Source organism: Acipenser ruthenus, chromosome 4 (assembly GCF_902713425.1).
Source record: "Acipenser ruthenus chromosome 4, fAciRut3.2 maternal haplotype, whole genome shotgun sequence".
Lineage (NCBI taxonomy): Eukaryota > Metazoa > Chordata > Actinopteri > Acipenseriformes > Acipenseridae > Acipenser > Acipenser ruthenus.
The window spans coordinates 7,862,750-7,985,279 of record NC_081192.1 but is presented as its reverse complement, the minus strand read 5'-3'; the positions used below and the strand labels follow the sequence as shown (position 1 = coordinate 7,985,279).

At 37.3% G+C, this 122,530-nt stretch overlaps 5 protein-coding genes across 24 annotated transcripts; 3 read left to right on the top strand and 2 right to left on the bottom strand.

The window, feature by feature from the left end:
- Positions 1-2,271: 2,271 nt before the first annotated feature.
- Positions 2,272-12,272, bottom strand: LOC117400302 (transformer-2 protein homolog alpha-like). 7 transcript variants are annotated; one of them, XM_034000050.3, is made up of 9 exons: positions 12,085-12,272; positions 9,833-9,966; positions 9,405-9,570; positions 7,628-7,681; positions 7,118-7,306; positions 6,532-6,647; positions 5,690-5,839; positions 3,485-3,555; positions 2,272-2,888 (listed from the first exon to the last, which is right to left on the bottom strand). In XM_034000050.3, the coding sequence occupies exons 1-9, from the start codon at positions 12,118-12,120 to the stop codon at positions 2,878-2,880; spliced, it is 927 nt and encodes a 308-aa protein (XP_033855941.1). In that variant the 5' UTR covers positions 12,121-12,272; the 3' UTR covers positions 2,272-2,877. The 7 variants fall into 7 exon arrangements, with proteins under 7 accessions (XP_033855941.1, XP_033855939.1, XP_033855938.1 ...); XM_034000048.3 differs by having other exon boundaries at positions 7,118-7,318; positions 12,085-12,271; XM_034000047.3 differs by having other exon boundaries at positions 5,690-5,842; positions 7,118-7,318; positions 12,085-12,270.
- A 4,570-nt stretch (positions 12,273-16,842) lies between these two features.
- Positions 16,843-23,643, bottom strand: LOC117400189 (coiled-coil domain-containing protein 126-like). Of its 6 annotated transcripts, none has more exons than XM_033999717.3 (3): positions 23,574-23,643; positions 18,181-18,564; positions 16,843-17,555 (listed from the first exon to the last, which is right to left on the bottom strand). In XM_033999717.3, exons 2-3 carry the CDS (start codon positions 18,413-18,415, stop codon positions 17,386-17,388), a joined length of 405 nt encoding a protein of 134 aa, XP_033855608.2. In that variant the 5' UTR covers positions 18,416-18,564; positions 23,574-23,643; the 3' UTR covers positions 16,843-17,385. The 6 variants fall into 6 exon arrangements, with proteins under 6 accessions (XP_033855608.2, XP_033855607.2, XP_033855609.2 ...); XM_033999716.3 differs by lacking the exon at positions 23,574-23,643 and adding an exon at positions 22,926-23,126; XM_033999718.3 differs by lacking the exon at positions 23,574-23,643 and adding an exon at positions 23,033-23,125.
- fam221a (family with sequence similarity 221 member A) lies at positions 23,186-37,483 on the top strand. 6 transcript variants are annotated; one of them, XM_059021846.1, is made up of 8 exons: positions 23,186-23,456; positions 23,840-23,910; positions 25,323-25,496; positions 25,927-26,117; positions 26,704-26,910; positions 27,870-27,965; positions 29,686-29,799; positions 36,561-37,483. In XM_059021846.1, exons 1-8 carry the CDS (start codon positions 23,424-23,426, stop codon positions 36,698-36,700), a joined length of 1,026 nt encoding a protein of 341 aa, XP_058877829.1. In that variant the 5' UTR covers positions 23,186-23,423; the 3' UTR covers positions 36,701-37,483. The 6 variants fall into 6 exon arrangements, with proteins under 6 accessions (XP_058877829.1, XP_058877828.1, XP_058877827.1 ...); XM_059021845.1 differs by having other exon boundaries at positions 23,837-23,910; XM_059021844.1 differs by having other exon boundaries at positions 23,834-23,910.
- A 4,640-nt stretch (positions 37,484-42,123) lies between these two features.
- On the top strand, positions 42,124-73,278 carry stk31 (serine/threonine kinase 31). Of its 4 annotated transcripts, none has more exons than XM_059021841.1 (24): positions 42,124-42,341; positions 45,474-45,511; positions 45,605-45,657; positions 46,712-46,816; positions 47,049-47,120; positions 47,641-47,799; positions 48,401-48,717; positions 48,979-49,144; positions 49,873-49,988; positions 50,239-50,398; positions 50,976-51,101; positions 56,566-56,745; positions 60,352-60,468; positions 63,835-63,954; positions 64,921-65,052; positions 66,498-66,599; positions 67,075-67,155; positions 69,458-69,583; positions 69,916-70,041; positions 71,263-71,349; positions 71,441-71,590; positions 71,816-71,941; positions 72,219-72,287; positions 72,634-73,278. In XM_059021841.1, exons 2-24 carry the CDS (start codon positions 45,487-45,489, stop codon positions 72,805-72,807), a joined length of 2,889 nt encoding a protein of 962 aa, XP_058877824.1. In that variant the 5' UTR covers positions 42,124-42,341; positions 45,474-45,486; the 3' UTR covers positions 72,808-73,278. The 4 variants fall into 4 exon arrangements, with proteins under 4 accessions (XP_058877824.1, XP_058877823.1, XP_058877825.1 ...); XM_059021840.1 differs by having other exon boundaries at positions 45,382-45,511; XM_059021842.1 differs by having other exon boundaries at positions 42,124-42,350; positions 45,382-45,511.
- Positions 73,279-114,962: 41,684 nt separating this feature from the next.
- On the top strand, positions 114,963-118,175 carry LOC117400574 (pro-neuropeptide Y-like). The gene is made up of 4 exons (XM_034000728.3): positions 114,963-115,058; positions 115,407-115,594; positions 117,138-117,218; positions 117,862-118,175. The coding sequence occupies exons 2-4, from the start codon at positions 115,407-115,409 to the stop codon at positions 117,884-117,886; spliced, it is 294 nt and encodes a 97-aa protein (XP_033856619.1). The 5' UTR covers positions 114,963-115,058; the 3' UTR covers positions 117,887-118,175.
- Positions 118,176-122,530: the final 4,355 nt, after the last annotated feature.

Below are 122,530 nucleotides of genomic sequence, written 5' to 3'. Positions count from 1 at the left end.
TGTCTGTCTGACATTAATAGCTGGATGTCTGGCAATTGGTTGAAACTTAACCCTGACAAAACAGAATACTTGTTGGTTGGGTCAGAGGCTAAACTTGGCAATCTAAGACATATGGCATGACATATGCTACTGTTCTGAATGCCCTCGTAACATCGTCTTGAATGTGGCAACACCCTGTATGCGGGTCTGCCTCGATATCATACCAGACTGCTCCAGGGCATTCAGAATGCCTCAGCTCGACTCTTGATTGGTCGATCCCATCGGGACCCAACTTCATCAAATTCTACTGGATTTACATTGGCTCCCAATTGAGCTTTGTGCACAATTCAAATTACTGTGCTTAATTCACAAAGCACTTTATCAGCAACTTCCTCACTATCTGACACAGAAACTGCAGGTTTATAATCCTATTAGGAGTGTGAGGTCATTGCACACCATGTCCCTGTGTCAGCAACGTTGTCCTTGGTCCACAGATTTGGAATGCTCTGCCTGTAAAACTCCGCCTTACTGCTGAAATTCTCCCTTTCAGGAAGAAACTAAAAACATTTGTATTTCACAAGTTATGTTAATTCAATCGGGAGAATGTATTGTCAAATGCTTTGACACTGATACTTTGTGCTTTTTTTCCCTTTTAATGTGTATGTATGTCTTGTACAGCGCACTGAAACCACTTGTGGTCTGTTGCATGCTTTTTTTTAAATTCCAAATTATATATATATATATATATATATATATATATATATATATATATATATATATATATGCTTTTGTTCAAAATAACATTACAAGAATGTGTACTTTTAAGAACCGTGTTTTTTTAAATGAGTAATATATATATATATATATATATATAATTTAACGTGCGTTATTGGGCTTGCTTTGCTTACAATTGCAATCATTACCTCATGAAAACAATAATTATTCAGCTTATATATTAGATATATATAGAGATATATTTACTATATTATCTTTTTCAGCTGTCAAACATTCTCAGGTGAATGTGTTTAGTTAGCTATGCCCCATTCAATTAAGTAACTGGTCTCCCGGGCAATATGACTGGCATTTAATATAACCAATGACAATGCGTAAAAATTTGGAAACTGTTCTTTATTGGCTAATCTCTTCAAACCAGCAAAAATAACATGGGAGCAGGGAGATTCAGAGATAGTACATTAGGACTCCTTTTTGACTGATGTACAAAGATGTCTCAATATGAACACCAATTTGCCTTTGTAAAAGTATTACAGTATTAAAACACGTACTGGTGTCTCATTAACCCACATCAAACAGTAGCTCTGGCAGAACGTTCAAATAATGGTACAGTGCTTACTTGATAAAGATGTTTGTGTCAATATTAATATATTTGTTAAACCTGTTTTATATTTTTATTGTTTGTTAACAAGTCTTTAGCAGTTGTGCTTGGCGTTATCTCGGTCACTCTGCCCTGGACAGCCTGCCATCAGTTTTGACGTCACTGTTACACCCACTAGTCACTGTATGTATGCAATTGCCTTTCCACTTATAAAAGGGCAAGTCTAAATAAACATACATCAGTGGGAATGCTTACAGGCCAGTGTCTTGTACATACATACAAAAACAAAAAAATAAAGTTGGTTGTTTTATTTAACAAATACAAGCTTTAATATATAATATTTAGATTATACATTTTTTATTAAAACACCACACTTAGTTGCATCCAATTCCAATTCCTGTCTTGTAAGCCTAGTTTTAAAAATGGAAGGAATCTGGACTTACCAATGAGACCCAGTGTATTTCACATTACTAATCCACCTCTCAATTGACAGTCCGCTTGAGACAGGCCCAGGGCTGAGTTACAGTGGTGTTCATATAAAGATCCATCTTACAGAAGGGGGACACTAAGTGAACCTGAAGCAAGCCAGTGCCTCACCTTTCATGAACTGTTGATCTGCCGATACCACTCCATTTACGAAGGGGAAGCTGTTTAGACTGTGTGATTTGGAGGTATCATTCCATGCAAACTTCCTAACGTTATGGTTGGCCAAATCTTTACTGTGGTAACACACTGTACATATCTAAGTATGGTTAAGTTTAGGTAGGCATGGTAAAGACACTGGAATGTGAACTGACTGGAAGTTGGATGGTTGCCTCAGTCCATACCCTGTCTCTTAAATACAAGTGTAGTTAGCTTGCTTGAGGCTTTGGCATGGCCCACATCTGACAGGTACATTTTGAAATCAAAAGGTGTAGCCTACATCTACATGCACTATTTCAGTTTTAAATAAACTGACATTTTTAGTTTTCCATGTTTATTTGGCAAACAAAAAACAAACAAACAAGCAAGCATAAATCCATAAAATATACCATCAAAATAATTTCCTTTTAGCACATCCAAGTTGACACTGAAATGTATACATTTATTTAACATGACAATATTTGTGCTGATAACTGCTACCATTAGTAAGTTAAATCCTATGTTCACATGCCCATAAGTTGCAAGGAGTAACATTAAAAAAAAAAAAAGAATGTCACAATACATAAAACTTTCCAACTCGTAAATTTAACTTAGAAATCAAGGAATAGAAAATGTAGCAGTTTATAGCTTTTTATTCTGCATGATATTTTTTCAATGTGTTTTACAAATATGCAGAAAAAACAGTAAATGCAACTAAATGCATTATGATCATAACCTGACTAAGAAAAAAATCTTAAAACAAAAAACATGACCTTTCTGGCAATCATACATTTAAATTGACTATAAATCAGATTTAAAAAAAAAAAAAAAAAAATGATCGTTTTCTAGAACTCAAACTTTACAATGTCATTAGTAGTTCACAACAAAAAGTTCAACCTTCCAGGAGGATCAACAATAAATCTCCCAAGCTGAATCTATCCTCTTTAGTAACGTCCTGAAAAGAAAAAAAAAAAAAAAAAGAATTTAACCATGGTTCATGAAATAATTGAACTAACAAATTGGGAAGGGGCCATTACTTCCAAGCACCTGTCATTAAATTATTAACATATACCCAACATTTACATTCTAAGATATAATGCAGCATGGCTCAGGAACAGAGGCAGTGCACAGAAATACATATTGTGCATACCAACATAAATGTCCAAACCAAGTTTCACAATTGGATGACTGGTTCTATAGATTTATCTAAAAGATGTGACACATACATTTGACTTGTGCAAAATGCAAAGGGATTCAAATTGTTACCAGCCTTCTATGACATTTGGTAGAAGGCTTTTTTCTTTGTTTCACATCATGGTTATAAATCACATTACATTGCAACTGTCAATCCCATAAAATTAAATAAATCAGTATTTCCATGTGTAGAATTTAAACTAAAGCTGACAAGGGCCGACCACGAAACAGCATCAGATGGTCTTATTTACAGCTGGTTTGCAAAAATGTCTCCAAACAAATGCAAAAGAAAATCTTCAGGTTTGAATGATAAGTTCTGAAGTCCTTTACTTTATGTAACAAAGACCAGATACTTACGAGGACTGTAGGAACGAGATCTAGAACGGGATCTGCATCTACTGTAATAAGGAGACGGAGATCGCCTCCGACTAAGTGAAAAAAAAAATTATATATTAAAAGCAGGATAAACACATTTAGGTTGTAGTTTTAAAAAAAAAAAAAAAAAATGCTGCAGTTCTTCTGGGAAAGACCAACAGAAGACTAAGGATGTCCGAATGTGTTATTTTTTTTGAGCACACAGGTCCCCCAAATGTACAATGCCGTGAAAAAGTAATTTGCCCAGTCTGATTTTCTGCATTTTTGCATATTTCTGACACTGAATGTTATCAGATCTTCAACCAAAACCTAACATTAGATAAAAGGGACAGAGTGAACAAATAACACACAAATTTGATACATATTTCATTTATTTATTAAAGGAAGTTATGCAACACCCAATGCCCCGGTGTGAAAAAGTAATTGCCCCCTTAGACTCAATAACTGGTTACGCCACCTTTAAATCAAGAACTACTGGAAGCGTTTGGTTGCAGTTATTGCTGCTAGTCTCTCAGTGCCATGGAGGAATTTTGGCCCACTCCTCCATGCAGAACTGCTTCAAATCAGTGACATTTGTGGGTTTTTCGAGCATGAACTGCTCGTTTCAGGTCCTGCTACAACATCTCAATGGAGTTTATGTCTGGACTTTGACTAGGCCATTCCAAAACTTTAAAATTTCTTGTTCTTCAACCATTCTGATGTAGACTTGCTTGTGTGTTTCGGATCATTGTCTTGATGCATGACCCAGCTGCGCTTCAGCTTTAGCTCACGGACAGATGGCCTGACATTCTCCTGTAGAATTCTCCGATACAGCGCAGAATTCATGGTTCCTTTAATGATGGCAAGGCGTCCAGGTCCTGATGTAGCAAAGCATCCCCAAACCATGACACTACCACCACCATGCTTGACCACTGGTATGAGGTTCTTACTGTGGAATGCAGTGTTTGGTTTTCGCCAGACATAACGGGGCCCATGTTGGCCAAAAAGTTTCACTTTTGACTCATCTGTCCATAGTTCCAGACCTCTTGAGGATCATCCAGGTACTTTTTGGCAAACTTGAGACGAGCATTCATGTTCTTCTTAGTGAGCAATGGTTTCCGCCTTGCTACTCTGCCATGAATCCCATTTTTGCTCATTGTCTTTCTGATGGTGGAGTCATGAACACTGACCTTAGCGGAGGCGAGAGAGGCCTGCAGATCCCTGGATGTTGTTCTAGGGTTCTTTGTGACTTCCTGGATGATTTTATGCCTTGCTCTTGGAGAGATTTTGGCAGGACGGCCACTCCTGGGAAGATTCACTACTGTCCCAAACTTTCTCCATTTGGCCAATATGGCTCTGACTGTGGTTCGGTGGAGCCCCAGAGCCTTAGAAATGTCTTTTAACCTTTTCCAGACTGATAGGCATCAACAACTTTTTCTGGAATTTCTTTTGTTCGTGGCATGATGTGCCTCTAGAAACTGTGTGCTGACAACTTCACTCTGATGGTAAGGGCCAAAGTTAGTCAGATTTATATTGGGCAGGGCTGGCCCAAATCAGGCCTGGTTGTTAACCAAAGTACTCAAACAGCTGACCCTAATTATCCCTTTAATTGGGTTGAGTTAACTGGGGGAGGGGGGGTCAATAACTTTCACACCTGAAGAATGCATGTTTGATACACCAAACTTTGGTGTCATTTTTTCTCTCAGACTCCCTCTATATACTACTACAACCCACAAAAAAATCTGACCAAATATAATGTGAAAAATGTGCAAAAATGCAGAAAATCAGACAGGGGGCAAATACTTTTTCACGGCACTGTATATGGACTGAACTGGGGTGTATGCAAAGAGTACACATAGCTTATTTCAGGACTTTAGGGTGAGAATTTGCAACACATTCCAAGGGAAATGTATCTGACCTAGAATTAAAATGTGATTCTCTAAAGTGACAAATATTTAATATAACTACAGCAGTGATTAAAACAATGGTTTAAATTTTGCTGTACTGTGTTTGCCTAAAGTCAAATTTCCCTTCACATAGCTAACCTATGTCCAGATGCAACATGAATAACTGTTCCTGTTTGTCCCTTATTTTCCTTTCTGGAAGATGGTTTCAATTACTGTAGCACCATATACTAAAGGCTTAAACACTGCATTTAAATGCAAGATTATACAAGAATGAGTTGTACTGTAAAATGGAGATAGTCACCTGTATCTGTTATCGTACTCGTCGTATCGGTCATAGCCTCCTCGGTCGTAGCCTCCTCGGTCGTAGCCTCCTCGGTCGTAATAGGAATCACGGCGACGTCCTCCACTACTACTACCGCTGCTGCCACCACCACCACTGCTCCCACCGCTGCTGCTGCACGAAAATGAAACAATTGTGAATCTGTAACACCTAGCTTGTGGTCTTCAGTCTCCTCTGAACTGGGCTGTATTAAACACTTACTAAAAGCAGAAATTGCATGGTCACATTGAAAATTCATTCTCTACAGTTATTACACCAAAAATATTCCTATATTTAAATAAATACTTACCTGAACAGTAAATGCTAAATTGCATAATATTTCATTTTTTATGTCCACCTTTTAAAAAACAGTATGTGCCATCAGTAAAATATCAAGTAAACGTGTGACAATGATAGCAAGGCGACATTTACGCAGCGGTTTCTGAAGGACACCTAAACTGGTTACTAAGCAACCTGGCTCAGAGCTTTTAGTATGTCAGTTAAAATGACACAAACTGTCAGTAAAACGCAGTATTATTTAAGAACCATTAATTCATTAAAATTAAAACAAGAAAATACACACATGGTATTGAAATAACATTTCATAAACATTCAGGGAGTATCCATCATTTATTTATTTAATAAAAATTGTAGTATTATACCGCTTCTACGCAGCACCGTAGCAGAACCTCCAAAATTGTAACCTTTGGCATCTATGCTATGGAAATACTCTGACAAATTAGTACAATTTAACAGTAAACCAATGCTGAAGAAATATTTAATAAAAACAATGGTGTAATTTAAAAGCTTAACTCTTAACTTACTGAGTTGGCCTTCCCATGTAAATGCCAGGAGTAGGAGTGTGGGCCCGTTTGGTAATGGAGTAATCTACACGTATCCGCCTTCCGTCAAGCTCCATTCCATTGGCACGTTCCATTGCCTGGAATTGAATTAGCGAGTTAAGTTAAAATCAAGGAACACCGGTTTAATTCCTAATTATTTCTACTACTGGTTCCTTCGTGTACATCTGCAAATTAGACTAATATACTTGAATAGAAAACCTGTAGCGATACTGCACTAATGCAAACAAAAAAACGATCATACTATACTCCTTACTGATCTCCTTATATAAAGCGTCCTGACTATCTCAAAGCACAGAATATTGTATTTATTATATAGCTTTACTTTCCAAAAATTCACTTGATAGATGGGCAAATTGGTAGGTTAGGTTGAGGTGGACTAATCCCAACACAAGCATCCAGTAGCTTATTCACCAATCACAAACACTCATTGCAAGTGAGTGGATTGAACCGTACATTTCATCCCCTCCTGTTTTTTATTTTATTTTGTATTTTATTCACCCAGTACGCAGCTTATCTGAAGTGCAGCATTAAAGCCTGCAAAACATACCTCTTTGGCATCATCAATTCTTTCGAAGTACACAAATGAAAATCCTCTTGACCGTCCTGTTCTCTGATCATAGACAACATTCACGCCAGCCAGTGGTCCGTACCGGGAAAAGACTTCACGCAGGTCCCTCTCAGTTGTGTACAGGCTTAACCCAAACACTCCAAGACAGGTGTTTGGGTCAGGATTTGCCTGGTGGAAAAGCTAAAGTTCTGAGTTTTCTACAGTAAAGACTGAGTGCTTTCTCAATCACATACATGCATCATTAAAACACATTTTCTTAAAACTAGGTAACACTGAATCATATAAACTTAAATAGCAAAGTGTGTTGCAAAATACAGCTTACTAAAAAAATCCCCCCCCACTTGCTTTTGTGGGCAACTGCTGGTCAGTTTAATAACCCCTTTCATACAAAATATATTATTTTTGCCCCCATTCACTTTTATACAAATCGCATCAAAACTGACAAACTATCCAAAGTTTTTTTTGATAAACTCATACATTTTCACATACCCTGGCATCACTATGATTGCTTGCCTCTTTTTTGATGTCATTGCTGAATCTTGTCTGTTGATATAAAAGGGGTTATTAAAAATGGTTTCACATCACAATTGTATTATGGGCAGGAACTAAACTAAATTAGGAAAATTAATCTGTTGCCTTTTAATTAAGGCTGTAAATTCTGTGCATGTATTAAACGAATCTCACACATGTATGTATGTATGTATGTATGTAAAATGGTCAGTTACTTCAAAATTGAGGCACTTGAAGAATCAGTGGTACATCCCACAAGTAAAACTGAGTTAAGCCTTAATAATTCTTTTGATTAAATTTCACTTATTGAAGGAGATTTTTACTGTGCCAGTTGAGTACTCCTCAAACCTTATGATTAAGGCTACGATTCTCCCACGGAGAAAAAAAAAAAGTCCATGAAATCTTAACAATGGATGTAAACACACTTGATTAGGCACTCTCTTATTCCCTTTAGAAAATGCAGTGTCATGCACTGACAATACAATTCTGCAAGTATCTAAATTGTTTGGTTGTGTATACACGCAGCATTTACATGTAGCTATGTAAGTCAGCAAATTAAATAGAAGCAAGCATAAATCAGCGACAGCTAAAATGCAGTTTTCTGTAAAGACAGAACAAATGGATTAGAGAACAGATTTACCAACTTAAAGGCTTTCTTTACAATGCTGTTTGTTTCAGAATCGTGGAAAACCCTATTAAAGCCTAGTTTATAAAGTACTTCTGTTGCATATGAATGCGATACATCAGGTGCAGACAGTTAAAAGATGTGCAGCTTCACTATTTGCTGGACGGGACGCATTGTGTCAGAGCCCTTTTGACTGTGCAAAGTGGTTGCAGCTGTTCACACTTTAAATACAGACTGCATTCGCAAAATTTGATAAATATACATGCTCGAGTAATCCCCCCCCCCCGTTTCCATGTTTAATTACTCGAGTTGGCTCCCAATTCGGGCGTGACCCTGAATTCTCTGGTTCGATTTCACTCTTCAGGCTGGCCTGAATTCAGGCTGGAAGGAAATTGTATCACTAAATGTCAATCAACTGTTGTAGGGGGTAGGAACATACCGTATAACGGGACACTTTGGTTGGCATTCGGCAGATTTGCTACCTTGGGGGATTGACTAACTGCCGTTTTTCACTTCGCACGGTCAAAAAAATGCAACAATTCTGCATTTATACTTATAATTTCAAAATGATTTAAATAAATGTTTCTGTAACATATGCAAGCTGTGTTTTTATTATTATTATTATTATTATTATTATTATTATTTTTGTGTTTTGAATATAATAAACAGCAAAAAAAGCTTTAGTGTAGTTTATTCATGTTGAGCCCACAGGACCAGCATAGGCACATCTCAATAGCGCAGTACAAATACAAAGAGACATTTACTAAGATAAAAATAATACAAAATATTTTTAAAGATTTAACGATTGTATTGATTTTTTAATATTACATGCAGGACAGCCACTATTAGATTGTTCTACCGATTAATCTACCGGTTAACCAAGTAATGCCCATAAATTAACCGATCAAAAATTTGAATTGAATGTCCATCAACTCGAGTATTGGTAGAATTCAGACCAATTCGAGCGCACTCTATTCGATTCGAGTTGGCTGTCCATGGAAAGGAGGTATAATTCTAACTTTCTGCACAGGGTTGGAGAAATTGCGGATGTACAACTTTTGCATATCAGAGACCTAAATTCTGACTTGAAAGAATCTCATGTTTTAGATGCTTCCATTTTGCATGACATACCCTGCTGCCTGCATGTCTGCGGCGATTTGACATTGGGGAGGTGCTCCGGCTCTTCTTGCGACGGCATTCCGGCGAGTAAGAGCGGCTCCTGGATTTCTTCCTGTGCGAGTGTGAGCGGGACCTTGAGCGTGAATACCTCCTGTGAGAATGCTTCCTAGAGCGCGACCTGGAACAGTACACAGCAATTACTGAAATGGGGTGACACACAAAATACACCAATGAAAGTCACTCCAACAGCGCGCGCGCGCATATATATATATATATATATATATATATATATATATATATATATAAAACCATTACTGACCAGTACAGAACATATAAATAATGAACACACAAATAAAGGTTACAATACTTGCTGTGTATTTACATCAGTAGATGACTACATTTAATTGAATAAATGACAGCTATTCAATTTTGTCCCTTACCTTGATTTGGACCTTGATCTTGACCTGGACTCGGATCGTTTTGAAGCTCTTGAAGGACTACCAGACGCAGACCGACTCTCAGACTTCACACGCACTGGGCTGCCACAATCAGATTTCGATGGAGAACGGGATCCCTAATATTACAAGGTTTTGTTAAATACATCTTGCGCATATATAGGTTCAATTTCTCAGTATATTAATACTTCACGTGCTGTAGAAAAAGAAAATTGTTAATCTTACATCATTTGCATAATTAATCACCCTTCACATGTTACAGTGACAAGCTATTTTACAGTCCCTTGTGTTACACAAGTTCCCTATTTATACCTGATCACCATATTGTATACTATATTAATCATGCATTTTTGGCTACAATTGGAGCATACAGACACTTTAACATAAACCATACATTTACTTAACCTAGGACTTATTCATTCTTCCAGATTCTTTTAATGCTACGTCTCTCAGGCTTTCTACTTTTCTTCATTCTTCATTTTTCATTTTCATTTTCATATTCCGTGTTTTCTTCCCCAAAATGAAACCATTTCATGTAAGACTTAACAACGCATGTGCTTCTATCTGACCATTCTTCTGTTCATTTTTTCCCTTCACATTTTATTTTCTGATCTTTAACATTTTTCATTAGCCTTCTTTTATCTTGGATATTCTTCCACATTCTTGGACAATACTCTTCAAATTCTTCACGATCAATAACCTTAATAAAAAAAGAACATTCAGTATAATTAAGCACATGGGGATCAGAAGAGAACTCCCTACTGGGGTTTTGCTATCTACGTTTAAAAATTGATTATCCAGCAGGAAAAACAAGTCTACCTATTTTCATACAATTTAAAAAGTTAGACAGGATATTTATTAAGCCAATATATCTATATACATTTTTTTTTATTTTTTTTATTTCCCTATCAATACGCTGGACATCCCCTTCTGTGCAATCAGATAATAGTTCAATTACCCAAACCTTTGTGGTTGGTGGACGTGCAATAAATAAATAAATTCACTAATTTCGAAGAAACTTAGTAGACGCTAGAGAACTTTTTGTAAGTTTAGAGCTGCATACAATTATAGTGATCTGAACATAGAGCTACCAATTTGAACACTTCATAGATAAAAGAAAAGGACAGTACTTTATCGTAGATTCTTTGTTTTCTCATTTACCAGGGCTCTTTAGTCAATAGAAATGGTGGTTGTAAAGTCACTTCACCACATTGTCCTCAGTGGAATAAAATGAACAGAGCAGAGGGCAGCAATGGTGTTGCTAACTATGCCCCACAGCCTTCGGATACTAACGGTAGATAACTGCGTTCCCACAAGGAGCCGGTAAACTCTTGCACAATGCGATTTTACTTTATTGCAGCAATTACTTTATTATTGAAACCCTGTCCATTGCGGATTCTTTATTTAAAAATAATGTAATTGTATGATACCGCCATGATTAACGATTCTTTATAACGTTACCTACTGCAATTACAGTTGTATGCCTACTTGTAATTAGCTGTGTTTGCTTGCATTGCGATAAAATAAACAGAAGGCATTGTAATGTCAAATTATTAACTAAGACAAACAAAAAAACATACCGATCAACCCAAACCCGGAAGCCATTGTCAGTGTATGTTAACCCTCGCAATTTGCCACTGTCCCAATGAAATTTTTATTTTCAACGGAAAGTACTGCGGTACAGCTAAACGTATTGTGGCAGGCTCGCCATCATCTCCTTGTCATTTAAATACTCTATATTTCAATGACAGATACACACACCACTGGGCTCACATGTAATTAAATACAGTATGGCATTACATACTGTGTATATAACATATGCGTCAAGACGTATTACAAAAATGCACCATATTAATTATAGGCTTCAGTTATATAAGGTTTACCACCTCCTCTCCAGATCTGCAATACTATGTTACAAAAACCGTCGATTGCGGTATGTAAAATGTACTTGGCTCGGTGCGTTTACGGCCTAGTAGTACAGGTGCCATGTTGAATATTATTAAATTGTTTGGTTTGTTAAAATATATATTTATATAAAATAACTTAATTGATCAGATCTGTATTTTAACATGTTTTAATACTAAATATATGGCATAAAGCTAAACTTGTATATTGACTGGGTTTGTTTTGGGGTTTTTTTCTAACGTTTGTGCATCGAGCCAGGCCCATCTACAGAAACAAAGCGGCTCGAAAGAATACCGTAGCTAATGAAACTCGTTTTTATTGTTATTACTTACTCTTCCATCGAAGTGTGAATCCTCAACGTCGCTCATGGTGATCTGAAATTTGTTCAAAGGCTAACCTTGTTAACAGAGGAAAAATAACGTACACAGAGAGTGATACGTGTTGCCCAAAACAACTGCGTAATAACTCCAACACAGAGGACAAGCTCGATAAAATGGCGACTTGTTCTCCTTAGTTTATATTTATCAACTGCAGTCGAAATGGGCGTGGTAAAATGAGAACACGTCATAAAGACGCTATCGCGAGAAAGGTTGTGATATTGTACCGTATAATCACTTATAGGGGCATCTACTTTTTGTATGTGTTAGTGATGCGTTTATGCGAGATAAGCGCACCAAAAACACAGAAGTATCCATGGGCATTTTAGAAATGGAAACACCGAAAAGCAGTATGATGTTGATACAATGTATTCATTATTTTATGAATGTAGAGTACACATTCTTAGATTTATTTATATATTTTAGAATTTGACAGAAGCTTTTTTGTGTTGACCGCGTCATTGAGTTAAAAGTTCATAGACAAAATGATGCTAGCATATCAACATTGACAATAAATGACAATCAATATTTCATTTTGTTACAGTCCAGTCATCTTTTTAATTCTCAAGTTGCCTTTCATTCCTGCAATACAAACATTGTTTGCAAACATATGACCAAGCGTCAGCCTGTCTTTTCACATACACAACAAAATCACCTGCCCCGTGAACATTCTGGAACAGTTTAACGACATCGGGAGAGCTGGCGGCCCCTTTAAGACTCCCGGCGGACTCTGTGATGGACAGGTGGTGGAAGCGCTGATTGGACAGGGGGGCTGGGAGGCTTCCGCCAACCATATTCTCGGAAGGGGAGGGCGGGACTGTATAAGAGGGATGCCAGGCTAGAAGACGGAGAAGGAGACAATAATCGAATTGAAAAGGTAGACTGAAAAAAGGTAATTGATAAACCATCCCTGGACTCTCCGCCGAGGCAAGCGAGAGGGAGAGGGAAAGAGAGGGGGCGACTGGTTATAAAGAGAAGGGAAGCCGGACTCAAGTCCGAGAGAGGGACGGCTTCTGGACTTCCTGTGTCTGTGTGTTTATGACCCAACCCCCACCCCCCTTATTACCCGTACTCTTTCCTATCCACATTATTCTGAATAAATACTGGCGTTTACTCCCTTCTCAAATCAACTTGATCTGTCTACAATCAGGATCCCACCCCAAAGAAAACAATACAATATGTTGTTCCAGCTCGTGTCGACATTTTTAACATAATATATTTATAACAATGACATTTTATAACACAAGATGATAATAATAGTGTGGAGTAGTGGTTAGGGTTCTGGACTCTTGACCGGAGGGTCGTGGGTTCAATCCCAGGTGGGGGACACTGCTGCTGTACCCTTGAGCAACGTACTTTACCTAGATTGCTCCAGTAAAAACCCACCTGTATAAATGGGTAATTGTGTGTCAAAAAAAATGTGATATCTTGTAACAATTGTAAGTCGCCCTGGATAAGAGCGTCTGCTAAGAAATAAATAATAGGCACCCACTGATAATACATTTGACAAATAACTAAATATTTTTCTTTTGATAAGAGTAATAGTGTTACATTGTCTCCTGTAGTATATCTTAACACTGAACTGTTTCAGGCTCAGCTACAAGACCAGACTTGCCTTACAGGTAACCCTTTATGTATCAAATTAGAACACTCTATATAACAGTACAATATGGAGTGTTGTGAATAGTGACCCCCAGCTTCCACTGCTCTTTACCTTCTGCCAATCACTCAAATATGTATTATTCCATAGGCTGGTTAGGGCTAACAAAAATAACAATAATACATTGCTCTCAGGTGTCATGTTAAATGGATCCCTTGTACATAACTCGTTTTATTGCTAAACAAGTTCAAGTTTATTAGGATTACAATAAAAAAAGTGTTTTTTGTTTCTATCGGAGCTCCTGGAGTTGTTTTTATTCTTGCAAACCAGTTATTTTATTTGAATTGAAATCAATGGAGAAATGTATTCTTTTGAAAATGCATGATTGTTTAAAAATGTGTCAGAGATCAGCCTCTTTAGCACATTATCTGTTGGAACACATCAGTTGCCTTAGCAACCACGGGTGTTGCTAAAACATTCAGATTGTTTTTCTCCATGTTAATTGTTCTGATCACTGGCATCTGTCAGATTTTTAGCACCTTTTAAATTTTTAATTGTGCACTGAATGTTGTGACAGCTTTCGGTTCCAAGCATTTACTAATGTGCTTTTCAATTTTAAATGAAAAGCTCAGTTTGTTTGGCTTTGTGCTGCACTAGTATGTACACATCTCCAGACAACGCAGGTCGCCTAGATTAGTTATTTACCCAAGACCAGTCGCTGTGATGGGACTAAAAGGTGGTACGTGAACAATCAATTTAAGTAAGAATAGCAGGGCGCATCAAGATCAAAGTCAGTTACAGTACATACTGCTTCTGCTCAGTCTGACTAACCGAATTAGTCACTACAGGCTGCTGTCGCTATGCTGTCAATGGGACTGTTTGTAATGCTCTATGTTATATTATCACGTGATGACAGGATTTGGAATTCAAATGAAAGTGGAAATCAGAGATTACCCTTGTCATGTAATCTGGGTTATACTGTAAAAAACACACACACATTAAACATGGGTGAGGGAAGCTTCTGTAGTGCTTTTCCTGCAGTTTAGTTACAGACTCACAAGAGATTGATGTAAGGACTTGACTCACATGGACACAGAGATTGATTATCCAGTTCTTCAGATCCCATCATCCCTGTCCACTGCATGTGTCCGATAGGAACCCCACCCTGCCACCACACGTCTTTCCCACTTCAATATGTTCCAGGTATTTGGTTTCTTTTCAGTGTTGTATTGTGTTTAACCACAACTGCAATTTTAATGCAATTTAAGCTATATAATCAAAATAGATGTATTGACCATTCACGAGTCTCACACATAATGCTACATGAAATCAGTAAAGAAAAAAAAAAAAAATAATAATTTTATCCTTAGGATTCTCAGAGCAAATACATACACAGATACAAAATAATTAGTTATGAATGAAAAAAAAAACTACCAATAAAAACATTAAAACAAAATGAAAGTACATAGTAAAATGTGTAATTAACAACCACAGTGTTACACATATATTATTTAGCAAACTGTTTGATTTGTCCATCTATGGTGCCAGGCAAGATATGTCATAAACACAAACATAAATGCCATACTATATGAATGTAAAATACTTTACAGGGTTAAGTTTACAATAACTAAAAACTTGACAAGTGAAATATGTGCATAAGCCCATCATTCTTTTAGGTAAACAGAACCATTCTAAATGATTTTACTATGATGTACAAGCATTATTAATTAATGAAAAAAAAAATTGTTTGGGAAAAAAATAAAATAAAATAACTGACTTGTGACATTAAGACAAAACACTTCTCAGGGTCATGATTTAAAACTTTTAAAGTTAAAAAATGATGGTGGTCCAAATCAATCTAGCATAACAAACAGTATATACTCCCCAATATATTAGGGGTGGGTATTGGGACTGAGGATCTGTATTAAAAGACAATATTGTGATATATTGTGATACATATTGGAATTCAATGCCAAATGATGCTGATGTTGATTTTTTGCTACAGAAATCTACATATATAAACTGCTTTTTGTCATTTTTATGTAATTTAAAGTATTAGAATGGAATATGACAAATTAAACTCTCATATGAAATGCCCAGTATGTGCTCCCAATTTGAAAAACAGTGCTGGTTTGAAGGCAATTTAAAATTCTTTAAAAACACTGATTTTAAAGGCAATGTTTAAAATTATTATAAATAATATCTTTACTTTCATTATATTAAACATGTTTTTCAAAAGTCCATCCTATGACTGGACATAAACACAGGCTTAAAGCTGCTTTATATATCAGTCAGTGCAGAGACCCGGGGTTTGGAATAAACGACTGACCTTGCTTTTAGGATTTAATATATATTACAAAAGCATAAATAAGTGCCACACATTTATTTTTGTAATGTTATAAACTGTTTATTTATGTATCTGCTTTGCTTTGAATGCAGAGCGGGGGGGAGGACATGATATACTATACAGAGCATCGTGATGACTGAAGTTCTGCACTAGAGATGACCTCATAAATCAAAAGGAATAGAAAAAAACATAAAAACATGCACTGATCAAAGAGGAGTATCCTAGCAGGCGAGACGCATTACCTGTTAAATGTTATCTCAAGTTCAATGTACAAATAAAACATGAATTCGTATAATTTGTTTTAGCAAAATCAATATTGTAATTGCCGTTACGGTACTGTAAGATGTAGGACTACACTGCTGTATGTAAGGTTGGTGGTACTGCCAGCATATTTTACTTCAGCCTCGCATAAACATCATACCGCACCGTTTGATGCTATACAGCCATCCTTTCTAGATTTTTTGTTTTATTAGGAAATGATTTCACACATGCGACTTTGCTTTGCAGAATTTAAGCAGCTCAAAATCTCTGTGTGCTTCTGCCATATTTTCTTTTGTTAGCACAGCTCGCATTATGAGTTCTCACGAGATAATAGCTGACATTTTCAGTTTAACCAAAAATCCCGGTATTGTTGTTCAAATACCGGTTATTGTATTGCCTGATGAATATCGCAGTATAGAGGTATATCACACACCCATACAATATATGTGCACCATTTAACCAAATCATAATTCAACTTTAGAACAAAATTATGTAAATACAAAAGTGTTTTGACAATGAGACAATCACAAAAGTTTATTTTTCCTCCATTAAAGTAACATTGTAGTTGTTATTGTGTTATAGCTGATAAGAAAAATATAGTTATTTTAAATCAATCATAAGCCTTCACATACGGTACAGTGCAGTGCAAATAATCGCATTCTTTGGGTTGATTTTATAATTTACTGTACAATTTCCAAAGCTCCAATATACTATATACCATTTAAATATTGGAATATGATTTTAAGCCTAATACTGAAAACTCACTTGATACCCCATCAAGTTAAGCACTAAAACGGACTGATATTCATATGCAAAACAGTAATTCAGTAAAAGTTTAGAAACACAAAGATCATGGAACCCAAGCTTGAGTTTGTTCCGTCTGTGGAGATTTTTATTCCACAGGCTCCTAAAACAACCAAAAAATAGCTTGCTCTAAAATATAAATTAAGAGAATCACTTTACAGTGAACTAACCTAACTTTCCTCTAAAAAGCTGCCATGATTGAGCCAAGGAGTACTAGACTTAAGCTATCACTGTTCACACCTTGCTATCTTGGGCGATCTGCCCTATCCGTTGGTTTACTGGGGGTAGTGCCCACAACCCTGTGTGTAGTGTTGGTCATGGATCCGTTCACAACAAGATTTACTTTACTTTCCAGCTTCACCAGCCGCTGCAATATATCGTCTAGCAGGACAGCAATGGTTCTCTTCAGGTCAGCTAGAAAAACAAAAACAAGTTACCAATACAAAGCAGAGTATTACTGGAAAGACAAACAAAGTAGTTATGACAAAGGATATTAATTGAAGTGTTTTTTTTTTTTTTTTTTAAATTACATTTACTGTTGGTGTATTTGCCATTTTTCAACTACTGTACAGTTGAATATTGTACATAATGATTTATGAAACTGTAACCTGAAATTCTGCTGTGACCTTGAGCTTTTCTGTTACCATGCCCACAGGAAACCCTTGTACTGGGATACATTCAAGCTCAGCAATCAGTGTCAATAGTAGATTTAGTTTGAAGTAGTATACGGATAAGCTGCTGCTATATCACTGCTATATCACTTATAAAATAATTCCATAAATCTTTTCTGTTTTACACTTCCATTAGTTATACAGACAACATGTATTTCCATTTGAAAACGTAAAACGTACACACCTATATTACAAATACAAAACAGGTAAGAATTATAGAAATATTCTGTTAGTAACAAGTCCGGTTCCCTGACCACTTTTAGCAGCACTAAAGTTCCAAGAAGACAGTCATGGTACAAATGATATAAATGCAGCATACATCACTCACAGCCTCAATCTTTCTGTGTTTGTATGTGCCAAAATCTTACCATATCCAGCCATTGACGTCCCATGCAATCCATCTACATTTTGATTTTCCTCAGCCAGCACCCTGACATATCTTTTACTTAGGTCAAGAATCTCCTCCCGCAGCTCAGCACTGCTCTGGTGTCTCGGATGCTGAAAGGTGTATCTCAGAAGCATCAGGCCCCAAACCAAGCCAAAGATCAGCAACAGTATACTTAGTTTCTGGGACATGTTTTTTCGAAAGAACATTCCAAGCATGATCGTTCACAAGTACAGAATTGGTCTGTTCCCGGATATCCAACCATGAAGCCCAATATTCACAAGCTTAAGAGGGATGGGACTTCTTTGGTGTGCAGACTTGGTTGGTCACAGATTCTTTTGGTTCTCTTCAGCAGAAGAAAATCCTTCTATAAAATAAAATACACAACGAATGGTCAGATTTGTAGGAAGTTACTCTCAAAGCCCAAGCCTTTAGATAGGCATGGTGACAGATACGGAGAACTCTTAAAAGAGGAGGTTACAAATCAGTTACATTAGAAAGCTTTTCCCGTATTGAGAACATAACAACTGGACATCTGATAAGACCTTATTGATCACAATGTCTTATCTTCACAGCTTTTAAAAGAACTACGGTGGCTATAAATTCACAAAAAGCAGTGTGACAAGAAAGTTGGTGACTATGATATTAAAAACAGTAGGTACAGAGTAGTATAGAATAAGAAATGGCAATATGAACAGTTTGATGAAAACTCACAAAAATGTATGCTAATAATGTTAACGCCAAGTTTCATCACAATTTAATAAGTGGTTTCCATACAATATATGCAAAAACATAATGTGAAATACAGATGGACAAATGTATGGACAGACATCTAATACTCTTATAGGAACTTATACTAAATAATGGTAATATCAAGTTTCATTACAATTTGAAAAGTAGTTTTCCATATACTTTAAAGGGCACATAAGGACCTTTATTTTATTGTTACATGTTCCCATGTGTTGCTACAATTGTTTACGTAAGGTGTGTGTATTGTTTTAATTATTATTTTTTTTTACATTTTGACCACTTTTTTGCTAACCCCTCATATCTTATTGTGCCGTGATCAAAATACTAGTATCATGTACCTAACTGAAATCTGATAACCTTTCTAACTGTTTGCTCTTTCATGAATTTTATGGTTTGAGCCGGATCCCTTATCTATCCTCAGCCCGCACCATGAATGCTCCCACTATACATACAGATTGGTCTTGCTTAGGTATTTCAGAAACACTGCCCATTCCCAGACAGGGTGGCTCCTGCTTTGCTTCTCTCCGTTGTCAGCAGTCGTGCATCCAGGACAGAACACAACAGCTTTCTACCTCCCTGTCAGTCTCCTTTCAGAAAAGAACAGGGTGGAAGCTTGTAAGTCTGCATGCTTTGCAAACTGGTACCCAAACCAGTCTACGTTCTCCAGCACCCTCTCGGCTACATCCCTGTCACCAGGGATTTCATCCCTTGCAGGGGATAATAAATAAGCTTATGGCCTACATTTCTGTAAAAAAAAAATGGCACAGATGGATTGACTTTCTTCAGCAATGACTTTCAGCAATGACTTTCTTCAGATGTAAATCTCACATCTAATTTGCTGTTGTCCAATCAGATTTTTGCTGTTTTTGGCGACTGCAACACTAACTTTGTATGCTTACCATGCACTACACCAGTCTGCTTTGTGCAAGTCACACTGTAGTATTGCTTTGCATACAGAATACCAAGCTGCTTGACCTTAAAGGGGATGGTGTCTATTTTCATGAAGTTTACAGTAGCTGCTTTTAATTGGGGTTTTCAGGTCCTGAATACCAACGGTCTTTCTGATTTGCTGAGGCACAGTGGATTAGATGTGATTGATACCAATTTTATTTGTTCAACTTTTGCCTAGCTTGTATTTCTCTTCTTGTCTGCTTATATCTAAGCAAAACTCTACAGTGGGATATGCACACATGCATCTATATAAGATCACCCCCACTGTGTCCCTGTCGACCAGGGATGTGCAAAAGAAAATAGTGATCTAACACTGTGCTGTTACAAAATATATTACAAAAGGGCACAACAGAAAAGATCCAAAAACACATTGCTGCAGAAGCACTCTGAATCGATATGAAATCTAATAGATGTGTGCTTCGGATCACCTCCAAGTTCTGCTGAGTTTGCAGGCACAGAGGGCACTGCTGGATTGTACACCAGTCGTGTCTTATGAGAGCAATAGTGTATATACCCTCCTGCTAAAACACTGCAGATTATGTGTTCCAACAACAGCCATTCATTTCAATCACAGCATCAGCATTGTTGCATCTGTTTCAGGAATAAAACTATCAAAACAAATTGTCTATAAACCTATCATACCAAATCAGCAAATTACCCAGGATCACCATTGCAGAATGAGATCATTATTAGGGCTTACCAATTAATTCATCATACTATAATCCCCCTAATAATAGTTTTCTAGTTGCATTTATTACACATGTAGACTAAAAGGCTGAATTATTAAACAAGCGTATCTTGCATAGTCACACCATTTCACCATTGGATGTTTCTACCCATTGCCAAATGTGTGTCCAGCAAATCAGACGGTGCAGAGCTACTGTTTCTCCGAGTTATTCTAGATAAGGTCCTGATAATGTACTCCCATTCTGAGATGTCGAGCCTGGGTATTGGGCTCTGTTCACGACGTGTCGGTTTAGGATTATACAGATTAAAAGATAAACAGCCTGCATACACCTCCAGGTTACGACACTCTCAATAACTTGAGCAGCAAGTGCAGCAAGTTCTACCACAATTACACAAGCAGTTCTTTAGGCTGTATGTTAAAATGTAAGTATGACATGCACACAGACAGTCAAATAACTTTAATATTATAACAATCATATACCCCAAAATGATGTTGAAAGGCTAAATAAGGTCCTTAGAAAGTTTCAACACAATTGTGTAAGTCGCCCTGGATAAGGGCGTCTGCTAAGAAATAAATAATAATAAAAATAATAATTGGACATGCATGTGAAATATGTAGAGACCAACACCTGTCTCCTCTATATCCTTATTCCCCAGAGGAGGATAATAAGTGCTTCTTTGATAGAATTAAGGATAACATATCTACTGTTAATCTATTGGGCTAGCCTATATCTTAATACATGTGTCTCCTTTAACTTGTAACCCTACTATGTCGCAGACTGCTTTCCATAGACATATTTAGTCATATTAATCACTCATGCAGGACGAAACACCAGCAGGATTAAATGAGTCTAAGGGCGTCACTATCAATACCTGTTAATAAAATTACACTCCAAAATAAAAGCATATGATTTGAAATCAACATATAATTGCAATAACATTGGGGGCCGTATTCACAAAATATCCACCAACCTGCACCCTTTTGACATAAAATTCAAAACAGACGGTTACTGTACAGAACTAGCAAGAATCATCTACAGTGGTTCATTTATGTGTATATTTTAAGATGATTTTCATTCCAACTGAGTTCTCAATTACTAATCAAAACCTTAATTGAACTAATAATGTGCTTAATTGTTCTCAGCTCCTACAAAGTCTGTAATTTCAAGTTACTTATAAAATTGTATACGGTAGTTAATTTGAAATCTCCAGCTGTTTAAAGCTGAAAACAATTAAAATGGTCTAATTAAGCTAATGAATAGTTCAATTAAGGGTTCAATTGAGTAATTGAGAACTCTGTTGGAATGAAAACCAGCAGACAGGGGTCCCTCAGGACCACGACTGGGAAACTCTGATATAATTGACCCAGAATGACTGACATAGATACTTACAGTATACAAATGTTCCTTATAAAACGGAAGGAATTTGTGCAGTAAAGGTCTCCACACACCAGATGCAATGTGATTTGTCCTGTGGCAATGTCATGGCAAATTTTGCCCTACAGCTCCAAGTATTTTAATGCTACTTTTAAATTGCATTCCCTGCCTCAAGATGGCTTCACATGTACTCGCATGGACCTCTTAAAACTACATTTTCCATCATCCTCCTGCTCACATGTAACTGAGATGGATTTACCAGTGAGCAGGAGGATGATAGGAAATTTAGTTCTGAGAGGTCCATGCAGGTACATGTGAAGCCATCTTGAGGCAGGGAATGCCATGCTACCCCTTCCTGCCCGAAAAGCATTTTGTGGCTGCAACTTGCAGGTCAAGTGTGTCGCAGAGCTTCCACAAAAAGATACCCAAAGAACACACACCATTTCACTGGCTCTTCCACAAGATAAATTCAGCAGCAACTCCTTGGGGAAGGCCAGGGAATCCAAACTCCTGGATCAGACTTAAGAATTTCAATCCAGTTTAGCTATCTCTTCAGAAGGCTGGCTGTTGACGCAGAGTCGCCAGGAAATGTTTGCCCAGTTGTTGGTTAACCGTGTTGTATATTAGTGCGATACGTATACTGTCTATTTTACTATAGTCAGCAATGTTTTGTTTTTTTGTAGTTTTATACAACTGGTCGAACATGTAAAGTTTTAAATGTAGATACAGTAGCCACTAACAATTGCGATAAGACTGTATTGTAGTATTATTAGTTTACCTTAGTTATCTACATGATAACGAATAGCAGTATTAACAAACCAAGAATCGCCAGAAAGGCATCGTTTTCTCTCTGACACGCATGCTTTTAACACAGAACACTGCCAGTTGCGCGATATAAACAGCAATAGGGTTTTCCAAATCTAGGCACTACAGACGGATTGCCTCTTCTCTGACATTAAATTACCTTCACATTGAAGAAAGGTTGCACTAGAATCCACGTCTCTGTTATCCACCATATCGCTTCATAGTTTGCTTATTTATTTCCTGAGTTTCAACACTTATTTGAATTACCTTTCATTTTAAACATCATATTATTATGCGCCTTTCTCTATCCTAAACCAGACTCGACCTCACTGCTGTTGTCGCCTTTTCTCTCCTGACAGTTTGCTAAAGAACGTAATTTTAACGTTTGATGTGCAAAGCTCTATGGGAGATGTAGTTTATTGCAGTTTGGCGTTCAATCGAAACGTAGCTTCTGAACTTGTTGGTGCTGAGAATAAACATCTTATTCTTTTCAGTTTGTTAATAATGCATCCAATAAAATAGGTACATAAACAAATCAATCGTTTCTAACACAAGTCGTTTTTCAACCTAGGCAAGGTAAATACAGAAAATATGCGTTAATCCCAAATTTGCTTTATCTGGTTAACCAACATCTTCAGCAAGGAGGGCCTTTAAATGTATGTGTTCTTATCGTGAAGAAAACAAGACACACGTGAGTATGACTAGTTATGTACAGTATTTGTAAACAAAAAACCTTATTACAGGTTGACAGACATATCTTTGAATCATACTGTAAAACATATAAACATATTAGCATGCGAATTCCTACTTCCGTGTTTTGTAATCCGTGGCACGGCCAGTGTCCGGAGCTCTGACATCACATTCTGTATCCTAGCAACAACCACGCTCAGCTGTGTGTGTGTGTGTGTCTGCTGTGCTCGCCTCGCACTGCGGGAGTTGCACTGTGGAACTGGAACGGGAGGAACTGAAGACGGGTTTAATTATTATTTGAATATGACTGATATGGGGGAGAATTTATTTTAGGGTTACTAGTGACAATTACCAACTTAATTCTGATAATCTATTTAGCAGCAGGTTAAAATGGAAAGGATTCGCATCAATACAAATGCAGCGAAGGCTGTAGACGACTACCTGGAGTATAAGAGGTTAGTATGCATTTTTTGATATTTAAACAATATTATCCAACATACAAGAACGGCAACTTACAACGGTCATGCGATCTGTTTATATTGCTTGCTTAAATCGAACCAGGGTGTAAGTGTTAGTACTTGTTTACATGTGTGTTTACTTTACCTGATTTGACCTCTACATTTCTCTGTTTACAATGTAATGCCTGGATTGATTGCCACAGGACCCAGTTCTGCAATAAATAAATACATAAATAAATTAATACAGCTTTGAAATACTGTAATACCATCATGTTGCAAGATTACCTTTCATTCACCGAAGCCCGGTCTTGTGTGGTTGATGCGTTATAAGTTAGTTTAGTTATAAGGCCCATAAGAAAAGTTTAACATTGTAATGTACTTTTACACTGTAATTTTGGATTGTTTCCATGCTTTCCCAAAAGTTTATACTAAGGCATCTATCATAGTTTAGTTTTTAGTGGTATTTAACTCGTTTTCATAGTACTGTACCACCCCAAAACACTATAGTTTGCTAAAATATACAGCATTCGAAAATGGAAAGGACATTTCCTTTAACCTGATTGGTCAAAGGACCTCGGGGTTTATGTAGCAAAATATCAAACTTGACAACCCTGTCAAAAATCATCTTTGTAGCTAATGTAATGCATTGTATATGATGTTTCATTGGAAAAAAAAAGTCTTACAGAAATATCCATTTTTTATGTTCCTAACATCGCATCAAAATGTAAAATTTTGTGTGTGTATAACGCATTAAACAAAGAACAACTAAAATATGTAATTTCACGGCTTCCCTTTACCAGATTAGCTAGACTTTTTAGCGATTTCTCATACAAGCACTGTGAAACCAAGGCAAACCAATTAAATATTTCAAAAACTATAGTACTGCAGCACCTAGGTGACCTTCAGCTACCAGTTCTCCTCAGGACTGTTCAGTCTTTCACTGCTTTCTGCCGTCTTCTCAAAACTCACTTATTCAACCTTTATTTGTAAATTCCTCTTTCTATACCTTATTGTATTTTTATTTATATTTATTTGGTAGATATTGTGTTTGTTTTGCATTTTTATTGTCTGTAACTTATACACTTTTATATTTTGTTTAATTTCTGTAAGTCACTTTGGATAAAAGCGCCTGCTAAATTAAATAATAATAAAAAACAATAATAAATGTAAACATGCTTGTGGTGCACTGAAATTGTGCTCATAAAAGCTGTGACAAAACTCTAATGAAAAGGAAACACAATTCAGTGGTTAAATCAACAGAGACACTTGCTCTAAATCTGAAATCAAAGTAAACAGTTAGCAGGTTAAGTAAGCATAATACAAAACGGGATGTAGGTTTACTATGTGGTAAAAAATAATTCTGGTCTACCTGCATTGCAGTTTAAACCATGCAAATACTTTCATTGTAGGATTGTTGGCGAAGATGATGGAGGGAAACTTTTTACTCCACAAGAATATGAGGAGTATAAGAAACAGGTGTTACCTACACGGTTACAAAACAGATTGTATGTTAGCTGGGCAGTGCCCACTGGTGTTGACTGTAAACTTGTAGGACCAGAGACCCAGTGCTTTTGCACTCACAGGTAAGGCAGGCTGTTGCTGTTTATCTAAACACAAACTAACTCAATAGAATTGTCATCCCAGTTCACACAACTCACATCCATGTAGGCTTCCTAGTGTGGATTGTAATAATAAGTTACTCGCACATACTGTCATAGAACCAATCCAAAAAAACGAACCAACAAAGTGCTGTGTATGTATTACAGTATTCTGGAATGTTGTACCTATTTTAACATCAAAAAGCCAGAGAAATGTTCCAGCTACAGTGAGCTGTCTGGAGCCAGACAGGTTACTCAAGGGTGAATATTAACAAGAATCCCTGCCAATGTTTGCAGTTACCTGATAAGCTGGTCATTTTAGCTTAAATAACACCTGCATACAGTAGTATGTAGTCATCATCATTATATTTACACGTGCACATCTGGTGCTGTTTTGTGTTTTCCATTTGAACAGGTACAAGCAGCACAAAACAGACTTCAAGGAGATTCCAGAGGGGCGTCCTATTCTGCTGCCTTGCCGGGTAAGAGGGTGCCTGTGTAAATCATACCACTTCGTGCCACTTAACGGCTCCCAGCCGGTCCGATGCAGGTGCAAGCACTTAGCTGATGAACACAGTGAAACAGGACAATTCAAGTGCAAGAAATGTAAGTGCGTACAATACATAATAAAACATATTATATTCGCAGCATTTTGATGAATTGTTTTTTCTATTGTGTTTTTCATCCACTGCCATTCTTTGTTTTTTGTGATGAGGAGGAAGAGTAGCTGTGTTTTGATTACCTATCCATTGCTTCACACTGTAATTGTCCTTCATTGCAGGCCTTCATTGCAATGGAGGTAGAAGCTCAGGTTGTAGAGTCTGCTGTAGAGACAGTGACACTAAGTGACGTTTCAGTATTCACTACCAGAGTATTTACAATGAAAATGTTGTATTGGTCTATCTCCCCAAACAATTCTATCTTCCTGACAGGTTTTAGAGTTGAATAATTGCTCATTTACATAAATCATCTTGTTTGTATTTGTAAAGATTCCAAGCCAACATATGACCCCCAACGTCTGGGGTTTTAGTATCTCAGGCGTCCATTCAGATTAGTGTAAAGGTTAGGAGTAAAATAGGGTAGGTTTAGACCATTCTAATGTTTTTATTTTTTTAATATTACTGTAATTAAATTTTTTACAGACCCACTTACGTTTTTTATCATTCCAATATTTTGTTTTTGTTTTGTCCAGGTTCAACCTGCAGTGGATTTCATAGCCCCTTTACGTGTGGATGCGGTCAGCCCACGTTTGCTCATGAGATGCTTTTTGAGACTAAAGAGGAGAGGCTGGCTCGTGGCAGGCCGGTGGGGCAGGATGTGCCTTACGCTGCCATGGGAGGGTTGACAGGTTTCAGCTCTCTGGCAGAAGGTTATATGAGGCTGGATGACAGTGGAGTAGGTACTGTATGAACTTCTGGACTGGGCCCAGGCTTTAGAAATGTATTAGACTTTATGTTAACAGCAAAACAGAATCATATAGAAACTGCATGTTCAATCTATGAATTACGCACTTAATTAGAAAATATTAAGAAATGAAGTGTACATATCATTAGCCTATACATGGTAATAAGTAAAGTGCTTAGTGTAACCACCGAGCTGCGTATAGAGCCTAGTTGTTTTTTGGTATACTGGAGCATCTGTATCCCAGACTGCAACTGCAAACAGGAAATCAAGTAGCACTGTCTATATGTAAAGCGAATTGTCCCCGAGGACAACTACTGATCAGTCTGGTGACAGCAGCTACAGAAGACTATGACATCTGAAAGCCCAGAATCAATAAGCACAAAAGCCCCCAAACTGAAAGCGTGTAGTGGGGATTATCTATGAAGTTTATTCAGTACTGACGTGTAACATCTTGTTTTTTACCCTGTTTAAGCAACAGGTGCACAAGTGAATTTGATTTGATCAACCTATAAGCCGTCGAAATAAGCAACAGCTGGATTTTATTTACAGCATTTTACAAGACTGGACTACATGAACCCCCTATCCGTGGTTATCTGGGGGTTGCCCCATAAAATGTGATAAAACAGATCCAGCTGTGCAATAACTGTAAGAAACATGGTGCACATCACAGTAGTTCCTTTTTCGAAGAACTGCTTGCACCTCTTCAGCAGATAGTCAGATGCTAAGCTGGGATTCAGATCTAGATTCTGGTTCTACATTTGGTTAAACTGGTTGCAGAGCTTGCTTTGGCTTGGCTTACCAATTCCCACATTCTTTAAAAATAAAAAAAAAATGTTCTCTGTATCTGTGAAAAGCATCTCTTTGATCTTTTAATCTAAAATATGAATTAGTAACATTTGGTCGCAGTAAAAAAGGTCCCATCTTAATTGATAAATATGGTACCTGACTTAACAGGTGCACCACCGGTTGATGTATTGGAATCCTCTGGAACTGTTATGGATCATACGTTTGTTAAAGCTTATGGAGGACAGAGGCAAACACTGACAGAGGGTAAGAAAACACACCTTCCCCCAATAGTACTGACCTTTATTACCATTATTACCTTTATTAAACTCAAGTAGTGAAATAACGAAGGAGCAATGTACTTGAAATTTGGCAAACCATTACATTACACTATGTAACACAATTTTTGTTCCTGGGTAGTAAGTGTTATTTCCTAATTGCTTATGCCTCAAAAGTATAGAAAATGGCTATTATTCCCCACAAACTTTGCTTTTGTGACCAGGACAGTGATATTTTGAAATTTACCTATTTCCAATGAGAAAACGGGTGAATTTGTGTCTTTTCGTTCACATAAAGGCAGAAAAAAACAGCATATGAATCCAAATTAACATGTATTTATACTAAAGTAGTACAAAAATGACTACAAAAGATTTAGAAGTGAGTAGTTTTTCGAGATTTACGATTATACTGTAAATCAGTTTCACGAATCAGCCCCCAAATGTAGTCTCCCATCATGTTCTCGTTATACTGTCCTTGGTAGCGGCGTTCAAAGTCCAGTATATCCTGGTGGAAGCGCTCGCCTTGCTCCTCCGAGTACGCTCCCATGTTCTCCTTGAATTTATCAAGATGAGCATCAAGGATATGGACTTTGAGGGACATCCTACAGCCCATTGTGCCGTAGTTCTTCACCAGAGTCTCAACCAGCTCCACATAGTTTTCGGCCTTGTGATTGCCCAGGAAGCCCCGAACCACTGCGACAAAGCTGTTCCAAGCCGCTTTCTCCTTACTAGTGAGCTTCTTGGGGAATTCATTGCACTCCAGGATCTTCTTTATCTGTGGTCCGACGAAGACACCGGCTTTGACCTTTGCCTCAGACAGCTTAGGGAAGAAGTCTTGAAGGTACTTGAAGGCTGCCGACTCCTTATCTAGAGCTCTGACAGATTGTTTCAATAGGCCCAATTTGATGTGCAGTGGTGGCATCAGCACTTTCCGGGGGTCCACCAGTGGCTCCCACTTGACGTTGTTCCTCCCCACAGAGAACTCGGTCCGCTGTGGCCAGTCCCGCCTGTGGTAGTGCGCCTTGGTGTCCCTGCTGTCCCAAAGGCAAAGATAGCAGGGAAACTTGGTAAAACCGCCTTGGAGACCCATCAGGAATGCCACCATTTTGAAGTCTCCTATGACCTTGATGCCATCTCAGAAAAATGCAGATATGTATCCACTTAGGCAGCTGGAACTAAACTGAACTGGTGGGCTTAAGGCCCCTGTATTTATACTACTATTTATATTACTGGAAAGTTCTAGAAAGTTCTAGAAGTTACTCCAAGTTTACTCAGCACTGAATCTATCTGGAATGTTCTGGAAAATAGGTAAATTTCAAAATACCACTGTCCTGGTCACAAAAGCAAAGTTTGTGGGGAATAATAGCCATTTTCTATACTTTTGAGGTACAAGCAATTAGGAAATAACACTTACTACCCAGGAACCAAAAAAAATAAAAAATTTGTTACATGGTGTTATTTGTAGTATGTTTTGCTGCAAAACTTCCTGGATATACAGTTCGGTAACTTTAACTGTGACCACATTAACGGGAAGTGTTTTCTGGTAACAGAAAGAGACTGATTCCAGATGTAGCAAGTACAAAACTGAATTAAAAAGTTCAGTTGAGTATTCTGTTCTACAATACAGTCTGAAAATAATCTATAAATATGTAATCATAAATCACAGTGAGTCATCAGTGAATTTTGATATTCCTGTTTTTGGTACCTAGGCATAAGCACCGTCACTAAGCAAGTCTCGGACTTGAGAACCTCAGAAGAGGATGACATGGCTTACTTTGAACGGCGTTACCAGGAACGAGTAAGTTCGTTAAACTTTTTAAAATGTAAGTGTAACATGCACTGTCCAATGGATGCATGCTATCATGTACATTCTCTTAATGTGTACGCTCTCTATTGTAGCTTCATTCCAGACAGTTACGACACACAAAACATACTTTTGCCAGCTGGAAGCCAAGAAACATTACAGTAAAGCTGTAATACAATAACATGTTACATTTTTGTACACAAGTTATGCAACAGATGTGTTAAGGCCACCCAACACTAAAACCATAGTGCACTGAGGTGCACCTGCCTAATGCAATGTTGTATGTCTTTCAGGGATTTAAATATAAAGAAAGAGGGACAGGAAAGAACAAAAAAGAAAACAAATGATTAGGCTTGTAACAATAATAATAAAATTATTTATCGATTGGGACCCCACGATAAAAAATCAATAATATTAATGAAATCGAATATTCCATGAAATTAAAAACATGTCTTGTATATATTAACTTACTGTCAAGAACGTAATCTGTGTTGTTGCTTCTAAAAGTTACTGAGAATATGCGTCTGTGAACAAATCCAGGATGATGATGCAGAGATCAAGAGTAACCTGCTTTGTTAATGTATTTTATACATATTATTTTGTTTTAAATCAGTCCCAACTGTAGCCGTCTGTGCGAAACTAATAATATTTAATAAGGGTGGGCACCAATATCAATATTTTGATAAGGTATCGATATCTTTTGATATAGATAATAATTTCCATATCGCGATATCGTGGGATTTTTAAAAAATACACGTACACTCACAGAGACATACTTTTTATTGCTTATACTTCTAAAAATACAAACGCAGTATAATCAAGTTTATTTTGTATTAGGATACAACAAACCCTATACACACCAATCATTGTTAGTCTCGCAGACAAACACCACACATCAATGTATTATTTAACCATTTTATTACATTGATTGGCATTTTTCTTTTTCTAAGAACCAGAGTAACAAATTTCAAATATTCAATAGCTATAAATCAAGAAAAACAACAAATCCACAACCTGTACCCTCTCTCGTGTGCTCTGCTCCCGTTTCTTCAACTGTTTCCTCTCACCATCCAGTCACTTACCAGAAACCATATCCTGTTATCAAAAAGTGTGCACATAAATAGTCTTAAATAATTGTATTTATATATATATATATATTTTCCCTTCCATTCAGAACGTGCTCACAAGATACCAAACACTATTTGCATGTTGCATTAAAGCATGTGTCAGTGATTCATTAAATTTTGTCCATGTGATATACTTACACTATTATTAATGTATTTTTAAAATGGATTATAAATGAGATGTACTTTTAAAACATCAAAACACCTCAAAATAATTTAACATTCAGCATGACACAGTACTTAATACTTTTAGAGGTGTCGTGTCAGCATATACGCAGAGAAGATTAAATTACTTCCGGATTAGCTAGTCTGTGCGCAGTGAAATATAGAAATATTTTGGGTTTGAGTTGGCTGATTATGGCATGGAAGGCATGGAATAGTAAAACAATATAACAAGACCTTGTTTGTCTCCATGGATATTGTGAAGCAAAGCACCACTAAGTTAATGTAAGTTATTGCTTTTCATATGTAAACATCTGTTAATGTCTATATGTTGTGAGACAGCAGGGAGGGGGTTAAAACCTCCCTGGACAGAAAACATGTGAAAATGCACACTGGTTTTAGTTTAATTGTATTTGTTTATTGTTAATTTAAATTGGTTAATTGTTTTATTGTTTAATTATCCCCTGCACCTGGTGGTTGTTATTAAATTAGGACCAGGTGCAGGGTATTTAAGGAGTGAAGCCAGAATGCTCAGGGCTGTTGAGTAGAAGGAAGCAGGAGAGGTGCTCTGCTACTGAGCAGTCCGGAGAAAAAGGTACAGTTTAAACCTGTTAAGGTTTGGGGTAGGTAAACGGCTTTGCCGTCCTGCGAGTGAGTCAGGTTCCAGTTTGTATAGTAAGCGCTCCAAAAACGGAGTTAGGAGTTTGTTTGTGTTTTGATTTGTGTATTATTAAAAATAGCGCACCCGCGCTTTAAAAATCCATTTCTGTGTGCTGGGTCATAGTTTTTAAAGGGGCACGAACCCGAGTGAGTGCAAGCTCGCTCACAATGTATATATGTTTGATGTTGCAGTTGTGTTACTATATTATTCTGTGTTTTGGAAGACTTCGATATTATCGATATCGAAATACGTGCACGATATCGATATACTATTTTCATATCGTTGCCCACCCTTAACATTACTACGTTGTCATGTGCCGCTGTTTCAGAAAGTTTTATTTTTTTTTACCTTTTCATTTTGAAGCAATGCACGATCCGCAACCCTTTCGTTTTTGGTTGCGACGTGGTATGTAGATTAATTAGGCCTATACATGTATGAAAGAGATATTCTACATGTCTTGGTTGCGATGTGGGCAGTAAGTTAATTAGTAATAAATCCACATAGATGCATGAAAGAAAGAGATATTCTACATATTCAAGTATGGAGACTCAAAGTAAAATGATCAGCTGGAGTTGTCGCTGTCGAAAGTTCTGTTGCAGGAAAGGGTAGGCTACCTCTACTGTTTGGAAAATGACGATATAGTTGTATTTGCTTAAGATAATGCAAATCTAAGTGGCTATGCAAAGTTATGTAAAGTTTTGCTTGTGACAGAAAAAAGTGAACTGCATCTCTGCAGCCGCGGCACACTGGAAGGGATTGGACCAACAGATTTAAATAATAATAATAATAATAATAATAATAATAATAATAATAATAATAATAAAAGAAATGCCAATAAATACAATTATTTATCAGGCTTACTAACTAATGGCCCTGTTCAACCTTTTTTAATTTATAAAATAAAGTTATGGGAAATTTAAAGTGTAGATGATGAAAGGGTTTGGTTTTTAAAACCTTGGAGTTAGCCGCCTCACATAAGCAAGTGTTATTTTGTGGATTGACCCAAAGTATTTGCTCAGGTAAGGCAATAGTTACCAGAGAGACAGGCTGCAGTCTTTACTTTATTCGTCCTGCTCCAACAAAGAGCTCTGAATAATAATTTAATACATCTTTCATAACCATTTCTTTGTTTCAGCCAATAGTCTCCATTGTTATGGTTACATCATTCTGTTTGCTGTAAATCTTTATCGCTTAAGCTGGCAAAACAATTCTGGTTTACATCCACATTAGATGTTGTGGCCTTGCAGGTGCATGAACTCCCTAAAACCCAGAACATTCTCTAATCAACAGTGTACCCAGTGTATTTAATCAAGCAGTGAATGCATGCAACTTTCCCATTAATATATAACTAGCAACCTTGTAACAAAATAAAACATGTAGGAGACAGATGCAACATTATTTAAAAGAATACAGAATCACCTATCAAACATAAGAAATAAAAAAAATAAAAAATGAACCAATAGTTCAACACTTTACAAGACATTAACATAAAATAAATGACCTACAATTTGTAGTTTTAGAAGAAATAAAATTAGATAATGTACAATACAGAAGAATAAATGAAAATACATTAATAGACTCAATTTCCATTTCAAATAGAAAGGAATAGTAAATCGTTACATTATTTACTATGTAGTAAGTAACATCACAGACACATTATTAGATTTAAATAGAAATAAGTGAGTGTAGTTGCCATGGCATCAAAAGCCTATAAATACCTTCACTGTTTGTTTTCAATCACACTTTCCCATGACAAAGATATGTTAAACATACTGAAACGTTAGGAAGTTGGCTCTTGAGCATAAAATCTTATTTACTGGATTTACTAAATGGTGAAATACAAAGTAAACACATGCAATCTGTTTTCTATGCTGGAAACTAGCATTGCAAACCCAGTCACTTGTGGTGTCACCTGTGGTGACGACATCCAGTTCTACTTAAAACTCGACCCTGGAAGCCCCTCTGCCATGGTCCAGCTCTCGGCTTGCATTCAAGACATCAAGGCCTGAATGTCTGCCAATTTTCTTCAGCTGAACACTAGCAAATCTGAACTCCTTCTAGTAGGATCTAAAACTTAACTTAAGAATCTAAATATAGCTGCCCTGAACCTCGGAAACTGTCTGCTGCTGCCTTCCCCCACTGTACGAAGCCTTGGTGTACTTCTTGACAGCAACCTCTCCTTTGATGCCCACATCTCTTCTGTGATCAAATCCTCCTTCTACCATCTTCAAAACATCTCCAAAGTCCGTCCCTGCCTTTCCCTCCCGGATGCAGAGATACTTTGTTATGCATTTGTCTCCTCTTGACTCGACTACTGCAACTCTCTATATGGTGGTCTCCCGGCACGCACCATAAACCGACTGCAACTAGTTCAGAATGTCAGGATCCTTACCAGATGTAAAAAATGTGATCACATCACTCCCCCGTCTTGCCGCGCTGCACTGGCTACCTGTAAAGTTCAGGATTATTTTCAAAACTCTCCTGCTCACCTACAATGCCCTTCATCACACAGGTCCCGAGTACCTCCTCAACCTGCTGACTCACTATATCCCTGCCCTCAAGTTGATATCCCCAAGCAAAAGTGCACCACACTTAGAGAACGCTCGTTTAGCTTCATGGCTCCGACTCTTTGGAACTCTCTTCCAGCTTTGGTGCGTGACACTCCCACCGTCACTCGCTTTAAATCATCCCTCAAGACCCACTTGCTTTCCATGCTCTTTAAGCCTGATATCTGCTATTAGTTTCCACTGTATGTAATGTACTATTTCATGTATTATGCTACTATCATGTATCATGTACTTTCCACTGTATCTAATGTATTATGGATTTTCTTGTTACTGCATCTTGTAAAGCTCTTTGTGATGGTGGTCCACTATGAAAGGCGCTATATAAAGTAAAGATTGATTGATTGATTGATTGATTGATTGATTGATTGATTGATAAACGGTTTGCCTGAAAAAAGGTGCTGCAGTCCACTGTAATGTCATTCCACATTTAGAATTAGGCATGTTTAAAATTCAAAAGGTAAAGCACAGCACACAGTAACAGCGCTTCGGCAGAAACATTTCGATCAGAAAACTACAAAGCAGCAGCAGGCTGCAGCAACCTGGATTCTGAGTGACACACAGGCAAGAGAAAACATGTTACTTTTGTTTTAAATTAAAAACAACTTTCGTTTTTACAGTATTTTATGTACATATACCTGTTTGCACCTGTTTACACACTAGTTTCTTTTGAAATGTGTGTTTTATAGTTTTTCATTTTTTGAAGTAGTGCTTTATATGTTGTAAGTAACCCCCTTTTATGTTTAATTGTTCATTAAAATATGGCGTTTCGGCCGTGCAGATATAATGTGCTTGAATAATACTTTTGAGTTGTTACATCCGATAGTTTGTCTTTCATTTTAATATTGATGTTAAAATGTAACCGTCATAATGACTGCTGGCGGCGGCGGTTTTAGGTATGAGTATAACCGCGGTGGTTCGAGTGTTAAAGGGTGAAATACAAAGTAAAGGGTTCCCCTGAAAAAAGAGTGCAGCGTAAGTCCACTGTAATTTCAAATGTTCATAAAACACTCATTAACTTTTAAAGCTGAACTCTGTTTCTAAAAAAATGGGGATTGTAGCTTAACAGCAAATCGTAATCAATCAGACTCGGTCTGATCCAAAACGAAAAGTGCTTACAATTTATTCACAGGAGTCGTTGTCCATCCTTCAACAGTCCAAAGCACCTTTGACCATTGTTCCATAGTCCAATTGCTGTGTTCTTGTGCATATTTTAGCCTTTTAGTCTTGTTCCCTTTTCTTAACAGAGGTATTCTTACTGACCTTTGTACTGTTGATGGATGGACAACGACACCTGTGCCTTCTGCCAGTTCTCTTGTCAATTCAGCGCTTGTTTCTATTCCTTAAGGATATTATATTCAAGTATTGCTCATCCTTGTTAGAGAGCTTTTTGGGTCTTCCAGTTCTGGGTTTGTCAATTACAGATGATGTCTCTCTGTGCTTGTTGATTAGGTTTCGGATACCACACCTTGAAAATCAAGTGATGCAAGCTATTTCACTCAATGTTTATGCAAGGTTGTTAAAATAGCAGAAAACACTAGTGGAGGCTTTGAGTACGTTGTTGTTGCTCATAATGCATCAGAGTAGAAAAATGCAACATGTCTAAGACTGCACAGCAGTGTGTGTGTATATATATATGTGTGTGTGTGTGTGTGTGTATATATATGTGTGTGTGTGTTTATTAAAAATTCAAAACAAAATGTGAGTTAAAAATGTCCACAAGGTTATTTATAAATGATTGCACATTTCTGTCTGCAGCTGCTGGCTAACACTCGTAACAAACACTTCAATACAGTCCAGACAGCCTTCACAGTGGAAGATCACAGAGATTTATTGTTATTAACTCTATCCTAATACCACCTTCCGTTAAAGAAAATACAGACAAACAGCAACATTTTATATTGCAACATTAGGGAACTTTTTATTTATCTTAAATGTACAACTTTTTTATACAGTGGTGACCAGAAATATTTACACCCTGTGGTTTCAGATACTCTTTGCTCAATTGGATTATAAACTGTAGATAGTTTGGATGATGTACAAAGATCCTTGATGTTTCCATCCCAGGAATAAAATTGAAATGAAATGAGGGTTTGAATACTTCTGAGCAATCCTGTATATTTAGGGTTAGACTACATGGTTGTTTTTTTGGATTGTACCAAAGTACCTGAATTCTTTGAGAGAGGGACATTGAACAATATATTCCAGGATGTTCTGTTTTTTTATATAATGTTTCTACTGCAAGCTTAACCGGAATTGTTTGTTCCAGTTGAAAATGGAGAAGATGGCAAAGCAACAAAAGGGCCCTTCATCTACAGGCAAATTACCCTCCAGGACATCGACACAAACAAAGAAATAAATCTATTGAATTGTCGTGTAGTAGGATATCATGCATTACCAATTGTTTAAATATTGACAAGCATCATAAAACCATGCCAAGATATGTCCAACAACTTCTATGTGAGGTTATATTTTATTGAACTACATAATGATACTTTTTGTCGTTGTTGCTGTTAAGTCTATTTATTTTCCAGACACATTAATATGTCTACAAGGGTGACAACTATAATGGTAATACCTTCACTGGGTTTATAGTTCATGTTCTAGACTTTTCAATGTTTTGGTGTAAAATTCAGGTAGGAGTGTGCCATCAGCCCCCAGTGTTTCAAAATGGGACCCTAAATGTTTTACATTTCTTTTTAAATCATTGTTTAATAATATTTCAAAATGTAAAATGCAGTGTTGATTACTTCTTATTATTTTTTGTAAAGACTCTATGTTTAACAGTTGCAATTTAAAGTAAGGCATTTAGTTTAAATGGCGTTCTACCCCCTTATGAATGTTTTGAAATGAACACTCTGAAATCAAGATGACTGCACTTTCAAATTTTGTTATCTGGTAATACAACATTCTGAAAGTCTTATGAAGTGCAGATGTGTGCTTTCTTAGTTTTTAAATGAAATTAAATTCATCTGTGACATTCATTTTTGTAGAACTGTTTCATAAATGTGTGCAGTTTATATGCTACATTTGTATATTAACCTTTTGTCAAATGAACTGTCAGTACACAGCATGTTTTAATAATATAATGATTTTGTTACACATGCTTCTGTTTCATTTTAGTTGCATACTTTTTCTCAATGTGAATTTCAGCATGATATAAAACAGAAAACACAAAAATGCATCAGGAAATATGGGGTTTGTGTGAGTGTTTTCAACTGTCAACACATGTATTGTTATCTTATTGTTTTCAGGGAGTATTGGAAGTATCTCTCACTTTATAAGTTTAATAGCACAGCATTTATGCCTTATTGACACAGTTGCTAGGCACCCAAGCTAAACTTAATGGATGCCAGAGAAAGTTTCCAGTGAATAAGATCTCCAAGGTTGTCCATTGGAATACCTGACCTTTTAAATACAGGCCATGTGATTGGGATTTCAATTTAGCATAAAGTAATTCACTGGGGGAGATTTTTCCAAGCTTTAAAATAATTGGGTCAAAAGCCCATGAGTTAAATGGATGTTTGCCACATTTAACAAAATTGAAGAAGTCACTACAAAAATGAAACACACACACAAGGTTGTATTATTAATTAAAAGCTTGCTAAAATATTATGAAAGGGCCTTTGCTGTAGTATTAGATCTATCCTTGATAGAATTTTCAAACCTATGTACTGTATCTCACAATTATTTATCAAATGTCATAAACTGAACAGTGAACCCTGACAATTAAATGTCAACATAAAACAGAAATTATATAAAGTGCCAGTGGACTGACAGTCATACTAACAGCATGACGACTGAAACTGAGTCGTCATGTCTTCTGAGATGAACCCTTGTAGGTGTAATTGTGTTAAAAAATAAACAAAGTCTTTTCTTGATTGCTTCTCAACAGAATAGTTTTTATTCAGTAGAAATCTTCATAGCTTACAATGCCACTGCATTTCAACAGCTTGATAGATTTCAAGTTAGTGCTCATAAAAGCTGAGGTACTGGGCTTGCTGCAGATAGACTTGGTGCAGACAGATGCCATTGGACATGAATACTCTCTTCCTTCCAGTCCTGGGCTCTCTCAATTGTGTGGTGGTTTGTGATGTGGGCTAAGGTCTAGTTTGGCTGGCTACCTTAGACCACCAAACCATCAAACTTGTGACCTGATTTGAACCCAGGGATTCCAGGTGAAAGGCATAAAAGGTTAAGGAAATAGCCCACTTCATCACCAAGCTCTTAGTTTTGTAGTATCTTCATGGCTCTATAGTGTGAAAAGTGTGATGAATTAGTAACACTTTAAGGATTTGCTATTAATAACCAACAATACATATATAAGCATATAATAAATAATGTCATTTACAATATTGGGTGGATAATATTTATAATAGCAAGCTATAGCAAAAGTTATAAAACCTAAAACATAATGGGGTAGATGTAAGTATAGGTGCAGTGCAAATAATTGCAGATGCAAAATTCAAATTGCATTGCGGACAGGCAATTATTTTGCACCGTGCCCTGTGCAAGCTTAAGAGTAATGCAAATTACTCTACACGCACAAATAGTGATCCGCAATTATGATAATGTGGGTGTCAATGAGCACATACCGCACTTGCAGCCCAGAGGTGACAAAGTTAGGAGTACAGAGAGTAGTAGGCGCTGTATGACATTTGTGGAGCACGAAAATACAAAAAAAAAATTATATATATATAAAATGTCAGAGGAAGGGCAGCAAAGTCCTTTTGGTGGATGGAAAAGAAAAGCTTTCTGAGAAGGCGCTGAGTCCTTACGGAAGCCTCAGCCAATTTATGCTAGTATTTCTTAGGAAATTATATGTATTGGCTTGCCCTTTTCAGCATGACATCCAGAAATTTGCCTAGCACTCTGGAAAAGGTGGATTGGGCTATCCCTCCAGACATTCCAACTGTGGTCTGAAAGGAACCAGAGGCTTGCCCTTCTCCTCCGAATGTGTTCCTGTCTCTTCTCATCAAGAGCCAAGTGTCGCCGCATCAGGAAGTGTATCACAGCAGCCATCCTGAAGCCAATGACAGGCCTCTGCAGGTGTGTGCTTTTATACAGCTCTTACTTACTCTCTTCTACAATGGTTTGCACCTTTTAAGAAGAGGTATAACACTTTTGGAGGGTCAGCAATTGTCAAAGTGCAAGGCAAAATCCTTACATCACATTATAATGTTTGCGCCCGCTTAGTATCCTGATCCTACTCAATTCCATGCTCTTCCTTTGAATACATTTTAATATAATTGTAATGGATTAATGATGGTGGTGTGTGTGTGATGCAGGGGTTGCATGGTGGTGTGTCCGTGCAGGGGTTGCATGGTGGTGTGTGCGTGCAGGGGTTGCATGGTGGTGTGTGCGTGCAGGGGTTGCATGGTGGTGTGTGCGTGCAGGGGTTGCATGGTGGTGTGTGCGTGCAGGGGTTGCATGGTGGTGTGTGCGTGCAGGGGTTGCATGGTGGTGTGTGCGTGCAGGGGTTGCATGGTGGTGTGTGCGTGCAGGGATTGCGTGTGGATGTGTCTGGAGGGGGGTGCAGATTTGGTGCAAAAGAGGGGCGGGAGGCGAGGGCATATAAGGGGGTGCAGGGAAGACTGGGAAGGGTAGGGTAAAAGAAAAACTACTACAATCATTTATTTTCACCTTTGATTCTCAGTCCCCTTTCCCTCAATTTATGATTTTATTTTGTGATTATTTAATTATTGTCAAAGTAAATGGCCTTCATCTACTCACGGTTGCAGACTCATATCTGTCCCAAAAAGAATCTGAAACGCTACAATATATTGATGGATATTACATAAGCAAATGAGATGTCTTTTTTTGGAATACCATGTTCCTTCTCAAAAATGTGTTTTAGTATTAGCCTTTAATAAAGGCAATGTAGTTTCTTCGTTCTTTTTTAACATTTGCATTTTATTTCTGTTTCTTTATAAAACAAATAGGCTAATGTTTTCTGGTGAGAGTAAAAAATACATTAACTTGTGGAAGATATATTTGCTATTTAAATATATCGCGCAAACGATTTATATATATATATATAAAGCCAATTCTTACATTCGTGCATAACATGATAATTCGTAGTAATAACCCATAGTTTGTTATATTAGTACAACAAAATACCACATTATATTTTAATTGAAAGGTTGTGGAAAGCAGATCTCACTCTCTCTGATCACAATGTTAAAAATGCCTGCAAGCGTTCCCACTCGTGTGACGACATAATCATGTGACAGACATGGACCAATCAACACGCCACACTGCTATGCGGTTCCATCCCAAAATCCGGGCCTGTGCCTCACAGAGAAACAACGGCGGGAAATACAGAGGGGGAAGGGAAGACAATTATAAACAACGGGAACGACGTAAACACGCATACACAAAAGTACAGTACCACACAAATGCACAGATCGGTACAATATATATACAATATATATCCACGCACATAAAAGATTTCACTTTCCAAGGTTCGACTGCCGCTTTTCAGCAGACCCACACCCAGGCACTTTCGTGCTGTTTTTATTGATAGAAAAACTAAAGTAAACAAAACAAAAACCTAATTCCCCACGGAGTTCTAACAACAGGTTTCTCAAAACACTTTTTACACGTTATTTCACACACAAAAGTTTTACACAGTACTACCTTGTTACCCACAGCCATTGCCTCTTTTTTATATATATATATATATATATATATATATATATATATATATATATATATATATATATATATATATATATATACACACACACACACACACACACACACACACACACACACATACAATCATCCCCATTATTTAGCATGACTATAATCTACACAAACCATCTTACATTAAAATATTAAACACATTTACACAATCGTGCCGTTTTTATTATTTACAGAAAAAACAAAAATAATCATAGGAATTCTGAAAAGGTTACAGAAACAAGTTGTAAAACGTTCGTCAACATATTGACAGGAAATCGCTATCCCTTAGTTGATGTAACGTAGCACTTTTTACTGTTAAGTTTTATTTTTAAGTTCCCAGAACACATCTTAAACACTTGAACAGAATTATTAGTAAAACGTACCTTTCTCTTTTGCCTTTAGTAACACAACGTACACAACAGCTGTTATCGTTAATTTTGAATTTCAACAAATGCAAATTACCGCAATAGACCCCCATCCCTAAATGACGCCCCCGAGAATAACAAAGCCCATATAGAGTAATTAAACATGCATTGTTATTCTTTATTCATAACTGTATAAACCTTTAATAACATGTTTTAAAAGAAATATAGACAGCATAAAAAAGTTTCACAACAATCGGAGCGAGGCAAAACTGGGATTTGAAAACCCACCTGGCCATTTACTACATTTGCAAAAAATGTGTTCCAAAATTATTATTAACACATAAGTTAATTGATTGAGTTAATTATGAGTCATGTTATAGTCTTTAAAAATACACATTTAGCTGACTTAACATTTCAACTTATGTCATTTTTAATGATAATGGTTAGTTAATATGTAGTGACCAGTGTTTCTCATTTTCAGGCATCAGAATTATTTTTTAACAGTATTTTTTAATAGTTTACTAACCACGTACAAAAATGAAAATTTCTTAAAATGTTTGTATGATCACTTTACATAATGAGAAATTCGTATAATAATAATAATAATAATAATAATAATAATAATAATAATAATAAATATGTAGTATTTTTACATTTCAATAATAAAAATAAACGATCGATCAATTAATTAATTAATTAATTAATTAATTAATTAATTAATTAATTAATCCAAGGGCTGCAATATTCCTATGTACCAAGTGACCTGAAAATACCTATCACCCATGCTGTTCGAATCACGTGTTGATTCATGACAGGAAACCCTGAGAAGAGAACGAAGGCATATGAAAACGTGACAGAAAAAGTAGTCTTCGTTTCTATAGTAACATAAAAAAACTGTTTTTGAACGTAAATAGTATTAGCAAGAATTTGAAGAGCCGGTTTTGAAAGAAAGGAAAAAGTAAAAGTTCGTCTTTGAGAATAAAATAATTGGAGTTGAGGTAGGCCAGGTACTCAATTGCACATTGCACTTTGCTTATTTATAACGTTTGGAAAACGTTTCCAAGCCGTGTCGAAACGTGCTTGATTATGGAATACCTGTGAATGGAATTTAAAGATATATGGAGTCGTAGCACGTTTTGTTTGTTTAATAATTGCTGGTAATTAAAAGAAAATAACTGTTTATACAGTATATTAAATGATTATCGAAAGAGGATTGTAAATACATTCTTCTGCTGTGACATGCTGACAAAAAACATAAAGGCCAGATTTAAAAACCATGTTGGCTCAAAGTCACAGACACGTTTTCATCCCACGAGCGTTTTATTAATTATATATAACTACAACCAACCATTTAAACATCCCATAATGAAGTGAAAATGGAGATGGCAACCATTTTAGTTTATTGGGAAATTAAATAAAAAACAAAATAAAAACACTTAGGTTTGGAAAGAAACCAGCAGTGTGGTGATTTTTCACTATATTCCGAAGAGTGCATCGCTAAGGCCTTGTAATTTGAAGGCGTGCGTACATTTTAAGCACAATCACACCGGAGCTGTACTGATACTCAAAGCGTTTACATGAGCAGAAGAATTCCGGTATTTTTCTGAAAACTAATTCCGATATCAAAAGTCATGTAAACACAGTTTTCGGAAAATGTATCGGTATATTCTGAAAGTCAGTTTTCGGAAAACCGCACCTAGAAATTTCCGATTAAATTCTGGAAACTAACAAAATGTATATCATGTAAACACACTTTTCGGAGAACTTATTCCGATAGCGTACTGCATATTTGCAAACTTTGACGCGTGGTTTTAGAAAACAGTAAATGATAATAATCTGTAGTCAGGCTGCATGCATCCATTTGTCTAGTTAGGGATAAAGTAATACATTTGTTAAAGTTGTATGTATTTGCTAATAGCCCATACTGAAGCAGCAAATGTTTTCCAGCTTTAAAATGACGTGATCATTTAAAACAATGTCTGCAAAATAAACTGGTAATATAGAACAGGATGACCTGTTGGAAAGGCTGATTGTACATTGTGGGGAATCTGAATAGAGGTAGGATAGTAATCTTTGAATTTAAGACCTGACACTTAAAGCACTAGGCCTGTATTGGATCCCGTTCTATCGCAGAAATGTCCAATCTTCAAATCGTACTTTAGGATACTACAGTACTTTGCATGTGAAAATATCCTGCGTTTTCCGAAAACTTTAATCCATGTATACAGTTGAATTCTAATTAGATTTTCTATCGTTAATCATGTAAACACAGAAAACTGATTTTGTCATGTAAACGTATTGTAGTCAGACTGTATTTAGCTGTAAACTATTGAATTACTTAATGGCAATAGAACACACGGGAATTAAAAATATATATCTTGACGTCGTTATTAGTGTAGATGTACCAGGTACAGCTAAGTTACCAAGTGTGTATTCCACAGTATTACTGTAATTACAAGGATGTGCATGCATACTAGTTTATATATAAAATGTGGTGAATGAACCATGCTTTTTTGCAAGTGAAATTACCCACAAATGAAGCTTATATATCTGCTTGGTATGTATTTCTGATATCGAAATAAAAGGTAGGCCTACTATTTTTGATATCAGCAATTCTATTTTTGAGATGAAAAATATATTATAATTCATTTCTTAGGCGACGCCCTTATCCAGGGCGACTTACAATTGTTACAAGATATCACATTATTTTTACATACAATTACCCATTTATACAGTTGGGCTTTTACTGGAGCAATCTAGGTAAAGTACCTTGCTCAAGGGTACAGCAGCAGTGTCCCCCACCTGGGATTGGACCCACGACCCTCTGGTCAAGAGTCCAGAGCCCAAACCACTACTCCACACTGCTGCCCATATGATATTGAGAATTGCTGATATCAAAACATTACTGATAACAGTAATAGAATTGTTGATATGCAGACACCTCTTAAGCCCCTTTCACACTGGCATGGTCAACCTGGGTCGCAACCCGGTATCATCCGTGTCGGCTAAGCATTTTCACACTGCATTTTGAAGGAGCAGGGTCGATCTAAGGTGACAGAAGCAAGTATGTGATGCCCCGGAAGCAACATCATTCACAGGAGCACGCGTTCATCTGTTTTTAATCCGTCTCTGGACTGGCATCCTGTGAATACAGCTTAAGCCATCCTCTTGCAAATTGTTTGGAAGGCGTGCTTGTTACGGACGCTTCCATCCAAGCTTCTTAGGATAGAATCGCCTGCCCAAATATTGATTAGAGCAAATGTTTCTTAATTGCTCCACACCGTCCATGCAGCAATCTGGTTACTTGCTGAAGTGAAACCTTCATGCAGGCTTGGCTGTTTGTTACGTCCTCAGATTACAAGCATTTTGTTTCGCTCGACCTGAGTTAAAGCGTGTTGAGCCACATTCTGAGGTGGGTCGCTGTCAACCTGGGTACGTGGTTTCACACTACACAGGATTGTGACCCGGGTAGGAGTGCCAGTGTGAAAGGAGCTCTCGAAGAGCAAGATGTTTTCTGTGAGCCCTCAATTACAAGACCTTGGGCATCAGTGGCAGAAAGTTCTTTTTACTGATTAGCCCAGGCACTAGTTTACTGTAGTGCGTCCAGACAGCATGCAAACGTTCTGGAGAAGGCTGTTTGTCGGAAGCCTGTGATATGGAGGTAGATAAGCTGTCTCAGTGGAAACATTCGCAGGTCATCTACAGATGCCCAACTGCAAGGCAGAAGAAGTTTTATGATTTTGTGGGATAGTGGTTTATTTTTGTGTAGTTGCATTATAAGTTATATTTTCTCATATTTATGAGAGACTTGAATTTCATGTTTAGGGTCCTTGTTCAAAGAATAGGGACCCTTATGGATTTATTGTGCTGTTCGTCCTTCTTTCTGGCTTGTCACACTACATGGTGAACACGATAACTGCCTTTATTTTGTACCAATGATCACATACACCCCTAGCCTCCTATAGATGTTTTCAGATTGCATCTCGAGTTTATACATTTTGTTTTTAACCTTTAGCTGTTATAAATGATCTCTTTCAGATACTGTGTGATTTATGTGGACCCTCTGAATGTGCCTGCATTGGGTATAGTGTGTAATTAATTAATGAATCAATTGATTGTTTTTATTTCGGAGAATCTGCAGTTATGGATGAAGCTGTACCTGGTAAAGGTAAGAATGTACATACTTTATTCAGCCGATATCTTACATACAGTTTCAAACAAAGTAATACTGTATATGGTTTACTGCTTTTCTTTCTTTTAGTTCAGCTGATTGTTGGTACGCATACAGAGGATGCTGTTACCTTCTGGGCTCAGGTAATAGCACACATTAAGAAACGTTACTGCCGTCTGATATTTTAGTGTTTCAGAATACGCTTCAGCTAAACATTAGTCTCAGTACACACTGTGTTCTAATTAGGCATCCCTTCTATGAGTTGCCGCACCTACTAATGATGATATATCATCATCTATTTAAGCTAATCATTTCATCCTTGGCAAAATCTAATTTGACCTGTGATCTAAGATGGTCACCATATTGGGGATCATGTGACTTTGTTTTCTGGGTGATAGAGACCTAACACTTCAACATATTGCCTTCATACTCAATAAACAGTAAAGAAAAATGAAACAATTTCTTCATGCTTTTTTGCAAAAGCTGCCATCCCAACAGTGTCAGAGCCTCTTGTCTCAGAAGCCATTTGAGGTAGTGACTTTATATTTGCAGGTTCATATAACCCCAGTAGGCTAAATGTATTGGTGACCATGACATCGACACCTGACCTAATAATATGGTTGCCATATTAAGGTCGTGACTTTTGAACTCACAGCTTTGTAGAGATGCTTTGACATTTGGTATTTCCATATCACTTAATGTTTACAAACTGTTCGATTGATATGATGTGTCCTTTACTTTGTGCTACTGGGGATGCTTTTGCTTTTGTTTGGAAAACCTCCTGTGTTTCTTCCAAGTGAAACATGTTGTGTTTTTTTTTTTTTTTTTTTTTTTTTTTTTTACTATTTCAGAGTTTTTGGATTCAAATGTTGCAGTTTGACTTGCTCACATGGGGGAGCTGTTTAGTCTAACTTCGATAGTACAAGAACTTGGGTATGAATATAGCCTAGAAAGTTGATTTACCATGATTACATTTTCAGTGGTAAAATTCAAGGTGTAGAGTCACAAATCAGGAAGCAGGGATGATGTAAGAGAGAACACTGGAATTTAGTATGACTGGTGTTAAGATTTAAATCTGTAAATAGCTTACCTCAATGAATGCAATATCTTGCACTAATTAAAAAAAAACCTGTGTGTGGGCATTTCTAATGTAAAATTCTTGTCTTGGTAAAGTGAGTTTGCACTTTTGCTTTTCAGAATATATACAAGGATCGGGATGAATTCATCCTTGATTTGACAAGTTCCCTCGCAAAGACTTGTCCACAGGCCAAAGGAGTTTATGGTACTCCCAGTTCTCAAAAAGTAAGAGCTGCATTGCGGTAAACACAAATCTTGTCATTAGTAAATAGACATGTGACATAAGTAAATAAGATAGGTGTAAGTTAAGTTTAACTTTAATTTAGTGGAACATTGCTCTAGGCTGTGTCTGATCAGCTTATAAGGTTTCCCTTTTTTAAACGTAGAAAACATTTACTGTATAAAGTTATATCAGTCTGTACTGTGAATTGTAGGATCTTTTCATCTTTTTTTACAGATATATGGCGGATTGTTCTCTGAAGACAAGTGTTGGTATAGGTGCAGTGTACAATGGCATAAAGAGGAAGAGGTATTTCAGACATTTTCATGCATGTTTTGAATGAATGGGTTAATTGTTAGGGTAAACCAGTAAATATTAGATGCTAAATGCTTTTGAAATTCATCAGTTTTACGATAGTTTTTATTTTACTTTAGTACAATGAAAAAAAAATATCCACAGACAAAATTCTACATTGTTGCCCATTACATCAGTCTTATGTATAAAATGTTTTTTCTTAACATCTACTATAGAATAGTCCAGCTCAACTGCACAATGATAGATGGAAGTGAAAAACTACAAATAAGAATTAAAAAATTAATTTAGGGCCTACACATTTTAAGCTTAGAATATCCGTTAAAACTGAGGTGTAACATCCAGTGGCAGGCATGTTACCGTGCAGTTAAATTGCTTACAAAATAAACCATGTAGTCATTCAACACTCCAGGCAGTCCGTACAATTTAGTAGCATATACGTAATATGTAGTATGATAAATGTTTTCTCTTTATTGAGGAACCTTGATCATTTCTTCATACTTTCTTGTTTTACTAGTTCCATGTGACATACGTTGACTACGGGAATTCTGAGATCGTTAATAGATCAGCTCTTGTTGAACTGCCTGAGGAGTTTCAGTTTCCAGGTCTTGCAAGGAGGTACAAGCTCTGGGCTGTTCATATACCTGCTGATGGAGAGAAAGCAAATACTGAGCAGGTAAAGTGAATATCTGTATTTATTATGTACAGGTTTTAAGTACTTGTCTGTATCTTTAAAAAAAGAGGCAAAACTCTAAAGAAACTAGGCATTAGCCAAGTTAATTTATTATATAAAATATTACAATTCATGGGCTGTTGACACCTATAAAATACATATTTATTATTATTTTATTATTTTATTTCTTAGCAGACGCCCTTATCCAGGGCGACTTACAATTGTTACAAGATATCACATTATTTTTACATACAATTACCCATTTATACAGGTGGGTTTTTACTGGAGCAATCTAGGTAAAGTACCTTGCTCAAGGGAACAGCAGCAATGTCCCCCACCTGGGATTGAACCCACGACCCTCCAGTCAAGAGTCCAGAGCCCTAACCACTACTCCACACTGCTGCCCTACTACTCCACACTGCTGTCTATTTTCCGTTAACTGTGGCTTGTGATAATAAAATGGATTTGACTGGAATGGTGGTTGTTTTGGCATTTATCAGTGTGACTGCTGGTGACAACATTGTTCAGAAGAAATGCAGCGTTATTGAAAGCTTTTATTGTTTGCTAACCAGGTGTTAAACTCCTATTTGATGTGACTTTTCAGGGAAAAGCATATCTACATAATGTAGTTTATGAAAAACAGATCAGAATCCTGATAAGGGCCACAAGCAAGGATAGCACCACGCTGGTTCAGATTCTGCAAGGTAACATGGACGTCGGAGATGAAATCGCCAAAATGGGGTTTGCTAAAAAGGGTGACCCAGCCCACAGTGATGAAGTGAGGCGTCCCGTTAGAATTCTAAGGAGTCCTTCTATCTTGTGGGCACGTAGAAATCTCGACAGAGGTGATAAAGTTCTGCAACAGAGAATCAGACCAAAGTTACGCCCAGTCTTTCCTGACCAAATACCTCCAGATGTAAGGTAAGGCAGTACATTTAGTAAGTTTCTCTTTGCTTTTTAAAATACAGTTTTATTGGGTGGTGAGAGCAGTGTGGTTGTACAGTATTTGTATATCGCTCCAGTTATGTTTTGCAGAGAAGTCCAGAATTCACCATTGTCTGATTAAGTATATAATGTTGCATCATTTGCATTCAGGTTGTTGCTTTCTGCATTACAGTGGTGTACTTTTTTTTTTAAGTAAATGATGAATCGCATTGTTTTTCTATCTGCTTATGTGTATAGGGAAAGAAGCACAACCTACCAATTGCAGACAGAGAGTTTATTGAGAAAGAAAATAGATAAAACAATACCAGAAGAGATTGAGAAGCTTGATGCTGATACATGCATTGCTGTGCAGAACTCAGTGTTGCTAGAATCTCAGCTGAAGGAACTAAAGCTTGAACTTCAGGCAAGTCTGTTTGTCACTTTCATGGTGTCTAGAAATGTAAGCATCCCAGTTTTGTAATTCAGCTGTCGACGCTGCTTATTCAGCATCTCTTAAACTATTTGAAATCCATGGGCAAAATGCAATGGTACCCTCAGCGTTGACCTGTGTGGTCATGTGACTTGCTGGTTTCTGGGTATTTTATGTTTGATAGTGTGTATTGTACAATAACAAAATAACATTGTTTTGGAAGTCATTTTCCAAACCTTCTATTTCCCATGATGTTTTCTGTTTAAAGTTGTAGTTATTAATACAGCTTTAACTAAAAGCTATTTTTCAGCCAGCCCCTGTAGTTTGTAGTTACAACTTAAACATCCAATCTTATTAAAATAAAGTATAAAGAATTTAGTGCCGATATTAAAGGCATAAAAATACACACACACATAATTAACAATAATTTACTTGTGAAGATCATACTCTTAACATTACTATATTTACAATTAACATTAGATTCTCTGAAGAGCTACTGTATGTGCACTTGTCCATTTTTATTGAATATGTAATTCACACCAAACAGTCAATATATGTTTTTTTCTAAATAACATTTAAATGATATTTTAAAACAATCTTTATCTAAACTACTTTTTAGAACCAGAGGTAGCTCATTGTATATCTGCTGTCCTTACAGTGTGTGAATCTTGTTATAGTTAATTGTGCTGTCCTAACAATGCATGATCATCCTGTAATTACAGAAGGTTAAGGAAGAATCTCAGCAACAACTCGAAGAATTTAAGAAATGCATCCAAACAGCAGTGGGGTCTAAACTGAAAGGATTGGCAGAAAAAGTAGAGGTGCTCCGAACTCTAAGGTAGGAGTGATTTGTTTTTGCCTCTGAGGTAGGAGAGATTTGTTTTAGCTATGTGTTCTGTAATCTTTTTACATTTACAGTTGACTATTAAACCAAAAGTGTAATTTTTTGAATTGGTATGAAGTGTTGGAAACAAATGAGTAAAATCTTTCCAATCTTCTACCCATAAGCAATACTGTGTGTAATTAGTATACATTTTGTGAAAAGTTGCCAATTTACCAGCAACAGCACAATTATTTCACCTTCACAGACAGAGCAGCTCCATCTGCAGTTTGGGGGATGATCTTTTAGAAGCGATAAGAGTGGTGACTCAGGATTGTATATCGCCACCGGAGACCATGGAGGAACTTATGACGACTTGGACCAAATATAGCCTAGCTCAAGAGATGCTGCAGTCTTGCAAGAATGAGGTAAGTTGCAAGTGTCGATTACAGCAGGTGTTATAATCACGGTTTTATTTTCAACCAGGTGCAAAATTGTACATTTTTAGTCGCTGTATCGTAGCCTTTGTAAGCTGCATTGTATTGGCAGCCTCGATTTAAACAGAATTTTTTTCAACCCGAAACCTTTTTGACCTGAATTCTCTTTCCTCTTGGTGTCAATATATAATATTCAATATCTGTAAGCATACGTACAGCCCCTCATGAGTCCTGGTTCGCAACAGGAATCCTACTGGAAGATCAGTGTCGTGTTGTGTGTGAATAATACATTCAGTTCTCCAAACTGGGAGCAACTACGGGCCAAAATCAAAGTGGCTTGCACCATAAGGGAAATGGCCCACTGAAAAGCTTTAAAACCCCTCAATTGCATACAAGATGAAAAACAAAACTCTTCAATCAGCTACACAGTACGCAGTAGAATTCTGCCTTTAGTAATGAAAGGCTAATACAGTTATATTCCTTTTAATCAATATTGTAAAGCACTGGAAACGTGAAAGTGTTTCTGTAACAAAATGAACAATTTCGATATTGTCTTGTTTTTTATCAGAAGGGTGAACTGGAAGAGCTGATTGCCAGACGCAATGAAGCGAGAGAGACTTTTTCTGCTGCAGTGGATGAATACCTCCTTGAAGTGGACGGGATGTCCATCACACACCGTATGAACACTCTAGAGGTTTGAAAGCTTCCAAAAGAGGGGTGGTTGCCCATGTTTTAAAATTCTCCGGTTGTCTTTTTTTAAAGAATAACACGTTCCAAAGATGTAACCTGCATCAGGTCCATACACTATATATTGTTACAGTAGGTTATCCATTACTGTAAACATATTAAACAAATTAACTCAACATGCCTTTTAAAACATAAAATTGGTCAATGCCCTGATGAAATGAGCTGATCTGGAGTTTTATTGCAGACTAGCTACAGTTTTTGTTAAAGGAGTACAAACCAAGGTTTTAAAATGTTCTTACCTCTGATTTAAACAAAAGCAATGTAATCACCTTCTCTTCTGTTAGGTCTTTGGTTGCATTTATATAATTAGAACATGTATAATTTCATGTGTTGTAGTTCAAACTCACTCCTGTTGTCTGCTGCAATTACAGCAAAAAAAAAAAGGTAAAAGGCAAACGATTTACAGCACAATAAGAGGAATCTAATGCTGATAAAGCTAAACTTGATTTTAAAGCATTGCTTATCACCCATTTATGACATAAAAACAACAAATATGCTAGTTTTACTTCTGCATAGTTAGCAGGGTTTGGGAAAACAGTGCTTTAGTTTTTGATTGGGGAAAAATGTACGTGTCTAAAAGTCTATAGAAAACTAATTTTGTGCATCATCTGGTGTGTTGATACAGATAATAATTACCCAGAGAAACAGTAATCCGCAGGAAGCTTCCCTTATTTGGTTACAAATAATGAGACTGGGCAGAGATCTGTTTTTTTTTTTTGATTACACGTAGTGTATACAGTTGTATGCAAAAGTTTGGGCACCCCTGGAAAAAATGTATGTTACAATGAATCTTTCAGTGAACAGAAGTTGACCTGACCTCTAAATGGTACAAAGTTAAACATGACACCTTTCTGCAAATTAATACAGGATTACTATTTATTTGCATTTATTATAGATTCAAAATAATAAACAAAAGTGAACATGTCGCGTGCAAAACTTTGGGCACCCTGTCACTTAGTACTTGGTAACACCTCCTTTGGCAGATATAACTGCTTCCAAACGTTTCCTGTAGCCAGCTAAGAGTCTTTCTATTCCTGCCTTTGGAATTTTTTCCCACTCTTCCAGCTCAGAAAGATTCTTAGGTCTCCTTGCATGCACTGCATGTTTGAGATCTCCCCACAGATTTTCAGTAATATTCAAGTCTGGGGACTGTGATGGCCATTCCAAAACCTTTCTCCTTCTTTCTTGTAAATATTTCATGGTTGATTTTGAGCTATGTTTTGGATCATTGTCTTGCTGAAATATCCAACCTCTTTTCAGCTTTAGTGTCTTGACTGACTTTAGGACATTAGCTTCTAGGATTTGTTGATATTTAGTTGAATCCATTCTTCCTTCCACCCACACAATATTTCCGGTTCCACTGGCTGCCACACAACCCCAAAGCATAATAGAGCCACCCCCGTGCTTAACAGTTGGCAAGGTGTTCTTTTCTTGAAATGCATCACCCTTTTTTCTCCAGACGTACCTTTGGTTGTGGCCAAACAGTTCAATTTTCGTTTCATCAGTCCAAAGCACATTGTTCCAAAAAGCTTCAGGCTTGTCAAGGTTTTCTTTTGCATACTTTAGACGCTGACTTTTGTGATGAGGTCGTAGAAAAGGCTTCCTTCTGACAACTCTCCCATGCAGGTCCTTGTTGTGTAAGGTACGCTGGACTGTGGACCTGTGAACAACTACTCCAGTGTCAGCTAAACTGTTCTGAAGGTCCTTTGCAGTGACCTGTGGGTTCTGTTGTGCAGATCTGACCAGTTTTTGGGCAAGTCTATGTGATATTTTTCTTGGTCTTCCAGATCTTGCCTTGACTTTAACCGTTCCATTTAACTTCCATTTCTTGACAATGTTTCTGACAGTTGAAATTGCTAGCTGGAAGCGTTGAGAGAGTTTTTTATAGCCTTCTCCTGTTTTGTGAAAGTCAGTTATCTTCATTTTCAAGTCCTCAGACATCTGCTTAGAGGAGCCCATGGTTTTTGAAACCAGGCATAACAACCATCACAGTCTGACAGATTAGAAGGTATGAAGTTACTTCAGAGTAATAGTTCAACACTGGAATTGACTTCACCTGACTAATTGAAGCCCTAACGAGTGAATCAACCTTTCTGGGCCTTAGTAATCATCTTTTTAAGAAGTAATTAAGAATGGTCCAAAAGGGTGCCCAAACTTTTGCACGTGCCATTTTCACTTTTGTTTATAATTTTGAATCTGTAATAAATGCAAATAAATAGTAATCCTGTATTAAAATTTGCAGAAAGGTGTCATGTTTAACTTTGTACCATGTAGAGGTCAGGTCAACTTCTGTTCACTGAAAGATTCATTGTAACATACATTTTTTCCAGGGGTGCCCAAACTTTTGCATACAACTGTATGAGCTTAAGAAATAAGAAGGGTGAGTGTGTTTTACACTGTACACCACATGAGGGTGCAAGTAGCACACTGTCAAACGTCTGTATTGTTCTAGTTAGTACCTGAGATCTTTCAGGCTGCTTGGGTTGTTATTCTGTACCAGTCATCCATGTAGCAATGCACCAGTTACTTTATTCTGCATGGGCAGGTTTCATTGAATACCTGGAATAAAAGAAAGATTAATAAAGTACAATGTGAAGACTGCTGAGCAGTCAATAAAAATGTGTAAAATGTTCACATGGTGTTAAAAATAAGGTACTATTTCTGATAGGGTTGCAGGGTTCGACATTAACCATGGCTCGGCGGTCTGGGGCCAGTAGAGATCGCAGTTTGGCCGGTAGTTATGAAGCGCCACAGGCCTGACTGGGCTGGTTACATTTAACTAGTGTAATATATATATAGTGCACGTGGATTCCATTTCATGAATCCAGGAAAATGGGCCAGTGTGCAAAAAAGCTGAAAACTAATTTACAACCCATTTTTTAAAAACATAACTACGACCTAATCCTAACTTTCCTGCCGCACATATTTGTTGTACAGTCAGACTCTGAGACGGCGTACCGAAGTGCTGTGTTGGTGGTACTCGTTCCCGCGACATGGCAAATCTTTTACGAATCAGGTTCTCTACAACTAAGCAACCAATAAGCCAAAAGGAAAGCGCTGAAATCAATAAATCATAAAGAAAATAGTTATGAAAAAAAAATGAAGATGAACATTTAGAGTGGAAGCTTCATCTGGCTCCATTATGACAGTGAAACAAAAGTAATGTTCTGCCTTGTTTGGCATCGGTTTCCCAGACTTGCAGATAAAACAACAGCTTTATTTGTTGTGAATTCAACATTTCGTTTGCATCATATCCAGTCTCACAGATGTCCCGATCGACACCCAGATACGCAATCAAATTGTCTAACTTTGATTTGGGATCCGATGTATTGAAGTCAAAAACGCCATTCACAATATTTCCAGGGCTCGTTGGCAGCAAGACTGGCGCTGACTTGGGAGAGGCTACACAAACGACAATGCTCTGAGAAGGATTGTTATTTTGTATTATGAATATTGTTTTAATAGTGTTTATTATGATTAGGGATGGAAAATTCGATTACACGAACTCTGGTCCCTTATGCTAAAAGGCAAATGCGTGTGTACAAGCAGACAGCATAACAGTGTAAGCTGGTAAAGTTTAGCCGGGTTCACGAAGTCTACAAACAATGTGCAAGACGAGATTTCTTCGTTCAATACTCAATTTCCTTAGGCACAAGTATTTCCTTTTGTTTATTGAATTAAAATACAGAACTCCATGAGCAGCAACGTCACAGTAGCGTAAAATTGCGCAAACCACCAAATAATAATTTTTTGCTGTAGTGTATTCAGAATAAAATAACACTATCACATAGCAACCTAAATATTCTACATCTGTTTAATTTTAACAAATAAAGTGTAAATATTGTAACCTGGCCAGAACAATAGAAAATACATTCCAAACACTACAATAGTTTAACATTACTAATTTACACCTAAGTTTGGATTACTTCTTTTAGCACTTGCTACTGTATATACATTATTTTATTTCAGTTCACACATTCAAAGTTTGTCGGTGCCATGCTTCCGGAAGCTGTTTCACAACTGGCTAACAACAGCTGCAGAAGCTGCTGTGTACAGTCATACAGGGATCTGTTAACATTAGCTAAAAACAAGGCAATAAAATTGGCAACAATTTCAAACAGAATACGATTACTGTAGAATGTTGCTATTACAAGCATTGCATAATTAGGGTCCTTACGTTTAATATGCAAATAACAACGGGTTTAAGACTGACATAACACGTGTTAAGCGTCAGCATTAATAAAAAAGGCGCGTTTGCTTCTAGTAGCTAATGTAGAAGGCTTTTTGTGTACTCGAATATGTAATATGGTATTTAAATAGTTTTTTTTTTTATTTTCGTGTAATCATGTATTCGACACTAACCCATCCCTAATTAGGATTATTATAATTCAGTTTTAGTGATGCTGTCACCATATGGTAACGGCTCGGTTGCATGTTTGCTTGTGAAAAAATGAGTATCATTTGTACACATACATTTTCAGATCTTAATAGTATTTACATTTGTGTGCATGTTAAATGGCTGAAGTAACATATATTGAAAGGCTTCGTTTAGCCACTTTATTTTGAGATGTGGGCTCTCTTTGGTTACCACACACAGTTAGAAACATACTGAAAATAAAAACCACCATGAAAAAATATATAAATATATTGGGCCAGAATTGCATCTGGGCCAGTAAAAACAGTAGCTCAATAGTTAAAAATCTAAACTTGGAGCCCTGCGGGTGTGCAGAATCATGTTACTCATACTCAGAATTGTCTAAGAAGTATATCATCAGGAATTAAATAAATCCATTCATTGATTTGTTGATTTTAAAAACAAGAAAAGCTGTCCTCCCTCACATTTACAATTGTGTACTAATCAATGGCAATTAACTTCTGTTTTAAAATCTGATTGGAAGAATATTTTCCTCATTTCATGTGCTGACGTTTTTACTGTTTTACTGGCATACCAAGACCATAAACACCCTTTTCATTGTCAGTTTTCTGCCTCGGTAACCATTTATACAGTTGGGTTTTTACTGGAGCAATGTAGGTAAAGTACCTTGCTCAAGGGTTCAGCAGCAGTGTTCCCACCGGGATTGAACCCACGACCCTCCGGTCAAGAGTCCAGAGCCCGAACCACTACTCCACACTGCTGTCCTTGTTGTAAACATGAGGGAGGACAGCTTTTCTTGTTTTGAAATTAACACATCAATGAATGGATTTATTGAACACCTGACGATTTAAAGACAATTCTGAGTAATGGGTTTCTCCACACCCCACATTTCTGACAGCATGAAAGGGAATTATCTGGGGCTTCCAAATGAATGCTGTATCTCTGGTACAGTATTTTCTAATAGAATGTAAAGGGTCACATGTTTATTCACTTATCTGTAGTTTTTGTGTTTAACTAGCAGACTTCTTTGTTGTAGGAATTGGGGTCTGTCCTGTCTTCTGTTTTTGGATCATTCACAATGGAAAATGTTGGGGAAGATGCGTTTGAAAAATTTTCTGACTGGAAGAGTAATAAACAGGACGAGTTCAGTGGTGTCAGAAGTGAAACGGATAATTCCCTGAAGTCCCTGTGCATGTGGTTTAGTAGCATAAAAGAGGTAATCTCTGGGCTGCATTTCATGTCACAAAGGTGTACTTAGCTTTTCCTCCAGTTCAAAGTTTGCACCACTTTAACCACTTCAACTCCAGATGTAAAAATGAAACCCCTTCCCAGGTACCAGATTTTATCTATAAAATGTTAACATATGATGAATAACACAAATAAATGACCTAAACTGTGTTTTTCATTAACCCTTTATGCTCCTGTGTACAACATACCCATATTCAATATAGAGATAAAAACACTTTTTTTAACAATGAAAACAAAAATGCTGCTAATAACAATAATAATCAGTAAACAGTAATTATCAAATAAAAATCAAACAACATCAAAATGTGTGCCATTATCGACTTGCTCTGTGCCATTTATTGAAATGTTCAACACAACAGAACCCGGGGTTGCCTTCGCAACCACTGCACATTTTTCTTGTGTCTTTTCTTTTCATTTTCGTAGCAGACCCTGTACCTTTTTTATGGTGTCTGCTTCCCTTGTGTTGGAGGGATAGTCACAAATGCGTGTACACAGCTACTTTGCGCAGGATGGATCTGGCTGCCACATTGCCTGTACCCAGTGCTGTGTTTTGATAGTGTTTCGTCATAGCACTGCCATTTCAACAGCTTCCTGTTTGCAGCTGGCTTACCTGTAAAGTAGCTGCATGCTCTTTTGTTTGTACAGTTTGTTCTGTTCTTGGCTCCACATCCTCTTCATCATCATCGCTGAGTGATAAGTCAGCATCGCTGTCGCTGGTATCGAAATCCTCCGAACCAACTTCACTCCCGTTGCTCATTATAGAAAGACCACATACGTTGCCATGTTTAGCTTTCACTAAAAACCTATATAAACTACAACTAAACAAGTAAAACTAATAATTAAACAAAAAATAATAATTTAAAACACTATATATTTATAGTTGTAAAAGTTGAATGGCTTCCCACAATATATCTGTCTTCTAAACGCCCACAGCTAGATTGGAATCGCTGCATGACACGCAATTGGATACAAATATCACCTGACTCTCCCCCGACTTTCATTGCATATTCCACAGGACTAGCACAGTACTATCATAGAATAGAATGGGAAACTTGACGTACGCAGGTACGGTATGGTACTGTAAGTGGGTTTTCATTTGACGTACGTGCGTAAGTCATGGTGTTGAAGTGGTTAATTATTCCAGTACTGCAGGCCTGTATAGAAACCAGTCTTGAACAGACAACTTCACTCAAAACAGCAGACTTATTTGTTATGAAAATGGGAATGCAAGAAGTTATTTCTATAAAGATACTTGCTACTGAAATAGTATTTGCAATCTATTAGTTAACAGTAAAATGTTACCGCAGAGTATTCTTGCTAGTTTTACAGGATGTTAGTGTGTTTTTCTATTGGGATGTTGCAGCTTTGCACTGGATAAAAAGCTTAATAAAACCGTTACTGTATTTTATTGATGTGTTTATTTGTTTTGCATTTAAAGTCTAAGACTGAGAATGTAGGTGCAGTGAGTTTACATTCAGAGCAGATTTGACTAGAAATGGACATTCTTCAAATATTATCTGCATACAAGACTGTTGTGTTGAAGTTGGCACCAGTTTGAATTCCATCTATGCTAGGGTGAGCATTAAATCGATTAGAACAAACAAGAAGGAAAAGGCCTTACCCAGGGCAAAGGTTGGAGCATATATAGAGTTCTTGGAGAGGATGTCTGCTGTTGGATCCCTGCAAGTAACCAAGACCAACCTCAAAGTGTTCATCAATTCCAAACCATTGTAGGGAGGAAACTGGCCCTTCAACTCCACCCTGTAGATTATCTTAATTATATCAGTTAATTTGAAAATAATTCAGAAACAGCAAACAGCACTGTATGCATGGAGAATCATTCATGGAGAATCTGTATGTGACGGTGAAAATAACAGAAGTCTGTTTACTTTAAAAAAAAAGATTACTACTTACTATTGAGTTATATATATATATATGTGTATGGTATATATGTATGTATATATATGTGTGTATGTGTGTGTATATATATATATATATATATAATATATATATATATATATATATGTATATATGTGTGTGTATATATATATATGTATAACTTTTAGTTTAATAATGTATTTAAGCATGCAATGGGGTAAACAATAGCTTGGTTATGGAACACAATGCTTAATACTTATTTGTTACTCTACATAATTGCTGTTTGCATTGCATTAAACACATAGTACGTAACTAGGGCAACAGACCGTAACATAACATGTAGGCCCTTCATTTACAGTAACTTTGACAACACATTTTGAAATTTCCAGGTAACAAAGGATATGAAAAGCATGCAATATGTAGTTACTTTTAAGTACATAATTGAAAATAAATGTGCAGTTTATTCGATTTAACAAATGGTTTCCTCAGTAAGAAAGATCAGCGTAATGACTCACACCAAAATTCACCCATGTTTGAACACAGAAGCTGTGGTGATTTACTTTTGTGTTGTCATGCTCATCCAGTAATTATCATAAATCTACTCAGGCATTCATTAGCTGAAGTTATTGAGGGTATTATAATCTACCATGGTTTCATAATAGAAACACCTAATTGACTGTCCTGCCAAATCTGATTAAATGTTACACAGGCAATTGTTACTTTTTTATTGGTTTAATACATAATGTGCAGTACATGTTCTTAGAGTAACTAAACTTAACCGGCCGTGTAAGCAAAAACAAACAAGAAAGTGTGCGGTTGCATTGAGACAAGCCACTCTTCAGGTGTTTTGTGATTGTAACAGCCATAACCCTTCAACCCCTCTTAGTAACACCACATGCCTTAAAAGGGCTGTAAAAGAAGTGTAATGGGGGTGTGGGGATCTGCTGCAAGAGATTGGAGAGAGACTGGGGGTTGATGTTGCCATGCCACTCAGGCGCACAGATTTATTTACAAACAAAATCACCACCTCCCCCGTGACTATACCAGCAATGGTAGAGTGCGTGGGGGAGATTACACAAACACAGTGTAATCAAAATAAATGCAAAAGTGCAATACAAAACACAGCCGGAAAAGAGCTAAAAATAAACGTTGCCAAAAAACCTGACTCGGCGCTACTCCCACTAAAAGGGAGGGCCCACTCCAGGAACCTTCTCCCTGACACTAGGATATGCTGGGGTGGGATTAAAAACCCCTAAACTAATCTCTACTCCTAAACACTAGAATCCCAGTTAACACACCCGGATAGGAATAGTAGTTCATGGTTTGCTCACCCTGGTTCCACATAGTCGTGTGTCCCTGCTTGTACACACTTCTGTTTTCATTACAAATTGATTCTAAACCCAGCCCTGCCATACCTAGCACAAACTTATAAATGTAAACAAACTATAAAATTACAAAGAAACAAAAATACCAAAACGTCAGCCCTGCCACCAGGGGTTATTGTGCTATAAGCATGTCATTTAGAATGTAAACTACTATATTGGTGGAATGAGACAAAGAAGATTTGGAGCTGTGAGGTTCTACTGACAGTTGCATGCTTTGGATGGTTCAGCCTGTTTGAACACTAGATTTTGTCTAGGCCATTTCATAAAATACAAAATGAAATGTTATTTATTTATTTATTTTTTCCTGTTAGTGTTTCAGTTTAAAGAGCGAAGCATGTCTGTCTTCAAACGACATTGATTGCAATGTGGATGGCCTTCTAGAAAAAGTTGAAAAGAGTGTTAACAAGGAGCTGGAGGTTTCTCTTGAAGTGAGTATTGCATCAAAATAAATATTAACATTACTATCTGGTCCTGGTAAAACGATCAATTTTACAGATTATTGGTGTCATTATATATATATATATATATATATATATATATATATATATATATATATATATATATATAACACGGCTTGGAAAAATAACATCTAATTGGTTAAACAGCATCACATGACTGTGTGTATATATAGCGTATAGCATGTCTTGCCCACTAATGATCCGCTTCACACTGAATAAATCACTACACTCCACTACATTCTAAATTCCACGACAAACTGCCATTTTATTTGTTATTAGTTACAAAACCTCAGTCAAAAATGAGTGGCATTTGACCTATTTCCTTTAATATATTTGAGGATGAAACTCCACATAACGGGTACAACACCAACTCTCTGAGTGAAGACAGCAGTCCATCTGAAAAAAAATAAAAAAAATAAGTGCACCAGCAAGAGTAGACACATAACAGTAGATGAGGAACAGCTAAATAATTTTTTTTCCCTATGGACACTCTTCCTTAAATGCTCTTTACTTGCTCTTATCTGCCCCCTATTTTACTGCATTTAATCCTGTACTTGAGTACTGTAATCTGTCAAGTGTCATTTAATCTGTAGTATTTTGTATTTAATTATATCCTGATGTAACTATCACTGACACTGTTATGTGCTCTGTTACTGAATCATATTTTGTCATACTTGCTAGAACCAAAGTCATTGTATTTATCTTGCTCTTAATTGTATTATTACTTGTACTGTGATTCTTGAAATTTATTTTTGTTTACGACTGTAAGTTGCCTTGGATAAGGGCGTCTGCTAAGAAATAAATAATAATAATAATAATAATAATAAATAGAAAAAAACAAAGATTGAAAAAAACACACAAAAGAAACTACAACATGGGCTGGTTAATGTACTTAAAGGAAAAAAAATATGGACATTCATTTTATGGAAATAAGTCCAAAAAATCTCAACACCATTAAGGGAAGTTTATGCCAGTGCAAGAAGTTCATCTGGGGACCAGTATTCAGTCTCCAGTTTTATAATGCTGAGCTGGACTAAATACATATTTTAACAGTAGAAGTTTCAACATCTCTGCTGACAGCGAGTTTAAAACCAGCAATAATGTATTCCTATCGGTCAGGAAAACTCTTAGAAAAGCAGGTAAAGACAAGGCCAGTTACCGACATGGATTTGAAGAGTGTGCGGGAAACTGAGGTACTGTTTGTCCCCTGACACCGCGGTCTGCCTCGCATATAACGAGTTAACAAACTCACTTCAAGATCCGGCTTCAGTCTCCATCGCAGCTGCTTCTTACTTCCTTGGTGTCATTTGAAACTCCACTGACGCCTTGGGCCTTATCACCACCCCAGGCGTGGTATAGATCATGGGAACCGCACGGCCCATCGTGGTTTATACCATTTTTTATGTATATATATATATATATATATATATATATATATATATATATATATATATATATATATATATATATATATAGACGTGCTCAAATTTGTTGGTACCCCTCCACAAAAAACGAAGAATGCACAATTTTCTCTGAAATAACTTGAAACTGACAAAAGTAATTGGCATCCACCATTGTTTATTCCATATTTAATAGAAATCAGACTTTGCTTTTGATTTTTTATTCAACATAATATTGTAAATAAGAAAACAAATGAAAATGGCATGGACAAAAATGATGGGACCGCTAACCTAATATTTTGTTGCACAACCTTTAGAGGCAATCACTGCAATCAAACGTTTTCTGTAGCTCTCAATGAGACTTCTGCACCTGTTAACAGGTAGTTTGGCCCACTCTTCCTGAGCAAACTGCTCCAGCTGTCTCAGGTTTGATGGGTGCCTTCTACAGACTGCAAGTTTCAGCTCTTTCCATAGATGTTCGATAGGATTCAGATCAGGACTCATAGAAGGCCACTTCAGAATAGTCCAATGTTTTGTTCTTATCCATTCTTGGGTGCTTTTAGCTGTGTGTTTTGGGTCATTATCCTGTTGGAGGACCCATGACCTGCGACTGAGACAGAGCTTTCTGACACTAGGCAGTACGTTTCGCTCCAGAATGCCTTGATAGTCTTGAGATTTCATTGTGCCCTGCACAGATTCAAGGCACCCTGTGCCAGGCGCAGCAAAGCAGCCCCAAAACATAACCGAGCCTCCTCCATGTTTCACTGTAGGTATGGTGTTCTTTTCTTTGAAAGCTTCATTTTTTCGTCTGTGAACATAGAGCTGATGTGACTTGCCAAAAAGCTCCAGTTTTGACTCATCTGTCCAAAGGACATTCTCCCAGAAGGATTGTGGCCTGTCAATATGCATTTTAGCAAATTCCAGTCTGGCTTTTTTATGTTTTTCTTTCAAAAGTGGAGTCCTCCTAGGTCTTCTTCCATGGAGCCCACTTTCGCTCAAAAAGCGACGGATGGTGCGATCAGAAACTGACGTACCTTCACCTTGGAGTTCAGCTTGTATCTCTTTGGCAGTTATCCTTGGTTCTTTTTCTACCATTCTCACTATCCTTCTGTTCACTCTGGTGTCGATTTTCCTCTTGCGGCCGCGCCCAGGGAGGTTGGCTACAGTTCCATGGACCTTAAACTTCTTAATAATATTTGCAACTGTTGTCACAGGAACATCAAGCTGCTTAGAGATGGTCTTGTAGCCTTTACCTTTACCGTGCTTGTCTATTATTTTCTTTCTGATCTCCTCAGACAACTCTCTCCTTTGCTTTCTCTGGTCCATGTTCAGTGTGGTGCACACAATGATACCAAACAGCACAGTGACTACTTTTCTCAATTTAAATAGGCTGAATGACTTATTACAAGATTGGAGACATGTGTGATACTAATTAAAGAAACTAATTAGTTTGAAATATCACTATAATCCAATTATTTATTATCTTTTCTAAGGGGTACCAACAAATGTGTCCAGGCCATTTTAGAATAGCTTTGTGGAATAAGCAATAATTCATCTATTTTCACAGCTTCTTTGGTTTATTCTGACATACCAAAGGCATGCAAGTATATATGATAAAATAGCTTTTAATTTCATCACTTTTCAGGAGGAATGAAGCATTATTTCAATGAGCTGTAAGGGTACCAACAAATTTGAGCATGTCTGTGTGTATATATATATATATATATATATATATATATATATATATATATATATATATATATATATATATATACATATATATATATATATATATTTTTTTTTTTTGTGAACTTGGCAGCTGTATTTATAAATGCAATCTTCTTGACCTTCGGGTAGGACAGGATTAGACTTTTATTTCAATGCTGATTCACCTGAAAGCGGCTATGAATGTTTTTTATGTTATTGGTTTCCACAGGAACAAGATGATGAGGACTGTAAGATTGTGTCAAATGCCTTTTCCAAAGTGATGCAGAAGCTACAGCAAGAGCAGAAGCTTCTTTGTACTGTACAGGAAAAGTACATTGAAAATACTCAGGTCAGTCATTATTTTACATTTATTTTAAGTGTTTTGATTACTTTAAATTAAGTAAGGGCCAATGAAACTCGTGTTAAAAAAAAAAAAAAAAGTCAACCAGGGAAAGGGCACAGTGCTTCCCCACGATTGTCAAAACTATTAATTATTAGGAATTTCACAGCAAACTTCTCTGAGTTAATCTGTTTATACGGTACCTTTTTTATTTTTATAAATATACTGTCAATTACAGTAGTAAGTAGAGTTATATGCTTCCAGATAAAACACAGAAATATCAGCAGCAAGTTGTAAACACTATTACAATAGGGCCACATCAGGCAGCTCTTAACGTCAAAAGCTAAAGACACTTACACACTGTTATTGGTTTAAACAGTGGTGTTTAGTTCAGTTGAATTTACACCCCAACAGTCTTGGACAATTTCATACACATTTATATAATCAAAATACAAAATAAACAAATTAATAATAATAATAATAATAATAATAATAATAATAATAATAATAATGTTGTTACTTGACTGGATTTGTCTAGATCAGTGGTTCTCAATTTTTTTTCTAACTGGAACCCCCTTTGAGGTCTGCTAAGCCCCACTTACACCCCCTAAATAATATATTCTAAAAAATACATCTATACCTGTACATAGATTCTTACTAATAAAACAATGGTATTATTCTTAATCAGATACTTTTAATACACAGCTACCTATGAAATATTGGTCTGCTTGTGATTTGGTTGTTTCGCAGCCCACCCCCCTGAATTGATTATAGTTGCTGGAACCCCCTGGTGTAGATTGTACGTAATCATGCAGTTTATTATCCCTCGTTCAGGGTGGAGGCACATGTGAGTTTGTTGTAACGTGAGGCATGTGACTCTGCCAAAAGGATGTGAGGATTCTTGTTTATGTGACTAAGACAACAGCATTCCAAATAAAACCTGCATTTAACGTTTTGTTTTGTTTCTGTTTGCAGTTTAAAAAGGAAATGCACCAGTGGCAGAATAGCACCCCAAAAGTGGATGCACTGCTTTCAATTAAAAAGGCAATAAAAACCCTGAAATCACAGCTTAGGTGGAAACTGGTTGAGAAGAGCAGCTTGGAAGAAGTATGACCAATTACTATTACATATCATTTTATAATAAGGGGATCTGGTTTTCAGGCTTTATTTGGGTTAAAATGAGGTCCTGTTTTATCAGGCTTTTAACCAATAAAACACCAAAAGGTTTTCATTTTAATATACTGCATTTAATACCATCACTTGTTTTTACTAACATTTTGTGATCATTGCTGTAGAGACAGAGATGGCAGCTGCTACGATATTGGAAGTTCTGCCAGGCGCTACGCCAAAGGGCTATTAAAAAAACAAATGAAGGATACTCCATGAACATTATTATTTATTATTATTTGTTTATTTAGCAGACGCCTTTATCCAAGACGACTTACAGAGACTAGGGTGTGTGAACTATGCATCAGCTGCAGAGTCACTTACAATTACGTCTCACCCGAAAGACGGAGCACAAGGAGGTTAAATGACTTGCTCAGGGTCACACAATGAGTCAGTGGCTGAGGTGGGATTTGAACTGGGGACCTCCAGGTTACAAGCCCTTTTCTTTAACCACTGGACCACACAGCCTGTTCATTTTTCTAAATAATTTCATTCGCAGAAATATGTATTTCCGCTGTTGACGCTTGTATTATGGCATTCTAACTGGGTCCTTAAAGCTTAGTACTGACAGCAATGTTACTTAGCAACCGTCTTAGAGGTCCTTCTGAAACTGCTGCATAAATGTCGCCTTGCATATTGCTTACTTTATCAGTTAATACAACCTTGACGCAGAAATCAGTCTCCCCTCCCTCTAAAACTAAAAGTCCCGGTTGGCTTGTCAGAAATACGGTATGTCTGAGTGATACTAGTACTCTCGTCTATGAGCTGGGTTGTTTACATTGATTGTTTTTCAGATTGCTACTCATCTGAAGCAGTTATCTTTACCCTGACAGACACCAGTAGTGTCAACCCTAACTTTAAAGAAGCCAAGAACAGTCTTGACCAGTTTCATGAATATCAGTGTTGTTTTCTATTCAGAAAAACAGACTTTTAGGGGCTCCTGAGTGGCGCATCCAGTAAAGGAGCTCCACATGGAGTGCAGGATATTCCTTTGCCGACCGAGGATGGGAGCTTCGAGGGGACGGCACTCAGTTGGCTGTGCGCCGCCCGGGGGGAGGGAGGGTTAGGTCGGCCAGGGTGTCCTCGGCTCACCGCACACCAGCGACCCCTGTAGTCTGGCTGCGGGCTTGCCTGTAAGCTGCCCCAGAGCTGCATTGTCCTCCGACGCTGTAGCTCTTGGGTGGCTGCATGGTGAGTCCGCAGTGTGAGGACAGCGTGTGTTCGTCTTCGCCCTCCGGAGTCAGCACAGGGGTAGTAGCGGTATCTGCCTACTTTTATTTAACAATTAGTGCTTAATAAATGCAAAAAAATATATATTGCTCTGCAGATATAATTATTTGAGACTATATTCTGTATATATATGTATATGTTTTTTTTTTATCCAGTCAGATGAACCGGATGACGCAGCGATTCAGAAAAAAAGAGACGAAATCACAGAGACTAGAAACTCAATATTCCATGAGGTTTGCTGTGAGAAAGAAGAATATGTAAGCAGATTCCCAGTATTCTCTTTTGTAGTACTTCACTTGTTTAGCAGCATTGCTGTATGTTTTTGAGGTTGCTTAATGATTTGGCCACTGGTTTCAGGATTTGTAATATTTAATGTATTGGTATTCTTTTTAACAACAGTCAAGAACTTCATTTCCTTCAGAAAAACAAAATGTTACTATTTTTTTTTAAATAACTCATGAGTTAAAGTATTACAGAATACTGAAGTGTTTACAAGAAACAATTTTTTTTTCAACATATTCCCAGTTGTTTTGATATTTTTTAAATCACACGTCATAGGTAAATCAACTAAGGAATTACTTACTCTGGAACATTCGCCAGAAGAGAGATTTTTTTCAACAGCATGGGCCACAGCCATGGTAACGTGTTGCGTTTCTTGTAAACTTTGCAGGCTGTTCTGTAATACTGGAACGCTTTGTCAATAGAGACCTTTATGTTTTGCTTGCTTCTTAGGAGAGACTTGGCATCCTGGTCAAAAAGTGGTTCCCTGAGCTTCCTCTTCTGCACCCTGAGGCTCAGATATTGCAATATAATGTAGGTACTTGAATGTGAAGCTACAAGACTCCTGTAAAAACAATATTTAAAGTGCTAAATGTGCAGATCATAGCAGATTTGCGTAGGCATATTAGATTTCAGGCACAAATTAATATCTGAATTTCCTTGTAAACTAATCACAGATTTATTTATTTAAAATAAGCTTTTTTTTTCTTCCAGTTCCAGCACCCTAAAAGATATTCTTAAATCTTTGAATTACTTAACTAAAGCAATGCTGGTGTTGGATGTGATTGACATCACATTTGTTGGCTTTCCCTGGATTACCCCTCTCCACTCAGTAGTAATAGAAGTATGTGGTTCTACACCCGGTACCCTCAGTCTAAAACTATGCAATAGTCACTACTCTGAACGGAGCTTCAAACTCAAGTCAACGTATTGTTTTCTTTTTGTATTTGTTGATACATGCAACAAAAGTGAAAAAAATTTAAAAAATTAAAATCAGTGCGCTGAACTGAATGGACATTGGCCATAACAGTTGTGTTCACAAAGGTTGCAGTTAAATCTTTATTTAGTTTTGGCTTTAGCTGGAGCAGGTCTCAAGTGTGTTTTGCTTTGGAAAAAATGTAAAGCGGTACTGGAGGATATTGTAAATCAATGGTCGGCAATTAAATTTGACAGCGGGCCAAATGACACCACACACACCCCCTCCCCGGCCCAAAAAATGTGGGATGGCACAAGGCATACCGGCTCGTCAATAAAATAAAAAAAAAGGTGGTCAAGCCGGTTGACAACAAACCAAAAAGGAAAAAAGAAGTAACAATTGTGATAGTATGTCTTTGTAACCTCCAAATAAATATTAGTAAAATAATACAGCATCTGTGTTGTAGCTATTAAGAGACAAATTAGTTTAGTTTAACATTCTGATATGTTGTAAGTGAAACGTTAATCAAAATGACTCCTAACGATGACAGACTTTATTGTACAGCTGAAAGACAATTTCAGGGCTCGCTTTGACAACTTCAGCATTCCCAGGTACGCAATTGTTTTTGGCCGTGATTCGTTTTCAATCAACCCTTATATTTGCAGGCATCGTCATTGCTGGAAACTGAAATAATTAACAAAGCAAATCTGGAATCATTCTGGTCTGCCTATATATATCCAGACAGCTACCGCTGGCTCTGTTTGTGCTCTCCATGTTCGGATCTACTTACACATGTGAAGCGGCTTATTCCACAATGAATGCAATATTAAAAACAGATGCACGAAACAGGCTGACATGAGAATCTTTGGAGGACTGCCTACGTATTGCCGTCACGTCTGTCACACCTGCTGTTCTAAAGCTGATCGCAGAACCAAAGTGCCATTTTTCTCATTAAATTTGTCATAACGCAATGAAGCATTTAAAATAAAAATGTATGCTACTTTTGAATTGTGTTTGTTATTCTGCGTTCCTGTCTATGTAGGAACGTGCCCTTTCTCGTTGAATTTGTCATACCGCAATGAAGCATTAAAAATAAATGTATGCTACTTTTTAATTGTGTTTTATGTTATTCTGTGTTCCTGTCTATCATATGAGGATTCCAGTACCATAGCAAGGCATAATCAGCAAGTACTGTACTTTGGAGTCGATATTTCAAAACACTTAATTTTCTGCTTACTCGCAAGAAATAATATGAAGGTCATACGGATAATCTCCCATGGCAGCCCCCTTGCGGTAATATTCAAATGAAGTTCCGTTCTCACTCAGTCTTGATACAGCCCTGCCAGGAGGCATCCGCGACACCTGTCTGTGGGCCGGGCCAAATCCACTGTTGTAAATTGACTGACCTGGTACAAGATAAGTAAATAAACTATAGCCTAAATATACCAATGAACACCTACAATTTCAGAAATAATGTTCTCGTGTTGTACCTAAAATTGCATTTCATATAGGAACGTTTTTTTTATTATTATTATTATTATTATTATTATTAATAATAATATATGTTTTATCACATTTGAGTACCCTACAGTTTCAAACAGGTAGGCATGATAAAGTGCTTTTTTAGTCAAACCCAAAGGGTCTTTTCCTGAAAGTTTGAAAAAATTCTGAACATTAGAACTGTAACGGAGTGATTACCTTTTAAAGTTTTTAAAGCAGCTGCTTCACATAAAAAAAGTTTGCTGTTTGAATTAAGTACCCTAATCAGGGGAGTGATTTATTATGGTATTTTAGCTACTTCAGAAACCCTATCAAATGTCATTCTTTCACATCACATGAGAAATTAAAATGTAGACTGGTTGTGTATATTTTGTATGTCTGTGTGTGTTGCAAGAAATTCTTCTGTTGACATGTTTTAAGGATTCAGATGGACTTGTCACTAACAGCCTGGAGCGTGACCTGTTTGATGCTGAGCCAATGCGAGAGCTAAGTGGCAAAAGACCTTTAGTGCACACTGAATTTCAAGGCCAGGAGGTTATTCTAAAGGTAAGGACTTTCCGAAATGTGTTTTTTGAAAACCTGGTTTGTGATTTAAGGGTGTGCTGCTGGAAAATGGTGTTTTGTTAATGAGAAAATCTTCCAGTAGACGTGTCAACTGAACTTGTTGTATTCATCCTCCGATTTAAATAGACAATTTGTTTTTAGTGCAGGGCAGAGATATATACAGTTAAGTAATGCATGGATGTGTTGCTGCTTTTGTGTTTTGGTGTACATTTAAATGACTTAATACAGGTAAGATGCGGAGAAACACTTATGCAACTGGAGAGTGGAGATTAAAAGAAACATCACACTGGCAATGAGTGTTGGTCTCTTTGCAGGGTTATTCTGTAGATGCGGCTACAGAAGCAAAAGTATTGGAGAGAGCAACCCAGTATCACAAGGCCTGGTCTGGGTCCAAGGAACATTGTGGATTGCTTCCTGTACTCTTCCTGTTCTTTGGCAAGGTATTGGGTAGCAGCAGGGGAGGGGGATCATATTCCCTTAGACAAGGCTATAGTTGAGGAAAGTGTACATACAGTACTGGTGTTGCACTAATCAATCAGTCAATTCCCTTTGTTTTAACCAGGCAAAACTTACATTTTTATATACCGTATTCCTTCAAATTTAAGACACACTTCTTTAACCATTTTTTGCTTCTCAAAAGTGTCCTGCGTCTTAAATTCGAGTACAGTATAGTGATGCGTGTATTAAAATCGGCAACAAAAGATGCGACACAAACAGCAACGTGACTGACTGCTGAGAAAAGACTAACCAAAGCGTTACTGTCCAATCTCGAATCATCCATGACATGCACACAGCCATTTTCAAAGAAGAGTCATTAGCTTCATCAGGAATTCAAAGAGAAGCTTTTACATTTTCACTGTTTCTAACAAACATCGGAAATGCTGATCAGACCCCCCCCCCATTTTGGACATGCCAAGCAATACCACAGTTCACAAATTGGGAAAAAACAGGTGTGAGTAATCTCCATATGCGTATGTTATGTTCTGTTAGTTGGGTAATCGTTCTGACTGTTGTTTGCAATGCGATCAATGCTGTTGTGGTTGCTGGGTTACATGTTGCCTGATGTTGTGTCATGCTTTCTGTTGCCAGGGTGTGTGTACGCCATCTTAAGTGTCATACAGCACGCAGCACAATAAACAAACTCTGTGGTTAATCTACAGCAACTGTTTCGTGCCAGTTTTGTATGATACAACAGCGTAATTGTGGTTGTATCTTTGTAAGTGCATATGTATTTGATGTCAAATTGAGGGTGATGAATTTGGGCTGCGTCTTCAATTCAAAGGAATACGGTATGTAGGGAACCTCTTACCAGCCGTGTTCAGACTCAGTAGGGATATTCTTAAAGACAAGCTATTATAGCTGTAATGTTGCACTGCTTGTACAGAGTGGTTGAGATTGTATTAGGATTTGTTTAAGCTAGGTAATTGTAATTATTGTGGTATTTATCGGTAGCGATATAGAGATCTGAAGTTTTTCCTCTACTTCACATCTTTGTACTGCTGTTAAAAAAAAGGTTTGTTAATTAAAACACAACAAGGTACAGTATGGTAATTCAGAAATGTTTATCTGCTTATTGCAAAATAATAGAAATTTGTTTTGTTTTTGTTTTTTTTATTTTGTACAATGTCATAATCTCTTTTTTTATTATTATTTTTATTTAGTTTGATCCACTTGCTTATGTGATGGTACCGTATTGTCCATTAGGAAGTTTGAGAAGAGTTCAAGCGACACATCCTTTTACTGCTTCTGTGAGTTTAAACATAATCTTTTGTGTTTACTCTTGTTATCCCCTTTCCTAGAATATACTTCACAGCAGTCTTGTTTTTTGTCTTGTATTAGGAAGTCCCAAACGTAATGAAAGGAGTAGCAGCTGGACTACAAGCACTGCATAGTTCCAGTATAACTCACGGATCTCTGCACCCCAATAATGTATTGGTCCTAAATCGTGAGCAAGGCGTCATAGGGGACTATGACTTCACAAAGACAGCAGTAAATATTGGTTGTATTTTATGGTTTCATGTTAGTACTATTGCTGTGTAGATGTGTGCATGGTTTGTGTTTGTATTACATTATCAGTTTGCTTTAACATTGATAATAAATAGAGTGTGGGAATGCAATGTGAATGAATACTGACAGAGGTGGAAGGAAGCATTGTGTTCTTTGCTGTTATTGTATTCTGCCAGTGCAAAGTTTCCTAATTGATTGTCATGTTAGGATCAGCGTTCCATCACAACCTGGATGGTGGCTGGAAATATAAGTCTTGCTGCTCCAGAAGTGAAGAAAGGACAGACAACGTCCCCTTCTTCTGATATGTATGCATATGGATGTCTCCTGCTGTGGGTAAGGTACTTTATCTATGCTATTGTCACTGTTGTCTGTTAGCTAAATATATGTTTGTCAATTGAATAAATCAGTCTAAAAAGAATAGTGTTAAGTTATTTAGAATGGTATGACTCTCCCACATAAAACTCTTCACAACATATTGATTCTTGCACTTTTGAAAAGTAAATTGCATTGTTATTGATTACTTTTCTAATACTTCATTAAAGGTAATTAAAGAATTACAGGAATATACTTTGATGTTTTTTTTATTTATGTTTTTATTTTTTATTCTTAGCTTAATTTCCCAAACCACAAGTTTATAACAAAGGCAGATGGGGTGCCGGACACTGGTGAACTGGACATGGTAAGTGATGGGAATGGTAGGATTGTTCCTATTCAATCTGTGTATAATCTCTTTATAATCTGTGTAGGGTTTTTGTATTGGCCCTTTTTTTCTTCTGTACTTGCTCTTTTATATAGTGATTACAGTAACATTTTCATGAGTGCATAGTGCACTGTTACTGAAATTAAATGTTTTCATTACATTAGAGACCTTTTGGAAAACGTGATATTTGAAATGTACACAAATACCACCAATCTCTTCAATGCAGAAAATATGTTTTGATGGTAAATAAAGATCAGTGGAACGTAGAATAGATTTCCATTGTATTGCCTTAATTACAGAACATGCGGGTTACTGTCTTTTGTAGGACCCTGATCTTAGAAGCCTGCTCTCCAAATTATTAACCTGCAAGGACAGGTTAGTCTCGGCAGAAGTCCTGGAAGAGGATTATTTCCTGCACACTGATGTAGTTGCTGAAGCAGAGTGTGCTGATACCATGAAACCAGAAGAGAGCCACACAGAAGCCTCACAGGATTGTTAAAAAGTGCTGCAAGGCAGCAAAGCTTACACTTGAAAACAGATTTTGTTGGTTTTTTTTTTTCCTTGGGGGAGGGAGTATTATGTTATATTCATCACCAGACAGACCTTGATTCTAATTTCTTTCAGAGTAACAGTGAATGTTATTCAATGACCTTATTATTATTATTATTATTATTATTATTATTATTATTATTATTATTATTATTATTATTATGTGCAATTATTCAAAACTTGAATCTAAAAACAAGAAAGAAAGAACTTAAGGGGAAAACAGTTACTCGTTTGTCTACATATTGTACAAGTTAAAGTTGTGTTGGTATAGATGTTTCTTGCATTATTAAGCTCTCTCTTCTAATGGGTTGTGTGTTACCTGTCCTGTATTTGGTCCATTGTCATGTTCAGAATACAGTTACAGTAAGTAACTGAGGTGTGAAGTTTGCAGAGCCCCAGAATAAAATTCATTTGGATGAAGGACGTGAGTTAGTAGTTTATCAGATTTCTTCAACCTTTGTCTGTTTCACTGAAAACCTTTTGTCTCTTCTGTACTTAGCTCTGTATTTGCCCATTTTTAATAGGACCCAGAGGCATGCAATTTTCACACTTTACAGACATGCATGATGACAGTTTATTTCAAAAGCTGTAGGCGTACGTTCCTAAATATCATAGGAGGCAGCTTCTTCCAGTAGTGTTGATGGTTTTTAGAAACTGACCTATTACATTTTTTCCCCCACTATGACTATACGGTCACATCTCTTTTTTTGCTAAAACATACAACTTTGAACAACTTTTCATCAATAACTTTGTTCACAATCAGATACATACAAAACAATAACAAAAACAAAATAAATTAGGAGCCCAGACTAGATCAGCAAATGAGTCTTTTAAAAGCCAGTGCCATCTTGTGACCTTATAACAAGGATGACGTTTCATTTTGTATTGCTGGCAATACAAAGCTGTGCACCAGATAGCTCTATAAAAAGGCATTGGCTGATTGAGCCTGGTTTATTTTATGTGTATGGTGGGCAACTAGAATACTTGGCTGATAGCACCTTAATAGAAAAAAGTAAAACAAATACAATATTTGAGAAACTGCAATGAGAATCGGTGTGAATGATTGCAAAACAAGTAGTACTTTGAAACTACTTTTGCATTAATTAAAAGCTGTTTGTGACCTGTTTTCTGCAATATGAGGATTAATGTATTAGCCTCTGTTTCATATCCCTTTATATCCTGCAGTGAAAGTAATGATATACCAGGTCTTTTAAAACCTGTGAAGGATTCATTCATGAAAAACAGATTGACCTTAAAAGAAATATGCAAGCAGTTTGAAAATAAATTTATTTATGTAGTGTTTTATGTCTGGACTCTTATACGATGATATACTGAAATATTAGTTTTGGGGAAAAGACGGTAATTTTTAGTACAGGTGGTAATCATTACCACAACAGTTCTTATGAATATAGTTGTAATGTAGCCAGTAATAATGTTGTCATTATTTTTTGTGCTAGACTGAATTAACTCATCCAAGAAGTGACAGTTTAAGCGCTTGCAGACAGGCGAGGTATATTTTTAAATCTTTGTCACCTCGTTAAATGCTCATTCACCTCAAATTAGAGTTTGAAGGGTCTATGTGAGGAAGAAAATACGCATTTGCACCTGGGGGATCTGTGATTCACAAATCAGTGTCACACAAGACAAGATTGATAAGGGAGCACTTAGAAGGTATCAGTTCTGATAGGTGACATTTCCATTTAGCTTATTGTTAGTTGATGTAAAAACTCAGGTCACTTTTCTTTATTCCAGGAAACTTGCATAGACAGGAACAATTTACAATCATTTAGATTTGGACATAACAAAGGATAGTTAAAAGAATGACCAGATCATATGGATTATTAAAAGATTAGACTAATATTTTAAAGAACGTTGTATCTCATGTACTGTTATTAAAATGCCACCCAAAACTACAGATGATTACCTGGTTGTCACAGTAGAACAGGCTTGTACAGTTTAGGTTGGCGATTAAACATAATTTACTGTAGAACTTTCAAGACTATATTAACTTTGCCTTTTTTGTGAAGTGATGTGGGTTTTGCAGTTTACTTCAGCATAAGTACAAGTCCTCAGTTTATGACTTTCAATACCCACGTTCTGACATTGTTACTTTTGTCTCTTACATTGTTGTCGTTTGCATTAAAATAATGCAACTTACATTTAATGCACGTTAGTTTATCATTTTAGACACATGAAAAAAAAAAGTCATATTGTTGACAACAAAAACCTTATGAGGAAATGTTTCACCTATCCTGGGACACATATGCTCATTATTCTGTTTAAACCATTTTAGTGTCAGGCATTACTCAACAATTGTAAGAGAAGATATGAAAATAATTTCACAGTGATTCATGAATATCTAATCTAATTGTATTGTATTCATAAATAAGCATTATTTAAAATGACTTACTGGCTATGCAAATTGGGTCCTTCTAAGAAGATGATGGTTGAAGTTATGTGTTTAAGCAAATTATATGCTGCATTTCTTTTTTTGTAGTGATAACATCTCAAATGAGTTCTAAGGACTGTTTGTCCACAAATCCAATTCTAATATAAATGTATATGAATAAAATAACGGCAACAAGTCATGCACCCAATTTAGTGACTAGAAATGGGTGAAGCAATGCTTTCTTAAATGACAACACTAAACTAATCTCAAGTAGAGGAAAGATAATGCAATGCAGTAACCCTAACATCCCACTTAGCCATGGCAACTCAAACTCCTCTCTGAAGTAATTGATGCAGAACCCCTGCTTTATGTCCAGGATGTTTTCTTGTATTATCACATTGCTATGGAAATCTTGGGTGCCAGCAATGGATAACTTTGACACGTGTTCAAATTAAGCAGTAGAAGTGTATAGGAATAAATACTTGTGTGTATGTTCTTAAAAAGGTAGTTGTCCACTAAGCAAACAAACTTCCACTTCATAAACTAGATGGTAGAATGCAATCTGATTTGCTGTATATCTGCACATAAGGTTGAAGGAGTGTGTGGCCAGTCAGGCAGGTGAGAAAGCAGGTTGTCACACACACACACACACACACAAAAAAAACACTTATTGTTTTTAGCAAATAGACATTAAAATATGGACATATTGCCTTCAGGCAGGGAAACTGGTTATGGTACTTCATAGGCAGGCAAAGTGGTTATGGTAGTTTGCAGCCTCTGGCTTTCTACAGCTTTCCTTATGGTGGATTGATTAACCCTTAATTGATTCATTACTTTGCCAATCACGGCCCAGGTTTCCTCCATTCCAGCCACATTCTCTGCTGAATTACACAAAATATAAACTGATAATGTGACAAGGTTTTTAAATCTATGTCTTACCTCTTAGTTACACCCACAACCTCCCTGGTCTCCCCTTTCTTCTGTTTAAGATATGTTGGTTCTTTGCTTGGTTTTAAGCCGTGGAGCTCTGATTAAACTATATGACAATGACCTTGTGAGGTAATGTCCAGTAATCAGTTTTATTGCAATTTATAAACTGGTAAACAGTGACTTTTATGTATGTATTCTTTTAAATGTAGTGCCCTTATTATTTTACCCCCACTTGCTCTCAATTTCCATCTATGTTCCCTCACTGCTACAATCCCCATAACAGCACAGGAGAACTCAAGATCAGGGATATCCTCCAATCAGACAGCCAAGTCGTTCCTCTGTACACCCAGAAGCTCTAAAGGGGGATGTAAGCAGGCTACCGGCCCCTGGTGGACAAAGGCCAGCCCTGCAGGTGTGTGCTTGAAAACACATTTTTGTTCAATGGCTTTTATTGTAACAACAAATTGTTATGTTGTTGTTGTGTGTGGTTTTTTTTTATTTATTTTTTTATTGTTCAGCGCTTTGAGATGCACATGAAAGGTGCTATAAAAAACAGATTATTATTATTATTATTATTATTATTATTATTATTATTATTATTATTATTATTATTATTATTATTGGCTAGTAGGGGCTGCTGTAGCATGGTGAGGAGAAAACCTTGCTGCTCAAATCCCCAGAGAAAACAGGTTTATTTCCCATTTCTTCCTTGGCACTTTCTTTAAAGATAGACATTCTATCTGAGTGCAGCATCCTGATTGACAGGTCACAGTTGTGAGGTTTCTAATTAATTTTGGTATATGCAGATCATGACTGCAATGGTCTTAAACACAAGAAAATGGGTGTCAATGATTATATTGCTCGTGCAAATAAGAGTTAAGAAACTGGATTATAAAACACTGTTAATGAGGTTCAAAAATGTCTTAGGTCATAAGTAAAATTAGTTTCATGGGTTAGTGGACACAAAAGAACCACACAGCAAAAAAATAAAACATTTGTAAAATGAAAACCCACTCCATAATTCTGTGTTTGAGTTAAACTTGTAATGACTTGTAATCCCAGTTCAATAAACAAATAAAGACAAATTGTATTGTTTACAGCTATTCATTTGGTAGAGGACGTGTGAAACGCTGGCAAGAAAACAAAGTGAGTAGTAAAAAATCGTATTAAAAATGACTTGGACAAAAAAGACAATAAAGCACCAATAACAGTAATATATGAATCAAACCCAACAAACCTCCCTGTAAAACTTGTATAATTCGCTAAGTTTTGTGTCTAAAATTTGGTTTTAAAAGACTATTCTGGTATTTTATGACGAATAAGGATGACAGTTTGGATGATAGAAAATGAAAGGTAATATGTTTCTCTGCACAGTTGTTTTTTTACTGCCTGCTATTACAATTAGCTTTTCATTGCTGACAGTAAGTAGTTTCTGAAATATAAGATTAATTTAAAGTTGACAGCAGGTTTTGTCCAGCTGGTTGATATCCAACACAGTCAGTTAATGTAAGCACATTTTAAACACTCCACCTGTCTAAGTCACTTTATACTGGACATCTACGAATACCCTTGGATCTATGAATACTTTGACATTTAATTACACTGTTTAGGATATATTTTTAATTATCTGAACCGTGACAGATCTAAATACAGCCACTCATTACATTTAATCCTTCTAGGGCTTTTTATTGAAAGAATTCAGTGAAGTGAAGTCTGTGAAAAATCAGGTTTATACATTAGGGTGGCGGTATGGTGTTCCACCAGTTTTTACATTATAAAAATAGACTCCTTTGAAATTTTAGTTTTGCAAAAATGAGTGGCAGTCAATCTGAGCTGCATCATAATGAAAGCTGTATGAATTCTAATATTTTACGCAACAAAGACTTGATTTGATCAAGATTGGAGCATTTTTCCAGTGCTTGGGACAGACAGTCCGTGGTTATTCTGGGATTACCCCTAAACGTATGTACAGTGGTTCCTTTCCCAGTGCTGGAAATGGCTCCAATAATGATCTGGCTTTGGTTTATAGTCGTGTACAGGTACAGAGCTTTTAGTATGTTAAGAGTTAAGTCTGCAGTGTAAAGCACTCACTCTTTGGACGACTGATAAGATTGTCCACTAAGTACTAACCCTCAAAATTAGAAGATCGCAAAACTGGGTCAGCCTGTGTAGATGGGTCCAGTCAATTGTCCTGTCACGTAAACGTGGAGAGTCACAGCTCTTATTGTGGGGCTGGTGAGTAAGGTTTCTGATATATGTTTGTGTTGTGTTAAATGAAAAATACATATGTTCTAAAATGTATTACATTGATCTTTTAGTGTGGTTTTACTAAAGCATTTGAAACACTGAATTGTTTACTAATACCAGCTACTCAAATCCATCTGCAGAAATGATCTCTGGGTTTAATTGTTATAGATTAGTGCTTTATAAAAAAAATGTAAAAGTATACTGTGACTTAACAGGTTCCTCTATCCACACCTCCACTGTGAGACCAGTCTGTCACTCTGCCTCCTGGAAAGGAGGAGCAGGCAATTACAATGGCAATTTAATCAATTGCCATTAAAAGACACTTTCACTGCATTGATTTTATATTGTCAATACAGCCCCTTGGTGTGCTAGCCTACATAACCCTGGCATCATGGTGAAAATTTAACATTCCTATCAACCTTTATTACTGAAATCTTACATCAAGAATGTGGAAATTGAAGAAATGTCTCATTCACGGAGCAGGCTAATCAGCCTCCCAACAAAATGAATTAGAAAAATAAAAGAGTCATTTCCTTGCAGATAATTTCAAGCACATTAACACACCTGGGTATCAGCAAATTGTTGCTTTCGAACCTGAATCGATTATCGTTTGAGTCATTTTCAAACATTTCATTTTTGTGATTGCAAACATTCTGGCAGAAACTTACATTATTTTATACAAAGTTTTATACAGGGTGATTGTGTGTGCGTGTATATATGTGTGTACACACACTGCTGTGCAAAAGTCTTTGACATGTTGCATTTTTCTACTCTGATGCATTATGAGCATCAACAGTCCAAAGCATCTTTGACCATTGTTCCGTAGTCCAATTTCTGTGTTCTTGTGCATATTTTAGCCTATTAGGCTGAGGTATTCTTACTGCAACACATCCTTTATACTGACCTTCGTACTGTTGATTTGATGGACGACACCTGTGCCTTCTGCCAGTTCTCTTGTCAATTCAACGCTTGTCTTCTTTCTCTTCCTTAAGGATATTATCTTCAAGTATTGCTCATCCTTGTTAGACAGCTTTTTGGGTCTTCCAGTCCTGGGTTTGTCAAATTACAAATTATGTTTCTCTGTACTTGTTGATTATGCTTCGGATATAACACCTTGAAAATCGAGTGATGCAAGCTATTCCACTCAATGTTTTTCCTTCTTTATGCAAGTCAAGGTTGTTAACACTAGTGGAGACTTTGAGTAAATTGTAGATGCTCATAATGCATCAGAGAAGAAAAATGCAACATGTCTAAGACTTTTGCACAGCAGTGTGTGTGTGTGTGTGTATATATATATATATATATATATATATATATATATATATATATATATATATATATATATATATATATATATATATATTGTGATGATGTGATCCCGAGGTGTAGTAGGTCTTGTAGTAAACCACAGATAGGAGACTCGAGTTGCTGTTCAGCAACACTCTTGGTGTTCTTTATTTATTTATTTTAGTTCACTATAACAAAACAAATGAACAAACAAAACAAAAGCCTAACTCCGGCAAGGAGTGCTAACTTAACTTTTATAAGGAAGCCCTGTCTAACCACAGGACAGCTAGCCGTTTACCCGGTCAAAGTCCCAATCTAAATCTGATTGATATTCTTTGGTATGAGTTGAAGAAGGCTGTGCACAAGAGAAGTCCTCGGAATTTAAATGAACTGGAACAATTTGGTCAAAAATCACTAAAGAATCATGGCAAAAGCTCATTGACAAATATCCTACTCATTTAAAAGAGGTTCTTTATTGCTAAAGGGTCTCAACTAGCTATTATTTTAATTGACCTTGTCAGGGTATGAATACTTTTGAATTAGCATTTTTGGAGAAAAAATTGCTGAAATAAATAATTGTAGACATCTATTTCTTGTAATTGTTTTTCCTTATCCACAAAATCAAAACTTTTGCTACAAAGGATTTTTCATGTAATTCTTTGTTTTCGAGAAATTTCTACAAATTATAAATTTCCATTCTGGTATGTAAACTTTTGACTACAACTGTAATATATATATATATATATATATATATATATATATATATATATATATATATATATATATATATTAATTAAGCGCTTTGTGATGGTGGTCTACTATGATAGGCGCTATATAAAGATTGATAAATATATATATATGTATGTTAAATGGGTTGAGATGCCAAGCCATTACAATGGGAAAGAAGGAATATCTAGATAGTATTTACTTCAACAGGCACTTAGGTTTACAAATCTGAACACTTTGTATTAAAGATGTCTGTGGTGTTGGATTCCACTTGTAGATCTGTTCCTATTGTGTGAGGAGGAATTGGTTACTTTTTTAAAAAGTTGTGCTGTGAGCTGTGGAATCCTGCCTGTACAGATGTGTCTATTTATACTGTACATTAATTACTGTTTTAGAGGTGAAAAAGGGTGCTCTGGAGCCACATTCAGTCAGCATTGGCAGCCTGAGATATATTTGGCATTTCAAAAACAGAAAAAAAAAATTGAAAGGGTAACTTTTTGAGAAGAAACAATGTTGAATGAAAGAAATGACGCTGTAGTCCAGCTACTACTCACCCACACTGCTCCATAATGAGCTCTTATTGAAGCAGCCTCCGGCCCAGCAGGCAATAACTGCAGCACAAGTGTCTAGAGATCTTCCACCAGCACAGCCCACCGCCTACCCGCTCTGTGGAAGTACAATGATATGCAGAGGATTTGTTTAGCAGTAAAAGTTATCTTACTTCCACATAACTACTGTACTGAAATGGTTATACTTGGAAAGCAACAAGGTTTTGAGGCCCACCCTGTGTATTCAAATGTGCCATGTTTGTAACAAATAAAATGGTAGGACAAACGAGACAGAGCAACGTTTAAAGTACAGTTAAAAGAAACTTGATTATACATTTCGATTTCAGCAAGAAACTTAACAAATTCTGTTGAAGACATCGAGAAGGACTCCTAGGTAAAACATTTCCCATTAAATTGAAACATTTCTTTTTCATATTTCTAAAGTTTCAACAAGAACATATGTTGATAAAAATGTATTGTTTAATTGTACTGTATTACTAAGTTTATTTTTAGTAACCATTTACTGTGTTTAAAGTTCTGTATTTATTGTCTTTCAATGAAATATTTTCTTTGAGGACCCTTGTGACAGGGTGGACGAGTGGTCTGACGTCAGGCCAGAAGCAGGAAGAAAAACTGCTGACACAAGGGAAGTAATGCAGGTAAAGGCTGTGCCATTTTTATTAACAAATAACAAAAATAAATCAAATATTTTAACAAAAAGAACACGTGCTCACAGAGCAAAACAAATAGTCAAACAGAACAAAATCACGAACACAAAAATAAATAATAATACAGGTCAGGCTGGGCAGATTGCCTTCACTGTTCCTATGTTTAATTTTTAAATAAATTTCTCTCGCTCTCTGTCTCTCTGCTCGCTCTCTCCTCTCTAACACCCACCCAGAGTGCCGAGAGCTGCAGGCTTTTATAACAGGTGACCATCTCCCGATTAGCAACAAATTAAATCACCCAATTAATTCGGGAGATAGCCACCTTCTACACGAATTTTTAAATACTGTGTGGATGGGGCTGCCCATCCACGCTACTAAATAATAACACAAACGGCTACGCCGTCACATCTATAAACAAAACAATAACTAAATATACGGCGCTCGCCGACATCTATACATTTAACAAATACCATAATAATAATAATAATCAAATACAAAATAACACAGGGGCGGAGGGGGACCCCGTTCTAAAAATAAATAAACAATGTACAGGGCACCTCGCCCTGTACAACCCTATACTACCATTTCTCATTGAACAACTACAACCTGGTTCACTAGAACTAGTGCTGTCGTAAGATCTTCTGTCCACATAAGGGTGAGTTTGGGCAGATCCATGATTTAAAAATCGGTCCTCTTAAACAGTTGGTCCCCCCCTTGTTAAATTTTAGGTCCCACAGGATTATCATCACACAGTTTATTGTGTTTTTCTATGATACAAATAAGCAAATGACTTTTAAATAAGTTTCAATTATTTGTCATTGGGACTACCTCATTGTATGTGGTCATCAAAAACACACTACAGTCAATACAAATGCATTTTTTCATCTGTAAAAGGGACATTTTAAAGAAAGCACACTTAACCTTTACCATCTTCTGAATATCATAAAAACAATGATCTAAAAATGACCCAAGCATCTGAGGTGGGGAACTCTCCGGGCAGAGCATTAAATGACCCAATCATCTGAGGTGGGGAACTCTCCAGGCAGAGCATTAAATGCCAAGAACAAGCTTTTCGTTGCCCCTCCTTCCCCTTGCACTTGGTCTTTTCAAAAATTCTAGTGCTGCTGCTCTCTTAAAATGGATATTGCTACATCAAACGTTTTATAATAGGGATATTGCAATCCGCTTTGCTCATCAAACGTCTTATAATAGGGATATCGCAATCCGCTTTGCTCTGAATGTCAGAATCATGAACCAAGTACATTTTTTATGAAGCCTATTATGCTGAACTTTCAGAAAGACCTCACCCTGGCTGATCTTTACCCTTTCATGAGGAAAAATAGTATTTCTATTCTATTGTAATTGAGGATAAAAGTAGAATCCTTACAGCTTTATTTTTATTATTTATTACCTAAACAAAATTATGCTGAAGTGAGGTTAAGTATGGGTGTCTCTGATTTATTCACAAATGAACCTGGTTAAAAAGCCTGTGATTGTACCGAACCAGGCATGCACTAAAAAGGAACACATTAGCCTATGCTGTACTGGAAACGGAATACACGGCTTTGTGATTCCTGCACAAAGATTACGGGGAAAAAGGGATTTTAACATAATAAGCACTCTCGAGAGGCAGATAACCGGCTGAGAAAACGCAGGCGGACAATATTCATATAGACAAGCTCATTACGAAAAAGAAATGGAGGATTAAGTCGCTGTTGACTCACTGTTATCACTGTGCGTTTGCTGGTTAAACGTAAAGCTCTTTGAGTTCAGGATTCATTGATTCACTTCAGTAGGATTCTCCCTTCAGAGAGGCACAAATTACAATACAACTTGTGTGCAAACACTGAAGGCTGGGCCCTCATTGTATCACTTTGAATTCCATTACTCTAACAAGAAAGTGAATTGGTGTCAATCAAAAGATTTGTACACTTATAGAGATTTGCTTTTTTTTTCCTACTGCGTTGTAATAATGACTTATTTAATATATGTGTAACAGGGCAGAGCCTGCGTGTAAATATGTGGCAGGGCAGAGCCTGCTGATAAATGTATTGTTATGGGTTGAAAGGGGGATGGTTTATTGTTGATTATGATTTTAAAAATGAGTGATTATTGTATTATAGTGTGTGTAGGTGTTTTAAAACGTCTTGAATATGTTCAACAAAGTCTTTATTCAATTGTTTCAACAGAGTAGTTTTATTCCAAAAAGGAGCAGTCTTCACAGCATTACAGTGCAATGATCCCCAAAGCACTAGGTGACCCTCAACAGCATTCATTAACATACAGCCAGTCATATTATAGGAGGCTGTGTGGTCCAGTGGTTGTAACCAGGAGGTCCCGGGTTCAAATCCCACCTCTGCCATTGACTAGCTGTGTGACCCTGAGCAAGTCACTTAACCTCCTTGTGCTCCATCCTGCGGATGACATGTTAAATCAATGTCCTATTGTAAGTGACTCTGCATGTAATGCACAGTTTGCAGCCTACTTCTGTAAAGCGCTTTGTGATGGTGGTCCACTATGAAAGGCGCTACATAAAAATAGATATATTATATTATTGTTATTATATACCGCTAATATCCCAGACTTGCCCAATAATAGCTAACTAATTACTATACCAGTGTCTAAACAGAAAACATTCTTTACCCTAAAAATCGGTTCTAACAAGTTTCCTTTTATGAGGCCCTTAAACATATTGGAATGTGTTTTATAACTTTATGGAAAGGCACTTGGACAGATTGGAAGGAGATTATATGACTTTATGGCGTCATATAAACTCCCCCACTTGCAGGCTGCTGCAGAATGGCACACAAGGACTAATTTAAACTGTGAGAAGAAATTCGCCAAATATACATTTCAATTTCACCCACAGTGTGTGTTTAAAAGTATTGTTAATGTTATAGTTTAATGTGGTTTGTCTGTGCCAGACTGCATCCTGCAAGAATGCGTGGTTCGGGAGCTAGTGATTTATTACAAATTGGCTGTTGACCCTGCATGCTAAAAGTCTCGTGCAGAATGTGGCCATGTCCAGATTCATTTATTGTTGATTTGGAGATGATCACATATATAAAAACCTGCAGCTTTGGCTGAATGGGGTGGGTGACCATATAGGGGGATCTGAGAGAGCAAGAGTAAAGATAGAAAATACAATTGGTTCGCGTGCTGGAAGGATCAGCATGGTACTTGTCTGGGCGGAGGTATTGTGTGTGCAAAATTTGTTTTTGGCTCCGTTTTCTGTGTTTTTGTTTGTCCCTTTGATTTTTTGTTGGTAAAATAAATATGCACATCAACAAGCAGTACTTGTGTGTGTCAGCTTCTTGGTCTGGGGACGTCACCATTCAGCCACCCTGTCACAATATGCAATAAGGACTAAAAACGATTCACCCTATGTGACATGTTTTATATTTACCTATTACTTATTATTATTATTATTATTATTATTATTATTATTATTATTATTATTATTATTATTATTATTATTTTTAACAATTATTTTTATAAATTTTCCGTCTGATTATTATTCAATCTGTCTCACCGCTGCAACCTCTGAACTAACTTGGGAGAGACAAAGACGAGCACCCGCGTCGTCTGCTTTTTTTTCGCCCTGCAAGTCTGCCGTGCAGCCGTAAGTCTCCACTTAATTTTATGAGTCTTCTCCTTTTTCAAATGCACAAACCTGCTGCATTGAAAGAATCCATTCCCAAATAGGAGGCTTGTTGCTAGGGAGTTGACGTCACTGCCCTATGACTTTTGCTAGCATTGCTGCCACAAGTGAAGTGAACATCTCGTTGCTAAAATAAAAACCGCTTCAGCAAGTAGATATTTAATTTGCTTTGTGTTATTATTATTATTATTATTATTTATTTCTTAGCAGACGTACAATATGTGTGTATATGATAACAGTACAATATTAATGCTTTGTTTTTAATTATTTTGTATATTTTTGTTTGTGATGTGCAGTACGAAATAAAACGAACAGTAATTCTCAGTGAAATTGCCTATGTATGTATATTGCAGCTAAGGCATACGCAGTTAGACTGTAAAAATGGGGAGCCAACTCCAGGACCGCAATATATCCGAACCCGCAGTATAGCGAGTATATATTTTAGGTTCCTGTAATGGGCTATTTAACTTATTCTACGAAATTAGATTCTCAACATAGTTTATTAAGGCAAAGGGAGAAATATAGTAATTTATAGTCAAGGGTGTAGGTTTGGTTTGAACATTGGTGGGGACACAATTTTTTAGGGGGGCGGAGTCACGGTCGCTAGGGGGGTTCGGGGGCATGCCCCCCCGGGAAGAAATTTTTTAGGAGACAGCTGTTAAATGGTAACTTCTGGTGGCTTGAAATGAATGCTGGACATGAACGAGGACAATCTGATTGACATGAAGTTGGCTGGTATACACTTAAAACACTAGGATAAAGTGGCCGTCCTGGAAGCTGGTTTGACATCCCTGCTATAGAATTACTAATAACCTGAATTATAACCTTACTGTAAGCTACCAATACCCCTGCCGCTACAAGCATGCGCACATGCACGCTCACGTGCTCTGCCTGTCTCTCCTGTGTCTGTGCTGCTGCTCCTACCTGGGTGCACTGCTTCATTCACCTGATAAAATAATAAATTAATGCATGCCATATAGAGAGAAAATATATGGCTATGCTAACTTTATTTGCTGAGTATTACTATACAGCATTAGCCTACTATCATATCACAATGTGCCTCAAACAATAATATATCTCAAAACAGTCTAACACTTTCCCTGTTATAATCACTAAGCCATTACAGACCTCACCTGCGACCCTGTTGCAGGTTGCACTGCTTCACTTGCCTGATAAAATGATAAATTGATGCATGCTGTTTAGAGAGAAAGTATGACTCTGCTAACTTCATTAGTAAATTATTTTTACATTTGCTATGAGAATCATTATCAATTGTGTTTATTACTTTAATAACATCTTCCTACTTACACTTTGACTTTTTGTAAAAAAAACTTCCTTATGTCCATCTTTCTTTTTTTGGCTGCTATTATGCTTTAGTCACCTAAAGCCAAATTGAAGTGATTAGCTAACGTTAGTTGGTTGACGATATCAAAACATGCTCACGCACACTCACACTCTCTCTCTGTCACACACACACACATAATGATTAGCTGTGAAACAAGCTAGCTAGCCACCAAGGACGTTGGGTTAGCAGCTAGCAATGGGTCGCTAACGTAATAAACCTACTTACCTACCCATTAGGTAGGTAGGTAGGTTTATTCACTCAAACTATGTTGCTGACGAGCTGACAATACCTTCAGCCCCGGCACCTGGCTTTCATTCAGTCAGTGGCTCACACTTATATCAGACTGACCGGCAAGTGGCAACTTCAGATGAGCGTCTTTCCAGAGTCCAGCCCAAGCCAGCGGGTATCAACCTTTTTTTACTCACGCCCCACTGAAATTTATTTGTATATCTGTCGTGGTCCCCCCCCCCCCCGTTTAATTTGACTTTTTTATATATATTTTTATTACTGCATACATAATATAGTGCCTGGATGGTCACACTGTCCATTCAATCAAATATATATGTTCGTGTTCGCTTTTTACACACACGATACAAAAATATCAAGCAAGGAGTAAGTTAGTTACAAAGGGAGGAAGGAGGAGGATAGAAATAATGTGACGACGCATTAACCAACAAACACAAACTAAATATCGAATTACACTGATTATATTTATTCTTATTTTTAAAAATAAATGTGAAAATTGTGGCACAATATACACCATTTAAGAATGACTAGATTTTTTTTTATTTTAAACCCGGATATTTACCTTTCAAATTAGCGGGGTTTTTTTTCTTTGTTTTTTGGAGGAGGGAGGAGTAACGAGGGGAGCTTGAGAGAGTTAACCCTTTGTGGAGCGGATAAAATGACTTGACAAAAGACGTTTCAGATTTATCAAAATTATTGGTAGGGACAATTCAACGGTCCCTTGACATTGGTAGGGACATGTCCCTACCGTCCCTAGCTAAATCTACGCCGGTGTTTATAGTAAATCTTTAAGTGATTAAACATGCAGACAGTTCCTGAAATAAGGTCCTTTGATTAACACAACCAGTCCGCACATTACCTAAAGAAACATCTGTAACATATGACAGCTCTCGAAAATAAGTCAGCGTGACTCACTAAATGGCAAACATTTAATAGAAGAAACATAAAAAACAGTCACATTTTCATCTAATGACCACTTTGCAGTACAATAAATGTATGAGAGGCGTTTCCGTTGCCTTCAGGGCAGATTGCGCTGTTTCATGACCAATGTATGAAGTCAGTACTGAGTAAACACTGCAAGGATAGTTAGCATACAATTCAAATCTCATGTTGATTTTCATACACAAAAAATGATCCAGGTATTTTAAGGACTTATTGGTTATATTTTATTTTGATAATTGATCAAAAAAGTGAACTAATTGAAAGAGTAAAAAGATCATGTCTTGTGAGGGGTGTAATTCTTAAAATGTGATATACTGTACGAAGGGTCAGTAAAAATCTGTATGAACTGGAGTTTAATGGGATTCGTTTTTATCTTTAACCATTCATTGCAAGGTAATTCAGGTTCAATAGAGATCCTGTTTCCAGGCATTCATATTTTTAGAGACAGGAATACACTGCAGACACTAAGAAGCCCTGTTCAGTGTTTGATTATATATTCCCAAAATACTACAAACAAATCCACCAGGATAGCTTGAATGAAACTAAGTAAACCAATAATTCTGATCAAACATTACAATTTATTTGGAAATGTAAGGTGAAGTTAAATACAGCATGTTTCATTCAACATAGCAGTACTATAACTGATGTTAGTCCTGAATGAAATGAGCCGATGTCATTACTTTACAATCGAAAACATCACATTGCTGGAAAAAAAATAATGATTCTGAAACAGAAATGGATTTATTTTGCTTTAAAGAATGATAATGTTTCCTATCTGAACTGACCTATTGACTCTAACTGAAGTTGCTGGCACTCGCTCCTCATGACATCTTGCAAACGATTAGATCAGAATGATTTCTGGTAAGATCAGCACAAGCAAAGAGTGAGCCTGCGTCACACAAGATAAACAGAATCTGGTCACCAGGGCAGGAACCCCAGAGGACCTGCCACGTTCCAGCACTTCTTTAATTCTCTAATAGAATAAGGGGAGGCAAACAGGAGGACACGTCGATTGCATAAACTCCTATAGTGTGTTGTTCATGTACTGGCTTACAGATTTTCACATAACTGCATTAAAAATATATAAAGCAATACGGTTACATTACGCACCTCAGGCAGTCTAATAATAATCCTATCCTATAGCATCATGCTTCAATATAGGTGAAATATGAATTTAAGATTATGTTTACCCTCTGCAGAGAAGTGTCTTAAAATATAAAACAGAAGAAAGAAAAGGACAGGTCTAAACTAGAGGCTCGGAGTTCAACCACAGAAGTCAGCTTCGCAGAGAGGTCCTTAAAAGATGGACCAGACAGGCCTGTGTTACCAAGCTTGGCTGATAACTAATTGTAATTTTGTTCCCATATTTATAGGACTTTTTCTCTCCCTTTGTGCGTCAGAAGGCTTAATTAACCCTAAACATCTTGTTTGTTAGACAGCCTTTATCTTTAAAATAAATAATATACTTTCTGGTACCAGGCTACTCCTTAAAATTAATAATACAAAATACCAGGCTTTCTCCCACTTTTCTAAGGATATATGAGGTTTTCTCTAAAACTAATAATATATGTTCCAATACCATGAGTTCCCCTCACTTGTGGTTTCTCTTTTCATCAGAAGGCACGTTCCCTTGGGTTGGGGTGGCGGTCTAGCCACAATTTATGGTAAGGAGTTTAGCCTTCTGTGATAAAGAGAGAAAGAATCGATGCTGTTAATCTCCATCCCGATCAGAAAGGGCACCGGGGAAGGTTGGTAATACACTTCCCCATAGACAGGTCGACTTGACGGTGGACAGAAACCGGAAGTCGGACATCTTGGGGAAAGTGCATAACTGCAAGTACTCTAAACAATTCCATTGTGATCAGATACAGGTCAAGCTGCGATTGGATAAACCATGGCAATGGGCTGATTGCAGGGAGGAGTTTGGTGGTACAAAGGGGATGCAGTTGCGTGAGTACAGACCCTTGCGCTGAAAACGTAAACATATGACCGGAGCCTGTATTGTTTGTTTTTGTTACGTGTGTTTTGTGTTTTATAGGAGAGGAGTGAGGATCCAGGAGCTGTTGCTACAGCATTCAACCCTGAGCACTACCTTTCACGGCACAACCCACATGCACACCACGATCCCCTGGGAACTGAACACACACACGTTCGTGCACGGAGGACGCAAAGACGGATAAAGTCCTTTTCTTTTATTATTTGTATTGTTATTATTTTGGGTTTGCAAGCCTGCTGTGTACCATCCAATACCATTGCTGGTAGAGGGGCGGCTTCTTTTGTTTTATTTAATAAAACACAGATTGTTTTTGGGAGAAATTGCTGTCTGGACGTTCACTTTGTTCCCCACACCACTTGCACTTGATAACACCTTCACTTTGAAAGTTTAGATGGATACTCATCATTCGAAATTCTATCTTTTAAAGTTAATGTTCAAACAATACAACACTACCTTAATGAACATCTTAGAGATCGTAGCTCCACTAAAAATGAAAAGTCCTTTTTAAAAAATCTTCTCCCTTGTTCAATGATACAACTCGCATACTCAAGCAAAAATGCCATGAATTAGAATGCAGATGGAAAGACACAAAATTACTGTTTTTTCTTTACCTTGCCTGGAAAGTGACTTACAAGGCTGCACTGTCCTCCGCCAGGTCTACCTACTACTCCAATTTAATAGAATGCCTGGAAAGTGACTTACAAGGCTGCACTGTCCTCCGCCAGGTCTGCCTACTACTCCAATTTAATAGAAACTAATAGAAGTAATCCAAGTTCTTTTTAACACCATAGCTCAATTTACTAATCCACAGAAAGAGCCTTCAGTTATAACTCTATCAATAGCAAGCTGTGACGACTGTGAATCACTTTAAAGATAAAATCACTGAGATAAGAAACCAGATACCTGTGTTCAATTCAGATGATGTAAACACATTACCGACACTGCTATTTCCTGCAACACCACAATACATTTTCCTAATCTAGTTATGAAGGCAAAATCTACTACCTGCTCTTTAAATCCCATTCCTACTAAATTATTAAAAGAAGTATTCTCTAGAATTTAAATTGCTATTTTAAATATTATTAACGGCTCCCTTTCTTCTGGTAGCATTCCAAATTCATTTAAGATTGCAGTGGTAAAACCACTACTTAAAAAAACGTTCTTTGGGTCCTGCCGTCCTTAACAATTGTAGGCCTTAAAAGCAGGTTAGTTAGACACAATCTCTCCTGAAACCATGCTGCCTGTCTCCCAGGATATTGTTACCATGTAGGTAATTTTCCATTTTGGATCTTATTATAGTTTCTATAAGTTTACATATAATAGAAGTCAGGCTTATTGGTCTGTAGTTACTTGGTTTGGTTTTGTCTCCCTTTTTGTGGATCGGTATTACGTTTGCAATTCTCCAGTCTGTTGGGACATTGATTCTGTATTGTTTTTTTCTTCCAGATTTAACACCTGGGCTTCAAGACTATTTTTGATGTACAGCACTACCCCTACGCCTCTTTTGTCCTGCCTGTCTTTCCTATACAGTGTATACCCACTAATATTTGTCTCCTTCACTCTTGGATAACCAAGTTTCTGTAACACCTATGACGTCGTAGTTACTTGTTAGTGCAGTAGCTTCAAGAGATTTCTAGCATTTTCGATAAATACATTTAATGGCTATCTTACCTGAGTTATTGTGCTTGTTTTGATGTGGTCTCCCTTCTGTTTTTTTGTTGATTCCTCCCCCCTTCCTTTCTAGTTTAAATGTTTCTGAACCTCCTCGAGGGTCCTTTCTCAGAGTACATTGGTTCCCTTTTTATTTAAGTGCAGTCCATCCCGCCTATATAATTCATTCAACAATTTATTTGCTTGCTTGCTTCTATGGTCGTTTATATGACGAGTATATGCTGCAGTATAAACAATGTATTAAATCTCTGAGGAATTGTATTGCTTCTTAAAATTCTGTGTCTGACATATATTTATATTAACAGCCACACAAATTATTATTTTGGATAATTATGTAAGGAAGCATCCTGACACCTCTGTTTTTGCTATAGACAATAATTAAAAGATTCCATAATATCTCCTTTTAAATGCAAGTGAATTATAGGGATATAGAACATTACAAAAGGTTGTGGTCTACTCCCTTCAATTTCCACACCTAACTATACTGCCTACAAAGTTCATGTAACTATAGATCAAATTAGCTAAATTCCACTTCTTTATTTCATACTGAAGATGCTTTGGCATTAATATTTAAAAACAATGGGATATTCTAAAAGCCTACTGGTGATTTGCATGCCATTGATCAATCTGCTTTAGTATTTCCAGATGTTTTACACCAGTGACGGCTCTAGAACTTAGAAAATGCACTTGTTTCCCTCGAACTGGCTTCGAAAGCAAACCAGATGCTCCCTTCATATGAATTACCACTTTTTCAAGACAGCACTTGCACAGAAAACAAATTTCTTTTTGACATTAAGCATGTTCTTCTAATGTAAGGTATACCAAGTAATCTGTAAAGCGAAGTGTCAAAACAAATGTCACACATTTTGAGGTAGAACTTGGTTCACAGGAACAAGTCTCTCCTGTATTTGAATTGTCACAAAGTCATGGTTGTGTAGCTGGGATATGAGTGGTAGGTAGGTATGTATCATGCAAAGGGCACTCAGGTTAATGAATAGTTCTTGGTCTACAGGTTTTTTTTTAAACAGTGGTTTACTTTCCTGCCCATGTGCTGTGCTTCTTCTAGAAGCTGACATATTTCCGTGTATATATAAATACGGACATGTTTTAACTCTATATTGGTGCATATGGGGTTTTCTGTTGTGTTTCAGTTATAGATTCACTTAACTATGTGCAATTAAAAAGTCTTAGACGGTTTAGATTATTAAAATAGACACCATACTCTGTATGAGATAGGGATTGGATATCATTGTATACAGTATATTCATTCTTATTAGATCTTTATTGTTTATTGTCCCTTTTAAAAGTTTAGTTTCTGACACAAATTGTGCTTGCATTCATGATTAATTTGACAAACTTCTCAGTCCCTCTGTTGTAAACAATGCATTCATTTTAACATATTAAAACCTCTCCTTTTGAATTAAGTATCGTGAAACATTAATTCCTTTTGTAATCTTTCACAAAACCGATTTTAGCTAGCTTTTTTATTTGTATATATTTTTTTTACAATACTCTGGTATGGACCAGAGTATACCACAGTATCCAATTAAACTGTTCTTTTTTTAATGATTTAAAACAGTAAAAGGAATTTAAGTTGACAGACTGCTAGTTTACAGGAGTTATTTTAAATGTGTAATTGGACTTTGTGAAAAAAATATAAAATGTTTTAGTTGACGTTTATTTCAGAAGCGGCCTGTGATTTTATTTATTTTGTTATATCTAATCATCTTTCATGCCTCGTTTTTGGAAAATATGCTCTCCAGTATAGTTGTGTCTAAATGCAATCCGTGCACCCCTAGTGAAATCAAGTATGTGTCAGAAAAGGTGCTCCCAAATGAAAGTCAGATAGCAGTTTTCATTTAAAGTGCATTATGCAAATGGTCTGATCATTCATTTCTGAGGGGAGCTTCTTTACCTGGCTTTTTCTTTTTCATCAAATCACAATGTAAGTAAAAACGTTAATTGTTGTGTCTGCTTAGTTCACACTGTGCTATAATCCAAAATACATGAATGCAGCTACCTCATACAGACATGTTCACAATTAAAAATAATGCTAATTCCTTGGTATCTGTTTACTTGTGCAAATCCTTTCTCAGATTTAGCCTCTGTGCACACTGACTACACCACTGTACATAACTTATACTTTAGTAAATACGGCATTGTTCTATGTCATTGTGTCTTTTTATTTCATTTGATTAAAATGACAGTGATCTGTTTTCGGCGTTATTTGTAGTTTCCAATAATTACACTGTAGTCTACTTGATTTTGTGCACAAAGCGAGCACAATTACGAATGTAACAGGAGGAGGGTAGAAATAAAAGAAAAAGTTGAAAGAAAAAAGTATGTGAGAAAATTTAAAAGACATCAAATGAGAATAACATGAAGCCAGATAATCGAAAAGAACATTCCGGTTGTTCGTTTGGGGGGGGGGGGGGGGGGTACATGTCACATGTCCAGGTGGGAAAGCGGCGGGAAAGAGGGGTCTCAGTGGGGAGCAATTACTGAATGGCTGGATGTTGTAAGCACAAGTGTGGAGTGTGATTGTGTGGGTTATCTGGGGTGTCTCTTATTGGGATTTGTATGCGGCTGCCAGGGTTTACAAATGTTCATTTGCTGCCTTACTCTTTTATTTGCTCCCTGTTCCCATTCCCTTATTAATTTAATAACCACTGGCTTGAGCCTTGTGTTGTAAAAAAGAAAAAACTGACATGCTCCGCCTAATTCGTTGTATTGTTACATTATTCTACAGGCTCATGAAACCCCAATCTCATCATGCCTAACAGATGCCACATTAAAAATGCCTCTGTGGCAGATCTGAACGGTAGTTAGCAGACTACAAAATGTGGGTACACGCCACCCTGCCATTTTACAATAGAGTTTAACAAACTGACCTACACCTCACCCCGTTTTACATTTCAATCGCATTCTCACACATTTACTGCTGACGCTTTTGCATCTCACTCTGGTTAACTTCACAAAGCAAGAAAACTATTGACATGAGTCTATTATCAATAACTGAAGTGTAATATTCATAAAGCCCACCCCTCCCCAGCTTGTTGAAGTGAACGATCTACAATTTCTGGTTACACAGTCAACATCTTGAAAGTACGCACGCATTTTATGACTCTTTTTTTATTTATTTATTTTTTAAAATTTAGTCGTCGCCAATTATTTTACCCCGGTTTTCACCCCAATTTAGTATGCCTAATTATTATCTGTATCACCGCTCACAACCCCCGCGCCGACTCGGGAAACGGAGGCTGGAACACGCGTCCTCCCAAACGTGCTCCTGCCAAGCCGTCATTTTTCACACTGCAGATCCACAGCAATGCCACCAGACCTATAGTGCCGGAGGACAACACAGATCTGGCGACTCCGCTGCAGAGCCACAGGCGCCCTACGGCCACAGGGGTCGCTGATGCGCGGTGAGCCGTGGATTCCCCTGCCGACCTAAGCCCTCCCTACCCGGGCAGCGCTCGACCAATTGTGCGCCACCCCCTAGGAACTGCCGGTCACGGTCAGCTGTGACATAGCCTGGATTTGAACCTGCGATCACCAGGCTATAGGGCACATCCTGCACTCCGCGCGGAGCGCCTTTACTGGATGCGCCACTCGGGAGCCTGTCATTTTATGCCTCTTAAAATATGTACATCTAGTAATAGGGAGGAATTGTGGGTGGGGGCAAATTGTCATGGGCACAAATTGTCGTGGGAACGAATTGTCTTGGGGACGAACTGTTGGGGGTAACGAAGTGTCGGGGGGATGAATTATCACGGACCCGTGATACTTGTATTCTGCCATGAACTTCTCCTTTAATTTAGACAGCAGTGTGTGTCAGTAATTGTAAAGAAAAAGCTGCAACACAAGGTCAGAGAGTGTCAGGAAACTGCTGCCAGTAACATATTAAATAACCACCATTAAACCATATATCTCAACAAGGCCAAAGTTTAATGACCACTGTATTATCAAACTAAATAAATGCAAACTGTTTCCTAGCATATAGTCTCATATATTGTGGAATGGCATTAAGAAGGAATGGCAATGTTATCCCCCAGCAGCATGCCCTTTGACAGGAGCGTTTTAATGAAGTGGGTACAGGTATTCTGATAAAACACAAAACGTATATACAGTATATAAAGGATGCATCTTTATTAGTTCAGCTATCCAAAATAATTGGAAAATATTATCTAACCATTTTCATTACTTTAGGCTTTTCTCTTCTGTTGTACTGAAAGCCATTCGAATCATGAGTATCCCCACCAGCTCTCATCTCAACACCTAACAAAAAATAAACAACACATCAGTTGTGCTGTGCTTATTTGTTCCAATAGTTCAGGGGTAGCATACCATCACTACAATAGATTTAAACATTGCATAGCAGGCTGTATTATTTATTTTATATTGTAATGGGTCTGTTTTCACTCCAAAGGACGTTGAATAGAACTTTGTTTTTGGTTCTGTTAGATCAGCAAAGCTGATAAGCAACTTAGAGCTACCTAATATACCTACATTAGTACAATCAAATTGTATCACAATAGTTTTTGTAGATGATACTGAAGATTGCACATTCTGTATGTTCCATTCACTCATGCACACATGTACAGTTATAGATAAACAGAGTAGGGTCAAGTCAAAGAGCAACTACAGCTGTTATCATTAAACTGTGTTCCTGTAGCAGAATTACTACAAAGTACTACAATCTCCCTATTTCGATACAACGTGTTGGTAAACGCGCAACATCTTCCACTGTCCACTGCTGTGGGGTAATTACAGAACCGCACTGCAATGCAGCACCAAGAAGGAGCATAAAACAAGCACAGAGCCAAGTAGACTGAGGCGAGACATGCACTGTAAACATGATCATGGGTACAACATGATCATATAAATGTGATCATGGGTACAATGTGATAATATAAACGTGATCATGGGTACAATGTGATAATATACACGTGATCATGGGTACAATGTGATAATATACACGTGATCATGGGTACAATGTGATAATATTATTATTTGTTTATTTAGCAGACACCTTTATCCAAGGCGACTTACAGACTAGGGTGTGTGAACTATGCATCAGCTGTAGAGTCACTTACAATTACGTCTCACCCGAAAGACGGAGCACAAGGAGGTTAAGTGACTTGCTCAGGGTCACACAATGAGTCAGTGGCTGAGGTGGGATTTGAACCGGGGACTTCCTAGGTACAAGCTAATTTCTTTAACCACTGGACCACACAGCCTTTATACATGTGAGCATGGGTACAACAGCTAATTAGAGCTTGGCTGTAGTTCTAAGTGGCTCAGATACAAGATCTGTCTTTAATGAACTGCTCCGAGTACGAGTATTTAACTTCTACCACCAATATGTCATATGCATGCTGTACTGTTCTCGTGAAAAAAAAAGCTTTCAATTAAATTGAATTTTTTTTTAAAAGAGACTTTAAGAGGTCAAAAGGTTTTCAGTGTCCATGTGGAAATGCAATGTTTGATGTAGCTCTGGAATCAGATTGCTCAATGCTTGATGCCTCTGAAACTGTGCCATGTTAACTGAAACACTGCTAATACTTATAATTCTATACCTGCAACTCAGTCAAGATATAGACATATAGACACTATTAAAGTAATTGAAGCTAACAAAATAACCTACAAATCATACCTGCTTTGCACTTCCATTAGCTACATTAGTCCTGAAGTGTCTGCTGGGACAAAGAATGCTACTGAGGTGAAGCAGCTGGTTGCGTTATAACAGGAAAGAAGCCATGGGGTCGAGACAATTTTCCCCCATCCAGGTGAACTGACCGAGCAAGTGCAATTCTAACTGATGGCAGAGATTTCTTTAACCAAGTGTAGTACCATACAAACACAGACAAAAGTATTTTGGCAGTTAAAAAAAAAAAAAGAGAAACACCACAAAGAAAGTGATTTCTATAATTTCTAATTGTTCTATTGAAAGATATAAATTAGAGATTCAGCTTTATAATGAAACAATAAATTATTACATAACATTAATAAAATGAAAAAGAACATGAAAAACTAATTTCATACTTTGACAAAAGAATTTGGGCAATCACCACGTTTCGTATGAAACCCATTTGTTGCTAATTATTGACAATGACCATATCTGAAAACCAACACCTGATAATTAAACAATAAATAAATAAATACATCATCATCAAGTACTGAAAAATAAATTGGAAATTTGTGATTCAAAAAAGTAACAAAAATGGTTAAAACTAAAGAGTACAGCAACAATCTCAAAATGACAGTGATACAACTAATAGAAAGGAAAAACTGCAAGAAAAATAGCAGAAAGATTCGGTTTACTGAAAACCACTGTGTGAACCTGAACTACTGCAACTAGCTCCAGGTGTGGAAGACTAAGAAAGATTTCTGCAAAATCTGGAAGAAGAATCATTTGATCAGCCCGGCAAAATCCTCGGATTACTGCAAAAGGTTTGACACAAGAATTGAGAGCAGATGGTCAAGAAATTAACAAGCAAACAATTCGACAATACCTTAACAAGATGAATGTCCATGGGCGAAAACCAAGATGCAAACCTTTGTTAAAAACAATACACAAAAGAAAGCGATTGGAGTTTTCCATTGAATACTTGAAGAAGCCTGATGATTTCTTCAACCAGATGTTATGGTCAGACCAATCCGAAATGTACCTTGGAGGAAGAGAGGAGAAAAATTTAAAGAAAAGTTAATCATGCCCAGCGTTAAACATGGTGGAGGTTGTGTCATGGTATGGGCTTGTTTTTCTTCCTCAGGCACTGGCGACCTTTGTATTGTAGAAGGATCAATGAATGCTGAAAAATATCAAGACATTTTTCACTCTCATTTGTTACCTATTGCTAGAAAGCTTATTGGACGGAAGTTTGTATTCCAGCAGGATAATGACCCGAAGCATTCTGCAAAGTCTACAAAGGAATTTCTGAAAAAAGGAAGATTACAGTTATGGATTGACCATCTCAGTCCCCAGACTTGAATCCCATTGAGATGTTGTGGATTGACTTGAAGGCTGCTGTTGCAAAAAGGAAACCAAAGTTGATTGAAGAATGGGCAAACATTGAAGAATGGGCAAACATATCTCCGGAAAGATGCCAGGAACTGGTTTCAAAATACAAAAAAACACTGCAAGCTGTAAAAGAAGCAAAGGGTGGGCACACAAAATACTAATGTAAGGGTGCCCAAATACTTTTCTCACAGTATGAAATTAGTTTTTGCATGTTATTTCTCACTTTATGCATGTTATGTGATACTTTGTTGTTTTATTATAAAGATAAATCTCTACTTTAATTTCTATCTTTCAATAGAACCATTAGAAATGATAGAAATCACTTTCTTTGTGGTGTTTCTCATTTAAAAAAAAACATGTACTATAACATGTGTTTGTTTCTAAACAGCGCAAATGGAAGTACACAGCAGGTGAGAGGCATGGAATTATCTTGTCGGCTCCAATCACTTTCGCTACCTGGGATTGTTCTTTTGTGAGAGCAAAGAGGTAGCTGCTGTACTTCTTAAACTATTTTCAGCTATAGCGGTTCAACTTTCACTTGTCAGATTGCTCTTTGGTAAATATGTTATTTTTTGTGGATACATTTTTTTTTTTAAATGTTTGTATTTCACTGGAAATTTGATTATTTTATGGGAGTTTGTTGCTAAGTTGTGACACTAAGCCAATCAAAATTGCAGCAGACATTGATAAGTGTAGAAGTTTTTTTCCCCCCACTAAACAAACTTTGGTGCTGATTTTCAGAGCCCTTCACTCTAAAATTTATATTACTTTGGCAAAGAAGAAAAACACCTTTAAAGTTACATAACTAAACACAGATGGGGTTTTATTTAAGCCAGTTTAAGCTGTTTATTTCTCATTTTGAAACTTGAAAGTTTTATTTATTTAGTTATTTATTTATTAGCTTTTGACACAAATAGAATAATTTACTTAATGTACAAATCTTTGTAAACCATCTCCATTCACACTTAAGGCACAGCGTAAGAAGATCATACCCAAGACTTCATTTATCGCAAACATTTAACCAAAATCTTAGGAGACAATGCATAATTTCATCAGGAATTAAAAGATGTTTTGCTTTTCTTTTATTGAAAACAGGTCTTTAAAACCCAGTATGCCTGCAATTTGCCTTCCCCAAAATTAAATGCTAGTAAAAACCACCTTGCAATTTGGCTTAGGCATTGTAATATTTTTATCAAAATACTGCACTTCAGAATTTGTAAGCTGTTCTTTCTGTGCTATCTGTAATGCAGTTAAAATGTTTAAATACTGCACTTCGTAATTTCTAAGCTATTATTTCTGTGCTATCTGTAATGCAGTTAAAAGGTTTAAATGCTGCACTTCAGAATTTGTAAGCTGTTCTTTCTGTGCTATCTGTAATGGGTTGTTATCTGACGTTGATAGTAAAGTAGTAGTGGAGCTTGTAATGGTATCATGACTTTTGTGAGTAAGGCTTCACAGTGAAGAGGGAGTGGTTACTAACATAGGGATTAAAACACCACTGTGCATGGAAAGAAAATAAGGGGGATGCCATAATGTATTTTAATGTGATTTAAAGCTGCACATTCGTCAACTGTGGATTAAAGAGGGGTTTTTATTGTACCTAAATTATATCAAAAACAAGGCATATGCAGTTTTTTTTAAAATTAAATCCAGGATATTTTCACAGTTAGTAACATGTTACACATCAGCTACTGTGAGAGATCTTGAGTAATGTTTTGTTGTGATTCAAGTTTATTTATGACTCCACTATCTTTATAACGGCTTTAAAATGTACCAAATTACAAAACAAACAAAAAGCTCTCTATGTGGATAGGCAATTTACGGTTGAAATTGTTATCTAAACTTAATCTATTATGATTCAATAGAACAATTTATGTCAAAAATGTACAATATGAAAAAGACCAAACTTTACATTTCTGATTTATCTTCATTTTTATTTTATTTTCTGAAAAAAAAAGAGAACCAATCCCACAGCTGCATAGTAGAAACTTTAGAAATGTTAAAGAGTTTTGTTATATTGATATTGCTTCATCCTCATAGAGCAATACAGTACTGGCTTTCACTGTATGAACACAATTCATCAGCAAAATGAAAGCTGTGTATTTTTCAAATTCAGATTTAAATATATAACCCTATTAAAGTAGCATACACTGTTTAAAGCATAACAATGTGCAGAAAAACTTTGTTCAATTAGCAAAATGACACATTTAGCGTGGTTATCTTCTAGGGGTATGGTTAAAATTCTATTTATTAAGAGTTAGTATAATACATACTATGGGTTTCATAAAGGAGTGGTTTGAAAATCGGTGTCCTTAACTCACTTCTTCTTGGTAGTCAATCACTTCCAATGTGATAGGTGACATGAACACATTGCAGCCAGACCATTGGAGTGAAACAGAGGGAGTAATGCGGTAGCTTTAAGCAGAAGCAATTTTTACTTTTTCTTTTACATTGAAATATCTTCATATCACAAATCTAGGCATAAAATACAAGCAAAGAAGGGGTAAGAGTAGTCCACTGAAGAACAATTATTTTAATTGCAATTATGATAGAACACTGATTTTAAAACGTCCTGGCTACAGTGTTGATTCAATGAACTGCATAAGCAAGAAAAGACAATTTAATCAGAATTTACTTGACAAACTGTCTTAAATGTCAAGGACTTCGGAGACCACGTTGTTTGGAAGGGGTGGTGTAACACAAAGCTTCAGTACCGTGTTTAGTACCTGCCTGGTCCAAATAACCGTTGAGAAGTGCATCTGTCAGATAGCATTCAGATCAGTCATCCTGCTCGTCACCCTCGTCTCAAGAAGACACAATCAGAAAGCCTGATTAAAATGCTCCACAGCTTGTAACCATGACACAGGAGATGTCAATATGATACATTTCTCCTATTTAAAGAAGCAATTGTACAACAAACTGGAAGTTATCTGAACAGACTGAAGTAACAAGGGTTTTACCAAAAACCTCTCACAGAATAATCACAGCAAGGTTTTTGAAAACGGGTGAAATGAGGTCTATTGATCTGATGCTGAGATATCAGCTGCAGTTCTGAGTTCAGTTGAACTCAGTAGTAGATCTTAGACATTCCATTTATTAATGCGTAGTAAGATAAAAGGACTCATTACAAGTACCATACATGATGAATGAACTAAAATGTTGCTGTATTTTATGGCAGGAATTCCCTTATCTTCTTGAATTGTTTTGAGTGCTTTTTTGTTTCTTCTTACTTCGCTTAATACGGTACAGGCTTTCTGTCCAGGCCAAAAAGTGACGTCTCATCCTCTTTCTGAGGCATGATTGTCATGGTCACTGAAACAAAGGTTTCAGAAGCCCATGATTCTCCTGGTCACCTGATTGTGTCATCCATTAAAACATTGTTTTGTGGTCTTGTTTGCATATTTCAGAAACCATTAAAGATATATACAAACGTTATTTGTTTTGTCACATATTGTTGTTTACAAATAGAATATTGTATGCATCAAAGTATATTATCACACAATAATGTGTCTCAAGGTGGTTTTGGGAAGCAATGCACAAGGGGCGCATATTTCAGAGGTAGCAGATGTATGCTTCGTGCACTGGATTTGAGATCTGTCCTTTAAATCATTGCAAGAAGAAAAAAGATAACAGCAAGTGCTCTGGCTTTTCTGTTCCGTACCACATTGTGGATTGTTACTGCTGTGTTACCTGTTTGACAATGTGGGCAATAATCCTGACGCTATCAGCGCACTAAGCTGACATTTTGAAAAAAGCTTTGAAACATTCTAAGTGTAAAAAGTTGTCAGGATGTTAAGGGGACGTTTTTTTTTTTGTTTTTTTTTGGAACCCCGCTACTTACTCTTTAAGAGGTCAAGAGGTTTCCAGTGCATGTGGACGTGCATCATTTAGCAGGTGAATGTTTGATGTAGCTCTGGGCTCAGGTTGCTCAATGCCAGATGCCTCTGAAACTGGGTCATGTTAACTGAAGCAATGCTAATACTTATAATTCTGTACCTGCAACTCAGTCAAGATAAAGGCATATAGACACTATTAAAAAATAGCACTGTCACATTCAAAGCTGATAATTTTCTCTAGAATTATTATACAACAAATGTTCCTAAATATTTAAATGCTTACCTGAAAAACAGTAAATGCTAAATTGTAGAATATTTCATTTGTTATGTCCACCTTTTTTTGTTATAAATGTAGTCGTTGCCAATTATTTTTTATTATTTTCTCCCAATTTGGAATGGCCAATTATTTTATTATGCTCAGCTCACCACTACCACCCCTGCGCTGACTCGGGGGGGCAAAGACGAACACACGCTGTCCTCCAAAGAGTGTACCGTCAGCCGAATGCTGTTTTTCACACTGCTGACTGACTATGCAGCCACCCAAGAGCTACAGCGTCTGAGGACAACGCAGCTCTCGGGCAGCTTACAGGCAAGCCCGCAGGCGCCCGGCCAGACTACAGGGGTCGCTTTATATTTATCAATGTTTTTTGTTTCATAAATGGTTGTATTTAATTTGATTGCTCTTGTTTTACTTACTGAAAATTACGTTTGCGTGTTTTTTTTTTTTTTTAAATATTTATTCGTATTATTATATTTATTTTTAATATTTAACAATGTTTTTTTATTATTATAAATGGTTGTATTTTATTTGATTGCTCTTCACGTGATTACATAAGAGCTTTTGCATTAAATATAAAATACATTAAATATTGTATAATTATATACACACACACACACACACACACACACACACACATATATATATATATATATATATATATATATATATATATATATATATATATATATATATATATATATAATAATAATAATAATAAAGTTGAACAGCTTAAATGATCACAACTGTAACGCAAACGTTATATTAAAATTGTAACTTCAAGTAAAAAAATGTTTATAACAAACAATAAGTTAGAAGTATAGTCTGGTAATAATTTCTATACATATTTGTGGGTAGTCATGTTGATGTTTATAGTCTTGCTATACTTATGGATCACAATTAGGGAGTTGTCATGATTACACATACAGTTGCAGACATAATTATTGACACCCTTAACTAAAGATCATTCAAGACGCTTTTTTTTTTTTTTAATTGTTGTCAAATGTGGTTACCATTAAGGTCGTGTATAAGCCTTTTGTGTTTAGATGACTTTGTGCAGTTATTTCATACACTGCTATACCAGATGTTTCTTTAAATCCTTGGCTGTTAATGGTGGATTTTTGCGAGCAGCTCGAACAATTCTTTATGCTATAGTCGTAATTTTCCTGGGACGTCCATTTCTTTCCATCCTTTCAGTTGAATTAGTCTTCAAATACTTCTTGATTATTGCGGATTTTTGTATTACGATTTTTTTACGCTCTTTATCGATTCCCTTTCTGCTGTAGTAGTTACTGTAACAAGTTGTTTAGACTATGCTTTGCGAAGTGCACAAACTACTTTGCTTCAGTTTCTGTGCGTGTTTTACAGCTAATGTTTTTTTTTTATATAATATTGCTAAATTGATAAGTAGTGGTTTCTAATTGATTAATAGTGACTAACTCAATTAAGACTAACCTTAACTTACAGACTTTAATTGAAAATGTGCCAATAAGTTTGTGATCAACAAATATTGTTATTTACTCCAATAAGGCAGTATGATTAATATAGGTTATACAGTAGCTTCAGTGTATATTGTGAGAAATATTTAGGGAGTGTCAAAAATTAAAGGGATGAACAGGTCAAAAGATTTAATCTTTAGCATTATTCATGCATGGTCTTGCACTAAATCTGCAAACAAATTTCTCTTAGTTTAACCATATAACTTGTCATTAAAAAATGAAGTAATACACCCTCATTGTATGTGTTGCCACTTCCTACAGTGTTTGTCAGCTCATTGGCATCATCCAGGAATGGAGCCTGTCATTTCTCAAAGCAGGTCTGCAGATTGGTTGTTGTTCCTTTTTTATCAGTAATACTGTATATGCATTTGTTAAATATGTATGAAGCCAAATTATATTATATGCTATAAAATAAGCATGTTTCTTCCATAACATCAAACACTCAAAAGTACAAATTTGGAACTAGAAGTAATATGATTGTTAACCACTACATATTGTCCCTGACTTTAGTGTGTATAATTCAGGCTCTTAACTAATGAAGCATACTGGATGTCAGATTTGTGTAAATGCTAGAGTAGAAGTCAATGTAGATCCAAGTTGTCCAGTCTTAGTGCTGGTGAACCCTTAACAGAGCACTGCATGGCGAGCAGAAATCTGCACTCAATCATTTTAGTGAGTTGTGTATCAGGTGTAGTAGTCCGAACCAGAAAGACATTCACAAAAAAGGCACATGTTGAAAAATGTAACAAACTTTATTTTCTGTATTCTTCACAATAAAACAAGTACATGATCAGATTGCATATTTCCATTGTAACGTGCTATCCAGGACTTAATGCGTAAGCATTAGTGAAAAAACAAACAAACTATACTGCAGGTCAGCTTTGGTAAAAAGCCCCCTCGCCACGTCAAGGTCCTGACCTATGGAGTGGGGTGTTAGGAGCAGGTTTAACAGAACTTTAAAATGCCTTCTCACATAACCCACAAAAAAAGAAGGACTTTAAAGAGGCTGCCTGTCTAAAAATGACATTACCAATTTATAGTGACGTGTTATCGGTAAATCATATGGACATTTCATACTCTTAACTTTTATAGTATGTAATTGTCTAATATCAGTAAATAGGAATGGAAATTGAATTTGAAATTGAAGCATTAGTGTCTGAAACATGTACACGTAAAATGTGAAGTTGTTTATTACTTCAGAATTACATCTACTGTACTTTTATATCATGTTACACCCACCTTATTTGGCACAATTTCACTTCAATACAGTGAATAAGCCCCTACCTAGCTGGTTCAATATAACTACATTAAACAAGGTGGGTGTTAGAACTGACATCCAGTTTACTTTTGATATCTCTGCCCTGGAAATACTCAAGTCAGGCAATAATTCACTAGCTCAGAAACTAAGACTACCATCCAATTAAAAATGAAAGTGCAAAAGCATCTGCAATATTTCTCCAAATAAAAAGGTATCAATACAGAATCAGGGTCTGCTGAAAAAAATAAATTCTTCAAAATAAGTAGTTTGTGCGCTCATTAAAAATAAACACTGAAGACAATGAGTCTTATTAACAATACATATGTAAATAGCTGTAAATTATGGTAATGTTGCTTGACAGGCATTACCACATTGGAGTGTTAGTATAATATACTAACCTAGAATGCTTAGCATAAAATGTACAAAAAAACATATACAGTAAAAAACAAAATAAATCTGTTACACCTTTACTTACCATACTTACCCATGTGTGTAACTCTGCAATTGGAGCACATATACTCCTCCATACTTATGAGGTCATCTGGCTGTAGATCTTGGCACTGGTCATGGAGCCATTCGCCACACCTCCCGCATTCCACCATCAGCTCCAGTGCAATCCTGTATGGTCTCCACATCACAGAAATGTACCTCTGGGAGGGGGGTTCTCTCACAGCTCGGGGAAGGAGTAAGAGATCCATCTACAAAACAAGAAAAAAGATGATCACGCATTTGCTTTTAATCATAACATAACTTACCTGGATCTCCACCCATGCAGAGTGTGAGGCTGTTTGCGATGGTAAACAGTCCACAGTCACTACATCCCTGCTGCTGCTGTACATGTGGCCATCCGATCCGAACTGTCTTTCCACTGTACTGCAGCGGTGATACGACCTGGGAACGGAAATCATGCTTATTATTAATTCCAAAAGAGTCAAACACATTTAAATAACCTTCCTCACAGCCTATGTTACTTACCGTGACCCAGTGATTACCAGACACATTAAGAATCTGTACAAATCCCTGAGCCGTTGAGCTGAAGGAACCTGTGGGTACTGTCTAAGTAGCAGAGCCAGGCTGTGGTCCATGACCTCATCACCCCTCCACGTGTGTTGTCCAACACAATAAAACAAATAACTCTGCCCCCCCCCCCCCCCAGAATTAGGAGTTAAAGAAGAATATATATATATATATATATATATATATATATATATATATATATATATATATATATATATATATATATATATTCTTTAATACAGATATACAAATTCTGTTTTCTGGTACTAAAATATCATCTGTGTGTGTGTATATATATATATATATATATATATATATATATATATATATATATATATATATATATATATATATATATACACACACACACACACGCTTATCATTTATTTAAATGTATATGTACGTCTTCAAAATACAAAAATAAGGGACGGCTTCAGTAACTTATAATGTATTAATATTAATTTTCGATATTTATTTTTTTACCTTTCAAAACGAATGTACTGGCTTTCTTTCTGATACCCCTCTTCTCTTCTTTGGTGGCTTTTTCAGGATACTCAGAAGCGATGTACTGATCCATATCAATGATAAATGTAGTTTTCTGAGTAGTTTTATAAATTTGTACTGTAAAACGATAAATTATTTGATCACAATTGTATGACGGCGTCAATGAACTCCAACTGTCAGTCTCAAGACCAGTGGAGCAAAAGCAGTGACGCGCAGAGCAACAGAACGCTGACATGTCACATGACTCAGGGGGGGAAGAAATTTGGCATGACACCGGCCTCGGTCCGTAAGGGAATAGCCTGGACTCGAACTCGACGTCCACTCGCGAAACGTCCACTCGACGTGCACTCGAAGCAAGTGCTTGTGCTGGATGCGCCACTCGGGAGACCCTGTTATGTCCACCTTTTAAATACATTCAGTTTTACCCATCAGTGAATTATCAAAATAAATAAATAAATAAATAACAACAACAGGCACACAAGTGTCCACATCTTGTACTGACAGAGCGATCTTTAGCAGAAACATTTCCGCTCTTTGATACAGTTGGTGTCATTGAAGACATTTTAAAGAAACACTGCAGCTCTAGCAGTGTTTTCAGTCATCTACCAGAAGCAAACTAAACTGGCTGCTAGGTTCCTAAATACAGGTAGAATTTTTAAATGATTAAAAAAATATGTATATTTACACTATTCTTTCAGCCATGGGAATTTTCACGGGGAACTACGTATTACACGGCAAAATGGATAAAATCTGTGATAACTGTGAACAAAATACAGCCTTAGTTACGAGGTATATATTTACCTATTTAAAAGTATTCTTGCTACCTTTTACACATAATTTCATTAGCTTTCTTAATACTCAACTACCAGTCTGTTCTGAAAATAGTTTGAACAATCTGGTTTTCTCAAAGAATTTAAAGGCTAATGTTTTAACCCTTGTGTGATAGGAATGACAATGTATTTGCTTACGATTGTAAGTCGCCCTGGATAAGGGCGTCTGCTGAGAAATAAATAATAATAATAATAATAATAATGAATTCAGGCCAGAAGCAGGAAAGAAAAACAGTCAGTACTGCAGGGCAAAAAGATGCTGCGCGCCGTTTATTTAAATAATACAAAAATAAAAGAAAAGGCTTAACAAAAACACTGCCTACCTCGCCTCAAAACAACAAAACAACGCACGGCTATGCCGTCATAACTACAATAAATAAATCATAATACAAACAAATACAACAACAACAACAACAACAACAACAACAACAATAATAATAATAATAATAATAATAATAATAATAATAATAATAATAATAATAAACAAAACAAATGCAAAACAATAAACTGCAGAGGGGTAGACCCCGTTCTAAAAATAAACAAACAATATAATTGTGCAGGGCTCCTCACCCTGTTACACCTTTCTTCTTGTTTTATTACAGGAACATTTAGAGCTTGCTTTACTGCCCTTTTAAAACTATAGCCTCCTGAACTACAGACTGTTATAGATGAGAAATACCTGGTTAAAGGTACATTGCCCATGAAGAGAACATCTTTTCAATTTAAAGGGGCATCATGCCAGTCTTTCAGGGCCACTAAAATATGTACAAATAGTTATTTATATCTTGTTAATAGTCTTTGAAAAGCAGACCACTTTTACAGTTTCACTGCCATGTGTATCTAAATGTGTGTCTTACCTTCTGTTCTGCATCGTTTATTCTGGTCAGCGTTTTCATGTATTTTTCCCTGTGTGAATAATGTTGAAAATGTATCATCAACACAAATATGGGAAGTTGACAGTACACAGCAAGAGAATTCTGTTAAAGGTAACTTCATATCTTGTTTACAATCGCAGCATTTACGTGAATGTCAGTCCTTGACTGAGATAAAAATACATCAGTTCAGTATGGCTGTGTGATGTTTAGAGCATGCGAGAATAAAGGTTGAATGGGAATTGAAAAATGAAATCGCATCATTAGAGGCAGGCACTCGAAGGAGTTGATAGTAAACATACATGCAGATGTTATATTTAATTCAGTAGTTGGAGTAGAGAAAACAAATGTTATTAAAAAAGAAGTAAAATGTTTATCTAAAAAGAACACACTTAAGTACTACAATATACTGTGAATATGCAACAGAAGATAGAGGCACATTTGTCTCTTCTATGTAGACTTATCTAGTTCCTTCATCAGGTAAAGGTAATAAAAAAGAAACCTGGAATTCAATAAGTTTTATAATATATATTTTTTATAATAGGTTAATAGGTTTTATTAACTATTGTACACTACTGTATATGTGCAGATGTAACACAACTTTGTTTAGCAAATATATTTTATTGTGTTTTTTATTTTATACAATATAACACAGTCTATGTGTGAGTAAGGATTTTAGAATGTTATACTAGAGCATCAGTATTGCTAGGATACTATTTTATTTAAATGAAAAACAATCGTATAATGTATCTAAGCCACCTGCTGGAGACTTGGTGCATCACAGCTCCAGTGTGAATCTCTTTCTGATCTCTCGGTTTAAAAGGGAACTTTACTGTTTATTCTATTTGTTTCAATAGTGCAGTCAAAACATCCTCCATTTGGATAAAGTAAGTCGTTAACATTCTCACACCACACCTATACAAGTATTTAAAGCTTGACAGAAGACAATTAGACAATGTCCAAATCAGCTGCCACTGAGTATGCTGTCTGCCTACAATATCTTCATTCTGTCAGACAGTTTAACTGTTCCTGCTTTACTCAATTTGGAATTCAACTAACGTTTTAACATAACAATTGAATGTGAAGGTTTCTATATGCATCCTTGAAAACAGAAAACATGGCAAATTGTAAAAAATGTCAGATAAAAATAATGAGTTTCCTATTTTGAATACCCCAGGGTTTAAATAAAAAGGTGAAGAAAACATAACCTGAAGAGGAATATTTCCCAGTGTTACCTTTCCTGGTGCTGATATTGTATGAACTGCTTGTCACTGAACTTTGAGGTGGATCTGTCAAGACTGATCAGTCTCAGAACTCTAGCAGTGTGCGCGTATAAGGTGGCACTGGAGCCCACAGTGAGGTGATGACAGAGCAGGTATTCCTGGGGTTCTACATGTTTTCTTTGCTACTGGCACATTGGGAAGCACATCTGCCTGAGGTTAGAAGGTCACAGGTGCTTGTTACCTATCCCAGTTCCTAAAACCTCAGCATACTTTGTGGATCTCTGTGCTGGACTATAGAGCTTACATAAAGGGGTCTGTCAAGAAGCTTAATCCTGTCCATTGCAGCGGTTTCTAGAAATGTGCTTTAAAAAGAAATTTTATTGACTTCCATACATACATTTCCTGTAGCAAGCATGCCTTTTGAGTCTTTAGAAAATAAATAGACACATGTTTCAACTGCTAGTGCTCGTGGAAGTAAAAAAAAAAAAAAAAAAGAAGTTTCTTAATTCTCTTTCTGGAACCCTTTTTGTTGATGAACCATTACTATATAATGTACAGCAGAATGACTGAAAAAATGCTCCAAAATAGAAATAAATCTTATGCATTGATTAACATCCAATAAAATGATGCCATGACCAGTGTATACGCATGCGGCTCCCTGTATGTTCATTTTGGTGGCTACATTTATGAACACCAATAGAGAGCTTGCATTTGTCTTGCCATGCAGCAAATCCTCTTTACATAATTACCACAGCTTTCATCAAAGCCTTTAAAGTCTGTATTTGGGATGTAATGTAGAATATTAACTTTCTATACCAGACAGCCAAAAGTGAATTGCTTAATATATATTTAAATTTGACACGTCATCAGTCAATCTGAATTTCTAAAGCAATGTTGATGCTGAAATTGTAACAGCAACGCCTTTCACTTGTGTGACTTTTAGACTTTTCAGCAGAATACTGTAACTCTCTCTTCACGTCTGAGTGAAACAGGACTTGGGGAGACCAGATGTGATTCTAAACTTGCAGTTTTTATTACTGAACTAAATAAACACAGCAAATCCCTGTTTGGGCCTGGTTCACACCAAAAATAATAAAACAACTAACTCTCTCTGTTGTCGTCTCACACTCCCTCAGTTGCTCTCTCTCTGTTCTACTTGCACTCTCCACTCACTCTCACTCTTCCTTCTTCACTGCAAACTCCAGACTTCTGGGTTCTTCTTACTGCTTCACAGAGCAGGTCCTCACTTTCAGCCTTGCGTTCTGTCCCTCACAGTCATACACAACCACTCACTGTCAAGTCTGCGCACCTTCTCTCTCTCTCGTGACTGCCCCCCCCCCCCCCCCCCCCCACTAATAGCCTCAGGGGAGGGTTCTGCCCACCATACACCATATGCATGCGGACACACACACACACACACACACTAACTACCCTAATGCCAATGATGTGCCCCATTCCCGTACAATACATGCAACACGAAATAAGACATGACAAATGAACAAGACAAACACAGAGTCTAGCAGGCTGACATCGCCTGAGTCGTTACATAACCCCCCCCCCCCCCCCAGTCCCTAGTCCCCGAGGGAAGGACAAAGTCTCAAAAATGCCCTGGAGGTCGATGGTGTCATTGCAGGCATGGTCTTCCACCTTGTGTGGTCCCCTGTCAGCCACAGGGGATGGACGGACAGAGCCCAGGGACGTGGAGGCCTCAGGCAAGGGGCTATGAGGAACAAGCGAACCAGGATGGGGCAGGAGGGAACTGTCACTGGCCTCTGGGTCTGTCGGATCTCCTCCCAGGTAGGGAGCCAGCCGGTCCCAGTGCAGGGCCACCTTGCGCCCGATATACTACCTCTACAAACCGCTCCAGGACCTGGCAAGGCTGTCCAACTTGGGGCAATGGCCCTTCTTCCTCCTGGGGCTGTAGACCTAGACCAGCTCTCCGGTGTTAAAGTGGCGCTCCCGAGGTCATAGTTCCGCTTCTGCCTGACCCAAGCAGCCTGCAGCTGATCCTGGGGGAAGCGGTGGGCTACCTCCAGCCAGTCTTGCAGCCTCCTTGCATACTCAGGACCCGGGGGTACACTGGAGGCATCTGGGGGGCGGCCGAAAACCATTTTGGCGGGTGTGTGGCGCTCACACCCCAACAGGGCTGGAGTGCAGGCAGTTGAGTCCTGCACAGTGGAGCAACAGGCCAGCAGCACCAGAGGCAGGTAGGTGTCCGTCCCTTTGGTGTTTGGCGGTGGTCACAGCCAACTGCATGGCCAGCGTGCGGTTAAACCGTTCCACCAATCCATCACTCTGTGGGTGGAGTGGGGTGGTCATGGTCTTCTTAATCCCGGGACTCGAAGTTGCACCCCATGTCTGAATGGAGTTCCTGTGGGATCCCGAACTGGCTGAAGAACCCCTCCAGCAGTGCTTAAACGACAGTCTCCGCCTCCTGGTCTGGCAAAGCATATGCCTCCGGCTACTAAGTGAAATAGTCGAGGGCCACCAAGACGAATCGGTTCCCCTTCTCCGAGTGTGGAAAGGGGCCCAAGACATCCACGACGACCCTCTCCATGGGTCCGCTGACCTGGTACTGCTGGAGGGGGGCGTGCGACCAGCCCGGGGGTCCTTTCCAGGCAGTGCAGGTGTCACAGCGTCTCCATTAGCCAGAAGTGTCCGGTGCCTGGGGTTCTGATGCCAGACTGAGGCCACCGTGGCAACAGCAGGGTCCTCTGCAGGGGCTGGTAAGGCCCCATTGACAGAGCTCGATGACGTTGGTGCTGGTAGAAGGCTAGAGTGGGAAAGGGGTCGATTTTTCTGAGCTCGCCTGGCCCGAGGGAGGGCTGAGTTCCCCCATACCAGCGGCTCCATCCCGGCATTATCGTTGCTCCAGGGCAGGGACACCGTCCCTCCGACTAGGGGACTGGAGGTCGCAGGCTGTAAACCTCGGCAGCTGCGGTGGCCGGCAAAGCTCGTCGAAATGCTGCGTTGTCCCTGGTGATGCTGGTGCATGATGGAGCTGGTGGTCTGGTGCTTGGTGGAGCCCGGGGGATGGCTGAGGTCCCCCGTCTCGCTGCAGCAGGTCATTGGGCCTTTGGCAAGGCCTGAAGTTGTCGAACAGAGGGGTCCCAACTCTGACTAGACACTCTCAGGGAAGGCTGGCCCCCTTGGGTCGGCTAAGGCCAAGGCCGGGCCCCCCGTATGTGCAATGTCCTGGTCCTGAGGTCTACTTGCCCACCTGTGTAGCGCAGGAAGTCCAGGCCCAGTATACAGGGGTCCTACATAGCTGCTACCCAGACAGGTGGTGTACTGTCCATCCAGCTACTTCAATAGTGAGGTTGCCGTTCACTAGAATCACTGTTGAGCCTGTGTCCACTAGAGCAGTGCACTGAACCCCCTCAATTCGAAAGTGGACGTGGCAGAAGTTGCCGGCAGTGGTCTTCCCAACCACTACAGCTGGCTCATACTGTCTGCGGTCCGCGGCTTCCGGTACACTACGGTGAAAGGGACTGTGTTGGGGGCCCATGTTGTCCCATCTACAGGGGCCCCTTGGCGTGGCATTACAGGTGGCCGGGCTGGCCACAGCCCCAGCACAACTGCGAGCAGGGTGATCGCTGCCCTTATAAGGGTGACCATCTCTGTAGGCCAGGTGGGGGTACTGGTGCTGACCGGGGCTTCCTCTTCACTGGGTTGGGCCATGTGGGCTCTGGGTGGTGTGTGATCGGGCCTCCTCTTCTGCCGACTCTGTTCCCCTGCAGAGACCCAGTCATGCTCCCTCTCCTCGATCACAGTCTCGACTCTTTCTGAGTAAACCATGTCGAGCTCTAGGGAGGTTGAGGCAGCAAGCCGGACCTGCTGACGCAGGGCAGTGGGGGTCAGTCCGCGGACAGAGGCTTCCATGGCCAGGTCCTCTTAGGTGGCTGGCGAGAAATCGGGGTACCCTCTTCGAGCTAGGTACCTGACGTCAGCCACCAGTATGCCCAGTTTCTCTTCTGGGCCTCGGGTTCGGTTGTGCAGGCGTAGGCTTAGGTGCAGGCTGACTGCAGGCTCCACTCTTCCAAAGCAGCGCTCTAGGGCTACGGCTAACACATCATACTGGATCATCTTGTCTGGGCCCAGGTCCAGCAGAACCTGCAGCGCTTCCCCCTCCAGCGCAGCTGCTAGCTGTCCAGCCTTTAGTGAGCGCTGTCTTTCTGAACATAGCGTCGTACGCCTCTCATGGGGACTTCCCATCATAGTGCATAAAATCAGTCCTGCATAGTTTACAGAAAGTATGCCTTTTTCCAATGCTGTTTAGGATTATGTGAGATTATGTTGTGGTCCAAGAAGCTTGAAATTTGCATCAATTGCCTGCCACAATGCTCCCTTGGTTCCTAAACCCTGCTAAGTACAGAGCATACAGGACTTCTGCAGAAAATAAAGGTTTGCTGACATAAAGGAATTTAACAGTTGAGTTTTGAACAAAGTCCGGGAGAAAATCTGTCCTGGGAGAATGTGTGTTCATATTTCATATTGTTACACAGGCAGCCAGGATACATGTGCTACACTTTAGATTTCAATCGTTATCTCACCTCCACAGCAACTCAGTTTAACTGATTGGAATCTGAACTCTAATTGGTGTAACTCAGGGTATAATAGCATTGTAGAGCACATAGACCTACTGTGCAGTGAAGTTTACTTGAAACTTTTAAATGTGTAGAATTCACTATAATCTAGTTTTTTTTTTTTTTTTTTTTAACCCTTTCATAAAACATGGACTAATTTCGAATAGGTGAGACCGAACTTTGAAAAACGTACATAAACATACACTAAAAATCGCATTAATAATTTATTTGAAATAAAAGTGTGCTGTGTTTGTTTTGTTTTAGTGTGGCGCACATCGAGTACACTGTTCTCATTTCAGTTTATTCTGTTAACTATAGTACTTGGAACAAAACGTAGGTATTTAGAAGTGAAGAAAATATTTTCCGCACTTACTGCAGGAAAGCAATCACTTTTATCTAAGCTCTATCGGCGACAGCTCATTCTCTGCTGGAATGTGATAAGAGAATTGTGCTCAATGAAGCGTGATTGGGACAGAGTCCCCCCCCCCCCTCCTTTTACTTAAAGACTTGCATATAAGAACCAAAGAATTGCTGAACGCTGTCAGAGAACACAAAAGACCTTATATCGGTACCTTAATACCGCGCAGAAGAGAGGCAACCATCTCTATCAACATAACTGAATGTGAGTACACCGATTTCTCAGATATCCCCGTAGTTAACTCGCTGTATTGTTTTAGACTTGATTCTGTTCCATTCGTCTTGTTTTGGAGTGCAGTCGACTGTCACATAATAGAGAGTGTCGCAGGTGAATTCTGCAGTAGTTGTAGTTTTGCAGCTCTGTTTTAGATAGTAGTGTAATGTAATAGTAAAAGTGTATGCATTTTACTTCCAGTTTCTTGAAGGGAAAGGCAAGGCAAGTGGTACTTTATAATAAACCTAAGCCAGTTATTTAGGAAATCAAAATGGTATTGAAAACTTCAGGGACAAAAAAAAAAAATCATTTTCTTTTGTGCTGTATTACCTCCTAAAGATGCGTGCGAACCTGGGGCTGTGGCTGGCTACCGTGGCTTTTGCCTTCTGCACTTTGGTCTATGTCGGAACGCTTGCGGATGCTTACCCGTCGAAACCCGACAATCCTGGAGAACAGGCGCCTGCCGAAGACTTGGCCAAATATTATTCAGCTCTGAGGCACTACATCAATCTTATCACGCGGCAGAGGTAAGGGCGCTGATCGGGAATATCAGACCGCATTTGAATGAACTCTTCAGATTATACACAGTTAATGGAAAGACAAGCATATGTATGGCTAATATAAGTGACTACATTTAAAACAATTTAAATAGGTTTTAAAAATAGTAATTAACAAAACATTCATTTAAACAGCACTGTTTTGCAAACAGGACCCTATAAATCTACTGTTTCTTTAAGAAATATACAGTGTACATATATTTATTCATCATAAATTATATGTATTTAAGTCTGAGAATATAAAAACATATTATTATTATTATTATTATTATTATTATTATTATTATTATTATTATTATATTTTTTCCACAGTTTTCTAAATTAACAATAATTGTGTATACATTAAAGTAATCCCAGTTAGGTTATACTAAAATAATTTTAAAAAATCAATACAAAATATTTGCAGTATCTCAAATAAATTCCTAATTGTCAAGAAAAGTGAATGGTTAAATATAGCTAGATTTTGCTACCATTTATGCATTTAAATGATTGACATGCGCTTTTACAACTTTTTATTTTTTTAACTGGCATGTCCAAACCATATGTCATGTAGTTCAGTTATTATTAGCTGGCATTTTATAATATTTCCAACATTGTTAATGTACTTTCATTCCATACCTTACTTACTGTAGCTGGAGATGTTCCAAAGACCCCAGTCATAGTCAAAATTACACCTATATCACTTTATTTATCAAACAGCCTCAAAGCTACAGTATACAGTACCTCTGTTAAGCACCCTTAAACTTGAAAAGTGTAATATTAATTGAAATATTTTTGTAACATCTCCTGAATCACAGGATACACTTGTATCTTGAATAGTAAATATGTAGTAAAAATGTGCTTCTGTTACATTTTTATATTTTACAATACACATTGGGCTTATCATTTTTAAATGCCAGCTGTTACCTGATTGGGTCAATTAGTGCATATATTGAATTTAAAGTTTTCCAAAAATAGCTGCTTTCTGAAAAGTAAATGAGAACATGCTTTTTTTTTTCCTGGAAACTATGCTTCTTAGTAGAAGGCTGTGTTTAATGGCTTTTGAAATTGGAATTTTAAAAGCTTCCAGAACTCTTTTGTGAAATTAACTGCACTGCAGAACCATGTTATTCAGTTGTATTTAAGTGTGTTCAGTTGAGATTCTAAACAATTGATCTTATTCACAATTAGGTTTTCAATCACGTGTTGTAATGGTAGTGTGAATAGTGCATTGGATTTCGTGTCATACATTCATTCAATTAAAAACAGGAACGCTTAACCTGTAAATGAGTCTGTTGTTCTTTTACTTGCTAGAAGATATCAATCCATCCATTAAGGGAAAACAGTTTACCTCAACCAGACAACCAGACTAACCAGATAGACTAGATTGGGCGCACTTGATCATTTTAGTACCATTGAAAGACATGAAGTAGTTTCCCAACTATGCTCCATTATTGTGAATTCTAATAGGTTGTTGAAGTACCTGGGTGTTTGTCTGTAGCATTGCTAGCATATTCCCATTGTCTTTCTCCAGGTATGGGAAGAGATCCAGTCCTGAGACTCTGTTTTCCGACCTTCTGTGGAGGGAAAGTCCGGAAAGAATCCCAAGACCAAGGTAAACAAGAAAAACCTGGAGAAATGCATTGGGGTCAGTCCAGCTAGGTTACTCCTCACTCGAGAACAAATAGGTTAATGTTCATCAAAATGGGCATTTCTGTCACTTTGACACACATTGAGTTGAGGTCTATTCAACTGATAGTGGTGAATCTAAATACTGCCACCATTTCAATATTAAATTAGGACCTGTCATTTTAATTTCCTTTCAAGACAATTACAATTGAGAGAGACACACACATTGGTAAGGTTTTACTCCTTTTATTCCTATAAAAGTTTACTGTGTTATAAGTTTCACAAACAGCGTAGTAAAGCCTTGATGTACTCAGTGATTTGTAAAGATCCTAAAAAATCCTCAGATCAGTAAAAAAGTTAAAAAAATGAAGATCATCATAAATGCAACAACTTAATGTTATTATTATTATTATTATTATTATTATTATTATTATTATTATTATTATTAATAATTGAAAACACTTACATTATGTGTATCTGCCATCATTTTTAATTGTGTGATTAAGCATGTTGCTGAATTGTAACTATAGAGCTATATGTGTGATTACTGTTATTATGTAGTTAGAGACACTTAATGTAAAGTGTTACCTTATTTGCATTTATCAGTTGTATGTCTATTTGTTTTGCAGATATGAAGACCCTTCTATGTGGTGATGAAACCACGTTCTTCATTGTGTCCACATTATCACTTTACATTTCACGCTAGAACACTGACCACCAAATGCAGCCAGACTTCCAAAGAGAAACACTGCATGCAGCCTCCACAGAGAACTCTGTAGAAAAACATCCTGCACCATATTGTATATATAATTATTTAAATAAATAAATGATTTATGCATTCCAACTACAACACAGTGTTGAAAAGAAGATATTATGTGTATCGTGAAATTGTTTTTGTGCTATTAAAATTCATTACAAAAAGATTGAACATGCAATTGTGTTCTTTTTAAGACTTGTTAATTATTTGTGCCATTGTTAATAAAAAAAATCCTAACATAATTTTACAATGGTATTCTGTCATACTACATTACCAGTCAGGAGCCCAACAAAATCCCATTGCTGCTAATTGTACTGAAGGGGCATACCTGGAGTCAAAACATTTGACTGCTTATTTTAGTTCTTTCAATGCAAACTGTTTTATTGTCTAATATATTTAATCTAAATCAGACGTGCCAGTCATCCACGTTTTCAGAGAATGTGGCAGTTTTACAGCATGCTGGTCTTGTTAGAGAGGTCATTTAACAGTGCCTTGATAGGTTTGGGACTGCTGATGATGGCCGTATATTACTGTCAATAGGAGTAAATCAAGAGGTGGCCTTTTTACGGAGGTGGCCTTAAAGTAAGATTTTACTCTGAATTGTGTCATTCAAATCTGAATTATGAATATATGCATTCCTATCAGCTTTAAAAATACCTTTTAGAAATATTGAATAAATACAGAATTTAATATAGTACAGAATTTTATACCCCTCTATAAAGTATACTGTACACTACAAAATGTACGAAAACCAGGACCAGAGAACAGATTAGGACTAAGGAAAGGAAACAGTTCTTCCACAGAGAGTGCTGAGGATATGGAATGAGTTACCTAGTCATGTTGTTGAGGCAGAATCACTTTGGATTCTTCAAGACCCAATTTGATAAAGTTTTAAGATCAATCAGCTACTCAGAACCATTTGAGCTGAGACAGGTCAAATAGCCTCCTGCTTGCGCCATGCTTTCTGATCCTGGCTGGGGACCCACAGGGAGCATTGCAGAGGTCATTGCTTTCCGGCAGAGTTAGGGTGGAGCACATCTGAGATTTAGTCTCATCCTACTCCAGAGCACTTTTGGTCAGGCGCCAGCAAGTGCAGTCCGGCTTCCAGGGTCCAGTAGCTCGGTCACCTCTGTTGCGTAGGTTCCTTGGGTGGAAAGAGGACTGGGAGGGCAACAGTAATGAAGGTTGACAATTTATCTTTAATGCGAAGTGGGTTGCAGAAGTGAGGCACTAATGTAAGGGTCGGCATTTTCTTACAATGCGGTCTTTTATAATATGCTTGGTTTGGTTTGATTATTATCTATTGTTTAAAACCATAAATTGTTACAATAGCACTGAAGCACTTTGTTGCTGACAAACTAGATTAGTGCATGCCATTATTTTTAGACAGATCCATTTAAATATTTTTTTTCTGAGAAAATGTTTAGTTGGAAGCTGCTTATGTAAAGCTGTCACTACAGCAAGAAGAACTTCAAAGAAACTAAGTACCTCAACTTCCATCTCAAACACACCTTATTTCATTGTGCAGTGTACAATCTAAATACCCATCAGCAAGATACGATGGGAGGTATTGCAGACACTTTATTTATTCACACTTTCTGATCCGTGGAATCCGTTCACTTCATATCAAGCAAGGTTATAATTGTGTTGTGAAATATTTTGAATGTGTTAGAGCAAAAAAGCTAAGTGATGTAGAACCTCCCACAGCTATAAATCATACCACGAGCCTTTCTCTGGCAGTCAGGATCTGGCGATCAGCCTCATTGTTAATGAAGCTCCTGATTGGTCCGTCTACAATGAACCCAGGCCAGTTAGATTTATCTGCCCTGTGAGCTAATTTTAATATAAAGAGCTGTCCGTGTGTAATGTTAAATTATGAGCTCAGTAAAAGCACATTCTAAAACCTACCAGTATAGAAAGGGTAATGCTTTATTTAAGCTTTATTATATTGTTTTAAACTGTTAAGACTAGTTTCCTAACACATTTACAGTGCTCCTCTTAACTACATTATAAACAAATAAAAGCTAGAAACCCAATTTCAGTGATATCATTGATGGATGCTGAACATGCTAAGAAATAAATACTACTACTACTAATAATAATAATAATAATAATAATAATAATAATAATAATAATAATAATAATAATAATAATAATAATTCAGCAGACATTTCTGATTATTTCATAAATAGATTATTTTAACTAACCATTAACAAAACAATGACCACATTTTTGTGTTGGTAAGTTTTTAACAGTTGTACAGCTACTGGACAGTGCTCTCCCATGGTGTTCTATGGATGTCATCTGTTCTGTTATTACTCAACAACGAAATGGTAAATAAAGCACGGCTGAGGATGACATGCCCTCAGTCTCATTTTTTATAAAGATATGATGTCTACAAAAGAGGCCAAGTTAAAAATGAACTATATTAGTATAAATTATGCTTTCAATCTAACTGGTCTGTTTTGTACATTTGAAATATTTTGGTTAGATGTCTCTGGACATATTATTCTGACATGCATCAGAAATGTATTCAGCCCATCAATGCTCATCCAGTTAGTAATAATAATTTATTTCAGGACCCATACCCATTTGGCTCTTGAAGGTTCCCAATGAATCAACAACAACAGCAACTCTTTCCAGACCACTGACTGTATAAGAATACACCTCCTACCCGCGGTCCTGAATCTATTTACACTGAATTACCAAACACACCCACTCACTGTGTAAGAATACACCTCCTACCCGCGGTCCTGAATCTATTTACACTGAATTACCAAACACACCCACTCACTGTGTAAGAATACACCTCCTACCCGCGGTCCTGAATCTATTTACACTGAATTACCAAACACACCCACTCACTGTGTAAGAATACACCTCCTACCCGCGGTCCTGAATCTATTTACACTGAATTACCAAACACACCCACTCACTGTGTAAGAATACACCTCCTACCCGCGGTCCTGAATCTATTTACACTGAATTACCAAACACACCCACTCACTGTGTAAGAATACACCTACCCGCGGTCCTGAATCTATTTACACTGAATTACCAAACACACCCACTCACTGTGTAAGAATACACCTCCTACCCACGGTCCTGAATCTATTTACACTGAATTACCAAACACACCCACTCACTGTGTAAGAATACACCTCCTACCCGCGGTCCTGAATCTATTTACACTGAATTACCAAACACACCCACTCACTGTGTAAGAATACACCTCCTACCCGCGGTCCTGAATCTATTTACACTGAATTACCAAACACACCCACTCACTGTGTAAGAATACACCTACCCGCGGTCCTGAATCTATTTACACTGAATTACCAAACACACCCACTCACTGTGTAAGAATACACCTCCTACCCGCGGTCCTGAATCTATTTACACTGAATTACCAAACACACCCACTCACTGTGTAAGAATACACCTCCTACCCGCGGTCCTGAATCTATTTACACTGAATTACCAAACACACCCACTCACTGTGTAAGAATACACCTACCCGCGGTCCTGAATCTATTTACACTGAATTACCAAACACACCCACTCACTGTGTAAGAATACACCTCCTACCCGCGGTCCTGAATCTATTTACACTGAATTACCAAACACACCCACTCACTGTGTAAGAATACACCTCCTACCCACGGTCCTGAATCTATTTACACTGAATTACCAAACACACCCACTCACTGTGTAAGAATACACCTCCTACCCGCGGTCCTGAATCTATTTACACTGAATTACCAAACACACCCACTCACTGTGTAAGAATACACCTCCTACCCGCGGTCCTGAATCTATTTACACTGAATTACCAAACACACCCACTCACTGTGTAAGAATACACCTCCTACCCGCGGTCCTGAATCTATTTACACTGAATTACCAAACACACCCACTCACTGTGTAAGAATACACCTACCCACGGTCCTGAATCTATTTACACTGAATTACCAAACACACCCACTCACTGTGTAAGAATACACCTCCTACCCGCGGACCTGAATCTATTTACACTGAATTACCAAACACACCCACTCACTGTGTAAGAATACACCTACCCGCGGTCCTGAATCTATTTACACTGAATTACCAAACACACCCACTCACTGTGTAAGAATACACCTACCCGCGGTCCTGAATCTATTTACACTGAATTACCAAACACACCCACTCACTGTGTAAGAATACACCTACCCACGGTCCTGAATCTATTTACACTGAATTACCAAACACACCCACTCACTGTGTAAGAATACACCTCCTACCCGCGGTCCTGAATCTATTTACACTGAATTACCAAACACACCCACTCACTGTGTAAGAATACACCTCCTACCCGCGGTCCTGAATCTATTTACACTGAATTACCAAACACACCCACTCACTGTGTAAGAATACACCTCCTACCCGCGGTCCTGAATCTATTTACACTGAATTAACCAAACACACCCACTCACTGTGTAAGAATACACCTCCTACCCGCGGACCTGAATCTATTTACACTGAATTACCAAACACAC

What these genes read in the sequence shown, in the direction of transcription:
- LOC117400574 (XM_034000728.3), top strand. Translation starts at nt 115,407, where the DNA reads ATGCGTGCGAACCTGGGGCTGTGGCTGGCTACCGTGGCTTTTGCCTTC. An exon ending in AATCTTATCACGCGGCAGAG is followed by an intron (nt 115,595 to 117,137) that starts GTAAGGGCGCTG and finishes GTCTTTCTCCAG; the next exon opens with GTATGGGAAGAGATCCAGTC. An exon ending in GAAAGAATCCCAAGACCAAG is followed by an intron (nt 117,219 to 117,861) that starts GTAAACAAGAAA and finishes TTTGTTTTGCAG; the next exon opens with ATATGAAGACCCTTCTATGT.
- stk31 (XM_059021841.1), top strand. Translation starts at nt 45,487, where the DNA reads ATGGATGAAGCTGTACCTGGTAAAG. An exon ending in GCCAGGAGGTTATTCTAAAG is followed by an intron (nt 69,584 to 69,915) that starts GTAAGGACTTTC and finishes GTCTCTTTGCAG; the next exon opens with GGTTATTCTGTAGATGCGGC. An exon ending in ATGACTTCACAAAGACAGCA is followed by an intron (nt 71,591 to 71,815) that starts GTAAATATTGGT and finishes TTGTCATGTTAG; the next exon opens with GATCAGCGTTCCATCACAAC.
- LOC117400189 (XM_033999717.3), bottom strand. Translation starts at nt 18,415, where the DNA reads ATGCTTGGAATGTTCTTTCGAAAAAACATGTCCCAGAAACTAAGTATA. An exon ending in GACGTCAATGGCTGGATATG is followed by an intron (nt 17,556 to 18,180) that starts GTAAGATTTTGG and finishes TTGTTTTTCTAG; the next exon opens with CTGACCTGAAGAGAACCATT.
- LOC117400302 (XM_034000047.3), bottom strand. Translation starts at nt 12,120, where the DNA reads ATGAGCGACGTTGAGGATTCACACTTCGATGGAAGA. An exon ending in GCAGACATGCAGGCAGCAGG is followed by an intron (nt 7,682 to 9,404) that starts GTATGTCATGCA and finishes TTATATCAACAG; the next exon opens with ACAAGATTCAGCAATGACAT. An exon ending in GAGTACGATAACAGATACAG is followed by an intron (nt 3,556 to 5,689) that starts GTGACTATCTCC and finishes TTTTTCACTTAG; the next exon opens with TCGGAGGCGATCTCCGTCTC.
- fam221a (XM_059021844.1), top strand. Translation starts at nt 23,424, where the DNA reads ATGTGTTCTTATCGTGAAGAAAACAAGACACAC. An exon ending in GACTACCTGGAGTATAAGAG is followed by an intron (nt 23,911 to 25,322) that starts GTTAGTATGCAT and finishes CTTTCATTGTAG; the next exon opens with GATTGTTGGCGAAGATGATG. An exon ending in ACAATTCAAGTGCAAGAAAT is followed by an intron (nt 26,118 to 26,703) that starts GTAAGTGCGTAC and finishes TGTTTTGTCCAG; the next exon opens with GTTCAACCTGCAGTGGATTT.